Source organism: Heteronotia binoei, chromosome 10 (genome assembly GCF_032191835.1).
Source record: "Heteronotia binoei isolate CCM8104 ecotype False Entrance Well chromosome 10, APGP_CSIRO_Hbin_v1, whole genome shotgun sequence".
Lineage (NCBI taxonomy): Eukaryota > Metazoa > Chordata > Lepidosauria > Squamata > Gekkonidae > Heteronotia > Heteronotia binoei.
The window spans coordinates 30,320,796-30,464,974 of NC_083232.1; the positions used below are offsets into that span (position 1 = coordinate 30,320,796).

Here is a 144,179-nt window from a genome sequence, read left to right on the forward strand (position 1 = left end):
TTAGTTTATTCAAGGAAGAAAAAAAATATCTGTTTAACTGTATTGGGATAGCCTGAAATAAGAGCAATATCTTGGGAATAATAGACATTTTCAAATTATTCTGCTATTCTGCCCATAAAAGGTAGTTGAAGATTCCCCCATTTAGTCATTTCTAACTCTATTTCTTTTAGTAACTTTTGGTAGTTATTCTCAAATATTGTGCTGCATCTATTAGTAAGAAATATCCCCAAATACCTCACTTTATTTACTATTTGGAATTTGGATATTGGTTGTAATTCTAAAGCTTCACGTTTTATATTTTTAATGAACATTTTTGTCTTTTCTAGGTTAACTTTCAGGCCCGCCACCCTCCCAAACTTCTGCAGTTCCTCTTTTAAAATAACAATAGATTGCATGGGGTCCTCTAGAATAAAAACCTGATCATCTGTGAATGCTTGTAGTTTGTTTTCCTCTCCCTTTATTCTTAGACCTTTAATATATTTGTTATTCCGAATTGCTATATTCAATACTTCCAAGTATAAAACAAATAGTAAGGGTGATAACAGACAGCCCTGTCTGATACCTTTCCAAAGATTAATAGCGTCTGTTACAGTACCATTCACAATTATCCTAGCTTTTTGATTGGAGTATATTGCCTCTGTTAATTTCCCAGATTTATTCCCAAAGATCATTTTTTTCACCAGCTCCAGAAGGAAGTTCCAGTCAATATTATCAAATTCTTTCTCTGCATCAAGAAAGTTTAGAGCCATTTTGGCCTCACTGTGCTGTTCGTAATATTCCAGTACATTCATAACCATTCTAATGTTATTCCTTATCTGTCTTTTTTGGCAAAAAACCTCCCTGATGGATAATTTGTACTAGGATTTTCTTTAATCTTGTAAATAATATTGCAGCAAAGATCTTGTAATCCACATTCAATAATGAAATCTGATGGTAATTTTTAATTTCTTTGAGATCAACATCTGTTTTTGGTATCAGGGTTATATTCGCTTCCTTTCAGGTCTCAGGAATTTTGGCTTCTTCCCATATATACCCTGTCAATCTTTTAAACGGCATTAGTATACAATCTTTGAATGTAATATAGAATTCCAGTGGAATACCATCAGGCCCTGGTGAGTTTCCTTTCTTCATAGAGGATAAGGCTTCTTTAATTTCTTGTATTGTTATCGGATTGTTTAAAATCTTTCTTTGATCTTCATTTATAGTGGGAAGGTCTTGAGCTAGCAAATATTCTATCTGATCTTTCGTCTGAATCTCTGATTTTGCATATAATTCCTTGTAAAAATCTTTAATTATTTCAACTATCGCACTATAAAAATATAGTGAGATATTTTCTTACTATACCCTTCTTATCTTTTAATGACAGTATTTGATTTTTCTCCTTCTCTTTTCTTAATTTATACACTAACCATCATCCAGGTTTATTTTCTTGTTCAAAATAGTTTTGTCTTGCATATTTAATTTTTCTTGCCATTTCATCTAAATACAGCAAGTTTATCTGATGTTGTAAGAGCCTTATCTCTTCCTTTAACTTTTTATTATTAAGGTTCTTTTTGAAGGCATCATCTTTGGTTTTTAGGGTGCCATGTGTCAAATTTAATCGCCAGTCCTCTAAAGTATGCTTTGCTGGTATCCCAGATTATACTTGGAGATGTCTGCTCTGGCGTATTAGTTTTAAAAAAGAAATTCATTTCTTTTTCCACTTCAAAAACAAACTGTTCATTCTTCAGTAGTGAGATATTTAACCTCCACCATCTATTTCTTGGCTTTGCATTCCACATTAATAGCAAAGGGCTGTGATCTGTAAATGATCTTGCCAAAATCTAAACATCTGTAAGATCTCTCAACATCCCTATGGTAGTCCACGCCATACCAATTCGGGACCAAGAGTCATGCCTGTCTGAGTAAAACGTGAAGTCCTTCACTGATGGGTTACGGGTTCTCCAAGCATCTAATATTTTGTATTCCTCCATCATTTTCATGAAGTTTTTAGGTAGCAGCTGGCCTTTTGTCTTTACTCGTCTGCTATGTCTTCTGTCTTCCTGGTTATCAAAAACAGCAAATATTTTCATAATCATACAACTGCAGGGTTTGTTGGAGTTTGTCATACAAAGGTTCCTGTTTTTCATCTGGTGCATAAACATTTACATTCAAGATTTTTTGCTGTCCTCTTTGTACCTCAACAAATAGAGATCTTGCATCTTCTGCTGCACAGACACATTTTGATTCAAACTTTTCATTAACGTATACAGCAACCCCTCTCTTTTTCTTTTTAGGATCTAATGCCGCATATATTTTCCCTAATTTTTTGTTCTCTAATAGATGTTTATCTTTTTCTCTAATATGCACTTCTTGGAGACATATGACATCCGCTTTCACTTTAGACAGTTGTAAAAATGTTTTCCTTCTTTTCTGAGGAATATTAAACCCATTAATGTTAACCGATAAAAGTTTCAGTTGATTGCTTTCCATTATGTTTGGTGATCTTTATTACCATTTTTATCCCACTTTTTCTTCTTTTGCAGTCTTGTTTCCATAGCTCTACCTGCTCCTTTTCTTCCTCAGAATCTTTTACCCTTTTCTAAGACACCCCTTTTCAGTTGCAATTTCATCTTAAAGACTCTAGAGTGAACTAGGTCCAAAGACAAAGGTAGGAATAGGGAACCACTTTGTTATTTCTTTGGACACTGATTACTTCAGCTGAAGATTACAAAAGTTTGCCTTGTATCTTCCAGGTAGGGTTTTTGTGGTAAACAAATAGTTCCTAGTTAAGCAAAGGTGGGTCTGTTTGTGCTACTATCCCGAGAGGAGTCTTGCTATGTGGTGAAGCCTCCACCCCTCGAAAGGAAACAGACAAGAGAGTTCTTGGGGCCCAGCAACTGCAGGGAACAGTCCTGACTTTGAGGCAACAAGGAATTCATGTTGCCAGGATTCCTTGCAGGAGTGGTGTGTCACCTGGGAAGAGGAATGGTGACTGTGCCCAAGTCTGTCCAAGAAAAGATCATTGACTGAAAACAGACCAGAACAGAAAGGTGCCTTATAACACCTTAGGGATGAACACATTCATTGTAACATAAAGTTTGTAGTTAAAAGGCTGTGGAATGCAATTCAGAAGACTCTAAGATCAGTGCAGTGACCATTCACCATAGTCATAATTCTGAATGGCTGCTGTTGTGTATATGAACTAATGTGGTGACTTTGGTATGTGGTTCCTGCCTGGCTCCTTGGAGCCTTTAAGCCTGAGCTTGAGGTCTCCGGAACAATGGGCAGTAGGATCCCAAATACCTGCTGCCCTGCTCCAATCACAGACCCCCTACTGGTTTGAATGATCCAATGGTGTGCATGCACGGGAACCTGAACATGTATATAGTTGGCCCTGTGGACCGCAGTCTTTAGTCTTTTAGTGCAGCCCTATACTATGCTGTATCTAATAAAGGAGCTATGATCACTACCACCTCGTATCTTCCATGCGTTGAACCCACTATATTATAGCTGCCCTGCAGGGATTTGGGAAAGGGCAGGGCTTGGAAAGGTGTAGAGTGAAATAAGCCTGACCTAGATGGCCCAGGCTACTCCAGGGCTTCATCAGATCTCAGAGGGTCAGCAGGCTCAGCACTGGTTCGTATCTGGATGGGATGCCACTGGGGAGTTCCAGGGTTTCTGTGCAGTCCAGGGGGTCTATGCAATCCTGGTTAGCTATGCAACTCCAGGGAAGGCTATGGCAACCCACTTTGGAATGTCTCTTGCCTTGAAAACTCGAGAGGGTTGCCACAGATCGTCTGTGACTTGCCGGCACTTCCTACTGTCCTACTTGTAAGATTTGTATGTAAGAGGAAATTGGAGCCTGTGCATTTTGTCATGTAAAGTGGAGAAAAGTGGCATCAGATGAAATGATCTAATCTACATTCCCATTTAATGTACAGGAGACCCTCTTTACCACACAGCCCAAGAGTTTTCTTAGGCCAACTGTGTCCTTTTCATTGTTCTCCCTTCTCTTTGGAGCACATAAATGCAGTTACTTCTCTGTTGTCTCCTCTGCTCAACATACCTAGTTTGTTTGTCCTCTGCTCTTTAGATGTCTTCTCTAGACCTGTCCTTGTCCTCCTCTCTTTCTCATGCTTGGGCTGCCTCTTTAATTGTGATGCTGGGAACCCAATACCTGATCCATAACCAAGTGTGGAGCTTTCACCTCATTTAGGTGTTTCCAAAATGTTTTCCCCTAAGTGAAATAGATCAGTTTTCTGCCTGGATGCAACAAACTGAAATATCGTTTGCTTTAAATGTTTCCAGGTTCAATTATTTCAATGTCTGAAATGGTTGCTTCTCCATATCAAAGTGGCTTATATTAAGTTGAATGTTATACCTACACCACCTGCTAGCCGGGCTCTTATGAATCCAGCTGGGTGTCTGCAATTGACTCAATATTTTCCAGGCTTGGCCTTGAGCATTTTAGCAGTAACTGCTAAGCGAATTTCTCATAAGCCTCTCTGGAATGATATGTTCTCCCCCCGCAACCCCGTTCCTCTTTTTAATATACTCTCCAGCTGTACTCAAAAGCAATCAAGGATTATTTTTTTCCTCCTCCCTTATTGGGGGAAGTAGAAAGTTTCTCTTTGCTGTGCAATTCCATCCAGAATACCCCAATGACAGAGTGCCAGTTAATGGATCCCATCCCCACATCTGGAGCTCCTCCTGTGCACATCTACCCTGAGCTTGCAGCTGCATTCTGTAATCTCCCTTCTCCAGTCATCACCAAACACAAGCTGAGGTGGGGGTGACAGCAAGGGCAGTTGCTAGGAAAGCTGATATCGTATGAAGCTGCCTGATACGGAATCAGATCCCTGGTCCATCAAGGTCAGTCTTGTCTATTCAGGCTGCTAGAGACTCTCCAGGGTCTCATGGCAAGGTCTTCCACACCACCCACCACTTGATCCTTTTACCTGGAGAGGCCAGGGATTGAACACAGGATCTTCTACATCCCAAACAGGTGCTCTGCCACCAAGCCAGAGCTCCTCCCGCCACTGAACACAAGTGGTTTTCAACTTTTCTTATCTTACACCCCATCAGTCATTATATTAAAGAAACTGGGTCACACCCAGGGATTTTTTGTTAGAAAAGGCCCAGCAGGAGCTCATTTGCATATTAGGCCACACCCCTGACATCACCATGGCTTCACACAGGGTTTTTTGTAGAAAAAGCCCAGCAGGAACTCATTTGCATATCAGGCCACACACCCTGATGCCAAGCCAGCTGGAACTGCATTTCTGTACATTCCTGCTCATAAAAAGCCCTGCTCACACCTAGACTGATTTCCCACTCCTTTCCCCTGGATTTCGCACAAGTTGCCCCCAGCCAGAGAGTTGCTCCGCCCTTTTTCAAATTCCCTCCAAGGCAGACAGAAACCGGTTTTCAGAGGATCCTACCAGCTGCGGAGGGAACTTGAAGAGAGGCGGGGCAACTTGCTGGTCCAGGGCAACTTGTGCAAAATCCAGCAGCCCCACGGAGAAGAAGAGAGTGAAAGCGGCGTAAGGCTAGTGGGGAATCAGTCCTACTCCCCACCCCCCCCCACCCCGGTCATTTATATGTTTACAAGCATTCTGCTATTATAATTATAATTCATGGTAAATTTTAAGTACATTAAAAATGTAGAATAATCCCTCACAAGTAGGGTTGGCAGGAAATATTACATCAAAGACACTTGCTGGTGGGAAGAGAGAGTAGGGAATTAGGAGAAATGCTGAGTGTCCAAGGCTACTACTGTGTGCAGAAGGGGTTGTCATTGCCTTACTCTGCATTTCAAAGGCCCCCCACTCCTCCTTAGTCATCAACTAAGGTTGGTGATCGTCAGACTGGATACACCAATTCATAACAGTGACAGAACTCCCTTTCCCTGCATATGCAATAGTGTTATAACACCATAACATTGTAAAAGAGAGCTGTTATTCAGTAATTCTAAAACATGCTGTATGGAAACACTGCACATGTTGAGTTTCCATGATAATCAAATCAATTATATAATTACATTATGTTTAGATGTTTAAAAGACTGACTTGTCATCGAAAACACACCAGGAGCTATAGAGGAAGGGTGGGGGGAGAGAGAGAGAATGAAGAAACAATACAAGTGTGGGGCAACAAAACCTACCCACCTGCCCCCAAACAAAGGAAAGGAAGGAACTTCATAAATGGCTACATGAAATCTTGCTGCCCATTTTGTCCCAAAGCTGTAATGCTGCTATATTATATTGGAAAAAATTCATGTCATAACACAGTCAACATTGTGCTTTTAAAAATAGTGGATTGCTCAAGGGGCAAGCTGAGAGGGATGGAAAAGTAGAAGGTGAGGTGAATGCATGATACTGGCAATGACAAAAATAGGTAGCGGGAAACAAAATTCAAACTTGGGAATTCCTCACTGGAAAACTGAGAGTTCATATCTGAAAGGGGGGTGGGGATTATGGGAAAGTGGATCCGGAAAACATGGGATAATGGGACATTAAATTCAGGTCTACTCCTGGGAGGCAAAAAGTTTTGTGAAAAGTTTTACAAACTTTGATTATGGAGAACTCTGATATGGAGGTTTGCACCTGTACAGAAATGGTCTCGGCCTCAGTAACAGGCCACTTAACAGGCAAAAGCTCCGAGAATGATAAACAGCAGCAAACCCAGATGCTACCTAGAGCTGTATATCTGCTTGGGCAATGCCATCACTAGGGCTTCTCGCATCGAGGATGCCGTTAGTGATTTGCTCATCCTCCAGTGTGATATATTTAACCACATGCCAACAAAAGAATAAATGGACACACAGATCAGACATGGCCCCAAAGGGCAACATTCTGTGAGCACAGTCTCCCCAGACCCTCTGCCATCCGCCAGAAATTCTCAGTTCTTCAACAAAAAGATTTCATGCTGAAGGTGCTGCAGGAACAGCTGTTGGCCTCCCAGAGTAATTGAAAGACCCCGTCTGACCAGCTGCTCTTTAAATCGCACATGGAGGCTGGGGGCTGCTCTGTGAGTTTCCTGCATTGTGCAGGGGGTTGGACTAGATGACCTAGAGGTCATTTCCAACGCTATGATTCTATGATTCCTGCTGCTCCTCCCTTGTAATTTGAATGGTGGAGGCAGCCCTCAAGCCAGGGTAGAGTTGAGGAGGGAAGGCCTCAGGCTGCCACTTCCCCCTGTAATTCAATTAGGGTTGCCAATCCCCAGGTGGGGGCAGGGGATCCCCCGGTTTGGAAGTCCTCCCCTGCTTCAGGGTCATCAGAAAATGGGGTGGGGGAGGGAAATGTCTGCTGGGCACTCCATTATTCCCTATGGAGACCAATTCCCATAAGGGAGGGATGGCCAACGGTAGCTCTCCAGATGTTTTTTGCCTACAACTCCCATCAGCCCCAGCCAGCATGGCCAATGGCTGGGGCTGATGGGAGTTGTAGGCAAAAAACATCTGTAGAGCTACCATTGGCCACCCCTGCCATAAGGTATAATAGAGAATTGATCCACAGGTATCTGGGGTTCAGGGGGGCTTTTTTTTTTTAGGTAGAGGCACCAAATTTGCAGCATAGCACCCAGTACCTTTCCTTAAAATACCCTCCAAGTTTCAAAAAAGATTGGAGCAGGGGGTCCAATTCTATGAGGCCCCAAAGAAGATGCCCCTATCCTTCATTATTTCCAAGGGAGGGAAGGCATTTAAAAGGTGTGTGGTCCCTTTAAAAGTGATGGCCAGAACTCCCTTTGGAGTTCAATTATGCTTGTCACAACCTTGCTCCTGGCTCCACCCCTAAAATCTCCTGGCTCCACCCCCAGAGTCCCTAGGTATTTCTTGAATTGGACTTGGCGACCCTAAATTCAAATCACATGAGTGGGGCTGCAAGAGAGCAGCCCCCAGCCTCCATGTGCAATTTAAAGAACCCACTGAGCAGCTTTAAAAGGAGAGAGGTCTATCAGTGGCTACTAGCCATGGTGAGTGAGAGAAACATCCATGTTCAGAGGCACTAAACCTCTGAATCCCAGAGCCAGGAGGCAACATCAGGGGAAAGCCTCAGCCTCTATGTTCTGTTATTGGCCCTTCAGAGGAACTGGTTGGTCACTGTGTGGGACAGGATGCTGGACTAGATGGACCATTGATGTGATCTAGTAGGGCTCTTCTTATGTTCTTAAGATTAAAAATGCTATATTAAAATCTATCAGGAAGTTTCATACTTCCCAATTCAGTCTCAACAGGGAATTTGGGTACCTTGTCAGGAATTAAATTAGTCGAGTAAGTTAAGGAAGATGGTGTTATTTTACAGTGTCATAGTTGTGAATGGTCATCATGCTAATCCTGAATACACCTGGCCTGTGTGTTTTAAAATATCAACACCTAGAAACTCTTCCACTGTGCTTTGAGCATAGTGTTTACCAGGGCCTTTTTGCTAGAAAAGGCCCAGCAGGGACTCATTTGCATATTAGGGAACACCCCCTGATGTCACCATTGTTTCACATAGGGCTTTTTGTAGAAAAAGCCTAGCAGGAATTCATTTACATATTAGACCACACCCCCTGACACCAATCCAGCCAGAACTGCGTTCCTGTGTGTTCCCGCTCAAAAAAGCCCTGCTGTTTACAATTCCTCCCTCCCCCCCATGCCCGCTGTGGAGAAGTGTGCACCAATTTATGAAAACTTATGCCTCTTAGATTTGAAGGTGCTGCTAGAGTTCTTTTTTGTGTCAGCAAGGAGTGGGAGATGTCCCGATGTTCTCAAAAACACATTTAAGAAGCTGACATGTGCATATTGTAAAACCTGCAACGACAACAAAAGCTGAAGCTGAAAAAAAGCCAAAATAAAACGAAAAGTGAAAAAGGACAAGGGGGGAGGAGGAGGGAAATGGGAGGCGTTTTTCCCAGGGGATCTCCTTCTATTTATGCTGAAGACTGAGCAAATAAATTAGTGGTTTCGTGTCTGATAAAGTAAATACTTCTGAGAACACTGCTGATCTTAGCAAAATCATCTGGATGGCTTTGTAATCCAATGCAGATGTGACAGTGTGCAAGAGGAACCCCAGCCTTTCCTGAAACACCCCCAGTATTCTCATGACAATGATTAGCCCCAGTGTTGTTGTTGGCCTGGGCCAGAAAGCAGCCGGCCCAGCTCAGCTTCAGGGGGGAGAATCCCATTTCATTAAAAGGAGATTTATTGGTGTTAGAGGGTTCCATTACAGAGCTTGCATTTATGAGATGGGCGTTTCACAGTCCCAGTTCTTGTGCTTTTTGACAGTGGGGAACAAACAGCAGGGCAGAAGCTGAAGAAGGTAAAGAAGAAGATGAATTGAAGAATTGCAGATTTATACCCCACCCTTCTCTCTGAATCAGAGACTCAGAGCAGCTTACAATCTCCTATATCTTCTCCCCCCACAACAGACACCCTGTGAGGTGGGTGGGGCTGCAAGAGCTCTCACAGAAGCTGCCCTTTCAAGGACAACTCTTATGAGAGCCACGGCTAACCCAAGGCCATTCCAGCAGGTGCAGGTGGAGGAGTGGGGAATTAAACCCAGTTCTCCCAGATAAGAGTCCACACACTTAACCACTACACCATACTGGCTCTCATAGAAAGAAATGTGATACTGAATGCGAGAACAAGACATGGAAAGATCATCTACATCTCAAGAAGTATATTGGGGGGGGGGGGAGGTAAACTTACATTTAATTTAAATAGATCCAGTTCACATTCAGATTGCAGTCAAAAGGAGACAAGAAAGCTTACGAGAGAGAGAGAGAGAAAGAGAGAGAGAGAGAGGAGGGGTCAGAGAGAGCTCCCAGGTTAAGACAAAGAGAGGTATCTCATTCAAGTAGATAACACCTAGACACACTTAGAGTGATGTAGCGCCTCCCAATAGCCAGGCATGCTGAGTTGCTCACTCCAGCACTCTTTGCATGCACAACATTATTAGTACATCAGAAGAAAGAGTTCTAGCTTTGTCTTTACCATGCTAGTCATACAAGGAAAGGAAGGAAAGGTCCCCTGTGCAAGCACCAGGCATTTCCAACTCTGGGGTGACATTGCTTTCACAACGTTTTCACGGCAGACTTTTTACGGGGTGGTTTGCCATTGCCTTCCCCAGTCTTTTACACTTTCCCCCCAGCAAGCTGGGTACTCATTTTACCGACCTCGGAAGGATGGAAGGCTGAGTGAACCTCAAGCCGGCTATCTGAAAACCCAGCTTCCACTGGGGATCGAACTCAGGTCATACAAGCAGGGGTGGAATTCTAGCAGGAGCTCCTTTGCATATTAGGCCACACACCCTTGATGTAGCCAATCCTCCAAAAGCTTACCAAAAAAGAGCCTTGTCAGCTCTTGGAGGATTGGCTCCATCAGGGGTGTGTGGCCTAATATGCAAAGGAGCTCCTGCTAGAATTCCATCCCTGTATACAAGGATATTTTGATAGGGAGGAACATTCAAACAAGTGATCTCCTCCTCACCTGTCTTCTCTAGTGGCACAGCCCATCCATCAGTCGACTCATCAGGTGGGCCTGGTGGTCTGGGCACAGGAAGGTTTCTTGTCTCCTGAAGTACCTTCATAAAAATGGAGGACATGGAAAGCTCATCTGCAGCCTTGACCACTTGGATTTCTGAGTTATGTGACTGCCATTTAAAAAGAAAGGCACTGATATAAAAAGAAAGGTGTTAAGTGCCTTCATGGTCAGCACGGGGTGCTTTTTTTGGGAAAAGTCCAGCAGGAGCTCATTTGCATATCAGGCCGCACTGCCTGCCCTGGGAGCACCCGGCTACCGCACAGCAGGTCAGGCCAGCCAGAGCCCTGACCAACCCAGACGGAGCTCTGCTCCTGTAAGCTCCAGAAGAAAAAAAAGCCCTGATGGTCAGGCATTACAGGAAATGCTGTTTTCACACCTCCCATTGACATTCTAAGGCTCCATTCACAACTACACCTTGCTTCAGCGCTCTGCTCTGCATTTATTCCGCAGTAGGCAATTTCCCCACTGGTTTAAAGCAAAGAAGGGGATTCTTCTTTTGGTTAATTTAATACTGGAAATGTGTCCAGCAACCGACAATCCAAAAGTCACTTCCTGCAAGGTGTGGAATGCAGGCTGTGCACTATAGGCTGTGCGTGTATTTACATGGATGAGCAGTTGAGACAAGAGGCATCGACTCCCCACTCTCCTAGGGACTCCAGAGTAGAGCTGCCAATTCTGAGTCAGGAAATATCTGGTGGTTTGGGGGTGGAGCCTGAGGAGGGTGGGGTTAGGGAAGAGGAGGGACCATAATGCCATAGAGTGCACCTTCCAAAGCGGCCATTTTCTCCAGGAGAACTGATCTTTAGAGGTCATTTGCAATAATGGGAGAACTCCAGCCATCATCCAGAGGATGGCAGCCCTACTTCAGAGAGAGAGAATTGGTTGAACAACTTGTACTAACGCAGTTTTGATAGCGAAACTTTAAAATGCAAAGATTCAGCTGAAATGGATGTTTTAAAGGACTGAAAATGAGAGGGAAGGCAGCATGGTGTAGCCTGATCTTGACAGAGCTTGGAAGCTAAGCAGGGTCAGCACTTGGAAGGGAGACCACCAAGGAAGCCTCTGCAGAGGAAGGCAATGGCCAACCACCTCTGCTTCTCACTTGCCTTGAAAGCCCCTTTCTGGGATCACCATAAGTCAGCTGTGACTTGACAGCACTTGATGCACAGAGAGTCCGATTCCTCAAGAGCAGTTCCTCCATCCCCAGGCTTCTGCTTTCCCCAACTCAAGTAATCAGTTTCCAGTTTGGGAGCCAGTTTGGTGCAGTGGTTAAGTGTGCGGACTCTTATCTGGGAGAACCGGGTTTGATTCCCCACTCCTCCACCTGCACCTGCTGGAATGGCCTTGGGTTAGCCATAGCTATCGCAGGACTTGTCTTTGAAAGGGCAGCTGCTGCGAAAGCCCTCTCAGTCCCACCCACCTCACAAGGTGTCTGTTGTGGGGGGAGAAGTTATAGGAGATTGTAAGCTGCTCTGAGTCTCTGATTCAGAGAGAAGGGCGGGGTATAAATCTGCAGTCTTCTTCTTCTCCCCCAACAGTAGCTGTACAGGTTCATTTTGATCCGTGGCTCCCTCCAACTTCCCTCCCGGTTTCTTGCTCTTGTTTTTGGAGAGCAAGAAAGCACAAGGGAAATTGGAGAGAGCCATGGACCAAAATACACCACAGCAGCAACTGGTGGGGAATTGATCACTTGAGCTGGGGAAAGCAAAAGCCCGGGGGTGGAGCAACTGCTAGAGAGGAATCGGTCACAATAAATTGGAAGCCTCCAAATTTCCCCATGCTTCATCTTGCAAAAATGGGAGTCTTCTGTTAGCTTCATGGCCTGGCCAATGATATCCTGCCACCAGCCCAGTAAATTCAAGATTCCCTCCAGCTGCTTCTAAATAGCATCTTAAGTGAATTTATGCTGGTGCAGGAAACAAAGAAGCTTTGCTAGTTTATAGACAATGGGATTTATCCTCTTTGTCAGACTACTTTATTAGATGCTGTGGAAATAAACAAAAGACATCATGTAAGGAAGTCTGGAAAAGTTGGTTTCGATCCTGTTCATTATATATATTGTCAACCCTCCTTGAAGCTGGTGTGTCTACAGCACAACACCAGAATGCACACAAACGGGGAGATTTCTGGTGAAAAAATTATTCAAGATGCTTTTCCAGGTGGTGGAATTGTAATTTGAGCATTCCCATCAACCAGCCAGTAGGTGGTGGTGTTGCAAAACCTATATTCTACCTGAATAGTTTTGACATTGAACAGGAAAAGATAAATCCTGGGGAAAGTTGGGAGGGGGGATTGCATGCAAGTCCCCGGTTTCTATTGGTCACAAACTGTGTGTAGAGAGCCACTCTGGTGGATTGGGTAGAATGCTGGCCTAGAAAGATGTGGATTTGAATTCCTCACCTAGTTGGTTGGTAACATCACAAGTCACTTTGGATACTTTCTCCTCTCTCTCCAGTAATGTGTAGCATAACCATATGCATCTCTACTGCCTTAATCTCATGCCCTCCTCATGTGCCCATCACTTATCACAGGGGTGAAAATCAGGAATAGGGTCTTTGTGTGTAGGGAAAAATATGACCTTATTTATTTATTTATTACTTTCCATTTATATCCCGCCCTCTCCGCAAGTGGACTCAGGGGCTTCAGCTGAATAGTGCCTAACTTGTTTTCATTTTGGCACCGTTTTTATGTTTTTACTCGCCAAAGCATTCAGGATGAATGGCTCTTCAGCTGTTTTACTGGATTTTATCTGATTTTAATTGCCTCTTTTGCTGTTTTATTTCATGTTTATTTTAATTTATTTATGCCATTGTTTCTGCTTGTCTGGAAGTAGGCAAGTCATGAATTGGTAATGTTAAATTACACCTTGTTTTAGATTTACCCACAGCCAGGGCTTTTTTTTGTAGCAGGAACTCCTTTGCATATTAGGCCACATACCCCTGATGTAGCCAATCCTCCTGAAGCTCTTAGAGCAGGGCCTACTGTAAGCACCAGGAGGACTGGCTGCATCAGCGGTGTGTGGCCTAATATGCAAAGGAGTTCCTGCTATAAAAAAAGCCCTGCCCACAGCCAAAAAGAGAAGATTAATTTTTCTTTGTCTAGATTCTCTCCTCGAGTCAGGAAGCTCACAGGGCGCCTTTGGGTACACTGCAATCTCAAGGTTTGGCTCACCTCTTAGGGATGTGGTGGTGATTCAGTGGGGCTTTATCCCAACCTTTCCTCCAAGGAGCTGAGGGCAGGGGGCATTGCTTTTCTTGCCTTCATTTTATCCTCCAGGTAATGTCCCTGTGAAGTAGGCTAGGCTGAAAATGAATGGCTGGTGAAGGCTTTCCGGCAAGTAGGGATGGGCATGAACCAGGGAATTTTTAGGAGCCAGACAAACCAGATTGGTTTGTGAGGTTCATGGTGTGGTAGAATAGCGCCCCCCCCCCAGCAATTTAGGGTTGCCAAGTCCAATTCAAGAAATATCTGGGGACTTTGGAGGTGGAGCCAGGAGACATTGGGGGCGTAGCCAGGAGCAAGGGTGTGACAAGCATAATTGAACTCCAATGGATTCCTCGCCATCACATTTAAAGGGACAGCACACCTTTTTAAATGCCTTCCTTTCATAGGAAATAATGAAGGATAGGGGCACCTTCTTTTGGGGCTCATAGAATTGGACCCCCTGTTCCAATCTTTTTGAAACTTGGAGGGTATTTTGGGGAGAGGCACTAGATGCTATACTGAAAATTTAATGTCTCTACCTCAAAAAACAGCCCCCCAAGAGCCCCCAATACCTCCAGATCAATTCCCCATTATACCCTATGAGATTCCATCTCCATATAGGGAATAATGAAGTGCTCAGCAGACATATCCTTCCTCTCCCCCACCCCAATTTCTGGCAACTCTGAAGTGAGGGATTGGCCTCTCTACTCACAAGTTGCTGTCAACTTCTTCAAAGTAACACAGACATACCATCCCAAGAGGAAGCCTTTGCAATCGGAGACTGAAGCCTCCGGAGGTGGGAAGTCACATGGTGGCTATGTGGGCGGGGCTTTCCCCCACCAGCCAGCTGACTGGAGGTGGGAAGGAGCCTGGGAAAGAGGGAGAACCCCCGCTGGTACCTGGGGATTGTCAAGCCTACCCAGCATGCTAGAGAAACCACTTACAGAGGATCTCTGGCTAACTATACTTGCATTCCATATTTGGTGCAGAATGGATTTACAGGATCCAAGTTATGGGGGCCCCAAGAAAGTGCCTCAGAAAAGTGCTTTTTATGCAGTTTATATGGCATGGGGATGAGGGACCCTTAATAGCAAAGGGTTCCTATTGCTCCTTCTAATCTATCACTGGGTTCTATGAACCCCATCTTGAGTAAACAAACTGGTCTTATCTGTGCAGTTACTAGTCCCTGAATGATAAAGCTGCACTATTTATGTTCTCCTTAATCTTAGCTTAGGGAGAGTTTATACAAATACGACTTTCAGGCATGTTTCAAAGGGAGAGAGGACTCTTGGAATGAGCAAATAATCCCAAGGCGTATCATCTGGGTGGGGAGCGCCACCCCTTTTAGAGGTATGTGAGAGACACAAAAAGAAATGTGTGCGCATGCCAGGTTTTTTCAGTTGAACAGCCTTTTGTGGCTTTTCCAGAGGGCTGGAGATATTTGACTCCTTGTTGTGGCAGTGCTGTTCATGCAGGGCCCAACCAGATTGCTGAGCAGTCGGGTTAGAGAGGATAAAAGGAAGTACCTACTTCTTCATCCAAAGGGTGATTAACACATGGAATTCACTGCCACAGGAGATGGTGGCGGCTACAAGCATAGCCAGCTTCAAGAGGGGATTGGATAAACATATGGAGCAGAGGTCCATCAGTGGCTATTAGCCACAGCATATCATTGGAACTTTCTGTCTGGGGTATTCTTGGTGCTTGGGGGGGGGGGCAACAGTGTGAGGACTTCTAGTTTCCTGGTCCCACTGATGGACCACCTGATGGCACCTGGGTTTTTTTGGCCACTGTGTGACAAAGAGTGTTGGAGTGGATAGTCCATTGGCCTGATCCAACATGGCTTCTCTTATGTTCTTATCCATATTTACTTCTAAGCCAATCCCACTGAGTCTAATAAGGCTTCTTCCCAAGGGAACGTTTCTCAATTTGCTGCCTTAGGCATCACAGTGAAGGCTAGTTAACCCCACTGGCAGATCATCTCCTCTGTATATAAAGCCAACAGCAGAGAGGGATTGTTAAAATGAGCCAGGAGCACCCTGGCAGAGAGGCTGGCTTGGCTTCCACCAGGAGCAGGCCAGCCCCAAGGATCCTTCCAGGCAAAAAGGCAAACCCACCCCTGCAGGAGGAAGTGACTCCTGTTCCACCCATTTGAGTCCTGTGAGACATGCACAGCCTCCAAAGAATTAAAGGTAGTCCCCTGTGCAAGCACTGAGTTGTTACCAACCAATGGGGTAATGCCACATCATGAGATTTTCTTGGCAGACTTTTTTACGGAGTGGTTTGTCATTGACTTCCCCAGTCCTCTTCACTTTACCCCCCCCAGCTAGCTGGGCACTCAATTTACTGACCTCGTAAGGATGGAAGGCTGAGTCAACCTTGAGCCGGCTACCTGAACCCAGCTTCTGGTGGGATCAAACTTAGGTTGTGGGCAGAGCTTGGACTACAGTAATGCAATTTACCACTTTGCACCACGGAGCTCCTGCCAAAGAATTATATCCTTCCAATGTAATGGACTATGGGGTTTGGAGGTGTGGATGATGCTTCTGAAACAGAGCATATGGAGCAGATGTCCATCAGTGGCTATTAGCCACAGTGTATTGTTGGAACTCTCTGTCTGGGGCGGTGATGCTCTGTATTTTCAGTGCTGGGGGGCACAGTGGGAGGGCTTCTAGTGTCCTGGCCCCACTGGTGGACCTCCTGATAACACCTGGGATTTTTGGCCACTGTGTGACACAGAGTGTTGGACTGGATGGGCCATAGACCTGATCCAACATGGCTTTTCTTATGTTCTTCTGTTACTGGCATTTTCCAGACGACCAAAAAAAAAAAAAGGAAAATGTTATAAATTGGTTAGTTTTTCCCTTGTGATTTTATTTCTCATGTGGTTTAAAGGTGCTATTTAGGCACAGTTTCGAAGACTAATTTTTGTGAAAGTGAGTGGGATTGAGTCTGCTTTTGGGGGTAGGCAGAGATGAGTGTGGAGATGGATGACACTTCAAGAAAGCCCTGGACAGGCTTCCATGCTTCTTGGCTGATGTGCATCCCACCTCTTCAACCAGAGCTTTTTTTGGACAGGAATGCACAGGAACACAGTTCCAGCTGCCCCAGGTACAGATGGCATACCAGCTGAGATGCTTAAAGAGAATGTAAATTGGTGGGCACAGTTTCTGGCATCTTTTTTTACTTATGTTGATCAAACAAGTCGAATTCCAAAGCAGTGGGGAACAGCTATAGTTGTCCCTATTTTTAAGAAGGGCAATCGAAACAATCCCGCCAATTATAGGCCCATAAGTCTTCTAAATATTATAAGTAAGATTTACACAACATCTTTTAGAAAAACTAGAAATATGGATGGAACAAGAAGAAATTATCCCCTTGGAACAGGCTGGATTTAGGAAAGAAAGGTCGACAACTGAGCATTGCCTGATATTGCAACAGCTAATTGAGAAGTACTCTGGTAAAGGTACAACCGCTCTATATGCGGCTTTTATTGATTTAAAGGCAGCATTTGATTCCATCTCAAGGCAACGATTGTGGCAAAAACTAGCGGCTTCCAATATTGATAAAAGGCTCCTATTTCTTATTCGTGGCCTCCATGAAGAATCATTTCTTAGAGTGAGATGCAATACTCAAGGATTACTCACAGAACCAATAAAAACCAAGAAGGGTGTAAGACAGGGTTGTCTTTTGGCCCCCATCTTATTTAATTATTACATCAGTGATATGGTGGAACATATGACTGATATTAAATTACACCCCCCAAAGCTGGCTCTTCGCCACCTTTCAGTACTGCTATATGCAGACGACGTGGTACTGTTATCTAGAACACCTATTGGGTTGCGGAGGGCATTAGACAGCTTTGTTAAGTATTGTGAAAATGAACGTTTGGTAATAAATTTTGGAAAAACAAAAGTGATGGCATTTGGTAAAAAAACCAAGAAGAGGTACTGGACTATGAAAGGGGAGAAAATAGAACAAGTAACAAAATTTACTTATTTGAGAATGGTAATTCAGGATACAGGCGCCTATACTGAACATTGTAATATGAGGGTGGAGAAAGCTGAGAAAACAATGTATGCTATCCTGAGATTTTTTCGTTCTAAGGGGGGCTTTTATGTTCTGGCAGCACTGAAACTGTTCCAATATAAAGTTTTAACACAACTGCTCTATGGTATTAACCTGGGCATTTCAGTTAAAAAACTACAGGCTCTTGAGAAAGTGCAATCTAAATTTCTGCATAACATCTTGCAGCTCCCACCAGGTGTGCCAAATGCCCTTTTGCGACTAGAAACTGGGCAAATGATAATTGAGGCCAGAATTATGTTATCTTCGGCATACCAATGGCTAAGGGTCTATATAAACAAAAAAGGCCTCTTTCCTCTAATAATTCAAGACCTCTACAGGCCAAGGTGGCTGCAATTGGTTGAAAGCAATTTGGAAAGTATAGGATTCTCACTTGAAAACCTCTGGATGCAAAGTAATGCCAAAGCAAAAAGTATTATCAAACAAAGAATCTGTGATATAGAGAGACAAAGGGATCTAGAACAGGCCCCTTCTTTTTTGGCGTCTACTGAGACTAAATATGTTATGAGGATGGTCAAGTACTTTTCTTATTTGGAGGTGTCAGCTCACAGAAGAGCCTTTACGTTGGCTCAATGCGCAGCCAAGCCCTCAAAAGTGTTAGAAGGGAAATATAGAAAAGTTCCATACGAAGATCGATGCTGTTCTTGTGCTACGGGAGAGGTGGAGTCAATGATGCATATGTTTTTTCGATGCCCATTTCACCAAGTATATAGGGACAGGTTTGTTTCCCATTTGTAGTTAAACCAATAGCAGATGCGGACGGGGCGTGTTTGGAGAACTTTTGGTGGATGCAAGTCCATCTATCTATAGACAGATAGCTAAATTCTGCCATTACCTTGTGACGTTCCATACTAACAGATAAGAAATTGCATGTTTTGTATGATCTGTTTGAATTTTAGGTTTTAAACGATTTTATATATTCTGATTTAAAGGATTTTATATTAATTTGAACTGATTCTGGATTTTATAATTGGTTAAACTATATTTTAGTTATCCTCGACCTCTATAGGGGCGGAAAGTTTTATGTATTTTATTGTATTTTATGTATTTTAGGAGGGTTTTTATATTATTTGTTATAGTTTTTATATTGGTCTATGACCGTAATAAAAAAGTTCAGTCAGCTCTGCCATGGAAGGTTGCTGGGTGACCTTGGACTAGTCCCATACTCTCAACCTAATCTACCTCACAGTGTTAGAGACAATGTGTCCGCCTTTTCCGGCCTCTCCAGGAGATTCAAAGAAAAGAGTTGTCAGTCAGGAGTCTTCTTTAAAATATACGACTTTATTGATATCAAGAAAGAGGGGAGTCGCTTTGCAAAGAGCTCCCTGATCAGTTCCATACATGCCCTTTTATCCTCTACTCCCGGCTGATGAGTCTCTCCTCCTTTCCCCATAGGCTGAGGTACTCGGAAGGCACAGCCTATCCAACCGCCTACTTCATACTCCCTCCTTGATATGTACCCCTCCCGTTACATACATTGCATGTGCGTTTAAATTTACCTTTCTCTGAAGTAGGGTGTGTCAGTTAATATTCATTACTTGATTACGCCTGTGTACTTGCTACTTATTAGTCTCTATTGCTATTAATCTTTACTGTTGTCATGGCCTGTTCAACCGTGTCATTTCTTTTACTACAGTTGTTTGCTTCTGCGTTTTAACAATGGCTAATACACCTCTTCAACCAGGGCTTTTTTTGAACAGGAATGCACAGGAACACAGTTTCAGCTGGCTTGGCATCAGGGGATCTGGCCTAATATGCAAATGAGCTCCCACTGGGCTTTTTCTGCAAAAAAGCCCTATGTGGAACAATGGTGACATCAGGGAGTGTGGCCCAATATACAAATGAGTTCCTGCTGGGCTTTTTCAAGCACCTGAAAAAGGAAACATCACATGTCTTGCCCTTTCCAACATACTTGCCAATGGTTTGACCTATCTCTTTATTTGATGAAAGTACATTACTTGCTACCTTCTTTCTCTCTGTCATCATTTTCACAGGTGACACTGTAATGCCCTTAGTACAGGGACTTTTTGTGGCATGCTTATCCTGTCCAACAAATGCATATAGATGAGCAAAAATATTGCCTGGCTTTTTAAAGGTAGCTCCTATTTATGACTCTATTGATGCTGCTAGGGTTGCCAGGTCTGTACTGGAAAAGACCTGGAGACTTTGGGGGTGGAGCTGGAAGAGGGTGGGGTTTCAGGAGGGGAGGCACCTCAGCGTGGTACAATGCCCTAGAGTCCACCCTTCAAAGCAGCCATTTTCTCCTGGGGAGCTGATCTCTGCCAGCTGGAGATCAGCTGTAAAAAGCAGGAGATTTCCAGACCCTGCCTGGAGGCTGGCAACCCCAAATGCTGTGGAGTGAACAAAGGGAGATATTTGCTCTGTGATGTTATCCAAATGTTATTGTAGCTGCTTAGCCTTGGCTTTCCTTCTTGCTTACCCTCTGAATCCTCTCCTGAGCTGTCTATCTTGAATCAAGATCCCCAGTGATCCTTTAGTTTTGGCAGTTGAAACCAGTCACAAAGACACAACAAGCTCTCCCTGGAAAAAAACCCATCACCTGCTTTGTGTAGAGGGGCACAAGGACTGTCAGGCGCTGTCTGTCTGGTGTCTCCATTTGCTCGTCTTCCTTCAGGAGTTCAGTCATGGCTCCTGGGATGGATCTGGTTATTCTCACCAGCAGGCTCGGGCAAGAAGGCTGCGTTTTTCTGCTGTCTAGAAAGGAAAGTTCCTCGTTTCTTTCATAAGCACTATGTTATTGTGGTTTCCTTGGCTGGAGGATTTCATTTTTATTTCTAATCTCTGCCATGTGTCAGTCAATAAGAATGTGGAGTTTGCCTAATCTCTCCTCCACCCCCTCCTCCATCACCCCTAACACAGACATGCAATTCTCCAACCCATGTTGCGAGCACATTGTTCTGGTTGGGTGGGAGGCCGCCTTGCAGAGCCATGGTTTCTCCAACAAACTGAACGTGAAAGATCAGAGTACGCAGTATTTGCTCCGCCCCCCTGCAGAGAGATTTAGCTGATAATTGTAAGCACAAAAGCAATTAGCAGTGAAGCTGCCTCTGGTTTGCCTCAATAGCTCCAGAAAGTTTAGCCAATATCTGCAGACAGACTGGGTGCGAATTGCCAGTTATCTCTCCCAGTAACGTGTGATCCGTGCTGCTTGCTCATGAATCAGAAAATTCTTCAGACCTGTAAAAGCACCACAGAGCAAGAGCTTGACAGATCTGTAAAACATACCAATTTTTTCCGCCTCCTTTATCTGAATGGCAGACACTACTAGATAACCTATAAAGAGGCAGGTTGAGAATGGTGGGGAAGTGTGGTGAGTAAAATATTGTCAAAATATGCTGACGTGTGTGTGTGTGTTAAGTGTTGTCAAGTCACTTCTGACTCATGGTGACCTTATGAATTAATGTCTTCTCAACCGCCCTTTTGTTAACAGTCTTGCTCGGATCTTGCAAATGGAGGACTGTGGCTTCCTCGATGGGGTCAGTCCATCTCCTGTTGAGTCTTCCTCTTTTTCTGCTGCCTTCAGCTTTTCCTAGCATTATTGTCTTTTTCCATGACTTGTATCTTCTCATAATGTGACCAAAATAAGATAGCCTCAGTTTAATCACTTAATTATGACTTTATAGAGCCCCGTGGCGCAGAGTGTTAAAGCTGCAGTACTGCAGTCCTAAGCTCAGCTCACAACCTGAGTTCGATCCCCGGCGGAAGCTGGAAATTCAGGCAACCAGCTCAAGGTTGACTCAGCCTTCCATCCTTTCGAGGTTGGTAAAATGAGTACCCAGCTTGCTGGGGGGGAAGTGTAGATGACTGGGGAAGGCAATGGCAAACCACAGCGAAAAAAGTCTGTGAAAACGTTGTGAAAGCAGCATCACCCCAGAGTCGGAAATGACTGGTGCTTGCACAGGGGACCTTTGCTTTCCTATGATGACCTTAAGTAGCAATAAAAAAGTAAAGGTAAAGGTACCCTGTGCAAGCCATTATGTTTATTGGATATCCTAGAGTTCTAGTATTCTCAGAGAGGGAGAAAAATTTATCTTTGTCGTCTCTTTTCACCCTATGTATAATTGTATAAACCTCTATCATGCCCCCCCCCCCACCCCAGTCATCTCTTTTCCAAACTGACAAGTCCCAGACTCCTCAGCCTTTCCTCCCAGGGAAGGTGCTCCAACCCCCAATCATGTTGGTTGCTCTCCTCTGTACTTTTTCCAGCTCCGCGATTTCCTTTTTGACAAACAGTGACCAGAACTTTACACAGTATTCCAAATGCAACGTGTTCCTGCTCCAAACTGCTTCTCTAAGCAATTTCCTCACACCTTTCTCTTGTACAGTTTTAAATAAGGAACAAACCCACAAACATGCTGAAAACTTGATGGGTGAAAAAGCTGCTAGTGAAGGACCAGCTGCTGCAAGAATTCTGACAGAAAGAGGGTTATGCTCCTGCCTCAGTTGCTTTTCCCTCCTGACCAACCAACCCCCCACCTGAATTGTTCACTCTTACATAAGCAGCTGTTGGGGCTAATGTTATCTACATAGCATGTGTAACTTGGGTCTCCGTCACCTCCTCAGTGGCAAGTCTGAAGCCATTTCTAACCAGAACAATGTTAAGAAACTTCTGCTGCATTTCCCTGCCCGGGTCTCCCAAAGGAGCCAAACAATGTAAAACAATAAATATTTTAAATTAAAATGAACAGAGGCCATAGAGCTACTCCTGTACTCACAATCACAGACATGCAAAGGAACAGCAGAAAAATCTCCTTATCCCTGTATAAGCTGGAAAGTGGATAACCCAGCAATTCCCTCAGAAGCCACTGACAACACTGTTCTGTGGTCTGGAAAGGCTTGCAAGAGTTTTGTTCCCAGACTGACAGATGAGGGACAATAAAATACTTATTCCTGTTCATATCACTTGTTCTCTCTGAGGGGTTATTTATTTTTATATGAAGATCTCCTTGGCCTTCATTTTTTATTCCTGTCACCAAGGGGCTGCAGAGAACTCTCTGAATTCCCCCATCATTGAGAAGCTGGGAGGATGTGGCCTCCTTGACTATCTAGCTAAGTCTGCCACAGAAGTGTGGGATCAAATCCCACAGGATCCAGGATAGCAGGGCCTCTCACCTGCCCGCGAGCCATTCCGTTCAAGGCTTTCACTGAGTAGTAATAAGATTAAGAACAAAAGAACATAAGAGAAGCCATGTTAGATCAGGCCAATGGCCCATCCAGTCCAACATTCTGTGTCACACAGCGGCCAAATACACACACACACACACACACACACACACACACTGTGGCTAATAGCCACTGATGGACCTCTGCTCCATATTTTTATCTAACCTCCTCTTGAAGGTGGCTATGCTTGTGGCCGCCACCACCTCCTGTGGCAGTGAATTCCACATGTTAATCACCCTTTGGGTGAAGAAGTACTTCCTTTTATCCGTTTTAACCTTTCTGCTCAGCAATTTCATGGAATGCCCATGAGTTTTTGTATTGTGAGAAAGGGAGAAAAGTATTTCTTTCTCTACTTTCTCCATCCCATGCATATTCATATTCCCATGCATCCCAAGATTCTTCTTACTAAGTCACTCTGAGAGCTAAATACATAACAATGGAGAGTAGTATTCCCATGCAAGCCAGCCGACTTGCAAAAGATCTGCTTGACCATTAATATTGTCCCCAATATCCAGAAAGTTCCTTCATATTCCTCAAAGAAACTTTCTATGCCTGGAGTGACAGAACCCTGGACCCTGCAGTACAAGGAAAGGTAATCCCCAAATCCTTTTTGACTGTAATTAGTTTAATTATCCCAGACTCTTTATGCCCAAGCCGTGCTTGTGCTTCCTCTTTACACAGCCAGCCTGCCCCTTTAGATCAGCAGCACAGTGCAACCATCTTGAAATACCCTCTTTTGGGCTGTCATGAAATCTGTAACCTTCTCCATGGAAGCCTCCTCCCTTGCCAGCAGGCCCAGAAAGCATCACTGGGCTGCCCCGACTAGCTCTGAATCTTCTCCTTTTGAAAGTTACACTATGATTTTATTTATTTTTTTAATTATTACTCGACTTTGAGGACTGCAGAATTCTCTGGTGTGGGCTTTTTTGTTTTGGCAGGTCTCAAATGGCCACAGGAATAAACAGCTTTAAAAGGGGATTAGATAGATTTATGGAGGATAAGTCTACCTATAGCTACTAGCCTTGGTGACTGAGGGGAACCTCCATATTCAGAGGCACTAAACCTCCGAATCACAGAGCCAGAAGGCAGCATCAGGGGAAGGTCTCAGCCTCTGTGCCCAGAGGAACTGGTTGGCCTGGCCCCTGTGTGAGACAGGATGCTGGACTAGATGGACCATTGGTCTGATCCAGCACTGCTCTTTTCAGGTTCTTAAATGTGTTGTGATACCATATATGAATCATGATTGGTGTAACTGCAGGTTATTATTTGGTGCCAAGGTATTTCGTTAGTTTTGGATGCTGCTTTATATAATACAATTGTGAGAGAGATTTTAAAGTAACGGATTCAGTAAATCAACCCCAGACCAACAGTCCTTTCCTATGAAGTGCAATGGAGCCAGTTTGGTGTAGTGGTTAAGTGTGTGGACTCTTATCTGGGAGAACCAGGTTTGATTCCCCACTCCTCCACTTGCAGCTGCTGGGATAGCCCTGGGTTAGCCATAGCTTTCCCAGAGATGTCCTTGAAAGGGCAGCTTCTGGGAGAGCTCTCTCAGCCCCACCCACCTCACAGGGAGTCTGTTGTGGGGGAGGAAGATATAGGAGATAAGCCGCTCTGATTCAGAGAGAAGGGCAGGGTATAAATCTGCGGTCTTCTTCAAATCCAAGCCAGGATATAAAGACCTTTTCCATATGGGTTCTATGCCTCAGTTCATTGTTCTCAGGAAGTCTTTTCAGCTTCCCAACAGCATCACATTACAATTCCTGCACCTCCTGAGTCTTCCCTGGATTTTCTCCCATCTGTCCCCAAATCTGCTTTGCTGTAATGTTTTGACAGAAGATTTCAGAAAAGCCTGGATGGCAGCTATGTGGATGAGAAAGTTTGGACAGTCCTAGTCTCAGCCACACGACAACTTTTAGCTGTGATAAATCACACTAAATAATGCACTTCCCAACTGGATATTGCCACTTCGCAGTAAAAACCAGTTGGAAACTGCATTGAAAGTGGATTGAAAGTGCATTATTTAGTATGTGTGTGTGATCGCAGCCTTTATGTGCCCCACTCCCACTACCTGGGCCAGTCAACCCAATAAGGCTTCTCCCACTAGCAGCCCCTCCTGGCAAGCCAGCCCCATGACTGCTACACCGCCTCTTGGCTGCACTGGGCCACTGTTATACCCAGGAGGTTTGGCCCTGCCGGCCAGCTGGATTGTGAAGAAAACAAGAGGGACTCCCCCCATGGGGAAACGAGATGGGCGATCAGGACAGGGAAATGGTGGATGAGAGCTCGAGTGGTGAAGTGGGATTGGAAACAGGTGTTTCAGCCTCACCCCACACTGAGGGTAAGGTGGCGGCGGGGGGTTGTTTTCAAGTAAAGAGCAAGAACTCCCCCTTGTAAGCAAGGGCTGGCCATCAGTCAAAGGGTGTGTGATTGGACAGCTCCGTTGGGCCTCACCCCAAAGGGGACTGCAGATTTATACCCCCCCCCTTCTCTCTGAATCAGAGATGCTTACAATCTCCTATATCTTCCTCCCCCACAACAGACACCCTGTGAGGTGGGTGGGGTGAGAGAGCTCTCACAGCAGCTGCCCTTTCAAGGACAACTCCTATGAGAGCTGTGGCTAACTCAAGGCCATTCCAGCAGGTGCAAGTGGAGAAGTGGGAAATCAAACCTGGTTCTCCCAGATAAGAGTCCGCACACTTAATCACTACACCAAACTGGCTCACAAAACTTAAGGCTCATGGTTGGCCAGGGAGGAAGAGCACAGGAGAGACCTAGAGGATTCGAGAGAGCAATGGGTAACCCGTGAGCAGGAAAGAGGGGCTCGGATGTCTGCAAACCCCCCTCCTCCTGTATCATCTGAGGCCACTGCCAAGCTCACTAGCCTAAAAATCATGCCATGGAGGACTCTGCTGCACGGAACCTGCAGGAAATGAAATAAGGGCATGGCCCCGATGATCAGCTGAAACACAAAGATGTAATTGGCATAGCTGGACCTCATGAGCCATGGGGAAGCATGCAGCTTCCCTGGGCTGGATGACCAGAATGTTGGACTCACGGGGAAGGGGGGGGGGGTTCAGAGAGATGGATGGGAGCAGCTGCTGGGAGAGGGAGAGGCATTCTACTTGAACCCGGACACCGACTATGATACCAAAGTTTTGAAAAAACATATGGAAATGTCAGAGACCACCTCGGAACTCTAGCAGAAAGGAAACCCACAGATTCCGATAAAGCAAGCCATACAGCTTTATTTTAACATATGACAAACTTTAAATACTTAATAAAGATTCTATGTAATAGAATCACGTGTTACATATAAGCAGTTATGGCTGCCAAAAGCACATTAGGTGGATAGTTTAATATTTGGCCAAATTGTGGGACCACTGCAATAATAAAGGAAACTTGAAATGGTTTACAGATAAACATGGCTTTAGAGAAGAGAACTAAACATTTAAAAAGGCCAATATAAGCAGACACAAATAGATGTTCAGATGGGTGTTAGCAAACAAAACACAGAAGCACAGACATTAAAAGATCTATATAAATAAGTGTGGTGCACACTAAAATGGTATAAATCTAAAAGAATATACAGTTTTCTATACACTTGGAATACTTTTGAAAAAGTAGTTTTTGTTTTTTAAAAAGGTGATATGGCTTCTTCTCTGTATGGCTGCAGGAGTGGATCAGACATGGAATCCTAGTTTTAAAACAAATTAGTGTACTGCAAAAACCAATAGAGCAACAGCCCAATCCTATAAGCTGCTGAGTTCCCAATGTGGACACATGACCACTTCTGCTGCACCTAAGACCCCAGGACCTGGGACCGGTGGACCCCTCCGCCCTTGCACAGCAATCAAAATGCCAGCCAAAAGCTACCAAGTCACCAAGGGCAGGGGGGATGTGCTCTTATGTGCTGGGAGTACCATGAAAGGCAGGTGTAGAACTAGTAGCAAGAGATGGGACACAGCCGCCTGGAGAACTGGGGAAGAGGCAACCAACTGGGTCTCCTGTTCTCTTGACAAATTTGCACTGCTGCAAGTCATTACTTGCACCACCACAAATGAAGCCCTTCCAGGGGCTTTGGGCACAACCGATCATCCACACCTGCTCTTTTTGTGTGTGTGTGTATGTGTAATTCTAGTCTGTGGAATGTTCTGGCTGGAAGACTATGCCAGATTGTTTTCAGCTGTGTTCCTACCTGAAAAGCAGTGATCCAACCAAGAGAACAAAAATCTGTGTAAATACATAGACATTTTTAGAGAAAGAGATTTATATGGTTACACCCACGTGTATGCGCACATGCATACTTCTTCCATACAGTGACAGAAAGTGGCAGTCGTTAATAGAAGGATGTGGAATGTGCATGCAGGTGTGCCTGTGAACCCTTCCGCTTCTGAAAGCCACTGCTGCTTAAAAATAGGCAAGATACATCGTTCAACTCGGTCAATGGTTAACAATTGCTTACGCAGTATAAAAATAGATCCCATTGTACACAAAAAAGAGAGAGATTTGTTCTGTTCCACTCTGTGAAATGAGCAATTTGGTCACATAAGGAATTTGTAGTTATGAAACGGAAATGTGTGTGGAGGGGGACAGAACCAACACATTACTCAGTGCAAAAAAAGGAGGCAGGATGACATCAGGATTGTTTGGAAACAGCCAGTCCATAGCAGAGTCTGTCTCAATGATAATTAGTATAACGGCATGGCCTTTTTCCTGCTGGAGCTGAAGCTTTTATGTTCCTTGCAAATGGCAAGCAAGAAACTTAAATCACTGGCCCTTTTTCCAGTTGATTTTCCAATCCATCATCTTACCCACTGGCGTGCCTTTGCTTGAGCTGAAAGATCAGCAGCACTGCAGGCTGCTTACAGTCAGTGTTAAACAAAGCTCAGAGTTCAGAGGTTCAGATGGTTAGCTTAGAAAATTCACATTCTTTCAAAAATCATTTTGCTAATCTCCTCTGTTTATACTTCACACAGAGAAATAAGCCAAACCCGCCCCCCCATCCTGTTTACCGGCCTAGCTGAACAATGTTAAAATGACCAATCCATGCCAAGTAGAGGCATTAAGTCTTAATAATAAAAAAAAAACCCAGACAGATGGTCTCAAAATGGGAGGATTTTTAAACATTTTTCTCCCTTCTCTTCTATGCAAGCTCCATAAAGCAGTGGGAATAAGAAGCACTTATTTGTCCTCTGGCTTTTTCAGTACACCCAAGAGCATTCAAGCTGAAAGCAATTCCCATAAGATGGAAACCAGCAAAAATACTCCATGGAGGGTGGAAATCTCTTGTGCCAGTCTTTCGCATCACACCCTTTCCACTCTGGTGGGATCATATGCATCTGGAAAACAGGAAACACAGTCAGTATTAGCAACAACAATTGATCTTACCTTCTCCTTGCCTGGTAGTGTGTATGCAGGTTCTTTTCATTTTACAGAGGACTTGTACATTAGACACTAAGCAGAGAACTGCAGCTTTACAAAGCATTTTTAACAGGTCAAGAGCTCAAGTGTTTTTACATGGCTCATTCTCAATGACCATAGGTCATTGTTCCCCCAACAGTAATTAATAATCCCATTTCACAGACAGTTTACCAGGGCTGAATGGTTTGTATAAGGATACCCTATGAATTAAATACGATGGAGGAGGAAGAGACTGGATTCATACCTTGCCCTTCACCCAGAGTGGCTTACAATCTCCTTTCCCTTCCTCTCCCCACAACAGACAACCTGTGATGTAGGTGGGGCTGAGAGAGCTGAGAGAATTGTGGCTGACCCAAGGTCACCCAGCAGCTGCATGTGGAGGAGTGGAGAATGAAGCCCAGTTCTGTCAGATTAGAGTCTGCACTCTTCACCAGTATACCAAGCTGGCTCTCAGACTGGTAGGATATAAACCCAATCACACACAGCTCCCAATATTTACTATGCTATGCTATACTATAATATACTATACATTATACTATATCCAGTTCATAATTCATTGGAGTTTGTGCAAGCCCATCACTGGTTGAGTCCTGGAAAAGCAGAGAAGTCACCTCATCCAACACAAAAGTTGAGACCGACAATGGCTCACACATATTTGCCTTAGCTCAAGAAGGATGGGCTCAGAGTAAACTAATTCAGTAGCTAACAAAAGTAGAATTTTTGCTCACAAGACTCCACAGCTTAGAGAGAGTATTGGTTCAGAGGATACCTTATCAGTAACCAGACAAGCAACCACCTTCTCCAAACAGGCCAGGTATTGACTCTGAGTTTTACGCTCTGAATCTACCTATTTAAGGACCTAATTCTGTGACAGTCACTCAGTGGCCCCATGTGGTTCTTTGACATGTCACTAGTGACTCTTACAAGCATCCATCGAACTGAGCAAGGCCATTTCCACAGGGTTTCTGGCCGGTAGGCGGTTCCTTTCCTGAAATAGCTGCTGTTGCAGGGACCAAAGGATGGGTAAGCTGCCAGCCTCCCTAAGGTGCAAGTCTCATGCCCAGGATAAAAGGATCTATTTATTTAGGCTATTTCTATGCTGCCTCTTCAGCCAGAAATAACAATTAGGGCAACACAGTATATTGTCAAGACAAGGAAATACAAAATAGGTTATTATGATTATACTTAGTAACATTGTGTAGATTTAGTTATTGTTAATAGAATTCTTTGCATTTTTACAATTGCTGCCATAGTATTTACCTCTTCAGTCACAGCAGCAATGGGGGAAACTATATGCCTGACCATGTGTGGAAAACACCTTGGTTATCTTTTCTCTTCCATTCCTACCCATGACAGTTATTTTGATCTCAGATCCAATTTGTAGAAAGAGTAAGCTGACATTCCATCTCCCGCGTTGTGTTTTTAGGGCATGGGTACATACTGATGCTGAAAGTCAACAGCAAAATACTGCAAGTGCTACTGCAAGTCCCATCGACAGCGGGGCAGTCAAGTGTGCCCTTGTACGAGGACTGGTGGTGGAGTGATCCCACCAATGTGCCACCTTGCTCCTAAAAAGCGACGCTCTTCCCTTGTTGGATGGAGAAGTTATCATCAGCAAGAGAATCAGAAGACCTGAAAATCAGGAAAAAGTGGAAATGACGATATAAGCTGTTTCACACAGTCAGGCTATCATAGGATAGGTGTTCTTCTCTAGGCATTATTCTACCCAGGGCTTTTTTAAAAAACAGAAAAAGCCCAGCAGGACCTCATTTGCCAAGCCAGCCAGAACTGCATTCCTGTGAGTTCCTGCTCAAAAAAAGCCCTGACTCCACCTTATAACTGGAGAAACTTTGCCCTGAAAGCAGGAAAGAATTGGGGATGGGGGCGGGGGGGGGGGTCATGGAAGCATAAGGACTAGTAAGGAAGTGGTGGGGAGAGAAATCCTGCTTCGCAGTAGTATCCAAGCTGTGGCAAGCAATCTTGTGTGGAAATGGCCAGAACCTTGCTTTACTGAGCCAACAGGATTTATTTATTTATTTATTTATTTATTTATTTATTTATTTAAGATTTGTATCCCGCCCTTCCCACAAGTGGCTCAGGGCGGCTTCCAAGTTAACAAGTAGATGGAGATGTTCCTACTTACATTTCCTTTTGGAAGGCTAAGTGAAGCAGGATCTCGCCTAAACCTCGTATTTGAGATTGGGAAGGAATCTCTCCTAGATATAGACCAGAAAGAGGAGGATGTCTTCCCTTTAGCACATGGGTTGGCTCACATCCTTGACTCCTATGTAGAGGCCATCTTTATGCAGTGCAGAGCTCTCTAGTTATAGCACACAGAATTTCACTCATAACGCTAAACTGCCACTGACCCATTAATGCTCTCGTGTCCCATTCTTAATGGACCAAAAGGTAGATGGTTGCGCATTCTGGCCTTCTCCTTCTGTAGCATTCTATTGGTATCTAAGCAACAAGCTCAGACCTTTAGAAGAAATGTTTATATTTCTGTTGAAAACCTGTTCTTGTCGAGGGGGTCAGAGCTGAAGTTCAGTTTCTCAAAGCTGAAGAAGGTTCCACTAAAGCTGTTCTAGATGGAGCCAGCTGGCATGGTATGCAGTGCAGGCCATTGTACCAGGAGTACCTGCCTCATCTACAGACACTTTGCTGGCTTGAGCCCATCTTTCCTCTTATCTGCACGCAAGAAAAAACAGCTAGTTTGGTGTAGTGGTTAGGAGTGCGGACTCTAATCTGGGATAACTTGGTTTGATTCCCCACTCTTCCACATGCAACTGCTGGGTGACCTTGGGCCAGCTACAGTTCTCTCAGAGCTATTCTCAAAAGAGCACTTCTTGAAAGAGCTCTCTCAGCCTCACCTACCTCACAGGGTGTGTTGTCGGGAGAGGAAGGGAAGATTGTATGCGGCTTTGAGACTCAAGAGTGAAAAGTGGGGTATAAATTCAATCTCTTCCTCTTCTTCTAAAAACCCATCTCTGCCCCAGAAGACAAGGGTGGAGACATGGAGTCAGGCAATGGCAAACCACCTCTGAATGTCTCTTGCTTTGAAAACCCTATGGAGTTGCCTTAAGCCACCTGCGACTTGATGGCACTTTCTACCACCATTACCACCACCTCAGAAGACGCATGAACTTGCCAACCACAGAACTGAAGGCTATTGAGGGTGTTTTGTTTTGGTTTTTTGCTGGATCAACTAAGCCCTGATAGAGGGTCACTGGAAAAATGTACACAAAATCCTAAAAGTTCCAAGGGATTATGTTTAACTGTAGCAGATAAATTTAGGTAGGTGGCCATGCTGGTCTCAAGCAACAGAACAAAGTTTGAGTCCAGCGGCACCTTTAAGACCAACAAAGTTTAAATCTGGATATAAGCTTTTGTTTGCATGCACGCTTCATCAGATAGGAAGACGTATGCTATAACAGCGCGCCTCGTGGTCTCACTGATTCGCTTCTATATGCAGCTTATGGCTACCCCAGCCCCTCTTCAGCCTCAGTTCTTCCTTTTGAATTTTACCTCACGACTATGAAACTCAAGGAGTGGGTATAATATGGATTTCTCACTACTAGTCTCTTTGGGGGTTTTGTTTTGCTTTCAGATGGATATAAACTCAGTTTGTAGGGGACCACAGCAGCTTTGATAGCTTTCCCAATATACTGGCACCAGAGAACTTTAAAGTAAACCACAGTAATTTATTAACGTACACACACCGTCTCCAACTGGGGAATGGGAAATATATACATGGGCTATATTGTATCTCAAGCAGTTAACAGTTTCTTCGTAGTTCAGGCTTTATAATATCTAATTCACTTAGGTCTTTCAGGTTTCACAGATCCTATAGATTCCACTCTCCAACACTATTCTAGGTTCGCCTCTTGGATGTAATGTGCCAAGTCCCTTAAGTTAATTGGTGTCTCTTCTCCCAGCCCTTCAGACTTCTAGACCCACATCTTTCCCTCAACCACCTCTTTAGCTCTTAAGAGAAGTGTCTCTGTGTCTGTGACCTCTCAGGTCTTTTACCGTGACTCTCCTTTAGTCACACACAGCCCCTTGGCTGTCTTTATAGAGTGAACAGTGAGCTCTGCTTCTCTCGAAGACTCTCCTCAGCTCCTGTCTCAGCTCCTTCTCAGACCAACCGCTCTCTTCGGCAGCCTCCCTCAGACTCTGTCACTAACTGCACTCAGCCATTAGCTGTCAATCACCTCCGAGAGTTCTGAGCACTTTGGCCCCCACCCTCAGATCACCTGAAGCAGGCTCTATGTGTCCTTAGTTTTCTTGTTAACCCATTCATTACCGTCACACATGCATGCACACAAAAGCTTATACCCTGATTTAAACCTCATTGGTCTTGAAGGTGCCACTGGACTCAAACTTTGTTCTGTAGCAGGCAAAGAACATCATGCTATTACATTTTAAGAGACCCCTCATCGGTCATTTGTAACACAATGAAACCCAATTTGCCCACTGGAGAAAAACCATGAACACCAAGGGGCTGTTAACATCCATGGATTGAATCTTGCCTGCTGATAAGAAACAGCTCCCAAAGATCTGGCAAATTCTTAAGACCACAGGCTATGTAAACAAGTACAGTCTCTGAAAATGGCTCTTCTCTGAGGCCAACTCTCTCATTTTACAATTACAGGCAAATCTTATAACTTAGAAGTCACTTCGTAAATGACCACTCTCTTTGAAGAAGAGGCACCAGTGAGGGAAAGCCGCAGCAGGGTGGGGGTGGCAGAATTCCCACCCAGTATTTCAGATGTGATTTTGGAGTCAGAAGCCGCTATGCAACTTCTTGAGGCACAAAAACAGTAATTACAGTAGATACTTTATAAAAATACACTGTTTTATAGCTTGACTTTGATCCTTGCTCTGAAATCTTCCCTCCTGTCTGCCACTCAAATCCCTCACCGCTGCTCAAGTCCAAAACGGCAGTCCATCCTTAAAGTACAGGAGAGCTTTTACAGAGGGAGATCCCACTGCTTAAGGACTGATGCCTGTATTCTGCCATAAAGATTTGCCCATGAAGCTGCTACTGTGAACTCTGTGGTTGAAGAACTGGGGTTGTCTCAGGTCAAAACTACACTGGACACAGGCACGCTAGAAGGATCACAGCATGGGGTGTGGGGTAAACTCTCCCCCACTGCCCTCGAAAAAAACCCAGTCATTTCCACTGAGAAACAGGCAGATCAGGAGCAGCATTTTCAATTAGGGAAAATCTGCAAGAAGAAAGACTTAATATCCTTACCAGTATCAGACCAAAGACAATTCACCCCATCCCAGTGGCTGCTTTGTGGAGTCAAATTACATATCTGGATTTGCAACCACTGAACTCCAGGTTCACCTTCAGCAGAGCCATTATATTGATCAGCTCTATGAGTGACCATCAGTTTCATGCTGAAAAGGAGGGAGATTCAAGCACCCTGCCCAGTTAGCCCCAACTGTGGTTTAGTCTCTCTCTCACTCTCTAAAACCACTGACTTTGCTGTTTTCCAACACAACATATGGTATCTAAGCCAAACTGGTTGTTCTTTTAATTTGTTAATTGCACTATTTTGCCATAGATTCTAACTTGATACTATTTCTCATGCTTAACCACTGCCCACCAGCTATATGTAACTCTGCTCACTGTACTCCATTCCATTGTCTGATGAAGGGTGCATGCACACAAAAGCTTACATTCTGAATAAACCTTTGTTGGTCTTAAAAGTGCTACTGGGCTCCAATTTTGTTTACACAAGGGGGTTGTAACTTCTAGTTTTTACATAAGACATTGCCAATCATATTTATCTTTCCAGGTTGTGCAAAGAAGAGTCATTTGTCATGGCAATGTGGCGTGCAAAACATGAGCGCTTCAAATAAATATATGAAAGTCTCTTACAATCCAGTGCACCAGATTTTACTAGGGTGAAAATTCCAGCCACCAAATGATTGCTTTTTTCTTTGTAATTGAATAGCAGCTGCAGTGTACCCAAGAGAAGAAGGATTTGGGGCTAGGGAGAACCCTTCCTTTGAATCAGATACTAATCTCCCATCAAAGCACTAACCACACAACCCCCTGGAGAGGCTCTGATCTTACCTAAACAAAACAAATCTCTTCCTGTCTTCCTGTCGCTTATGTTGTCCGAGAGTCCATTTTCAGCCAGTGAGATTATGCGCTTGGAGACAGAACTTCCATGGGACATCTTGCGAGCCAGTTCATTACTACCCAAGGAGGTGCCGTTTCCTCTTTCTTCCACCTTCCTCACCTGCTTATCTTCATCTCCATCTTCAACAGAATCTGCATTTTTGATGCTCAGACGCCTCATGCGAGAAACTGAGTCCACTTCCTTCATCCTCACCAAGCGATCCATGCCAGCTCGACTAGGCGGAGATGCAAGCTTACCTTGCAAGGTCTCGATCACTTTGGAAGTGCTTCTGACTCTTTTTTCCACACCTGATAGGACTGAGTTTCTTTCACAAAATGGAAGTGCAACTGAGTCGGGAGGGGGGTTTTGGTCTTCTCCTTGCCTGTCAAGGCCTCTGTGAGGTTCACAATGCTGTTTCTCTAATGCAGCTTCTTGGTCAGATTTCTGGTCTTCCATGGAATCCAACAAGACGTTTTTGTCTCCAACAAAAAGGGAGCTTTCCATCCAGCCGCACTTCCTCCTTCCCTCATAAGAGGTGGTCTCCGCCTCCCTCTTCCTACCCAGTGCCCTCTCTGCTGACAACTCAAGGCCCTGAAGAACACTATCAGAGTCAAAATGTTCTTCCTGAAGCGCCCTGCTACTGGGCACAAGTGACTCCACAGCTACATCTATACCCAAAATCCTGGCTGCTCTTTCCTGAAGTGACTCATTTGAGGGAATCTCTGTGACTTCAGGTTTCCCATAATCAAGCTCCATTGCACCAGGTGCATGGCCATTTTCAAGCCCCACAGATCTCAAATCTGGCTCGGACAGACCGTGAGTCCTGTTTGTTAGAGACAAACGCACTCCAGACCCTCTCTCGAAAGCTAGGTTATTCCAGGGCACAACATTATTCGTAATCCTATCAAAACGAACTGCATCATCTCGGTAGTTTTTAATGTGGGCCGTTTCGCTGAAGCTGACTCCATTGAATGGATTGTCATGATTCCCATCACTGTAACTATCCAACAGAACCTTTTTAACTGGGCAGGGACTACCTGCCTCTTTCATTATCCTTCCCCCAACTTCCCATTTTCTTGGTTCTGCAGTAACATACCCATCTCCTGGCCTAACTGATTCACCAACCTCTTTCGCATGCAAGCAGCTTTGCGATCTACCATAAACGCGAAAGTCATTACCTAAGACCCTGGCTCTCGAACTTTCAGACTGATTAAAATGTTCTGCTTTGCTTTTCTCTCTGACCTGTTGAAATACAGGAGCAACTAGCATATCAGTCTCTGACTGCGTGGAGGGTCTGCAGTCCTGGCTCATTCCCTCAATTCTACAGGTCTCGTTCTCTTGACTTCCACCCTTCTCCTCACCCCTCTCCTGCTTGTCCTCCTTTTCCACACCATCTTCATTACTTTCTTCCTGCTCTTGAAGCTCCTTGTTAAAACTCTCCAGCTCGCTTATCACATCCCAAGGGCGTCGTCCAACAGGCTTCAGAAGGAACTGCCCAAACAGCTCCTTGCTACTGCGGGTGGCACTGGCATCCTCCCTGAGAACACAACTGGTTTCTCTGTCTTCCCCGGGAAGTCTTGAGCACAATGCACAAGGTGGGTTCTTCTGGCATGCCTTTGGAGCAACTACTGCAGTCCTAGAAACCAGCCTACTGCTGGAGGTGTCAAGGTACCCTTCACTTTTCACCCTGTATGCATCCTGCCAATGTTTCCTGTCATCAGCAGGTAACGCAGTTGACATTACTGGTTCTGTAATGGAGACCGCATTTCTTAACAGCAGAGAAGATGGTCCCTTAGTTAGTCCAGTGGGCTCAAAGTCATGGGAAAGCTGCAAGTGTTTTGGTTCTTCTGCGAAACTGGTCTGCGTTTGCTGGTCTTTGTAGTGGTCACTTGGCCACGAGCCAGAATACTGCAGCTCCTTGTGTTTTGTGGTCTGCAAGAGTCTGAGGTCATTCGTTTGTTTGAACTCTGGTCTCCACGATTCTTGTTTTTGTAGCTCGTTCTTGTTGGTCATGTTTCCTGTAAGGGCTTGGAGCTCCAAGTCGGTGGAAGAGGTACTTAGGAGACTTTGTTCCTGCAGAACCCCGCTGTTATCAAATCCATTCTTCTCAACGGCACCCTGTGTTAAGTTGTTGTTCCTATCAGTATCTGGCAGGTTGAGTTCTGATTTCACTGGGACAGAGACCAAGCAAAATATAGTCTCGTTCATTTTTTTCTTTGAACTCCTCTTGCTCTGAACCTCCGTTCCAGGTTCAAATGTTTTTACTTTAGTAACCGTCTCGTGGGGTAGTTCTGCAGGGGGGCTCTGTGCAAGCAGCCTGCTTTTGGAATACTGGTGACTTGTGTCACTACCTGCGTCATAACAGTCTCTTTGGATGGGTAAGGCACAATCGTCTTGATCTATGTTAGACTCTGCTAGCCATCTGCTACCGTTTACAGAGCCACCAGAGACCTGGTGGCATTTCACAGCAGTACTAGCGAGCGAGTCTGACACATCCAAAAAGGCACTGTTGTATTCAAGTTCCAGAGCACTCTCTTGGAAGGCACAGGGACTTTCTCTGTTGGCATCTCCATCCACTTTGCTCTCCTGGAAACTATCTGCATGTGCTATTTTAATATGCCTGATTCGAGGGTCATCAAAAGGAATGTACTGGACAGAGGACAGGTGGCTCTCCACATGCTTACGAGGCCTTTTCTGGTCATGAGGAATCTGTTCATTTTTACAGTGCTGGTCTCTAGTCCCACCATTACTACCAGAGGGCTGATAACTGAGGATGGCTCTTTCCACTGGATGCTGCAAACTGTTATTAAAGCACATGTCGTACTCAGGCACTTTGTTGGGTAAACGTTGATTTGTACTTTGCTGAACTGGAGATTTGTAACACGGGGGAGGGATGTACCCAGGGGGCTCGAGACTGGGGTCCTGAGCAGAGCCATCCTGACTGTGCTCGTTACCTTTGGTCAAATAAGAGGTGGCTTCCTCTTTCTGTTGGCCATCCTGAAGCAAGTGTGTTTCCAACCTCCCCCTGGTTTGCCAATGAAGTTCATATGAAGGAGGTTTCAGCGGTCGGCCGTACTTCGGCTTGGGCAAAGGAAGAAAAGGAGCTGTCTGCTCAGTGTGTTTGGAGGTTCCCTGGGCCAATCCAGTTTTGGGATGAGATGTTGTTTTAGTTCCACTCAACGAGTGATTGTTCACCAAGGAGGGCATTTCAACATACCTCAGGCTCTCTGGTGAAAGAACTCTTGGCAAAGACTGAGATTTCCCTTTATTACGGGAAGCAACAGCAGCTTCTCCACCATGCCTGACTGAGTATGGATCTTGAAGCAACCTCTCTCTGTCGCCATCAGACATGAGCCCCACTAACTTGGTTGGCAGGTTCCAGCCTTCTGTTCTTAAACTGTGCCATCTGTAGTCACCAGGGGGGTTCCATTTCTCCTGCAAACCAGTTCGCCTCGTTCTCTCTGTCCCTCCTCCTACCTCCCATTGGCCATCTTTATCATGCCCATATAAGACACGGGGTGCTGCTATTCCTTTCATTTCAGAGTCTCCTCTGTCAGTATAGCCAAACAGTGAACTAAAATCTTGGCCTCTTCTTCTCCAGTAGGCAAGATCTTTATCTGTCTTTGGGTGCAATGAAGAAACTACCTGAGGTTGGTCATAAAACCTACAAGAAAGAAAGAAAGATATCACTGAATAGAATAAACACATACATTTTGTTTCTTGCATAATAACAAGACACCAATAGGAAATCAAAGCCACTAATGCTATTTCCCCTGCTAAGATCTTGGCAGAAGCTAGAAGAAGAGACTGGATTTATATCACTTCACTTGAGAGCCTCAGAGCGGCTTACAATCTCACTTTCCTTCCTCTCCCCACAACAGACACCCTGTGAGGTAGGTGGGGCTGAGAGAGCTCTGAGAGAACTGCTCTGAGATAACAGCTCTGAGAAAACTGTGACTGACTCAGGGTCACCCAGCAGCTGCATGTGGAGGAGTGGGGAATCAAACCCAGTTTCTCCATATTAGAGTCCACCACTCTTCATCACTACACCAAACTGGTTGTCTCATGTACTATGTTCCCATGAGGAGCCCTGCAACAGCTCTAGCTATAGCTGCACTTAATTAACAATACAGTAATTTTATTTAATGCCATGCATATGTGTTAGAAATGTTTTGTAGCAATGCATATGGACAAAGCATTATAACATCACTAAGGGGATATCACAGATAAGCAGAAAAATAATTAACCAAAGAGAAAAACCAAAAACAAGCTGCTGAAAACTGAGAATGGTCCAGGAAGCAGGGAATATTGAGGGCAGTTGAGAGTCCGATAAAGAGTGTGTGTGTGGGGGGGGGGGGGGTGAGACAGAGAAGAGAAGAAAATGCCTGCTCAAGTCTCAGAGAATTACAGAAAGGGAGATTCAGTTGTGTTTATTTTCAGCTAATTTATTTCCCTGACTTAACCTGGAAGACATAAGAGAACATAAGAGAAGCCAGAGTCCAACACTCTGTGTCACACAGTGGCCAAAAAACCAGGCACCATCAGACGGTCCATCAGTGAGACCAGGACACTAGAAGCCCTCTCACTGTTGCCCCCCCCCACCAAGCACCAAGAATACAGATCATCACTGCCCCAGAAAGAGAGTTCCAACAATACGCTGTGGCTAATAGTCACTGATGGACCTCTGCTCCATATGCTTATTCAATCCCCTCTTGAAGCTGTCTATGCTTGTAGCTGCCACCACCTCCTGTGGCAGTGAATTCCATGTGTTAATCACCCTTTGGGTGAAGAAGTACTTCCTTTTATCAGTTCTGATCCGACTGCTGAGCAATTTCATTGAATGTCCATGAGTCCTCGTATTGTGAGAAAGGGAGAAAAGTACTTCTTTCTCTTCTTTCTCAGACTAACCCACTCTCATCAGATCTTGAAAGCTAAACAGGGTTGGTCCTGGATAGTACTTGGATGGGAGACTATGAGTGAAGCCCTGGATTGCTATGCAGAGGCAGGCAATGGCAACTGTTTGTCTCTCACCTTGAACACTACAAAGCTCCTTAAGTTGGCAGAAACTTGATACCACTTTCCATTACCAGTTTATTCCCCTTGCCCCCAGCTGCAGGGACACTCAGTTTGCTCCTTCCAACAGCAAAGTTCACTGCTGAGTCCTAATCAGGATGGCAGCAACACTTGAAGGCAGCATGGCATAAACTAGTCTCATCAGATCTCAGAAACTATGCAGGGCCAGAACTTGGACAGATGACCACCAAGGAAGACTCTGCAAAAGAAAGCAACGACAAACCACCTCTGCTTCTTGCCTTGAAAACCCCTCACTGGGCTCAACATAATTCCATTGTGACTTGATGGAACCTACATACAGTCATCAGGGTCCATGACTGACTGCCACAAGCTGCTGTTGGTATGGTCTTGCCTCAAATTCAGACCAGCCTATACATACTGGGTGAAATGACTCCCCCCCCCACAAGGAATCTCTAGAAGTCAAATCTCTGGATGGCAAGCAAAAAAAATCTTGTTTGCTATAAACTCATGCCAACGTGTGGAGGAGATGAAAAATCAACCTTGACTGAAGTAGCACATGGATGTAGATCAACTAGGAGAATCCTCTGCAATTCTCATGTGTTCAGTTTGCTGCCGTGTGTAAGAGCCTGTGGAATCAGACCAAAGATCTTGCTTTGGCCAGCAGCCAACAAGATGATCTTTGTTTCTGGTATGCCAGAGGGAATGTAGAGTGCTAGGTAGGAAGGTAAGAACTTTATCCTTCTAAATAGAAACACTTTCTGTGCCTTATTCAATCATTTTTATTTATGGACATGGGTTCATCCTATCAAGCAAAACTGTTCAGAAGAAACTGGGACTTTATATTTCATCAAAAAGATTATAAAACAAATCATCTGGGTGAGATAAATGTCCAGCATGAAAAACTACTTCCTCCCCAGGGCACCAAAATGAAAAAAAAAAAGATAATACTATTCACATTTTGAGACTATGGTCTGCATGGCACTTTCATTGTTGGCAAGAGAGCAGCACAGAAATCCCCTGCTAAAGTGGACCAAACAACACAGCATGGAAAGGGGATTGCCTTCCTTCTGCATGGCCTACCCAGTCACACTACAGGAGAGCTTTACTGCCTGAAACAGAAAACAAAGGAAGCAAATTATGGAGATTTATCTTTGTATAAAACAGCCCCTATGTCAGAAGTCACCTAAAAATGGCATGGTCAAGTTGCCATGCATGAACAATATGACTTGGCCAGGTGATAACAAAAGTGACAATGGAGTAGGCCTCATGCATATTTCTGTCCATGTGACTCTCAGTTAGTTGTTCTGTAGCCCTTCTGCCGTTGCGTTGGAAGTGTGGTAAAATCTTCCTTGCCACTTGGGTACTGGAAGCCAGGAAGGCACACTGAGGCCTTGTTCAATCACTTACATAGGCAATGAGAAACTGGATGAGATGGAGGCTCCAGCATGCACTTTTGTGCACCCAATTTGCTGCATGGAATACCAATTTTGGGGGGAAAGGATCAAAATAAGTCTGCACTTTGAGGGGAGGGATGGTGGCTCAGTGGTAGAGCATCTGCTTGGTGAGCAGAGGGTCCCAGATTCAATCCCCGGTATCTCCAAAAAAAGGCTCCAGACAAATAGGCATGAAAAACCTCAGCTTGAGACCCTGGAGAGCCGCTGCCAGTCTGAGTAGACAATACTGACTTTGATGGACCAAGGATCTGATTCAGTAGAAGGCAGCTTCGTATGTTCACAAGCAGGTGTTTGCACAGTGGCACCTACCGCACAGGATGCATGGTGTAAAGGAGGAAAGTATGCCCTTTCACCACTGGACAATCATCCCAATCCAGGAACGTGCTTGAATCAAATCTTGCAAAGATACCACTTAGTTGAAAAAAATAACCTCTTACCAGAGATCTATGGAAACTAGAGATACGAAGGCCTGGAGGGAACACCCTGGAACATTAGGGGATTTCTCTCCCCCCCCCTTTTTTCTCTTGAATTTTTTTTTGCAATTTTTCCAATGGAAAAATTGGAAAAAATCAGGGGGATACTGGAAAGGAACTCCTATGAAATACCTTCTATTCTGAAAGGAATAAAATTCTTCTTAAGTAAAGTTTTTCACATTCAAAATGTTTGGCATGATCAAGTCTGAGGACTTTCTCAAATTTTCCCATGGAAAAATTGGGAAATCTGAAGAAGAGATTTTTTTGGGGGGGGGACCTTGTACCGTAGACAGATATATTCAAGTGCATGTTTCTTTAAATGTAAATAATTTTGGCAACAATTAATACATTATGTGTTTGATGATAATCCATTATTAAAGAGTGTAGTGTTTTCAATTTTATAAGGTTTAGTTTAATACCAAACTGGCAGTCTATCAATTGTTATTTTGTTACAAGTTTCTGTCCAAATAATACACTTTCTTTTGTAAACTACATATTTTGTTTTCTGCCTTCAAGCTTCATTTCCTTACCTCTCAGACAGCAAAAATTAAACATACATGTGCTATGGTAGCAGAAGATACTGCATTTTTTCATGGTTTCTCAAATCCTGGGTATACTTGCATTTTATAGCTCTAACGGAAACTAAAACCTAATTCACTCATTATGATTTCGGTGCTCTGGAGTTGCATAACTGGAAAGTATATTATCTCAGTCCTCCTGATAGGTGTGGTTGCATGAACATAGCAACATGTTTATTTTTTAACTCTAGCAGACATGAGCACATATCACTAAAAAAAAATCTGGGTTTCCAATTGTGCATACAAGACAACGAAACCAACTGCATAAAGAGACAGCACTACACACTGCTGCCAAAATCCTAACAACTACATGAGGCTCAAGAAATGAAGAGAATAGGGAGCAGTGTTTGGGTTTAACTGAGAACAACTTGTGGTCTCAGCATTGTCTTCTAGAATAATCTCTGTCATTTCCTTTTGCTCATGTTTCGCAGACTGGCAGTTGCAGGAACATGATTACAGAGCATGTCTCTTTGAAAGCACCCAAACCTTCCTGTCCAGATTGTGTGTGCACTCTTGAACTGAAACAATCAGCTGCACGGCAGCAGAACTGCAGCAACACATTTCACAAACTGAAAACAATGGCTCTGGATGGTTTTAATGATCCTTTTCTAGGCACTTTTATTTATGGTGCTTCCTTGAAAAATGCTAAGGAGACCTGGGGATCCTCCAAAGCATCTGTGATCCAGGAACCAACTAGGCTGTAACTAGCATTGCTTCATCCTCACCATCACCACAACTATATACTCACACAACCTCAAATCATTGGGGGGGGGGGATGTTCTTTTACAATGGCAGCATTCCACTGTTGGTTGCTCTACCCACCTCTTCAAGAAAATGAAATTGGTATCTTTTGAAACTTTACACAGTCAGGCTGTTACAAAGGAATCACTGGAAAAATTCTGGATGTACTCCAATGTCTAACATTATCTATATACTAACAGCAAGGCCAGTCAAATCTTTGGATACTTAAATCTTGTGACTGGAGCTGTGAATGGGGGCATAGGTTTGCAGAAAAATCTGAAATCTGCTTTTAAAATAACGGAGTTTCTAAAAAACCCCCTCCAAATTATAGCCTATAGCACCCACACCCCAATGTCCAGGAATTTCCCAACTTGGAGTTGGCAACCCTAACTGATCTCTGTAGTTGGGAGATCCATTGTTATTCCAAGAGATCTCCAGGTTGGCAGCCCTAGAAGAGAAGGATGCTGCTTAAAGGGCACTTGGTGTAGCTAGTGGACTGATCAAAGCCACCAAGTAATACACCGTCTTTCAGTTTGCAAAAATATATTATAAGGATTGTGTACAACACACAATAAACAATACAACAATGATAGAAGCCAGCGGTGCTTCCGCCGGCCTCTGTCATTATTGTATTGTTTATTATGTGTTGTACACAATCCTTATAATATATTTTTGCAAACTGAAAGACGGTGTATTACTTGGTGGCTTCGATCAGTCTACTAGAAGAGAAGGAAGCAGGAAAAGGGAAATATGGGGCTTTCAGGAATGGGAAAGAGGAAATAGTGGGGGAGGGAAAATGTGATGCCTCCTGCAAGTCCTTGTGGGTTTCCACTTGTTATAAAAAATAATGAAAAGCTTTTGGCAGCAGGGACAGTTTCATAGGGCTTTTGTGACTCTGGAAGCTGGTTCCTATATGCCTGAAAAATTCTCCTCCCAAACCATTTCCATCAATCTGTACCTTCTTACCTTAATGGGTGCTACTTGCCCATCATAACAGCTATCTCCAGCTTGGAAAATGCAATCTGGGAAAGGGCCAGATCTTCAGTAAATATCCCCAGGATATTATTTTTTTTAAAAAAGACACTATCATGTTGGTCCAGGAGGGAAGGTGGCATGGGCACAGTATACTCTGATCTCACCAGATCTCAAAAGTCAAGCAGGGTCGATACTTGGAAGGGACGAGGAAGACTCTGCAGGGGAAGGCAATGGCAAACCTCCTCTGCTTCTCCCTTGCCTTGAAAACCCCTTGCTAGGGGCACTATAAGTCAGCTGAGACTTGATGACATTTTACATACACACACACACACCATATTTGTCCCAGGCTAATTATCACAGACTGATAACTTTAAACAGCTATGGAACTGATCAAGAGAAGTTTCAGGTTGTTCTGGATTTCTTCTTTGTATTGGCATTCACAAAAAGGACCCAAAGAGAGTGTATCATTTGAAAAGGCTGATGTCAGAATGTGGTTACAAGCAAAGCAAAAAAACCCCCAAAGGATGGTGGAGAGCTAAACACAGACTTTAGACTGCGTCTGCAAATCAACATGTAGAAAACCCAGACTCTTACCTCCCTTCTGAAGCATGAGTATTGGCCAAGCTTTGAAAGTCCTTCTGATAAACAGATCCAGGCTGCTGCCCTTGGCTGATGTAACTACTTTCATTGTCATTCAGGTGGCTTTTTGTGGCAGTTTTCTTCACACAAGCATAGGCTCCAGAGTTAGTTGGTAATCCATTTAGTGTTCCATGAACTGGCCTCCTCTCTGCCAGTTCATGCTGATTTCCATCGCATCTGTTCTCATACAAACTGGCAGGAGTTTTAGACAATTTGTATCCATGAGAAATGAGGAGGTCCTCAACACTGAACATGTTGCAGGGGCTTCATTAACTCCTGTGACCCCAGAAGTTCTCTCGAGCTGGGGCCATCACTGAAAGAAGAAGTAAAAGGGCTTCAAAAATAAGGGAAAACTTATCTCTGCACTTCGTAAAGCTTCATCCAACCATTTTTTTTAAAAAAATATTAATTATATGCAGACATTTCAGAGAATCCCAGTGAATCTTGCATTATAGTACAGTGAATTTATTTTATTTAGATGTTTATACCCTGCTTTTCTCCCTCATAAAGATCCAAAGTAGCTTATAATATCATCTTCCCCTCCTCCCATTTTTATCTTCACAACTACCAGACTGTAAGGTATTTAGGGCTGAGAGAGAAAATTCCTGGCTATAGGTCACAAAAGCAAGATTCTATGGCCAAGTGGGGATTTGAACCTTGGTCTCACAGATTACAGACAAACACTGTAACCATCACACCATGCTGATGTACTTTACAATCTTTATTTTGTTCATCTGAACAAGTTGCTTACTACTATTGCATACACTGTGAACTTTGGCTTGGAGGGAGCCAATACAAGGCACAGAAAAGAATTTAACCTAGATCATATGGAAAAGGGATATCTTGCAACAAATCATGTTTTGTATTCAGAGCCATTCATATTTTCAGTGGAAAAATGATTATTGGTGTACATGTCTTTGTGAATCAGCCTTTTCCAAAGATATTGGGGGGAGCAGTAAGCACCACAATTGGTCATCTGCGGTCCATCTTTTCTTTACTATTTCTGCAATCCTTTTAAAAGATAGCAGTGTTTATACCAGGGTTGATATACACTTGGAAACATATCAAATTCACCTTGGCACATAGTATTTTTTTTATTTTGTCCCAAATATGTGGATGATTTAGGAAACAATGAAGAGATAAAAGCTAGTTGATGGAGCTCTCCGTTCCAGGAAAAGGTATGCCACTGAGGTATGGGCCTTAAAGATGGTCATACTCAGAGAGATACTTCATGTGGTAAGCTTTGAGTTATTCAAGTACACAGCACTGCCACTTCCCAGCCCCTCACTTTTAAAATGTTCTGAAGTCTTTCTACATTATTTATGGGGAAGAAATCCCTCATGTATTAAATTTTAACCTTTCATACTACAATTGAAGAGAACTTTATTTCTCTCCAGTGGAGGCAACTTCTGTGGAGAGGATAGCTTCCTAACGGATTTAAATCTGGTGGCTGTTCCATGCTTGCAAGCTATCACCTGACAGTTAACATTCATTGTCATTCCTTGACCAACAAACGTGCATAAAAATCCCTGTGAAGATTAAAGTCTCCATAACATCTGAACAGTCTAATGAAAGACCAGTTGTGATGCAAGGAAGATCCATGACCAGAGTCTTCCAGTTTGTTTTGTACTTTAGAGAAGTCATGCAGGAACAGGAAAATGGTGCTTGAGTTGGAAGCAAAGCTGCCAGTTCTAGGTTGGGAAACACCTGGTGATTTTGAGATGGGGATGAGATTGGGGGAGGGGAGGGACCTCAGTGGGGCATAATGCCATACCGTCCATCTTCCAAAATGGTAATTTTCTCCTGGTGAACTGAACTCTGTCACCTGGAAATCTGCTGTAACCCCAGGAGATCTCAGTCACCACCTGGAGGCTGGCAACCCTGGGTGGAAGAGTTCAATAAGAACATAAGAGAAGCCATGTTGGATCAGGCCAATGGCCCATCCAGTCCAACACTCTGTGTCACACAGTGGCCAATATGTGTGTGTGTGTATACACACACACACACACTTACATACATACATATACACACATACACATATAAATATATACTGTGGCTAATACCCACTGATGGACCTCTGCTCCATATTTTTATCCAATCCCCTCTTGAAGCTGGCTATGCTTGTAGCCGCCACCACCTCCTGTGGCAGTGAATTCCACATGTTAATCACCCTTTGAGTGAAGAAGTACTTCCTTTTACCAGTTTTAACCTGACTGCTCAGCAATTTCATCGAATGCTCACGAGTTCTTGTATTGTGAGAAAGGGAGAAAAGTACTTCTTTCTCTACTTTCTCCATCCCATGCATAATCTTGTTAACCTTTATCATATTACCCTGCAGTCGATGTTTCTCCAAGCTAAAGAGCCCCAAGCGTTTTAACCTTTCTTCATAGGGAAAGTGTTCCAAACCTTTAATCATTCTAGTTGCCCTTCTCTGGACTTTCTCCAATGCTATAATATCCTTTTTGAGGTGCGGTGACTAGAATTGTACACAGTATTCCAAATGAGGCCGCACCATTGATTTACACAGGGGCATTATGATACTGGCTGATTTGTTTTCAATTTCCTTCCTAATAATTCCCAGCATGGCGTTGGCCTTTTTTATTGCAATCGCACACTGTCTTGACATTTTCAGTGAGTTATCTACCATGACCCCAAGACAGAAACTGACCCTCTTGATCAGTCTCTGCCAGTTCACAACCCATCAACTTGTATTTGTAGCTGGGATTCTTGGCCCCAATGTGCATTACTTTGCACTCGGCCACATTGAAACTCATCTGCCACGTTGACGCCCACTCACCCAGCCTCGACAGATCCCTTTGGAGTGCCTCACAATCCTCTCTGGTTCTCACCACCGTGAAATATCACCTCCCACTTCAATATCACCTCCCACTTCACCTCCTGAAGCTGCTACATGGGGTGAGGAAAATGACAGTGACAGTTTTGACTGTCATCTAGTCAAAACAGTCCCTCAAAATGGAGTAAGCTATAGCCAAACCCCACAAATATAGAGTAAGCTATACATACAGGGTAAACTACCCTAAATCCCCACAAATCTAGAATAAACTATAAATTTAGAGTAAGCTACACTCACATCTCACAAATATAGAGTAAGCTATACTCAACCCCCTAGTGTAACTCTATGGTGTTAGCCCTTTATTGGAGTTTGTGGAAAGATATTTTGTCCCTCAAAGGGACCCATAGGAGAGTGCTGAAGAAAAGGAGAATTCTGAGAGAAAGGAGGCTTTGGGAGGAGGGGAAGGGAGCGAGAAGCTATCTGGGTCCTGGTGCAGAGAGCAGGGATGCCTGAGAAGGAGCCTCAAGAAAGCTACAGCAGTGAAGGGAGTGAGACCTGCAGGAGGCCTCAGAGAGACAGTAAAAGACTCCAATTCTGCCTGTGGTTACATGTTAAGTTGTGTTGCCTAAGTGAGAGTTTAATATATGTGTGTTCTGCTTTGATTCCCCACCCCTCCTTTTTTGAATGATACGTGCGTTTTAAATTTTACTTGTGGATGGATCAGGGCTTTTTTGAGCAGGAACGCACAGGAATGCAGTTCTTACTGGTTTGGCATCAGGGGACGTGGCCTAATATGCAAATGAGTTCTGAATATGCAAATGTGAAACAGTGGTGACCAGGAGATGTGGCCTAATATGCAAATAAGTTCCTGCTGGGCTTTTTCCTACACAAAAAGCCCTGTGGATGGTTATATCTAATTGGCAGGTCAGAGTTGGTTTTGAAATTACTGTTTTCCCCTTTTTTAGCTACAGTCCATCCCTCCTGGCTGGAAGTGGAGGCCAGTGAGCTGGAGGCACCGCTGCTTTCTTTTTTCCACCTCCCCACATTAACAAGCCCAGGTCCCATGATTTCTTCCCTCAATTGGGGCTGGTGGGATAAACAGAGGGTTACACTAGCAAAGGAAAGGAGCTGCCTTCATGAAAGGAGGTGGTGGGAAAATTGCCTCATTTGAAGCAGCCTTCGAACAGAAGGGGAGGTTGTGTTCAGGCCACTGTGAATTATATTCCCTTCCCTTGTTTTTATTTCTGAGCACAGACACCTGGGATTGTGTGAGGAACACACGTAAGCATGGAACGTGGAACAGCTGGTTGCTAGAACAATTCATGTTTTCAAAAGAAGAGCCACTATGACTACCGTAAACAACAGCATGGCGGCTGACAGGTCACAGGTGCAAGGAAGAAATGTGCTTTCAGGGGTTATACACAGACTAATGATAAAGGTTGTGCATGGGCAACATCCGTTTTCCTGCCATTAACTCACTGCTGTCAGGGTACTAACAGTACACCAGAACCAAGAATTGCTCTAAATATGAGGTCTGACTAAAGTAGTATATAATCAGAGGCATATTTATAAATGGAGTAATTGGCTCCAGTTAGGGCTGCAAAACTTTAGTCATGTCCCTGAAGGTGGATTGTTAGCCATCTACTCCTCTCCTGCACTTTCTCAAGCTCAAAGAAGAGAAGCTCAAAAAGGATTTTGGGAAGAACATTAACAATTTCAAAGCAAGAGGGAGGGGGGAAATGCACTTTATCTTGGAAGCTGAAAACACTGCCCAAAGTTTCCCACTGCCTGGGAGACAGAGGGCACACAAGCGCTTCTCAATAATTCAGTGGTGGGACTCCAGCTGTGCAATGCAAGCACACACTGTGCATGAGTCTCTTGATATGCATGGCTGCCATTTTGTGTGAATGAAGCAACATACACATTTTCCATGCATGTACACTTTCAATATGCATGAAAAGAACCACTGATTTGAGGGAGCACGCTCATGTGTACCAAACCTGTATCTACAAGAAATATATACATGTTGTCTCATTCACACAACATGCATTACTTCCAGGAAAGTGGATGACACTGTTAACCAGGAAGTCCCTAATCTCTTTTCTGCCATGAACTCACTGAGGGCCATAGGAAACCTATGCTCTCCAAGGCTCTGTTCACACATCACAACTCAGCCTCAATATGTTCATGATGGTTAATGGTTGTGCTGAAACACTCCCTCCCCTTATGTGCAGAAACTGAAGAGTGAGGCCTCTGACTAACTCTAATTAGCTGTCATGTCCAAATCAGGGATTTAATCCTGTTTTAAAAGTATGGTTAGTGAGAAAGAAATCAACTAATTGGAGTCAGCTTCAATCTCCGTGTGAGGGGGAAGGACAGCAGACACAAGTTTAACTATTAACTAGATCCATGCCTATCATGAATACACAGGCTGTGGTATCTGAATGCACACTCAGCCCCACATAGGCAATATGGGAATAAACAGTGAAATAATGTAAAAGTTATTAGCATTACTAGAACAATATATGGGATAGCAACAGTAATAATAATAATGATAGCTACTTTCATTTCCACTATTTATCACAAGGAGCCAGTGGGAACTATATTTTAGAATAGAAACCAAGAATTATCAAAGATAGCGACCCCATAGCGCAGAGTGGTAAAGCTGCAGTACTGTGGTCTGAACTCTCTGCTCACGGCCTGAGCTCGATTCCAGCGGAAGCTGGATTCAGGTAGCTGGCCCAAGGTTGACTCAGCTTTCCATTCTTCCGAGGCCAGTAAAATGAGTACCCAGCTTCCTGGGGGGAAAGTGTAAAAGACTGGGGAAGGCAATGGCAAACCACCCCATAAAAAGTCTGCCATGAAAATGTTGTGAAAGCAACGTCACCTCAGAGTCGGAAACGATTGGTGCTTGCACGGGGGACCTTTCCTTTCCCTTCCATAAGTACCAGGATTCCAAAGGAAGGAGAAGTACGACAGTTAAAACATGACAGTTAAACCTGTTGTTTATTGTAGGATATGAAGCCACAAAATTTCATAAAAGAAAAATCACCAGGGTTTATGTCTTTCCATATTCATATTCTTAGCAGAAACAAGTACACATAGGATCACACCAGACAATCAGTGGTTTGTTTAAAAAAAAACAGATTTCAAAAAAGGTATAATACAGACATTAACACAATTTAGTCCCATCATTCAGAAATCAAAATATCCTATTACCAGACAGACAGACTAGATTTTCCCCTACATATGTTTCCAAGGAAAGGCAAGGATGGTCTTAAATTCACTTATAGCATAGTTATTCCAGGGGGGGGTGTGTGTGGAAACGGCTGTCAAGTCACAGCTGACTTATGGTAACTTATGGATTTCCTGGCAAGAGATGTTTAGAGGTGGCTTGTCATCACCTGCTTCCACATCACAACCTTGGTATTCCTTGGAGGTCTCCCATCCAAATACTAGCCAGGGCTGACTGGCCCTGCTTAGCTTCCAAGATCTGACGAGATTGGGCTAGCCTTACAGTAATTTTATAAACTCTTTTGTGTATAACTTTTAAAAACTCTTTTGTGTATAACTTTTAAAAGGCTTACACTCAGTGTTGCCTTTGCTTTTGAGTAAATAAGCTAAATCTGTCCCCAGTTTACATGGAGCAGGATCTTCATGCACATAGGTGTTGTGAAAGCACAGAATGCACACAGGAAGCATCCCCTCGTCCCTCTCCCCAAAGCACATACAATTCTGCATCACAACCCCAGCAGCAAGCACCACACAGGACAGCTTCTCTTGCAGGTCAAGCTGCTGAAAACGAAGGAGGGACAAACTAACCATCAATTTGAGCGTAATGCATGCCTACTGCCAATTAAATGCAGAGATGAGCCATTTCAGAACTACAGACCTGGCCTTTATACGCCAAAACAGTCTCAGCTCCAGTTCTTTTTATCAAAAGAAATTGCATCAGCTGAAGAATTAGGCCTGAAGAGCAGATGGCAAATGCATTAAGATTTGGAAACGAAGAAGCATGTTAACAAGCAGACCAACTTCATATTTTTCACATCCAATTTCTGTTTTCATATGGCAAGACTTCAACTGAATGCTGGCATCTTTTGATAACTAGATCCCAGTACCAGAATTCTATCCTGAACAAGCTCACTTGTGTCTTGTGATCAAAAAGGTGCCATGTAAGCAATGTGAAAGTGCAACTTATTGGCACCTTTGTAGGTTGTGGCGTAAATGAAATTATATTGGGGTGTATGAAGTGATGGAAGTCACACACTGAATTGCCTGCTTATGGACAATTATAGTCTGATGATGTTTCTAGCATTAGCCGAAGATGCCAGTTTTGGAAGGATATATCTGTAGGGTTGGTGGTTTTGTGACACGTTGCAATCCATGCATGGGGCAGAGAAAATGGATGGGATTTGAATGCTACCAGCAAAGACAAAAACAAAATTCTGCTGGCCAAAAAGATATCTCCAAATGCATGGTTTGCTGGGGAGGCATGCTGATTCTATTTTAAAGTCTACTGGTACCATTGCTTTCTTGTTTCCCTGTGCTCAGATCAGTTTCAGCCCATTTCCACATGGGATATCTGCTTCCTTGCAATACATTTGTGCACCTCCCATGTATTTCCCCGGCATCTCCCCAATCTTTCTCAAACTTGCTTTACTTCAACATTTTGGGAAAGACTGCAGTAACACCCCGCTTCCCTAAGATGCTGTGTTTTCTGAAATTTAAATCATCAATTTCATATGACTGTACTGATATATTGTTATAATAATAAGCGTATCAAGGTTTGTGAGTTTCCAGCTTTCATTCTTTTAAAAGAAGTAGCCCCTTCTGTTGCTGAGATATAAAGGGAAATAAAATTAGCTAAACGCTTTTTTTTTAAAATGAAAGCTTGGAACTTACAGAATGCTTGTAACACTTATTGTTATAAGGGGTGGCCAATGGTAGCTCTCCAGATGTTTTTTGCCTACAACTCCCATCAGCCCCAGCCATTGGCCATGCTGGCTGGGGTTGATGGGAGTTGTAGGCAAAAAAACATCTGGAGAGCTAACGTTGGCCACCCCTATAATAATGGTATGTCAGTGGAATGTGAAATTGCTGATATATATATATATATATATATATATATATATATATATATATGTATGTATGTATGTATGTATGTGTGTGTGTGTGTGTGTGTGTGTGTGTGTGTGTGTGTGTGTGTGTGTGTGAAAAAGCCCCAGGGATGGGAGAATGGCTGTTGCTGGGGGACATGGGTAGGAAATGCAGGGAAACTTCCCATTTGGACACCCTGTTCCTACTGTGGTGTACTAGCAGCCTCACAAAAAGACAACACAAGCATGTTCCATTATGGAGGCCACCACAGCCATCAATATATGTGTGTGTGTGTGATTAAAGAGGTATCACACAGATGCAGTATCTTCAGTACTCTCTCTTCACTGGGAAACAAGCCCCATAGCTCCTGGTTTAGAAACTTCTTAATGCTTGGGCCAATAGGGAGATGCACATGAAAGTAGAGGTTGGATCCAGCAACCCATGGATGCAAGGATCATGGATCTTTCCCAAACTTCCTGCCCCCGCAGGCCTTTCCAACCTTGGGAATGACTATTCCCAGAGACATAAGACCAGCGTGGATCAGGAGACTGAAGCGGGATGAAATCACCCTCTCCTCTTCCATGTAACTCTGAGCACAGAAGAAGCACAAAGAGCAGTTTCACCCCTGTCCCCCTTATCATGGCAGTCTCCTGACCCATGAGTCCATGTGGTTCCTCTGATCGCAGGAATAACCTTTCCAAGGCTCAGAGAGGAGGGCTGGGGGAAGGGATGATTGCACCCATCTATCTTCTGCTGACAGATCACTGGATCAGATCCAACATATTTTCGATCTTGTTTGGCCCTTTATGCAATCCATGGCTTTATCCTCAAGTAACTAATGTCAATTAAAATTAAAAGAGAACACCATCTGAGAAGCAAAAGGTTTACTGTGGACCATGTCTTTCTTTCAAAATACTTTCCCCATCAGGAACTACCAGAGATCGAATATGCAGATTTCCTAATTCGATACAACAGTAAAAGTCCTGGAAACCAACATGCTTTCCTGGAGCTCCTTTGTTTTGCTTGCCCATGACATCACAGATGTCAGATAGATTTCGCTTCCTCAGGATGCTTGTTATCTTTGCAGAGGTTCCGACTTGTCAAAATTTACCCAGACTAGCGCTGTAGGTCAGTGGAAACATGAGCTTTTTGGGCTATCTCCAAGCACCATCAAACTCGCTCTCTTGGCTTTTGCAAAAAAGGGAAAGAGAAAGCTATGAGATCACCTTCTTCTTACTGATCTTTTTTCCTTCTCCATACCAGAATAATATGCACATTGAGGACTCTGGGCCAGCAGCAGACTACATGCTTTTCATATAGGTTTAGTCCTTGGCCATCTCCAGTGTAAGCATCTTCAGCAGCAAGGATGGAGAAAAGACTTTTCTCTGCTTGGGATCCCAGGAAACCTCTACCACTCAGAGAAAACTGCAATGTATTCAAATCAGTCCTCTGACCCAGTGGAAGACAGCTTCATGGGACTATAACATGATGTTTTTAAGAGAAGCTATTGTTCTGGAACAAGATGTATTCTAGATCCAGCATCACCAGGCCTTATGCCAAAATAAGCACTGGCAACAGGGGTCCGGGTCCCAATCCCCCGGTCTCAGCAGGGGACCCCCCAATTTTGAGAGGGATTCTCTGCCACCACCCACCTGGCCAGCAGGGGAAATCCCACCCCAAAATGAGGTTTTTCAAATGCTGTCTCAGAGCAGTCACTTGAGTGGGGGAGCATTCTAATCGCTGAGAAGGCTTGCAGCTAATTTAGGCGAAACTGGCTGCAAGCCTTTTCAGCTATTGGTTTTGCTCCTCTCTCCCCCTGATCAGAAGTGGCAGGGGGGAGCGAAAGTGGCCATGAAATGGTTGACAGCCATTTGAGTGGTCCCTTTTGCTTCCCCCTAGGAACCACTCAAACGGCTGCCAGCCATTTCCTGTTTTGAGTCACTTCCGGTTTTATGTTTTTATGGGACGTGGTCCAAGACGTCACTTGGGTCCCCTCCCACAGGACAAGATTTCACTTCTCTGCATCACTCCTTGAACCATCATATGACTATGAGAACCAAAATATGACTATGAGAACCCTAAGTTAATTCCTCTTTCTTCTACTTTCATGAAACTCAGCGAAACATATACACTGCATTCTTGCATCCTGAATTACTGAATTTTAGAAATGCTGCTTACATTCTTTACCAGCCAGCCACACACTAAAGCTGTATAATCTACACAGGTTTCAGAACCAGCTTCTCTCTGGTGCAGAATTTAACACAAAGCCTATCTTTAAGGATCAAGGTACAATTTCCCCCCACGGGAAGGTGTTCAGCCCAAACCGCTGCTTCACACATGTGTCCTACATTTCTTCTTTCCATCTAGCTAAAGGCAAGCAAAATAATTTTTTCCCCTTTCCAGCTCTTTGAAATGACAGAACAAAAACATTAATTTATAATGCACTGCTCACAAACTTCCCTCGCTGATGTGCCCCTGGAGCTGCATAAATAACTGGGGAAATAATGAAAACAATATAACATCTATCCCCAAGCCCCACCCTCTCATTTTTCACACAACAAAAATATTATTAGGACAGGGCAAGGAGAAGATGTGGGATTTAAAAAATAATAATAAGCCAACTGTGTCAAATACTATTTAACAAAAAGCAAAACAAAACCACCCTCGAATGAAAGTTTTTGCCTTTTTCCCTATGAACAGCAATTTGAGAGCATTATACAAACATTATTGTATTGAGCATTATACAAACACCCACAACCAGGACTCACTACACTGGAGACAACTTGAGATGAAACTCCTAGTAGATGGATGGTAATGAATCTCATACTTCCTCCAGGAGAAAGGTCTAGGTGAGATCCCATTACCTGCAGTCAAGCCAACTGGTCAGGCCTCTGACTCCCGTAGAGAAAACCATCTTCAACACAGCAGGACAATTTAACAAAGGACTTAATTTTTCCACTACAGGATGTTACGCTTTTATCTTCACAGCAAACCCCAAGCAGTTCCCACAGAGGCTCTTCAGAAGTAATTTAGGAGTTCCACCCAAGAACAACAGATCCTGTACCATCAGTGCCAACTTTTAGGAGAAGGGAAAAGTTGCAGTAGTTCAGCACAAGGAGCTGGTATGGATCACAGCACATGCATAGAGGCTGTTATGGATCTCAGATAAAAATTAAAATTATCATATGGCGTTGTGTGTGGAACAGCCGGGGGATCTCTGGGGGGATAGTTTGGCTGTCGAAGCTGTAGCTCTCTTTTGGGGCACCACTTAAGTGGCAAGCTATGCTTATTTTTAGGCTGAGGCTGCTGTGACTTGCCTAAAGTCACCCAGCTAGTTCCAAGTGGGGAAGTGGAGAACTGCACCCTGTTCTCCAGGTTAGAGTCCGCTGCTCTGAACCACTACACCAAACTGGCTCTCTTGGATATCAGATGAGCTCCTTCAATACATCTGACCTCTACCAGCCACAAAGCATCTGTGTAAAGAAACTCCCTTGTCCACATGGAAGGTCAAAATTCCTGCCTCTACCCAGGTAGCACAAGAGAAGCAACTCTGACCTCTATGCAATCGCATGGCTAAACACTACTTTCCCCTTAAGGTGCTCATCCAATTCAGAGGTCACCTATGGATTGTTATCCTCATAACCAATGTTCCCTCTAAGCTGAGTTAGTATAAGATAGCTCACAATTTTTTAGCCTCCAGCTCACACATTTTTGTCTTAGCTCAGGAAAAATGCGCCTAGAGCAAACTAATTTATGCAGCAACTCACAACTTAATGCCAGTAGCTCACAAAGTAGAATTTTTGCTCACAAGACTCCACAGCTTAGAGGGAACATTGCTCATAACCAGTATTCCCTCTAAGCTGAGTTAGTGTGAGCTAGCTCACTGATTTTTAGCCTCCAGCTCACAGATTTTTGTCTTAGTTCAGGAAGGATGACCCCAGAGCACAATAATTTATGCAGTAGCTCACAACTTTAAAGCTAGCAGCTCACAACTTTAATGCCAATAGCTCACAAAGTAGAACTTTTGCTCACAAGACTCTGCAGCTTAGAGGGAACATTGCTCAAAACTTTCATTTTTATCCTGCCCTACCTCCAAGGAGTTTATGGCAGCCTACATGAGTCTCCCTGCCCTATTTTATCCACACAACCCCCCCCCCCCCATGAGGCACGTTAGGCTGAGAGACAGTAGCCCAAGATCACCCAACGAGCTTCATGACTCAGTGGGAATCTGGACATGGCTCTTCCAGATCTTAGTGCAATGCCCTTACCCACACTAGCTCTCAATCTCTAACATCCTATAAAAATGGGCATTTAAAAAAACAAACACACACAAAACTAAAGCCAGTTTGAACAGGATTGTAGTTCATGGCATGAACATTCATTCCCCTTTTCTCCTCTGATGAGTAGCTGGGAATTATTTCAAAATTAAACAGAGATCTTACACTAGCATTTATTCCAGCATGACCTTTAAGGAGTGGGAAATCACTTCTTCAGATGCAAAACCTGGGGGGCAAAAGAAAACTGGGCATGCATCATACGAATCAATGCATCTCTCCAACCCCTTGTAAATTCTCCTAAAAACTATGGGCTGTTTCCACCCAATAGGTTCCCATGGTGTTTCCAAGTTGTGAGCACTGGTTCCGGTTGAGTCATTCAGCAATCTTGGAACTACTGCTCACAATGCAAAGCTACCCCTCCAAAATAGAAACACCCTGAACTCCCACCTGCTCCCCCTGCCTAGTTGAGTCACCTTCTTTGCTATTCAACCCATTAGCTCAACTCCCTCCCACAGAAAGGCTGGGGCTAGCCCAGTCCCACTCACTTTCTCTCATGCCCTCAACACACCCCGGTGTATTCTTACCCTTTTTGTACTATTCATCCCCCACACAGACACACACACTCTGCATCCTTGCCCAAGCTCCTGCCTCATTCTCCACACCGCCCCCCCCCCCCAGCATCCCAACATCTTGCAAAAACATCTGGAAAGGGCTTTCAAAGCATGGGATGGGCGTTTGTTTTTCATTTAAAGATCCAATCAAAGAAAGAATGTCAGGAGAAAACCTTAACTATTTCTAACCTCTGCTCCTTTGAGATATAAAACTTTCAGTTCCACTGTTTCAGTGGGGGGGTTTAAACACACCTACAGCTGGCAGAGGTGACAAAACATTGCATTCCCATTGTGAGAACAGCCCAAGTTTGTTCCTGCAAAAAGGAGGAGGAAGAATTTCTCAGCAGCATTTATGGACACTCCACACTGAAGATGTCACAGCCTCTTCCACCGCTTGTGCTTGGCAGGGGCACAGCACAGTTCCTCAAAGCACAACTTCTATTTCACAGCTTCCAATAAGTGCCACGGATCACAGTGTAAACATACTAGTCAGCACACCCAAACTACAATCCACCAAACCAACTACACCGTGCTTTCATATTGCCAAAAAGCTGCCTCCAAATTTTGCTTCAAGAAGCTTCTGTATGGCTGCTTCTTCTTCATTATTATTAACAACAACCATAAGGGAACCCAAACAAGTTTTGATACAAGAGAAGAAGAGAACAGGAGAAGAGATTCAGCATCTCAGAGCGGTTTACAATCTCCTTTCCCTTCTTCTCCCCACAACACACACCCTGTGAGGTAGATAGGGCTGAGAGAGCTCTGACAGAAACTGCTCTTGAGATAACAGCTCTGTGACTCACCAGCAGCTGCACATGGAGGAGTGAAGAATCAAACCCGGTTCTCTCAGGTTAGAGTCTGCACACTTAGCCACTATACCAAACTGGCTCTTACAAGCAACATTTCTCAGGGGCTTCCTCCACATATCCCACAAAGCTTCAGATGTACAGGTATTTTTTATTTCATTGTCTTTGTATGATGATTCGGTCATAGCTACGGATACTTTCTGGTGGGGAATTCCTTCAGAAGAGCTGCTGTCATCGCCACACTGGCCACCCATTGCACATGCCAAAAGGAAGCAAGGCAGGGTTATCCTTGTTGCAGAAAGCCACCCTTCCTGCAGTGGGAGCTAGTTTAAATGAAACATGTTGGCTAAAAGCTAAAGGTAGTCCCCTGTGCAAGCACCGAGTTGTTACCGACCCATGGGGTGACATCACATCATGACATTTTCATGGTAGACTTTTGTGGTTTGCCACTGCCTTCCCCAGTCAGCTTCACTTCCCCCCCCCAGCAAGCTGGGTACTCATTTTACCAACCTCGGAAGGATGGAAGGCTGAGTCAACCTTGAGCAGGCTATCTAAACCCAGCTTCTGCCAGGATCAAACTCAGGTCATGAGCAGAGTGTGGACTGCAGTACTGAAGCTTACCACTCTGTGCCACAGGTCTCTTCTTGAAACATGTTGGCAGCACATGCTTAATAGTGTCAATGCACAGCCTTTAAAAGAAATGAGAGAGAATGGGGGATCTAGGGAAATGGTTCTTTTGCCAAACAGGCCTTCAAGTTGGTACAGGCAGACAGAGGAAATACTTCTGATGTGTCTCCTAAAGCCATTATTCACACCTCTAAAATAACCTGCACTAATAACACTACAGACAGTGAGTTCCATGGAGTTCAGTAAAATTTACTCCCTAGTATGTGTGCTTGGGGGATGTAGTCTTAGAGACAGAACTCACCACCATCCACCAACTCCAGGAAGATAGGATGCAGCCCCGTAGCCAGAAATTTTTGGGTGGGGGGGGGGCCAGGACACAAAATTTCGGATGGGGGGGGGCTGTGGAGTCTTGGCTGCTTCTTCCAGCAGCCAGCCTCCAGGCCCCAGCTCTCTCTCTTGCACACGCTTGGGGGTGCAAAGAAGAGCCTGGGGAGAGTGGCAGCGGTGAAAACAGGGCTGCGGGGAGAGCAGGGAGGCAGGGGAAGAGCTTGGGGAGAGCGACAATGGTGAAAACGAGGCTGTGGAGGCCCCTCCTTTCGCCGGACTGGCTCTCCTGCGGCAGTGTTTTTGCCGCCATGGGCTGTGAGGAAGTCAGGGAAGAGCCCGGGGAGAGCAGTGGCGGCAAAAACAGGGCTGCGCAGAGAGCAGGGGGGGCAGGAACGGAGTGGTAAGTGCCCGGGGAGAGCGGCAATGGCGGCAAAAACAGGGCCGCAGGGAGAGCAGTGGGGAAAGGAGGGGCCACACAGGTGGAAGTGGGGGTTGGGAGGAGGGGCCATGCCCCCCCAGGCCCACCGTGGCTATGGGCCTGATAGGATGACCACCATTGTCCATAACTGAAAATGCTTGCTGGAGCAGTGTTCTTGAATGCTCCAACCACTGTTGCACAGGCTGCACCCGCTCCGCATTGGATCTTTCTCTGCTGCAGATATTTGTCCCAGGATTCTCTTGTCTCACAGAAAAATCCAGCAGCAACTGATTGCTGTAGCACAACAAAAGCACAGCAGCCGAAGTGGTGGGAGTGCAGCCGTGCTCTTTTCTAAAGTACAACAGTTCCCATCACCGCTAATGGAACTAGCAGTTCTTCTAAGCCTTTGTGAACTAATGGAAATATCTAGATCACATTTCCACCCAATAAGCAGTTTAAATAAGCTGCACTTTAGAAGTTCACTCCCTTTTCTGCAAGCTACAAACAAGAATACTTTAGCCATCGAGTGCAAGAATTTAATAAGGAATCTATCTTGAAGTATGCAGTTCTTTGAGACAACATGAGTTATAAAGACCAGGCTCTACGATCAAAAGAAACACACACATTAGCATTCTACTAACCACAGCAGGATTGATCAGTCTTTCAGGCTGGGATTTAAGTGGGTGTTTGGAGGGGAAGAGACCTAAACAAATACTTTCCGGATGTCTTTCAAAGGCACTTGATGATTGCAATGTAGACAAAGCTGAGACAAGATTACCAACTGGGCAAAGAGAGAGATTGTACGCACTTGTGGGAGGATATTCTGAACATAAACTTCACAGAAATCAATGTTTTTGCTTGCTTTCAAAAGCACCAGCCTGTGGGCTGATTCACACAACCTTTAAAGTGGCTCGCCGAGAGGGGGCTTGTTTTGATTCGGACTGGTGCGTAATGCAACCCTTGACAGGATTTGCTTTGCAATCAGATCAGCAGCACAGGCTCAGGGACCGTGAACAGAAGAGTTACCAGGCGACATGCCCTGTTTGTATGCCCAGTCACTAAGTCCTTCAAAGAGATTGGATTGAAAAATCCAGAAGTCAACCAGTCTCAAAACAAGCTCCCAAAAACGTTATGCAACTTCCTCTTCATCCATTGTCTTTATCTAAGCCTGGATTTCCCTCAGATCATATCAGTTTCCCACTCTATAGTGAATTCCATGTCTCTTCACAGCTTGATTGTTCCAGGATAACCTGTTATGCAGTGAAACCTCAACACATCCATGATGGCTAGATCTGTGAATATGTGGCCAGTGTGGTGTATCGGTTAGTGTTGGACTAAGATGAGGGAGAACCAGGTTGAAATCCCCACCTGCTATGAAACTTACTAGGTAGCCTTTGGAAAGTCATTCTTTTTTAGACCAGTCTCCCTCCCTGGATTGTGGTGAAGATAAAACAGTGGAGGGGAGAACCATGTACATCATTCTGAGTTCCATGGAGGAAAGGTGGGATAAAAATAAACTACAATAATGGTAGGGTTTTCTACTCATCCTCCTCAAACACAAGCCCTAGCTTGCAATAAACAAAAAGAGCTGTCCACATCCTCCTCTCCCTGTTGGGTCACAGCACACTCTGTGACTGAGGGAGGTCACAAATTCTATAATGGGGCCAGGCCAAATTCTAGAGGGCAGTACACAACTGCAAAATGATCACAAAGATGGTTTACTTTACGTGCCAATGCATTAAAAAAAAAACATGGCTTGTTTTAAAATTGCTAGTTGCCAATATTGTCAGGCGTCTGCAAAGGTGGATCTATGCATTTTCTTAATAATAATAACCAATGGCCCCCTAAAGATCTCCCAAAGAACTAAAAAGGAAAGGCCTAAAGGAAGTGCATGGCAGACAGCACCAACCTAAAGCTAGAGATGTAGGGCAGACTGAAGGTCCAGGTAAGAAAGACCTAGAGGCCCAGATAAGACCTAGAGGTCCTTCAACCACTGATGGTGAAATCAATGAGGAATAGAGGAAAGACATAACTTGGATGAGATCCGTCCAGCCTAGGAGGGCCATCAACAAAAGCACAGTAGCCAAAATTACATGTCTAAATTATATGTGGTACAGTGAGACAAGTCCAGAAATAGTCCAGTCCCTCAGACTAGCTGAATGATAAACTCCAGTTGCTTAAAATATTATTCGTTAGGCATAGGGGAGCAGGAACGGTATCTTAAACACACAATCTGATTAAGGACAACACACCCACTTGTATTAAAAATATATAAGAAAGACTGGGAAGGAACCCCCAAGTTTCATGACTATGAAATGAGAACAATACTTATCATCCAATGTTATAAAAGTGTTGCAGAACTGTTCTGAATAACTGGACATGCATTTAGGTACTCCTTATGGTACACTCTTAGAAAAATAGCCACTGCTAGGAACATCTGGGAATATCCTTGCGTTGATATTGCAAGGATTTCTGGTTATGATACATGAATTTTGACAACGTCTGTGTACGTTTAGTCCCCATAAGGCACTAGGAACATCCTACCAAAAGGATCCCATTCAAATTGAGTAAACTTAACTGTTACCCCAACTGTCTCAGTCATTGAGAGTAGAACTACTTCCACCTGCTTAACTGCGGGAAGGGGGCAGAAATCTCATGAAAGGTTCAAACATGTCTCCTCCATAAGAATGTAATACGACTTTCCTGAACTATTTTGAACTGCGATCCAGTTTATTGGTGCCGCACCAATGCCTGAACACACCAAGACAGTTACACTACATTGTGGCAAAGAAGACACACTCTTGTATCTTCTGCGCATCTACTGCTAAGTTTGCAGCCCATACCAACTCACAAAAACTGTTCTTATTAATTTTCACTCTGCACATCACCATCTCTTCCTGACCCATCCAGAATAATATTTTCAGTCATTCTAAAGTAGGTTGGAATGGTGGGAAATGGCCAACCTAAAATTAGGCGCATGAAAGGAATGGCGGAGGCATGTGAACATCTCTGTCTCCAGGAAACTACAGACTTTTCAGGGGCTTAATCCAGCCGATTTCTTTTATTTCCTTTCACCTTTTAAACTGTGCTCAATTGGCCCAGTCAATACCTATCGAGCAGCTGAAACAAAATATTTTGTTAGATCTCCTCCCCCTAGAGAATCACCTACCTTGTCTACAAGTGGTGCCATTTCACTGCCCTAGTTATAGGCACTAGAGTAGGGGTCCTCAAACTTTTTAAATAGGGGGCCAGTTCACTGTCCCTCAGACTGTTGGAGGGCCGGACTGCCGTTACTGTACAAGGCCCCGGGCCGTCAGTTCTCCGTCTTCTGCATCTCTCTCCCTTCCCCACACCACACACCCCGGCCTGAGAACTCACCTCACCTCGGTATCACCTCACACTCTGTCTCCGCCGCCTCAGCCCAGTGCCAGAAGTGTGCATTGCTAACGCGAGTTTAGGTCGAACGTCACTTCCGGTCTGATTTTGCCATAACCTGGCGGGCCGCAAAAACGTCCTCAGCGGGCCGCATCTGGCCCACGGGCCGTAGTTTGAGGACCCCTGCACTAGACCATCAATCATGTTGGGGGCCTGCAAAGAACCAAGATTAACAGGAAATCCCCCTCCACCCACACTCAGTAATTATACTGCTGAACTCTAGTGCTAGCCTAGCCTTGACCCTAGCCTCTCCCTTCTTATTCATCTAGTACTGACCCTTAGCAGTCTAGTTCTGTACAGCAATTGGCCTGGCTGCAGGAAACTGGTCATCTCTAGCTAGGGGGAAGATCCCTTGCTATAGATGTTTACCTCTATTGGCTCCCTGTTCTCCCCTGTTGCTTCACAGGCTGATGGGGGAAAACATGAGGAGCTCTTCAGCACTGCATCAATATCTGACATAACTTCTGGAGCAAATGAAGAGGGACAATGCTCTAGGGAGCATTACTCTAGGATTTGGCCATAACAGACTATCACCCCAATGTGAAGTTGTCACTTCTGGTTTTGTGCTAGAAGACGCATTGGTGCAATGCCAATGACATTTTCCACGCCCCCAAACTGTCCCTGGCAGGTGCCAACTGTATGTTTACCTCTTCCTCTTGGTTTAGTTTTCTCTTCAAAGATACTAAAAGTTATCAGGTGCTCAAGGAGGCCAGCTTCTTTTCCATTTTTCTTCCCCTCCTTTAACTGAGGCTTACTGTCCTCAGTATTCTCAATTCACAGGATCAGTTCTCATCAGGCCGCTGATGGGCAGAGCTATTTTCTTTTAAAAAAAACAATTACAAAGTGACGTTTTCCTGCATTCCTCAGGAATACACCAAATGCACCAAGTAGTATGAAATCCTTAGCTTGCCTGTGGATGGTGACCCCATTTTGCTGCCATACAGATAGGCATTGGACTTTTAATTTCAATAGAGGATATGACAGTTCAGAGTTCATTTGAGATCATAAACAGCTGAAATCAGGATGTTAAAGTTTTATTATTAACCGGGATTCAGCAGAGTATGTACTGAAGAGTACTGAGCAGACCAGCTGTAATGAGACTCAGCTATACAATGAATTATTGAAGTACACATTATGTGTGAAATTCATGACTGGATCCCCCTACATATTCCTTAAGATTAAAAAGCAGCAGGACGCATATGTGAACCAGTTCGGAAGCAAAAGGTGTAGGAGAGGATCTAATGTAGGGGTGTCAAACGTGGTCTGGGGGCTGAGTCAGGCTCCCAGAGAGCTTCTATCAGGCCCCTGAGCAACTGGCTGTCATTTGCTTCCTTTTCTCTATATCTTGCTTCCTTCTGCGTAACAGTTTGCTTTGCAAGGCTTGCTCAATCACACTGGAGCTACAGAGCAAAGTCTCTATTTTCTCCTCTGGCTGAGGTTCCTCCCTGGGGAGGCAGAGCTTGCTTTGCCAGGGTCTCTCAATCACGCAGCAGAGCTACTGAGCCAAGTGTCTCTTCCTCCTATTGGCTGAGGTTCCTCCCCTTCAGTCCCCTGGGGAAGGAAAGAAAGAGCCAGAGCTTCCTTTGCCCCGTTCCCTGGATCCCATCGGAGAAATACAAAGAAAGCACCTTTAAAACCAATGAGTGCTAATGTTTTAAGCATGTTTTAATTGTGTTTGTCTGTGTCCTTTATAAAATTTATCTCTCTGCTACCTAATCTTAAAAAGGGGCACACACAGCCCGGCCTGACATGGCCCAGCCCAGCAAGGTCTCATTTATGTCAGTTCTGGCCCATATAACAAATGAGTTTGACACCCCTGATCAATGCCTTTTCTCTGATAGAAATCATCTCTGTAGTTTTTTTCCAGTCATTGAAAAGATAAGCACAGGTATTGTAACCAAACATGCTCAGATGCAAAGCTTCCCACTAAATTTAAAAATATGTAAAATGTTAGAAAACTATCTATTTGTCAAACTTTGACAAATGTCCAAATTACACAGTTTAGTAAACACAGGGAAGCCTTGGGTAGTTTTTAAAAAGTCAAGAAATCTACGCAGGCCTTCAGTGTCCGCAACTGAATCTTCTAAACAATGCCTCTCTAACCACAAACTAAAAGGGCTTAACAACACAAGGGACCATGAATGCTCAACTAAGTCACCAGGCTATGAAAAGCAAGACAGGCAGGGGCCACTGATTTCACAATGGTGGTCCCAAGCATGGGACGGCTTCATCATAAAAGGAGGAGCACCCCTGAATAGTTTCCCTCTCAAGGTGCCTGACAGGGTAGTGGGAAAGGGAGACAAAGGCACTCCATTGCCAGGCAGAGAATCCTGTCTGTGGTCAGACTAGCAAAGACCTGCTACTGAACTCATCTGATGGCTCTGTATAACTCATTTCTCTCCAACCGTTTGTTCCTCAACTGCTAAATGGACATAAATAATGTAATGTCGCTGGGAGCAGCACACAAGACAAGCTTCACCTAGCTATCCAATAACCCTCAAGACAAAGAGGAGGAGGAAGTTGGGAAGATCCTGGAACTTGCCAGCAGCAGCCAAATACCATTTAGGCTGAGTTTGTTTTCTCCTTTGCTTGCAGGTACTAAATCTGGGAGCAGCCAATGTCATGGGTCTCTGGGCATCCATGGCACATGGCTCGCAATTTGGCCCATGATCCATGGCCCATGATCCATGGCCCATGGCTCGCAATTTGGAGGGGCTGCATTAGCCTGCTCGGTGAATCAAAACTTGCCCAGGATCAGAGCTTTTTTTTTTAGCAGGAACACAGTTCCAGCTGGCTTGGCATCAGGGGGTGTGGCCTAATACACAAATGAGTTCCTGCTGGGCTTTTTCTACAAAAAAAAGCCCTGCCAAGGATTTTTTTAACTTTTTTTTAAATTTCTGTAAGCCACATATCTTTTTTGGGGGGAAAAACAGCATAAACAAATATTATGGTACAGAAAGAAAGGCACACCTTTTTCCTTCTCAAAGAATAGAAACCATGTCTGTTAAAACCAACAGATATGCCTTTAATGGCTAAGACTATCAGTGCAATCCTAAACGAAGTTACTCCCATCCAAGACTGGAATAACTTTTCTTTGGATTGCACTGTAAGATGCCCAAAGGATCTGGGAGGGGTAGCCCTTGGTGAGTTAAGCACACTTAGGCAAAGGAAATTAAAACATAATGACTTCATATTGTACCATATCCTCCACATGTGTGCACACACAGAGACACTATCTCAAAGTTAATTTAGAGTGGCCTGCAGCCAGATCTGTAAATATGGGGGAACCTGGGCAGCATTTCACAACAAGCAGATCAGTCTACTGAGAATTTCAGACATGCCTCCCTCCAAAGATAAAAACACTCTGGGCAAAATGAAATTCGCATTTGTTCAGGTGGCTGCTGCAGTCTCTCTCTCTCTCTCCCCTCCCCGCCAATTACTGTATTTTTTGCACCATAAGACTCACTTTCCCCCCCCAAAAAAGTGGAGGGAAAAGTGTGTGCGTCTTAAGGAGCGAATACTGCAAAAAATTCACACAAATGCCTCTAAATTCACACAAACGGCTCTAAAAACTAGGTGCGTCTTATGGTCAGGTGCGTCTTATGGAGCGAAAAATACGGTATTTGTCCAGTGATCCTGCCTTAATTGAGCCGGGTTTTGGAGACATTATTTGCCTTCCATCCCCACAGAACAAAAGGTCTTGTGTTTATTTCCCCTGGGTGTTCTTTAGGTCATGAGAGATGAATCCAATTATGTATCTTCAGAACAATATGCCACTGTAATCTGTCAAAACCAGAGGATAAATCCCCAAATCACTTTAGTCCCACTAGCTTCGGCTGAACTATTCCAAAGTACGGTCTGACTGAGCGACAGCCTGCAAATACTTTCTACATGAGTCTTCCCGGAATGCTGAGTTGCCCACTTCCTCCCCACCCCATTGGGGGGTGGGGGGAGAGAGAACAGGTGGGGAGATGCAGGGAGAAATCCTAAGCAAGTCAACTTAGAAGTAAGTCCCCCTTTATTCAATAGGGGTTATTGCCATTAAAGCATTCACAGGATTGAACCCATATAGTTGCACTTTGGGCAGGGGGTGATTCATAGATAAGAGATGTAAGAGACATCCCTAACCTATGAATGGACCATGACATCAATTCTGGCTCATCGCCAGCTGACTTCTGTACTGCTTTTGCAGCTTCTTTAGGTGGGCTGGACATCAAGTTCAGTGGGCTTTCCAGGGCTACTGGTGGTAGCTTTTAACAGGCGAAGTATGTCCAGTCAGGGTATGATTTCTACACAGCTAGGAGCTGGGACGTAGGGGGGTACTGAAGTTTTTAAAGATGGCTGGTGAGGCATAACCAAACTTGCTTTGGTTTTGAAATCATTGGGGGGCAGGTCCGTAGCCCAAGCCTAACTTTTCAGAGTTTGCAAACATAAGCTATTGGACTGAAATAGTGCTTTGACAATAAAATGCAGTGCTATGTGTTTGCGCTTTTGTATAGCTTTTCAAACTTCCTGCATTGTGCAGGGGGTTGGACTAGATGACCCCGGGGGTTCTTCCAACTCTGTGATTCTATGATTGTATGAGTCTCTAATCTGGCACAAGGGCCTCCACTGTATCTGCTTAGGGAAAATATCCCAATAGGTTCTAGGGCCAAAAAAAAACACCCCAGGGGCAAAACTGAGTGATTTCTTTATGAGTTGGTTTATGCCCCACATGCTTTTCGGGTTTTTTGCTTACAGAAAAAGAAGTACCAAGAGGTATGCTTCAGTAATGTACAGGTAAAAGGACAAAGTTGTTGAGCCACTTCTTTATGTATTCTGCCAAAAAATACTACCAGGATTTCTGCCTCCTTATATTAAGTGTTCCCAGGTAGACACACAAAGTTTCTGACCCACTACTTACACAGATTGAATCTATCTGTTTGTCAAGATAATTCCAGAGGCTCAGGTGTGTTAGCCTGTTACTAACAAAACAAACAGAAACCCAGTGGCACTTTAAAGACTAATAAAACTTATGGTGGCATGAGCCTTCCTGAGTCAGTTCACTTCTTCAGGGGTTTTGTGGAAGCAAATCGAAAACAAAACCAAAGGGATGGAGAGGAGGGGCTAGAGCAGAGAAAGGCTTGGTGTGAATCTGAAGCAATGTTCAGGCATGATTCCTTGAGTACGGGACAGCCCCTCTCTGCTCAAACTCCTCCCCTCACTCCCTGTGATTTTTGTTATAGAAATTTCCACAGATTTACATCTAATAAACATCTAGAGCAGTAAGCTCTGATTCACAAAAGCTCACGATGGAATATATTTTGTCAGTAGGCTTCCCAACCCTCCCACCCTGGCGGGGGCCCCCAGGTTTTCCACCCTCTTCTCCCGCTCCCCAAAAAAACGGAAGCGGGGGGAGGGGGGAAACGGCGCCGCAGAGCATGGCGAGCTGCCCCAGCCCGGAGCGGGCGAGGCCGCTGCGCCGCCCCGCTGCCGCCCCCTCCCCGCCCACCGCAGCTGGGGCTCGTGCTCAACTCACAAAGAACTACAGCTCTCATGAGCCTCCCCCCACAGGACGCTCTCATGTGCGTCACGAATGCACGACACGGACATCGAGGCATCACGGCGCTCCCTGTCGGGAATCCCCTCCCTTTTTCGCCGGTGACGTGCACTCTCTCAGGCATTCAGAGTTTCGCCGGCTGGCGGAGGGAGCGGACGCAGGACCCGTGGCGGAGGGAGGACAGGCATGGCCCTGAACAGCGGGGGAAACCCCTTCGAGGGGGACCCGGGGAATCCCTTCCAGGTGTGTCGGCAGGCGGGGCAGGGGGATCCCTTGGGTAACTGTGGCCCGGGAACAATTGGGGACTTACCTCGGTATGGATCACCAACTGAGGTAATGGGTGTTGGTTGGGGTGATGAACCCGCGGGTCCTGCTGGGCAGGCATAGACTTGGCACGGGGTGGGAGTAGGGTTGCCAATCCCCAGGCGGTGGCAAGTTTGGAGGCCTTCCCCCCCTTTCAGGGACATCAGAAAGCGGGGGGTGGGGGGAAGCAAATAGCTGCTGGGCACTCCATTATTCAGTATGGAGACCATCCCCATACTGAATGATGAAGAATTGATCCCCAGGTATCTGAGGCTCTGGGGGGGCCCTGTTTTTTTTTTTAGATAGAGGCACCAGATTTTCAGCATAGCTTCCAGTGCCTCTCCCCAAAATACCCTCCAGGTTTTAAAAAGATTGGACTAGGGGGTCCAATTCTATGAGCCCCCAAAGAAGGTGCCCTATCCTTCATTATTTCTAATGGAGAGAAGGCATTTAAAAGGTGTGCAGTCCCTTTAAATGTGATGGCCAGAACTCCCTTTGGAGTTCAGTTGTACTTGTCACAACTTTACCCCTGGCTCCACCCTCAGTGTCTCCTGGCTCCACCCCCAAAGTCTCCTGGCTCCACTCCCAAAGTCCCCAGATATTTCTTGAATTGGACTTGGCAACCCTATTTGTCAGTCCTTGGGGAAGGCAATGGTAAACCACCCTGTGGAGAAACGCCATCTTAGTTAATGTTGGTGCTTCATTGGAAGGGAACATTAAACTACTAAAGCAGGCTTTGGCCTAGCCTCCCTCCATCCCCTCCTCCCTTCCAGAGTTAAACCAGCGCCTCTAGGGGGAAAGCCTCCTAGAGGGGCAGGAAGTTCTTTAGCCTTCCCCTCATTGCCTTCCCCCTTCTGGAGTTAAACCAGCAACTCTAGGGGGAAAGCCTCCTAGAGGGGCAGGAAGTTCTTTTGTTTTATTTTATTTGAGTTAGGCGGGAAAAGGCCAGTTCTCAGCTGGCGCTCAAAGGAAGAGGTTGCCAGTGTAGGGGCTCCTGCCTGTGGGAGAGGCCTAATCAAGAGGAAAAGGACCCCAGGCAGTCAGACCGAGTAAGTCATCCACAAGGCAGGGCAAGTTTAGACCAGGGACAGTAGGATGCGTTTAAATCCACCTTTTATTTGTCATGCTGGTTGCTGTTCGGGTGCTGTGCTGTGCTAAACTTTTACATGCAACTGTTTTTGTTTTGTTTTGTTTTGTTTTTCTTTTCTTTTTTTCTCTTTTAATTAAATATTTTTACTGTTTTGAATGCTGGCAGTCAAACTCTGTACCACATAGATCCCCAACTGCTTTAGACCACGCTTTATGAAGGGGAAAGGGGGAAAGCCTGTGGTTGGATAAGGTAATCCTCCAGGGGTTCCCCGAAGAAGTGCTGTGGTCTCTGTGAATCCCAAGTACAGGGTGGCAGAGGACCTTGAGGCCTGGCCTCAGAGCTGGAGAGAGGGATTGGGAGTCCTGTTCCTCTCAATCTGAACCCCTAGACTGAGCAGGTGGTGGCAGCGAGCCCAAGTGGCCGGAGGAGAAATAGCTCCCTCCAGGAGTTGGCGACTCAATAGGAATTTGATGGGACCGGGTCTGAAGGCAGAATCGGGCCAGTTCCATCACATACCCTGTAAAAAAGTCTGCCATGAAAATGTTATGAAAGCAACGTCACCCCAGAATCGGAAACGACTCTGTTAACATTTTCTGAGGAGCCCCAGTTCACTTTCCCTATCATGAAATGCCAAAAATAGTAGAGACACATTTTATGGTGGGTACCAGTTACATCTCGGAAGATCCGCCTGGAGTTCTGGATTCACTACTGACTTTAACAATCACTGGATTGACAGCATCTTCTAGCCAGTGTTCCCTCTAAGCTGAGTTAGCGTGAGCTAGCTCACAGATGTTTAGCCTCCAGGTCACACATTTTTGTTTTAGCTCCAGACAGATGGCCCCAGATCACACTAATTTATGCAGTAGCCCAATTGCTCGCTTACAACTTTTAAGGCCAGTAGCTCATTGAAGTAGAATGTTTCTCACAAGTCTCCACAGCTTAGAGCAGGGGTGTCAAAGATGTGGCCTGGGGGCCAAATCAGGCCCCCAGAGGGCTCCTATCAGGCCCCCGAGCAACTGGCTGCCATCTGCTTCCTTCTCCCTTTCTTTTGCTTCCTTCTGCATCACAGCTTGCTTTGCCAGGCTTGCTCAATCACACAGGCGCTACAGAGCAAAGTCTCTATTTTCTCCATTAGCTGAGGCTCATCTCTTGGGGAGGAAGGGGGGGGCAGAGCTTGCATTGCCAGGCTCTCTCAATTGCACAGCAGAGCCACTAAGTCAAACCTCTCTTCCTTCTATTGGCTGAGTTTCTTCCCTCTCCTGGCCCCCTGGGGAAGGAAGTAAAGAGCCACAGCTTCCTTTGCCCAGTTCCCTGGATCCCATGGCAGAAAGACAAAGAAAGCACCTTTAAGACCAATGAGTGCTAGTGTTTTAAGCATGTTTTATTTTAAGTTTTTTTAAAAAAAATCTTTAATTGTGTTTGTGTCCATTATAAAATTTACATCTCTGCTACCTCATCTTAAATAGGTACAAACATGGCTCAGCCCGACAAGGTTTCATTTATGTCTGATCCAGCCCTCGTAACAAATTAGTTCGACACCCCTGCCCTAGAGGGACCACTCCTTCTAGCCTATGATACTTTCAAGAACAACAAATGCCCCAAGAATGCCACTTTTTAGAACTCAGGGATGTAGTTCATGAAGACTAGAAGGACAAATAACACATTTTTCATTTCAGCCATGGACAGATTTTATCAGAAACCCAACCACTGGAAAGGCTTCTCCTTAGGGTCCCTTTCCAGGTGCCATGCGAGCCTCTGGCTCTTCCTTTAATATCTGGTTGATCTACAAGTAATTATCAGGTAGCCTTAAGAAAACTTCATTCCATGAAAAGTTCCAGCTGGCCCCTTGCACGCACTGAACTCAACTAAAGGGACAGGCCATTTTCCCCTCTCCAGTTTGGCAACCCTAGAAGGCACGAGAACAAAGTTTGAGTCCAGTGGCACCTTTAAGACCAACGAAGTTTTATTCACGGTATGAGCTTTCATGTCCAGGCACGCTACTTCAGATAGGGCTACTACCCACCTGAACCTAGTAGGCACTACAGGGGGCGCACACAGGCTCCCCTTTAAGGCTGGTCACCGAAGGTTTTTGCATATATAAGCAAGTGCCGATGAAAACTATAACGGCTTAATTAATTCGCATTGCCCCGAGCCGTGCATTGAGAAGCGAGATATCCTCTGCTCCGGGCAAGGATGCCAGAACTTGGAGAGAGGAGTTTTACGCTCCTGGCTGCTTCTACCGGGCCCCCAGCCTCCCTCCCCGCTCCGGAAGCCAATTTTGCAAACCTTGTCCATTAGTCGCTCGGATTCGCAGCTCTCCGTCGCCTCTACTAGACGGGAAAAGGCCGGGCGCGACATCTGGGGAAGCCAAGGGCTCCGCGCTGCCCCCCGGCCACGCCCTTCTTTTGAACGGGGGCGGTTTTTGCTCCCGGGGAAGTCACTCTCTGCACGTGCTCTGAGGCGCGGCGCCCCTTCCCACTTTGCAAAGCGCCGAAACACACACGCCCCAACCAACCCCCGGGCTCGTCTCTCACCTACCCGGCCTGGAGCTCCCTCTCTCTCTCTGCAACGCTGGCACTTTCTTCTCGAGCTCTCCCCGGCCAAGGAGACCCAAACACAACCTCGTGCGTAAAACGCCAGCCGAACCCATCGGGCACCTCCGGCGCTCCGAAGGACGCGCAATGGGGCGTGGGCGGGGAGGAAGGAAAAGTCGCTGCAGCAACCTCCCCCCCCTCCCCTCCCCCGCCGCCGCACCCCACAGCAAAACACGCTGGGACTCCTCGACTCTGGTCTGGGGAGGATCCGCACTTCGCAAAGAGAGAGAACACGAAACGCCACCCCCCCCCCCCCCCGCGACACACCCTTGATAGGAGGAGGGCAGAAACTTTTCCCGAACTGCAGCCTGATCGCCGGCAGCGGCACGCGTCTGTGAAAAGAAACACGAACATTTCTCGGCCCCCACCCCATCTACAGCAGAACAAACCCCGAAGATTGCCCGCGGTGTGCGCGCGCGCAATACCAGTTCGGCGATGTACTCGATGAATCTCGTCCCATCGTTGTAGCCGCCTCTGTTTTGAGCGCTCGGGAGCCCGGCGAGAAGTCAGCTCGGCTGAGCATGCCTGGTTGGAAACGTGCCCCCTTTTCTCCTCCACTTCTCTCCGGCGCTGCGATGACTGGCAAGGAGGTGGGAAGAACGCTGCCTGCAAGTTTTCAAAAGCTTCTCCTCCTCCTCGCCCTTGAGCACCTTCGCGGGTCCTCCCCCGCCCCACTTTTTAAGCCAGAAACCACAAAGCGGGGGGCGGGGGGGTGTTTGCAACCTACATAGCGACGCTGTTGTATAATTCCGCTTGTGCGCTGCTCTCATCCCCCACGAGAACATGTTTGCTTATATGGATGGAAATTTTTGGGAAAGCTTCGCTGTCGTTGTGCGGCGATGCTGCTGCCCTAAAACCCGGCGCAAAAGCGAATTGCTCTGCTCTGCAGGTTGGAAAGAAAAAGAACGCAGCTCGGCCATGACTGCAAACTGATGGGGGGGGGGGTGTCAATGCTCCAGCCCGGCCCAGAACCAGTTTGGCGTAGTGGTTAAGTTCAGGGACTCTTATCTGGAAGAACCGGGTTTGATTCCCTCCACTTGCACCTGCTGGAATGGCCTTGGGTCAGCCATAGCTCTGGCAGAGGTTTTCCCTGAAACAGCAGCTGTTGTGAGAGCCCTCTCAGCCCCACCCACTTCACAGGGTGTTGGGTGGGGAGGAGATATAGGGGATTGTAAGCAGCTCTGAGTCTCTGATTCAGAGAGAAGGGCGGGGTATAAATCCGCAGTATTCTTTTTTTTCTTCTTTCCAGTCCTGTCCAGTAATGGGGATCACAAGCAGGGTTTTTTTTAGAAAAAAAGCCCAGCAGGAACTCATTTGCATATTAGGCCACACACCCTGTGTTTTTGCTTTAAAAAAAAAAGCCCTGATCACTGGTAATGGGGATCAATATTCCAGCCCAGTCCAGAATTTAATGAAACGCCTTCTAGTGAATCTGGATATTGTGTTCTGCGTTCTGGAGTATTGATCCCCATTCCTGGATGTGTTCTTGTACATTACTTACCTTTATGGAAGCAGAACTTTTCTAAGACTAATTCATATTGTGTAAGTCGGGTGGCCAACGGTAGCTCTCCAGATGTATTTTGCCTACAACTCCCATCAGCCCCAGCCATTGGCCATGCTGGCTGCGGCTGATGGGAGTTGTAGGCAAAAAACATTTGGAGAGCTACCGTTGGCCACCCCTGGTATAAGTCTTTCCATTGGATTACTTGGACTCTAGTACTTCGTATAAAATAATGACTGAATAAAAGATATGGACAACACCATAATATTTTATGATTATTCTCTTTATTGGGCACCATTGTTCACAGTTTCTTGTTTTGTGGTTTTGGGCTGCGACTCCTCCTTTTCTCTACCTTGTCAGGGACAGACAACAGGACAGGGCCTGACTGTCAGCTGCTCAGAGGGATTTGAATAGCTGTGGCTGATGTGTCATACATTTTGGTGTAGTGGTTAAGTGTGCAGACCCTTATCTGGGAGAACCTGGTTTGGTTCCTCACTCCTCCACTTGCACCTGCTGGAATGGCCTTGGGTCAGCCATAGCTCTCACAGAGTTGTCCTTGAAAGGGCAGCTGCTGTGAGAGTCCTCTCAACCCCACTGAGATTCTAATTCAGAGAAGGGCGGGGTATAAATCTACAGTCCTTCTCCTTCTCCTCCTTTCTGTTCCCTCACACTGCTATCTTCTGCTTCCTGACTCCTTGTATTTCCTAGCCATGAGGGAATCATTTCCTAGGAGTTGCCGCCCTCCAGCCAGTATCTTGACTTTGTGTTATCCGTGCAGAGCAAATTCCCTGCTTGAGGTTTATGGGCTTCCTGTCAAAAAATCCATCAAATAGTTACTTTCTCAGCAAATGATTTGAACATGTACTAAGAAGGGAGGGCTGGCATCTGAACACAAGTGAGCGGCAGCTCCCTGTGGCCTGGATAGCTTCAAGGCCTGGTCTCCACCAAGGAGAACAGCTGGATGTTCCAAAATGGGGCGATGCAGACACCAGGCCAGAAGTAGCCAACTGGGAGCATGCTTTGAAAAACAGCAGCCACCTTCTCTGGAAGAAGCAACACAGGTCAAGCAGTGACGGCCTCCAGTCATCAGTAGCAACAACAAAGGTGAGCCTGGGCAGGAAAGTGATACCTGTGTTGCTTGTTCGGCTGTTTACAGAATCCTTGAGGAGACATCAATGGAGTCCCTTAAGCACCCAGAGGAAAGAGAAGCCAACCAAAGCCTTTCTGCAGGGAAAATGACACAAAGATAACAGCAGGGGTGGCCAAACTTGCTTAACAGCAGAGCCATACAGAATAAATGTCAAATGTTTGAGAGCTGCAAGCCATGGAGGGAAGAAGGAAGGAAGGCAAATAGATGGGGGATGGAGTGGTGGAAAGAAAGCAACTTGAAATACATTCTCCAAGCCTCCAGCTGGTTTGGCTTGGAGAAGAAGACCATAGATTTTTATACCTCGCCCTCCAACCTGAATCAGAGTCTCAGAGAGGCTTACAATCTCCTTTATCTTCTTCCCCCACAGCAGACACCCTGTGAGGTGGGTGGGGCTGAGAGAGCTCTACAGTAGCTGCCCTTTCAAGGACAACTCCTATGAGAGCTATGGCTAACCCAAGGCCATTCCAGCAGCTGCAAGTGTAGGAGTGGGGAATCAAACCCGGTTATTATTATTAATTATTATTATTATTATTACGTTCGACTTATATCCCTCCCTCTCCACAAGCGGACTCCCAGATAAAAGTCCATGCACTACACCAGACTGGCTGAAGTGATTTAAAGAGAGAAATGCCTTTTCCAAGGCAGTCTGATGGGGTGGTGGGGGCTCTTACAGCAGCTGCCCTTTCAAGGACAACTCTTGCAAGAGCCATGGCTGACTCAAGGCCATTCCAGCAGCTGCAAGTGTAGGAGTGGGGAATCAAACCTGGTTCTCCCAGATAAGAGTCCATGTACTACACCAGATTGGCTGAAGTGATTTAAAGAGAGAAATGGGGTGGTGGGGGTTCTGAGAGCCATACAATATGAATGAAAGAGCCACATGTGGCTCCCGAGCTGCAGTTTGGCCACCCTTGAATTACAGGATATCAAAGAGAAGGAGAGAGGATGCAGTTTCAAAATTAACCTTGTTTTTACAGCTCTGGCTAGAACCCAGGACAGCACAGCAGAAGGGGGTTCCTTTTTGGTCCAGAAACTTGCTCTTGGTGCCTTCCTAGGAAACAAGATGCTGGTGGAAGGAAACTAGTTCTGTGCAGGGACTTTTCTGTCCCACAACTACCTGGTGGCAAAGGAGGCAGAGGGAAGCACAACAAGGTGCGATTTCCCCAACTACATGCACTTCTTCATCTTAACTCTTCCAGTTGATCATAGAATTGCTGCTCCACCTCCCCTCTGGTTTTTGTCTCTTTACCAGTAGCTCATACAAAGCAAATTAATAGGTGAAACATTCCCCGCTGCCCAAGTCCGTGCCAGGAAATGCTTCAGCTGTTGAATTTTTGTTAGGCTGCCATTGAAGGCACAAGATGCAGGGCCAATTAAAGCAAAACAGCTGGAAACCTTATACAAGAGGCAGGCAGGCAGGCAAATGTACAGAGGAGAGGTGTGGAAGTGAGGTTGCCAACAGGCCTGGAGAAAAAAGTCCAACCCTTTGACGAGAAGTTTAATGTGTAGAAACGGCAGCTGAAGCTTTTCACAGCATGGAGAGAAATAACATCAGCTGGTCAATAAAACACATGCCATTAAGCCTCTCTTCAGAGCCATCTTTCTCCAGGCGCATTTGCAGTTCTTTTTGTGTGTGTGTGTGTTAACCAAATTTATTAAATTTTGCAATATATTGAAATGTATTTCAAATAAGAAAAAAAGCAATATTTCCACCCTTATCAATACATTACACAATTTCTTTTTTTTTTTCACTTCCCCCACCTCTTTTCTTTGACCTCCGTCGGTGCTTCAAGCTATTGAGAAAAAACAATTAAGGTACTATCCGTTTTAGAATCTTGCACTATAAAACTTACATAAAATCTAATAACATCTCTATATCTCTATTTATAATTCGGTCTTCTAGCTTTCCTTCAGGACATTGTTAGCACATCCTGAACTTATTTATCTCAATATACTAAATCACATCACCTTAACTTTTTCGTTCACCCATAGTATTACACTTATCTTTCATCTATTATCACACCAGTTATAGCTATTTAATTCTTTTTAAGTATTGCACTTATCTTTCATCGATCTATTATCACATCAATTATAACTGTTTGTTGTAATTATCACTATATTTTCTAACTGCTAATAAAAGGAGCTATCGTATATTGATTCAAAAAATTCTTTCTAATCACCTGTCTCCCCAATTTCAGGTTATACTTTCAAAAACCACCAAATGTCTCTTAACTCTCCATTGCTTTTCAGTATAGTCCTGAAACTTCTTCCATTCATCTTTAAATTTTTCTGCATCACTGTCTTTCAAGATTCTAGTAAGTCTATCCATTTCACTCCAATGTAAAGTTTTTAAAATCCAGCCCATTTATCTGGTATTTCAGCTTGCTTCCACCTTTGTGCAAACAATGTTTTTGCAGCTGACAACATATACCACACCAAAGTCCTGTCTTGCTTCGGAAAACTTTCAATTTGTAATCCTACCAGAAAGCTATCTGGTGCCCTTTTAACTGCATATCCCAAAATCTTTGACATCTCTTGTTGAATCATTTGCCAAAATCGTCTTGCTTTTTCACATGTCCACCACATATGGTAAAAAGAGCCTTCATGCTTTTTACATTTCCAACACCGATCAGATGCCTGCTTGTTCATTTTTGCTAACTTCTTAGGTGTCATATACCACCTGTATTGCATTTTCAAACAGTTTTCTTTTATATTATTACATGTCGATATTTTCATAGAGTTCTTCCATAGGTGTTCCCATGTCTCCATTGAAATTTCTTTATTCATATTTATTGCCCATTTAATCATTTGAGATTTTACTACTTCGTCTTCTATAGACCATTTCAATAACAATTTATACATCTTTGCAATCAACTTTTCATCTTCCCCTAATAGCACTTTTTCCATTTCTGTCTGATCTTGCCTTATACATGTAGTCCTGATATCTTTATCCACTAAACTTTTAATTTGTAGCATCTGGAACCAATTAAATTTTTCTTGCAGTTCTTCCTCTGCTTTTAATTCTACTTTGCCACCCTTAATTTTTAGCAATTGTTTGTATGTAACCCATTTGTCTTCCTGTGAGTCAGAAATCCATTTTATAACTTCCATTGGTACAATCCACAGTGGTTTCCTCTCATCACCATATTTAAAATATCTTTTTCAAGTATTCAACAAACTTCTTATAAAATGATGCTGGAAGAAACCATCCATCTTCTCCTTCCCATAATACAAATATGCATGCCAACCAAATAGATTTCCATAACCTTCTAATGCCAATAACTTCTGGCTGGATAAGGTTATCCAGTCTTTGAGCCATACTAAACATACTGCTTCATGATATAATTTAAGATCCAGCAGTTGAAAACCTCCTCGTTCTTTCGCATCAATTAGTATTTTCCTTTTGATTCTTGCTTTTTTTCCCACCCATACAAATTCAGAAATCTTTTTTTGCCATCTAGTGAATTGTTTAACATCTTTCACAATTGGAATTGTTTGGAAAAGGAACAACATTCTTGGTAAGACATTCATTTTCACGGCAGCTATCCTGCCCAAAAGAGACCAGTTTATTCCATTGCAACATATCGGCTTCAACTTTACACCAAAGTTTATCATAGTTATTTTAAAACAGATCTATATTTTTCATCGTGATCTCTACACCCAAATATCTTACTTTCGAGGTGACTTCACATCCAGTTGCATTTTGAAGTTATTTCTGTTTGCACAATAATAAATTTTTACTTAAAATTTGCGATTTTTCTTTATTTATGTAAAACCCAGCAAGGTCACCATATTCTCTGATTTTTTCCAATAACAATGGTAATACTTGTATTGGATTTTCAGTAATAAACATCACATCATCTGCAAAGGCTCTATATTTATAAGTCCATCCTTTCAATTTTAGCCCCTCTATTTCCTTATCTTCTGTTATTTGCAACAACAAAATCTCTAGAGTCATTATAAATAGCAATGGGGATAGAGGGCAACCTTGCTGATAACCATTTGCTCTGTTAAATCTGAATTAACACATAGCTTAGCTCGCTGTTTGGTATATATCGCCTTCACCATTCTTATAAAGTCTTTTCCCAACTCTACTTTTTCCATCACAGCAAACAATAAGTCCCAATTAAGATTGTCAAAGGCTTTCTCCGCATCAGCAAAAAAGAGTGCCACTTCTTTTTCATAATACTCTACAATGTCCGCCACTATTCTGATATTGTCTCTAATTTGCCTCTTTGGGAGAAAGCGTGCTTGCTCCTCACTGATAAACCTATGCCAAAAATTTTGCAAAGATTTTGTAGTCATTGTTAAGCAATGAAATCGGTCTATAATTTCTCACATTTGTAGCATCTCTGTCTTTTGGTAACAATGAAATAACTGCTTCTTTCCAAGTATTTGGCATTTGCCCATCCAAACGGATATTATTCATCAATTTTTGGAGCATTGGAACTAATTTGCAGTTCTAAACGGAAGCCCTTTAATTGCCCTGCATAGCAGCCTTTGGAGAATATCAAGGGCAGGGCTTTTTTTGAGCAGCAGTGCACAAGAATGCAGTTCCAGCTGGCTTGGTGTCAGGGGGTGTGGCCTAATATGCAAATGAGTTCATGCTGGGCTTTTTCTACCAAAAAAAAGCCCTGATCAAGGGCCTCTCTAGCAGAATCCCCATTCATTCTGCCATTGGAGCTTTTGCCAGGGTTTCCTGTGGCAGGAGAAACTAAGCTATTCCCCTTATTGCGTATTCCTGTTTTATTATGAGTCACTTTGAGCCATTTTGTGGACCTATTAAAAGCAAGATGTCTTGGAAAAAATATTCCTGTATGTGTAGATTAAATCCCCGTAGAACTCTAGGCAGCAAACCTTGAGTTCCCAGGGGATCTCACAAGACCCACCCAGCATTGCTTTATGCATCTTATCACGCGCATGCAAGACCACAACTTGTGTCATTTCCTTCCAACTGTGAGTGGCTTGAGAGCTTGTATCTGAAATACAAAGCGTCTATTTGTAGCGCTGTGTAAACTAACAATTAACCCCCTCTTGTTTAATCTTCATGGGCTATCTGAAGAGAGGCTAGTTATCAAACTGCTATCAAACTGGTGTCTCCATTTTACATACCTGGTTAGCAAGGTATCTTTCAATTGCTATAATCATCAGGCAGCCTAAGATTAGATCTCTTAGTGGGTGACTTTTGATTGTATTTCAAATCTGAAGAAGACTTTCAGTCTGTATTCATGGTTGTATGTTTTACATATGCCAATGAAGGAACTGAACTGAACTGAGCCCAGTCAACACAAACTAACAATCACCAGACCGCAACTTGGGATTCTTTTAATCTGCTAAAAAACATTTCCATGATTTTGCATACTAATTCACTGCCCACTTTCTCTATATTTAGGACTGCTTGCCATTCCACCCTATTGTCTGATGAAGTGTGCTTCTAGTACACGAAAGCTTACATTCTGAACAAAACTTCGTTGGTCTTTCGGTGCATTCACATTACACTAAACAATGTGTTTTGCAGCTGGAATTTTACTGTGTAAGAATAGCAAAAATCCACTTGCAAAACGCATTATTTCGTGTTGTGTGAACGCACCCTTAAAGATGCAATTTAACTCCTGCTTTGTTCTACTGCTTCAGACCAACACAGCTACCCACCTGGATTTGAACTGAATTAGACTCATATCTTCATTCCTAATTAATGTTAGTGTGCCTAATTTATGGCAATGAAGTGGGTACGAGTTGTACTTATTAGCTGGAAATGAGAGAAGATCTCAACAATCTTTGGAGACCTGCACAGCTGATTTCATTTTGCAAACTAATAAGTGCGTTAATTTTTCATTGAAGACTTCTTACAGTTTTCTCCATTGCCCTAAAAACCTGGTTTGCATTTCAGAGCACACATTGAGACCGCCAAATACCTGAAGGTTACCATAACTAACGAGTCGCACGTGTAGATTAAATCCCCAGCCATTTCGCCTTCATTTCTAGGGGGTGGATATTACAGCTACAATGCATTACATGCTCCATCAGCGCTGTCCAAAAACAAAACTAGGTTTCTCTCTTCACAAGAAAAATGCCCCTTGATGGTTTGCCACCTGTTTAGAGAAATCTGCACCCCATTTTTCATGTCTGAAGCCAGGCCACTCCAAACAGTTTACTGAGGCAGCATTGAGAGAGGGGACTTTGTGCAAAGGAGATGTGTGTTCCTTGCTCATATTCAGCACATTTTTGACCCTGGTCATGCAATGATTAAATTTCTTAACAGCTTTAACAGCTTCCTAACACTGTTTTGCATGTGGAGCATAACAGCTTGTGGGCGTCTCTGGGTGGTAGGGAAAGCAGTAAAGAATTCTTTTAAGAAGGTGTTCCCTGATGCATTACACATGCTTGTTCACTGCTCCTTACATGTTCTGCAAGGAGTACTTAGGTTGTAATCCACAATTTATTCACTCTGGGAAGCCCCATTATGTCTGTTCAGTAACTCTGAAGGGAAGACTGGCTTGTCTTAGTGGCTAAGGGTCAAGCGAAATAAGAAACTGGAATGGTAAAGGACTGCCTCCTCCTGTGTGGTCCATCCCACCAGTTAAGAACCTCGTTTCCCAAGCCCTCTTTTCTGTGTCCCCACCAGCAGAGGTAAGGCTTGTGGCAACCTGAGCCAGGGCTTTTTCAGTGGTGGCACCTTGTCTTTGGAATGCCCTCCCCCTTGACATCTACCTTGTACCTACCTAATTCCGTTTAGGCAGTATCTTTGTCCCAAAGAGGCAAATAGGAACTCCATGGGGTTGCCTCTGGTTGTGAATATGGAGCTGGGGTCCTGATCCAAATCAGAGGCATGTGGCTGCCAGGGCTTTTTTTTGTAGCAGGAATTCCTTTGCATATTTGGCCACACACCCCTGATGTAGCCAATCCTCCTGGAACTTCCAGTAGGCCCTGTACTAAGAGCCCTGTAAGCTCTTGTAGGATTGGCTACATCAGGTGGGTGTGGCCTAATATGCAAAGGAGTTCCTGCTACACAAAAAGCTCTGAACTGGCTGTTTCTGATGAAAAAATGCTTTGGAGAATTGAACTTGCAAGACTCAGCAGTTTGCCTTGCTTGACTGTAAGAGTGAGATGGAAAGCTGCAGGTTTACCTTTTGCTTGGCAAGCTGTTTCCCTCCCCTGAAGAGTGGTGGTGATGATGCAGGGCCCCCATACAAGGTAGCCACTGCTGTTGGAGGGTGGAAAGTGCTGTCAAGTTGCGGCTGACTTATTGGCGACCTCGTGAAGGTGTTCAGAGGTGGTTTGCCATTGCCTGCCTCTGTGTGGTGTACCTGGACTTCCTTGGTGGTCTCCCATCCCAATACTGACCAGAGCTGACCTCGCACAGTGTATATATGTGCTTTGTATGTCTAAAGTCCAGAGTTCTTCAATCCTCAACATCTTCAGCTGAAAGGATCTGAGGCAGCAGAGGTGGGGGGAGACCCTGCTGGTGACTCAGGAGAGCCTCTGCCAGTCAGAGAAGGAAGTCCTGGGCTAGGCAGACCAATGATCTCACTTGATAGGGTCACCAAGCTCCAGGTGGCAGCTGGAGATCTCCTGGGATTGTAACTGATCTCCAGGCAACAGAGATCAGTTCCCCTGGAGAAAATGGCCACTTTAGAAGGTGGACTCTATGGCACTGAAGTACCTTCCCTCCCCCAAATCCCACCGTTCTCAGACTCGACCCTACCAAATCTCCAAGAATTTCCCATTCTGGAGCTGACAACTGTATGCCATAATGTTACCATAATGAGGTAGCTTGGACGTCTGTAAAAGTAGCTCAGGAGTGGTGATGTCTACATACATCACTAATTCCAATTAGTCAATATGCGTTTGGCTTATTTTCATGTATCAGACTCCCCCCCCCCGCCCCTCCCCCCCCCCAAAAAGGTTGAACTGCCGCTAATAAGAGGAGAAGAGCTCTCTCCTGTGTTTTGGCCTGTTTGGATGCGGTCGTTTTGTTTCCGTTAGTTGAATTTTCAATCCACAGACTTTACAGTGTGTATATGTGCATGCACACACACACACACACACACACACAGACATCACTTGTCACAATCACCAGGCACATTGCTAGCATGTATACAAGACATCGTTTCAGGTAACAGTCTTTTGTTTTGCACTAAAACATCTATGAAAAGAAAATGTCAACCTTCTCTTTAGTAAGAAATTCTGTCCTCCTGTTGCCCTCCAAACGGAGAAGTCTGGCTCAGCTATCAGTGTGTCAAGGAAGTCTCTGGAGAGGCAGCGAATTCCTTTTCTAAATAAAAGAACTTACTTTCCAGCAGGGCAAAACACACAACAGCCCAAATCCCTCATGGGATGGGTCATCACACCTCGGTGATAATCTGTCGAGAAGGAACTACAGGCTTGTGCCCCAGGCCTCTGATGATCTAAACAAACAATCACATTGGATTGGATACTGCAGAATGGATCCTTGGGATCCAGCCTCTATAGGCCACGCTGAATCAGGCACAACTAGACTTCTTATCTGAATCTAACACATGGCTCATGCTGAATGTTTAGCTAGCGAGATAAATGGCAGATCAACCTCTGTTCCCCTTTTAAAAGCAAAAACAATCAGTCAGTTGTAATCAGTCAGGACTAGAATTTACTGGAAGTTCCCCCAAACCTCCTCCAAATCTGCTGTTTTTGTGAAATTGCAGTATTGTGATATGCTTTTGTATTTTTTACCTTTTAAATGTACACTTGGGAATATTTTTGGAATTAATACAAACATTTGAACTTTATAACCTTATTTTCAGAGAAGGAAACAATTTGCTGCAAAGGATCCAAAATCCTCATTTCAAAGAAATCAACAATTACTAGCTCTCTCTCTCTCTCTCACACACACACACACACACGTGTGCGGGAGTTCCTGACCTGCCCATTCACAGTATCTATTCATAATTTCTGGCCTAAAACAGGGTGCTGGAAAGTGGCGTCAAGTTACAGATGACTAAACCCCGTAGGGTTTTCGAGGAAAGAAGTGGTTTGCCATTGGCTGTCATGACCCTGTGGCACCTCCCTGGTGGTCTCCCATCCAAGTACTAACCAGGGCTGACCTTGCTTAACTTGGGAGATCCGGAGAAATCAAGCTAGCCTGCGCATACTTAAAACATAAGAAAGCCATTTTTAAAAAAGAAAAAAAGCCTTTGCTTGTTTACCAGGAAGAGATACAAGTTCTCCACAGGTGATCAGGGAAGAGTGTATTTATTCAATCTGTATCTATCTCTGTTCACATACTTGGTCTTAAAGGTACACTTGACTCCTGCTTTGTACTACTGCTTCAGACCAACCCAACTGCCCACTTGGATCTATCCACATACTTGTGTGTACATGAATGTATGGGAGGGGAACACAGGACTGCAGTGACCAGCTCTCCTTCTGCCTTGCATCTGTCAGCTGTGCATGAAGTCTAGTTTTAGTATTTTATGCATGTAGCCTTTGTCTGCATTATCTGCGCGCCTGTCTTTTACAAGGTTCCTGGTCGTGTGGACAAAGCCCACGCAGCTCTCATTAGCGGGACCGAAGGGACTCCCTCGTCTACTCACCATATTGAGTGGGGGGGTGGGGCGGGGGGGCTGAGTTTCCCTTTATTTGAGCCTAATGCAGGAATGAATGGATGAGAAATTCATGCAGGGAATTCCTTTGTTCCTCTCTTTCCTGGAATTCAGCTATCTGGTTGGGTGATCTGACGGCAGCCTTTCAAATGAGTTCATAGGCTGCTGTAGAAGGGGTGCCAGATTTCTCAGCCCATATGAGAAAGCATTTAGGGGTCCACAAAACAGCAACTCTTGGACTTTTCGAGGACTTGCCTCTGGTACGACCCTGCCTGAACAATATGCTTTATTCATTAGCAGTGCAGTCCTAAAGCAAAGTTTCACCCTTCAAAGATGGCTGAAATCAATGGGCTTTGAAGAGCTTGACTCTGTTTAGGATTGGATTGTACGTCTTCCAGCTGGAGGAATCTTTCCGTGCTGTCTCTTTAAATACAGTCTTAAGATTTTAGAAAGGTCTGTCCAGTCTAGAAGTTTAGGATTGGTTCACAGCTGAAGCTCCTTCAGTGGATCATCTGCCACTCAGAGTAGACCACAGAGTATGGGCTAGGGTTGCCAGGTCTGTGTTAGAAAATACTTGGAGACTTTGAATATGGATTTGGGAGAGGGCGGAGTTTGGGAAAGGGAGGGGCTTTAGCATGGTACAACACCATAGAATCCACTCTCCAAAGCAGCAATTTTCTCCAGGGGAGCTGATCTCTACCAGCTGGAGATCAGTTGTAAAAGTGGGTGATCTCCAGGCCCCACCTGGAGGCTGGCAACCCTAGATGGGCTAACAGAAGGAGCCACTTTTCATGTCTTAAGAACATCAGAGAAGCCATGTTGGATCAGGCCAATGGCCCATCCAGTCCAACACTCTATGTCACACAGTGAACAAAAAAAACAGGTGCCATCAGGAGGTTCACCAGTTGGGCCAGGACACTAGAAGCCCTCCCACTGTGCCCCCCCCCAAGCACCAAGTATACAGAGCATCACTGCCCCAGACAGAGAGTTCCAACAATAAGCTGTGGCAAGGGCAAACACATAAGGAGACTTTCATGCGGTAATTTCTTCTAAATGGGCTTCCTAGCTGCCCAATGAAAGGCATTTCAGAAACAGCAGAGTTTTCATGCTACATCTCTCTCTCACTACATCTCTCTCCTATCTCATGGCATCGTTGTTGAGGTTTGTTGTGAGAGCCAGAAAGGTAGGAAAAGAAAGGCTCTTTCCTCTTGCATGCTCTGCTTCAGCATCTTCTATTCCAGCCTGCACAGAAGTACATCCTGCTTAAATTATGCACATGCATGCCCACACCAGGGACGTGGAATAACAAGGAGAAGCAGAAGAGCAATCGCTTTTGAAGATTAAATAGCCTTGCGCTCCTGTCCTTGCGATATGGTTTATTTCCTGCAATGAACTGCGGTCCTACTGTAGGATTACAAACCCTCTTTCCAAGGGACCATCATTCCTTCTAAAATTACCATCAGAAGTGGAGCCAACCAGCATGCTTTGGGGAGCGACTGTATCTCTGCATCCAAATGAAAGAGGTCCAACTAGCAATTTTCTTTTGAGATCTAAGCACACAGATCTGGCATCGCTCGGAAGCAGGAAAACAATTGCAATTTTTTTGAAAGAATATTGTTATGCCGTTTGTGATAATTATAGCAGTGTTTTTGTTGAGTTCCACTTGAGAACAGTCACATGGGCAGATAAATAAAACAAGACCTACATTCAACAAGGAGGGGCACCCTAACCAGCAGCTGGCAACGGCCTACTTTTGCAAGTCTACAGGGACATGGGGAAGCCAGACCGCACCAGGACACAGCCCTGGTTAAGAACCCTCAGCTCATTTGCAGTAAGCCCAGCAGCAGCAAGACAACCAGCTAAAAAGCCAGCTTCTGGGCTGGGGAAAAGGGGCTGTGCATTTTGATTTAGTTTAATAAGGAAAGCAAAGATGCTGAGCCCTTTAAAAGCCCCACTGGAAATCTAGATTGCTGAGGGAGAACAGATTTCCTTGACAAGTGCCACCTTCCTTCCGCAAGTCCCTCCAGCCTCAGCAGTCCTCCTCCAACTTGAGTGGCTCTTCCGTTAGAGGAAGAGACACTTAAGTTGGATGAAAGCTTCAGACTTTGCGTAGAGCAGGGGTGTCAAACTCATTTGTTATGAGGGCCAGATCTGACATAAATTAGACCTTGTAGGGCCAGGCCATGTTGGGTCAGGCCATATGCATACCTTTTTAAGATTAGATAGTAGAGATATAAACTTTATAAAGGACATAGACAAACACAATTAAAGATTTAAAAAAACCAACAACTTAAACCATGCTTAAAACATTAGCATTAATTGGTCTTAAAGGTGCTTTCTTTGTATCTCTCCTGTATGATTCAGGGACCTGGGCAAAGGAAGCTCTGGCTCTTTCCTGCCTTCCCCAGGGGACCAGGAGGGGAGGAGCCTCAGCCAATAGAAGGAAGAGAGGCTTGGCTCAGTAGCTCTGCTGTGCAATTGTGATAGCCTGGCAAAGCAAGCTCTTCCTCCCCCTCCTTCCTCCCCAAGTGAGGAGCCTCAGCCAATGGAGAAAATAGAGGTTTTGTTCTATTGCTCTATTTGCCCTATTTGCTCTATGCGATTGTGACAGACTAACACGGCTACCCATCTTGATGAATGGATGGGGTGGGTAGTCTTGGGCAACTCATTTGCCTCAGCTCAAGATAAGATCTATGAGGGTAAGTATTGTTCCACTTGACAGGGTCATAGTAGAATTACCAAGATCATATTTCTGAAGAGCTTTGAACACTCTAAAGTCCTATGTAAGTCAGAAGTGTTGAGTCACGAACAGATTTACCACTCTGGCAGCAAAGCCATTGCCTTTGTATCTGGTAAAAGTAGTTCTTGAATTCAGACCAGAGGGTAACAATATCTACACGACTGAGCAAGAAGTGAATAGCTCGCTCAAGCACCTCATGTCTCAAGAGTCAAACATGGAACAAAACAAATCTCTTTGAGGTAAATGTTTCTACATGATGATGTAATGCTCAAGAACAGGGCTGCAGAAGTAACACATTTCCATTTTAGTGATCAAATCTGGTATCATGAATGTAGGAAGGATGAGAAAGAACAAATCCATAAGGTGACATGATCTACCAGAGAGAATCAGAATAGATCCTGAAACAATTTGGTGACCTGGGGCCAAACTAGATGTTATTTTCTAAAGCTATTGTTTCCCACAGACTCAGGGCAAATCTAGGAACTAAGTTTCCGAGTGCTGCAGGGGTCTGATTCAGACTGGGACCACAGTACAGGGGGAGGAGGGCTTCCAGTGATCTGAAGACTTTTCTGATTGGGAAAATGGCATGGGGTGGGGGGAAAGTTGGGGAACCCTGACCCAACAATGTCAAAAAAACATGTCTTGTTTAGCCCCTAGAGCAGGGGTAGCAAAACTTGCTTAACGTAAGAGCCACACAGAATAAATGTCAGATGTCTGAGAGAAGGAAGGAAGGAAGGAAGGAAGGAAGGAAGGAAGGAAGGAAGGAAGGAAGGAAGGAAGGAAGGAAGGAAGGAAGGAAGGAAGGAAGGAAGGAAGGAAGGAAGGAAGGAAGGAAGGAAGGAAGGAAAATTGATGGGGAGGGAGAGGCAGAAAGAAAGCAACTTTAAATGCATACTCCAAGCCAAACTAGCTCTAAGGAGAAAAATCTCACAAATCCTTCCCTGCAGGGATTTCACCTTTCAGCAGTCTCTAGAATCCAGTACATAACACTTAACTGGAATGGCTCTCAGAGCCGTTAGGCAAGAGGTATTTGCTTCTGTTTTCTGAAGGTTTACATGGAACAGGATCCAAGCCAGCTGACAAAATGGTGGGGGTTCCAAGGGCCACACAATATGTTTGAAAGAGCCATATGTGGCTCCTGAGCTACAGTTTGGCCACCCCTGTCTTACAGGTGGAAACCTAATTTACAGGAAAAGTGAAATTAAATGCACATAACTCAGATTTCTTTTTCTGGTTTGTATTTTAGTTATCTTTTTTCATCCTTTCCAGGCAAGCATCCTAGCATTTCGTCTTGTCAGCTAATGCTGACTAAGAAATAGTTGATACCCACACATTCTTGCTTACGTGAAAAGCAATAGATTTGCGACTTACAATTTAATGTAATACAACTTTGCAGTTCACCAGTACTATCCATACAACTAACTAAATAGTTTTCTAGTAGAACTATATTTTGTATTAGCCATTTTTGCGGTATTGCAGGTACACCGCAAGTGAAACCTATTTTCAGTCTACATTCAAGGAGTGATTGTTGAAAAGTGTAACAGCTTTCCTTCAACCTTCTCTTAGATCTTTCTCAGCAGGACAAAATTACATATAATACCAATTTCCTGCCGAATCGCACAAATCCTTCCCTGCAGGGATTTCACCTTTCAGCAGTCTCTAGAATCCAGTACACACCACTTAACTGGAATGGCCCTTAGTCAGAGCCTTTAGGCAGGAGGTATTTGCTTCTGTTTCCAGAAGGTTTACATGGAACAGGCTCATCTTTTTCATAACACAGCTCCATAAATCTATGAAACTTCCTATGACCAAGATGAGGATTCCACTAGAATGTGATGACCGAATGAAGTGCTGTTATTGCATGCAGGTGGGAACTGAGACACAGACGAGGACTTGCTGCATCTGACAGCTGGTCCGGAGACATCTCTAGTCCAAACACTGAGACCATTTTTACACAGGAGCAAACCTCTGCATAGAGGTTTGTTCTTAAATGATTGAACTATGTAAAACTTTCCACACAACTTTTTGCCTCCTCAGGAGTAGATTCAAAGTCAGTGCCCCCTCACCCATATATTTATATATAAATTAACTCACAGTTTTCCATTGAGGAATTCCCGTATTCAGACTTAGTTTCCCAACACACTGCCATTTTGGGTCATCAGTGACTTGTGTTCACCCCACCTACCACCACCACCCCAGGACTTTTTTAAAAAGAAAAAGCCCAGCAGGAACTCATTTGCACATTAGGTCACACCCCCTGACATCACCAGTGTTTCACACAGAACTTTTTGTGGGAAAAGCCCTGCAGGAACTCATTTGCATATTAGGCCACACCCCTGGCACCAAGCCTGCTGGAACTGCATTCCTGCTCAAAAAAAGCCCTGCTCCCTCCCATCTCAAGTTGTCCTGGAGACATCTGCCATTTGTTTAAAAAACATAATATTGATTGCATTATGATGTAATTTTGTCCATTATAATGGAGGCTGAGCAGCTTCTGAAAAGGGTTCCCTGCAGACAGGAAAGGGAAACCTGAGTGCTTCTGAACCACCAACAGCAGCAAACAGGAAGCATGGGATGGGATCATTGTTTCTTCATTCCATAAAGTTGGACCATCAGCTGGGGGTTTAACTCTCCGGGAAACAGTGACAACAGTGAGGTCTGGAAAAGGTCTGACTGCATCCAGAACTGCTTAGCTTTGGCAAGGCTGATGTATCAGGTGCCTTCCAACCAATACTCTCTCTAAGCAAAAATACTGTGTAATTTTGTCAGCAAAAATTCTTCTTCATGAGCTACTGCCATTAAAGTTGTGAACTACTGCATAAACTAGTTTGCTCTGGCCAGGCCTTTTTTTGTAGAAAAAGCCCAGCAGGAACTCATTTGGACATTAGGCCACACCCCCTGATGTCACCATTGTTTCAAGCAGGGCTTTTTTGTAGAAAAAGGCCAGCATGATCTCATTTGCATATTAAGTCACACCCCTGACACCAAGCCAGCCGGAACTGTGATTCTGTGCGTTCCTGCTCAAAAAAAAGCCCTGGCTCTGGGGCCATTTTTCCAACCTGAACTAAGATAAAAATGTCTGTGCCAGAGCCTAAAAAACCTATGTGCTAGCTCACACTAAATCCACTTAGAGGGAATACTGCTTCCAGTCATCCCATGACAGAAGATACTATAAAAAGTTCTCTCCGGGGTGTTTCAGCTGTGGCAGCCGGGAGGCAAGTCCTCACTAGGTACTGTCATCCTTAAGTAATGAATATATTAATATGTGAACTAGTCCTGGGTCAAAAGAATGATTGGCCCATAGATTACTATCCAGTATAGACATATTACTTGAGCAACATGTATGGCTAACAGAGAGTTTAGTCACCAGGGAACCACCCAGAGAACATGATTTGACTATTGGTATTGCAGTGAGAGACTGGGTTCTTGTCACACCACCCACCCATCCCTTCTCTGACCCTTCTGCCTGCTCTCCTCCTTAGCCAACCCAGATCTCAGACTTAGCTCCATTTTCTAGAGCAAGTGGAGGGCAAGAGGGTGGGCAGAAGGACTGAGGAAGGACAGGAGGTGGAGCAGCTGCACCCTCTTCCACTGCATCGCTAAAGGCATGTCCCTGGGCTTCATCCCAGAAATCCTAATAGTCAGGCTTTGTGTATAGCCATTGGCCATTACAAAACAGAACACGAACAACAAAGTTCCCAATTAACACCTAAAACAGGGGTGGTCAACAGTAGCTCTCCAGATGTTTTTTGCCTACAACTCCCATCAGCCCCAGCCAGCATGGCCAATGGCTGGGGCTGATGGGAGTTGTAGGCAAAAAAACATCTGAAGAGCTACCGTTGGCCATTCCTGACCTAAAAAGTTCTCCAGAAAGGCCAACCTCAAGAAGTTACATCATTTGATATCACTCTTGCTCTTATCTTCTTAGCTGCAAGGGCAAACAAAGAGACTCTATAGGACCCATGAGCATCACTGGAGAAATCATAATAGATGAAATGGCCTTGAAACTGTTTGACAAGTTCCACTCCTCCCGCTTAGACAGTGATAAATTTGAGAAAATACAGTATACCCTTTTGTCTGACAAATATCCATGGGATCTGACCCACTGTGTAATGGATTTCCAAATATACTGTTAGGATTGTTCAAAAAATTCACTCTGCATGTTTTTTCTCCAAATCCAGCTGTTTATTACCTCGGCTCAGGTGGTGAATGTGACATTAATGAACCTTTTCAATGTGGTCCTAATCTTTCAGCCAAAGGAGTTCTTGGAACTTTCCTGTGTGGAACAGCATTTCCACATGAAAAACACATAATCACCCTGGAGCTTAATAAAGAAAGGCACTCAGGTATGCACCCGTTGGCAAAAGAAAAAGATGTAGCAATTAAACTTCTCTTGAAATGGGACTGTGGCAAAGAAGGAATGGAAACTCTGGAAGAACAGCCAGTTGCAGGAGAATGGGGAGGAGAAAGAATTTTAAACCCCCTTGGACTCTAAGACCTGTACTTTAGAAATATTTAACCATACTTCAAGAAACGGTACACATATTTTGGTTCCAAGTATGAACTGTGTACTGTATCAGCAGAACTGGTAAAATACTGCAAACTACAGTAGATACTCCAAAAGAAGATTTAAATGTCCACACCTCCCTCTCAGCCCCAACACATGGAACTCCTGGCCTGAAGATGTATGTGGTGCTACCCACCCACCCTTTCTTTCTTTCTTTCTTTCTTTCTTTCTTTCTTTCTTTCTTTCTTTCTTTCTTTCTTTCTTTCTTTCTTTCTTTCTTTCTTTCTTTCTTTCTTTCTTTCTTTCTTTCTTTCTTTCTTTCTTTCTTTCTTTCTTTCTTTCCCCTCCAAAAATCCAAGTTTTCTGCATGGCATTTGGCTTATCTTTAGAGCCAAAGGTCTGAGGTGCCATAATTTCCTGCTCTTAAATATGAGCTTAGCCCAGTTCTCTCTCCTCCATATTATATAATGAACAAATATTTCTTTTTTCTGGGTAATCTTAAATTTCAGAGAGACAACTATTTGTATACATCATGTCTGGCGCACGCTAAATAATGCAATTTCAATCTACTTCAGAAACTGTTTGAAAATGGATTTTGCCATTTCATACAGGAAAATCCAGCTGGGAAATGCCTTGAAAGTTGAATGAAACGGCAATGTTTAGTGTGTGTGACCACACCCGTTGTTTGATTTTTGATCACCATATGCTGGGCTATGATGAGACAGGCTTGAAAATGAATGGGATGAAACCTCTGTTTCTCCAGTATGTTCAGAACTGTGACGGTCTCAGAGGAAAATAATCATTTGAATTATTAGTGAGTGCTCCACTTTCAAATGGCTGCGTTGCCAAGATGTACTCATTACTAATAATCTTGGACAACAGCTTTCTGAATTATACCAAGAAACTGGAGAAAAATCTTCCAGATAACTTAAGTATGGAAGAATGGGACTGGATTTGGAAAAATGACAATCCAAGATTATCTTCTAGTCTTAAAGTGAATACCTATGAGATCTTATTTCATAAACTGGCACTCATATATCATTCAGTTCAGGTTAAATGCTACTCATCTATAACAGATGTATTCCATATTTTCTGGCTCTATCCTAAGATACGGTTATTTCGGAGAACTATCATTCAATTTGTTATTGAAATGTTAGGTAATAATATACCATTTGATTCACAAATAATTCTGTTAGAGTATTTGGAAGGCTACGTCATGCTATTTCAGCTTGGGGAAACGTGGAGGGGATAGGAGCCCCTTCTCACTTACTGCCATAATCCTGAGCTGAATTGGCCCCCCCACAGACATTTAAAATGCCATTGCCTATCACTGCGGTGTGGTTATGGGAAACCAAACAACTTTTCAGAAATCATATAGTGTACTTTGGGCCACAGTATTCCAAAAGAGTGTACCATTGTTCTACATGAGGGCATCAAGATATTGACCATTTTATTTTCAATCCCATTCCTAATAATATACATTTGTTTTGCAGGAAGCAACCTGTGCTCTTTTCTGTTCACCTCATTTCAGAAAACCTTCCACTTTTTTTTCCTTTTTTGACTTCCTTGACTTGGGTCTTTAACCACGCATGCATCCTTTTAGACTTGGTGGTACCTTTCCTGACTTGAGTATGGTTGCCAGGTTCCTCCTGGCAACTGGTGGGGGAGGGGGGACTTACCAGGAGCAGCAGAGAAGCCCATCTGACATTCACATTCAGCCAAGTGTCTACATCACTGCTCACATGACCCAGAAGTGATGTCATCACGTCCAACCAGGCAACATACTGGTATTTAGGCAAAAACTTGATGGTAAATTTGGGGTTTACCATAAAGTAGAATACCAGAGTGTCAGCTTGATATACAGGATGTGATGATGTGACTTTGCTGAATGTGAATGTCAAATGGGCATCCCTGTTTCTCCTGGTAAAGCCCACCCAGGTCTTTAATTAGACTCAAAGCTCTTTTCTCCCCCCTCTTCCCCCTTCTGTCTCCACCCTTAGAAGCTCTGAGGCTCCCAAAGTTCCCAGCTTCTTCTGCCTTGTCTTTGCCTGCTTCAGCAGGAAGCTCTTCTAGGCTTGCAAAGCTGCAAAGAAAATGTGGAGTGGATTTTCCATTAAGGTCTCTGAGCCCAGGTAGACTACACTAGGAGTAGTCTATCTATGCCCAGAGACCTTAATGGAATATCCATTTAGCATTTTCCTCGCAGCTTTGTCTGTGCTGCAATGTATTTCAATGCTCATATATTTGCACTTTCCAGTGTTTGTATGATCAGTTAAAACTGTTGCTTGCTGGAGTTGTGTCTTTGCAAATAAAGAGCTGGTGCTTTGAGCCAGCTTGTCTCTGCTGAATGGACCTGCCAATGGGTGCCTAGGGAGTACTCTAACCTGGAAACCCACAGTCAAAGGGGGATATTACATTGGAGAGCCATTGCCATTCTGAGTAGACCTAGGAGCAAGGGGAGAAACTTGCAATGCCCATCCATTTCATGTTTTCTTAGGCTCAGAGCATTTTATATTTTTAGTTTCTGCTGTGATCCTTGTGCTTTTTCTTGATGTTTTATTTTAAAAACTGCATTGCCAAATCCCACTATTGCCCCACCTTTCCATTTTCAACAAAATGTGGCAAGAGTTTTAAGCACATTTGTATTTTAAGTTAAAAAAAACCAATCTTTGTGTTTGTCTGTATTTTTTATAAAGTTTATATCTCCGCTAACTAGCATTACATTTTATGACATTCATGACCCAACACCACAAAGTCCCATTTATGTCAGATCTGGCCCTCATACCAAATGAGTTCTACACCCCTGGGCTAGAGTGTCTGTTTTAGTGCTCTCTTCCCATAATCTTGAGTTATCATACTAGAATATGCCAGCAAAGAAGAGAGGAACATGAACAGATGAATTTGCATTATACTGAGCCAGAGCTTTGTCTATTCAAGTCGGCATTGTCTACAGTAACAGCAGCTGTCAGGGTCTCAGAGTTCTTTCACATCAACTGGAGATGTTGGGGATTGAACATGGGATCTTCTGAGTGCAAAGCAGATGTTCTTCCACTGTGCAATGGCCCCTCCCTGATTTTCCCCACAACATAGTTCCACCCCATGCCCAATCTGGCCTTATCGAGTACAGCAGGGGAGATAATACAATTGAATGTTTTGTGCACCTTTATAACTTCACCCCCATCCGTGTTAGCCATGGAAAAGCAAGCAGACTCCAAAAAAATTGGTACATTTTGCAAAGGGATTAGTTGCGTAAGTGAAATGCCAGATGATTGGGCTCTGGTACTGTTTCTACCTGGAACATGTCCCATCAATCCCTCCCACAGCTTGAGATGGGAGATAGCTGGACAGGTTATTATTTATGTCAGCACAAACTGGTGGTACCAGTCATGCCTCTTCTGTAGGGAAGGAATATCTCATCCCCAGCCTTTCTCTCTCCCCCACCCCAGCATATATATGTGGTGAGATAATACACATCTGGCTCTGAGGAGTCATTGGAGCTCTGTAAATCTTTGTTATGCAGCTGTAGGCAGGGCAGCTATCTTTACTACTGTATAATCATATCGTACTTTATAACGAATTAATTTATGACTAGTCGCTCTTGATTTTTAAAAAAAATAAAGTCTGAATTATACACTCCTCTTCAGTTAAATCATCCAGAATCATTCCAGAATTTAAGCAAAACATACAGGGCCTGAAGCCCCGTTTCATAATTATATGCTTTCAATGCACCTAAAACATTTTCAGTGTATCCCACAGTTTAGGTATTTTAAAGACATGTATCATGAACATGGAGGGAAGGCAGCATAGTATATCCCAGGTGTAGTCAAACTTGCTTAACATAAGAGCCACATAGAATAAGCGTGATATGTTTGAAAGCAGGAAGGAAAGAAGGAAGGAAGGCAAATGGATGGGGGAGGGAAGAGGGAGAGGTGGAAAGAAAACAACTTTAAACGCATTTTCCAAGCTGCCAGCTGGCTTGGAGAAGTGATTTAAGGAGAGAACTGCCTTCTCCAAGCTGGCCAACAGGATGGTGGGACTTCAAGAGCCACACAATATGTGTGAAAGAGCCACATGAGGCTCCTGAGCTGCAGTTTGGCCACCCCTGGTATAGCCTGAGCTCATCAGAACCCAGAAACTAAGTAGAGTTGGTACTTGGATGGGGGACCACAAAGGAAGACTATGGAAGAAGGCAATGGATAACCTCTCTGTACTGAGCCCAGTAAGCTCTTGGAGGATTGGCTACACCAGGGGTGTGTGGCCTAATATGCAAATGAGTACTTGCTACAAAAACGTCCTGATGATAATTATAATAATTACTGTGTTGCCTATACAGTGTAAAAGATACAAAACAGATGAGATCTCAGCTTTCATTGCACTGACTTTTTATAATCCAGTTGTTGTGGTGGAACTGATGCCAGAATAGGAACAGGAGGCATCTTTTCTGGGCAGAACCTGAATTCAAAGGTAAACCTTAAAACCTGCCCATTTTATGCCTCTGTATTCTTGGGGGGCGGGGGGGCGGGGAGGAATAACCCCCCTCCCTTAAGTACATGAGAATTTAGATTGTGATAAAGCTGAAATCACCTCAAAGCTGAAATCACCTCAGCTCCTTTGCATATTAAGCCACACATCCCTAATGTAGCCAATCTTTCAAGAGCTTACAAGGCTCTTTTTTGTAAGCTCCAGTAGGACTGGCTACATCAGGGATGTGTGGCCTAATATGCAAAGGAGCTCCTGCAAGAATTCCACCCCTGTACAAACCTATCTGTAAGGGGAAGCCCAGGAAAACTTCATAGGGTTCATCTCCTCCAGGAGCCTTCACTGGCTGGAAAGGTGGCATAAAATTGTTTTTAATAACGTAAAAATAAACATTTCCTAGGGCTAAGCTCCATTGCATCCTAACTTGGGTAGCCCAGGCCAGCCTTATCTTATGAGATCTCAGCAGCTGAGCAGGGTTGGCCCAGATTAGTATTTGAATGGGAGATCAGCAAGGAAGTCCAGGGCTGCTATACATAGGCGGGCAATGGCAAACAGCCTCTGAAAGTCTCTTGCCTTGAAAACCCTACAGGATTGCTGCCATAAATCAACTGTGACTTGATAGCCCTTTCTTCCACCACCAGGGGCTAAATAGTTCCCAGCTCCAATGGACTTCAAGGCCAAAGCAGCATTTTTTTTAAAACCCTTTTGTCTCAGGTATGTTCTCAGCTCATCTCAAATTTGGCTGTCAGTAATTCCTGTCTCCAAGGCTTTTTTGTACAGAAGCCCAGCAGGCACTCATTTGCATATTAGGCCATACCCCTGAGGTCACCATTGTTTCACACAGAGCTTTTTGGTAGAAAAAGCCCAGCAGAAACTCCTTTGCATATTAGGCCACACCCCCTGACACCAAACCAGCCGGAACTGCGTTCCTGTGCGTTCCTGTTTAAAAAAGAAAAAGAAAAGCCCTGCCTGTTTCACAGACTAACCTATTTTGCAAGGGTGTTGTGAGGATAAAGCATGATAATCTCACATCTGCAGTCCTGCAGGAAATAAAAGGGTACAACTTAATGTGTCTATTATAAACAGTAAGGCTCATATCCATTTAGGGCAATAATAATGAAATGTTCCAGTTCTGTAGTCCTAACCCTACTGCATTGTTTATTGGAGGTCTCAGTTGTCCGATTGATTGGTTTTTCATATATTTTTAAAAAATGAAAGTAAAGTGTCTTGAGTCAAGGTGGCCTAAAAACGAGGTGAACAATATCTATGATCACATCCATACTGTCCCGCTACCACTGGGGAACCAAGTGTTCCCTCTAAGCTGAGTTACTGTGAACTAGCTCAGTTTTGTTGGCCTCCTGCTCACACGTTTTTGTCTTGGCTCAGAAAAAAATAGCTCCAAGGCAAACTAATTTATGCAGTAGCTCACAACTTTAAGGGCAGTAGCTCACAAAGTACAATTTTTGCTCACAAGACTCCACAGCTTAAAGGGAGTATTGATCTGGATGTCCTACAAAATGGCAGACTTAATAGGGCAAAGAGCAGGGCCTTCCCTGCTATGGCCCCCACAGCAGGAAAGCTCCAAACCAGACTGATAATCTGCCAATCTGCTGGCGAATACACTAATGGCAGCAAGGGTGCTTCTTAAAAAAAAAAAAAAAGTATAATTACTGTATTGTGTTTTTTTACTTTTTGCACTGGCCTTTTAATATTTGTTTTAATATCACATAAGCTTATTTCAACACACATTTTATTTTAACACACCACTAATCAATCCCTATATAAGACAACAAAGGAAGAGCCTTGGTGGTCTTTTGCTTGTTTTCTCCTCTCACTCTATTTCAAAACAAACATCTGTGAAGTTGACTTTAGCTTATCTCGCTGTAATGCAATATCCTTCCTGCCAGGGACCTGAACCTTGAAGGTAAAGGAAACACAATTAATTGTAGGAGGTATTAAAAGATTGCCTATAAAAATAACAGAGAAAGGCACAGCGTGGATCAAAAAGTTCCAGTGTCAGAAGGTAGCCGAGGCTGAGGCACTTTCCCTTTGCCAAAAGCACACAGGGCTGCCAAGCCCAAGAATAAAGGAGTTCACAGCTGGATTCCTTTGGCTTTCTGCGACCTGAGACTTTCTTCCACCACAGACAGGTGAAGCCCCGCAGCTGGCAGACCTCGACTCCTGCAGCTCAGGGTGATCAACAAACAAACAGATCCACTGTCCGGGCCTTCTTGTTTGACCACTTGGAAATGCCCTTCTGAAGATGAGTAAGTTTAGGGAAAGCTGCAACGTTTCATATGAAAGGGAGGCGACGGAACTCCTCTCATTGTGTGCAGGGAATGGGAGCGAAGATTTGATTCCAGGAAACATTCTGGATTGAGATGAAAGGATGTGCTGTAACTGGGAGCAGTTTAAACTGGCTTTATTTTCTAATTCTATTAGGCTGAAGGTTACAGATTAAATGCGTATCTTAGTTCTTCCCCCGTTCAGGCCTTTAACTTCTGCCTTTTACTGGTTTGTCGGATGTTCCCTTGTGTGTGTGTGTCTAAAATTAATTATTGTGAGCTAACCGTATACTATTTTGGGATAGTCAGGATAGAAATGAATGGATAAATATTTATTTCGGTGTATCTTGAAGGGTTATAGAGAAAGCAGTCCTGTAGCAGAAGCATTAATCCTTCCAGGGTCAATAGGTTTATCTGCTATTCTGTTCGCTATTCAGCCCATCTCAGATGGTGGAAATTAGCTCCATGCCTTCTCTAGTGCTGGAGGACTGATTGGGGTCACTTGGGTCTCCGAGAGGTCAGATGATTTAATGCCCAAATTGATAAACGCAGGCAGGGACATGCTAATCCAGAGCTAGCCACTTCTGGAGTAACAGATGAGAAGCACTCCTTTACCGTTTTTGCACACAGCTAACCTCGCAGTCACAATCCTGTTCCCTCCGCAGCGTCCGGTCGGATTTCGCACCATCTGCGCTGGAGTTACAGGAAGTGCTGCGGCTTTTGCGTAGCAAACGTAAACCACTAAAACCCAACTGCGGAGGGAACAGGATTGTGACTGCGAGGTAAGCTGTGTGCGAAAACGGTACTTGAAAGAATTTCCAACAGATACACAAGCAGTGTTCTCTCTAAACTGTGGATTCTCGTGAGCAGAAATTCTACTTTGTGAGCTACTAGCATTAAAGTTGTGAGCTATTGCATAAATTAGTTTGCTCTGGGGCCATTTTTCATGAACTAAGACAAAAATGTGTGAGCCAGAGGCTAAAAAACTGAGCTAGCACACACTAACTCAACTTAGAGGGAATCCTGCACACAAGTGATGGAAGAGAAATTACATTGCTCTGTACTGGACTGTGGGTTAGATTCCACTATCTTTATCACTACAAAAGTCATGGCTTTCAAACCGCTTGTTTGTATGCGTGTGTGCACATGTGTGCATGTGTGTTTATACCAAGGTGTTTTTGTATACCAACCCTCACATGTGTATACTAACAAATCCCCTGTCAAATGTCACATTTGATATAGTGAGTTTTGGTCCATGAAAGTTTAATGCCACAATAAATCAGTCTTTAAGGTGTAACAAGACTCTACTTTTTCTTCCTCCAACAGATTTAAGGCCCATTCCTCACACATGGTAATTATGTGCCGGGAACTGCTCTCTTTATGCTGTCTCTTTATCCAGCACAGTTTCTTGCAGGGCTTAAAGATCTGAAGTTCCTTCGACAGGGATTTGAGCCCCCCCACCCCACCTTCCTACATGACAGATATGTATGGAATGTGGGAGTAGTTTGGAGTCCATTATGTAAATGAGGTATCTGGAAAGCAGCACACCTGTCAACAGTGTGTCAGAGAACCACAGAGGAGGCTGCAGAATGAGAGAACGGCACCACTGTGCACAAAGGAGGGTGGAGTTCTCCATGAGTGGCTGGGCCTGCCTTGCTGTACTAAAGAAAATGGCCCTCACCACCACTCATTAGCCAGGAGAAAGGTGCTTGTCCCGCCCCCTGACCCTGAGGAGGAGTTGGTGGCTGAGAACAATACGGGGAGGTATCAGAGGGAATTTAACCCCAGAGAAAGTAGCATCACGAAAAAGTAACATTAATACCAGCCCTGCATAGCTACTTCTCTGGAAAGGATCATTGTTGTGCCTATCAATATGCCTTTACATTAACTAGACAAACTATGGGAGTTCCAGGTTCGAAGCTCTCTGATAGGATTGCCAACCTCCAGGTAGTGGCTGGAGCTCTCCTAGGATTACAACTGATCTCCAGATGACAGAGATCAGTTCAACTGGAGAAAATGGCCACTTTGGAAGGTGGGCTCTATGGCATTAAACCCACTGAAGTCCCTCTGCTCTCCAAACTCACCCTCAGGCTCTCCCCCCACCCCCAAATCTCCAGGTATCTACCAGCCTGGAGCTGTCAACTTTAACTGCAGCAGAAGGGAGAGCTTCATTCTCCTCCTATTGTTATTTTTACAACCTAAAAAGATCTTGAGGAGCCAATGTGTGTCCCATTGGGAACACCTATGTATACAGATCAGCATACAGGTAGGGTTCCCCCTTCCCCAAGTGACTTCTCTAGGGCCATATTGCAGCAGAGAAGGGAAGTGGGAACTTCAGCTCTCTTCCCCTTTCCTTATAGCCCCAATCTGAATCAGGGCCTGAGTGCCTGGCAAGCAATCTAACAACTCTGGAAGGCTTAATGTGGAATGTCCAGGGTGCTTTTGAGGAGAACCTGATTCTATGTCTGTTCACGTGTTCAAATCTGGGAGCAATGCTTCTTAACCCCAATATAAAAATGTCCCATCATCCCACATCTTGAAAGAGCTTTTCACTGTTAAGAGCTTTTACAGAGGTTCATAACAAACTTTAGTCTTCAGTGGCTGGTTAGGGAATGGTTTGTCTGGTACACTTTGAGGAGGCCAATCTTTCTCTCTTTCTCTTTCTCTCTGTCTCTCTTTCTCTCTCTCTTAACTCAGAGTCTCCTCTGACTCTACAACAATCCAGTCATATATAGATTCTTCAACTTCAAAATATTTATTTAACCAACGACTGAAAGTTCTTCATGCGTGAGCCGTGCAGCTAAAGTAACAGCAGTTCTGTAGGCAGAGATTATTGTGACTAATTCTCATGCTCCGTGTGGAGGAGGAGGAGAAGAGCCATGCCGATCACAGCACACATGCATGTAAAGCGATTGCTTCTTGATCCAGTTCATCTCATTGCCAAAGTCAGTCACTCAGCGTTCACCTAGTTTTTAAATGATTCCTTTTTAATTTTAAGTTTTTAAATATTAATAGGGGTTTTTAAAAGAAAAGGCCCAGCAAGAACTCATTTGCATATTAGGCCACACCCCTGATGCCAAGACATCTGGAGCTGCATTTCTGTGCGTTCCTGCTCAAAAAAAAAATCCCTGTTAATAGTAAGTAGTGGCATGGGGCTGGCTCTCTGGGATCATCTTTCTTAGAACTGGGAGAATTCTGGCTTGTGATGCTCCTGCCCAAGTCCTGAGGATCTGCAACTCCTTCCTTCAGCCAGCAGCCCTGCTGGTCCAGGTAGCACCTGACCTGCAAGGCTCCCAGCTTGAACCTTGTGGTACCTAACTTTGCTCTTGAATGCCCCCTGAGCATGCCTTCAAACATTTACTATCATCACCAGTGGTTTTTCTCTCTCTCCACTTTTCTCTACTTTAAGGGACTCTCAGCTTACAATCGCCGCCCCTTCCCCTCCCCACAACAGGCACCTTGTGAGAAAGGTGGGACTGAGAGAGTTCTGACAGAACTGTGATTGACCCAAGGTCACCCAGAAGGCTTCATGTGGAGGAAAAGTGGAAAATCAAACCCAGTTCTTCAGATTAGAGTCCCCTGCTCTTAACCACTACACCATGCCGGCTTCCCTATAACCACACACAGGCTGTTTTTTGTAGCAGAAACTCCTTTGCATATTAGGCAACACACCCCTGAGGTAGCCAATCCTCCAAGAGGTTACAGTAGGCCCTGTACTGAAAGCCCTGTAAGCTCTTGGAGGATTGGCTACATCAGGGGTGTGTGGCCTAATATGCAAAGGAGTTCCTGCTACAAAGAAAGCCCTGGCACAGTATCTCCTTTCCCAGGCGCCCAAAGAAAAATGCAGAGTCACAACCGTACAAAGCCTGAAGCTCTTGACCCAGGACCTCCCCTTAGGGAAGCCAGGTTTATTTGAACTCACAGGTCCACCAGTAGATGCTGTGAGCATGGAAGGGGGAAGCCAGACTAATCAACACTGACAGAATCGCACAATGCTTGAGTGAACAGGAGTGATGGTTAGGCAGTGGCTACAAGCATACCTGCAAGGTTCATGCGCTTGTCGAGTGGATGCAGAAGAAGAGTTCTTCCTACAGAAGATTGGGTGGGGGGGATGTGTCTAAATGCGATTCCCTTTTGTCAAAGCCTTTAGATTGAAACTGATGGGTGTCCCAATGATTCCAGTTGGCTTCGATCGAGCTGCCAGGTTCAATGTAACTCTTCCCACAATGGAGGGAAGCCTTTATAGGCAAGGAGGTAGGACAAAGCTTCACAAGAAATCCTTTTATTTATTTATATAGAGCATCTCCTGCACCTTTCTGCCAACCCGACCCGAAGCGGCTTCCTGTACTGTAAACGCGGTTCAAAACCCAAATGCTCTTTATAACCCTGTGGATCTGATAGGAGGCTGGAGGGTAGGGTAGCCAAAGTTTTCTGATTCCCCACTCTTAGGTGGTCCTATTGACGCTGCAGTAGAGCCGAACCCTAAAATCAAACAATTGAGCAGCCGGGTCTCAGAAGCAGCAATTCTGGGAAGGGACTTGTGAAGTCCCAGGCCTGGATTTATGTCTCCTGCCTCCTTATAACCTTGATCCAAAGCAAAGGGGGAAGGATAGGGAAGGAAGCAGGAAAGGCCCAGCCAGCAATAGAGAGGACAGCTCTGTAATTCATGTGGAGGAAAAGTGGAAAAAGTGCTGAGCAGACAGGTTAAAACGGATAAAAGGAAGTACTTCTTCACCCAAAGGGTGATTAACATGTGGAATTCACTGCCACAGGAGGTGGTGGCGTCCACAAGCATAGCCACCTTCAAGAAGGGGTTAGATAAAAATATGGAGCAGAGGTCCATCAGTGGCTATTAGCCACAGTGTGTGTGTGTGTGTGTGTGTGTATATATATATATATTTGGCCGCTGTGTGACACAGAATGTTGGACTGGATGGGCCATTGGCCTGATCTAACATGGCTTCTCTTATGTTCTTATGTTCTTAATTCTGCTCGCCTGCTCCACTTTTCCCCCCTCATGAGTGGAACAACATGGATGACTTTAGATAAAAATAGAGGGCACTCTTTGATTTCCCATTCAACCAAAAGTGTTCCAGTCGTAAGGGGAACAATACATAAATAAAGAATAAAGCATTTCAGAAACAGACCTTTCTCTTGCTCCTTATAGTACGAGTAAAAAACCCCGAATTTCTCATTTGATAACCAATGTTCCCTCTAAACTGGGAGCTAGCTCACAGGTTTTTTAGCCTCCAGCTCACACATTTTTGTCTTAGCTTGGAAAAATGGCCCCAGAGCAAACTAATTTATGCCATAGCTCACAACTTTAATGCCAATAGCTCAGAAAGTAGAATTTTTGCTCACAAGACTCCACAGTTTAGAGAGAACATTGCTGATGACCAGTCAGAAGGGGGAAACCTCAGCCATGCTAGCAGAAAATTGTCCATCTGGCAGCCTGGGAATCTGAAATTCCAACACCAGGGTCATCTACCATGCTGGAATATAAAGAGATGCTACCTAAGATGGAAAAGAGAAGCCCTTTCAGAGGACATCCACGTGTACCAGGTGTGCAGCAATGATGCCTACCATGAACACATCTGATACTCCTGATGTGCATGGTCAGCAGACTGTCTGGACAGGGGCAACATACTTTTTCTGCATATACGGACAGCTTTAGGAGTGTGAATAAGAATCAGTGGTTTGCGCCTACCAAAGCTGTGCACACAATTTAGGATTGTCAGCTCCAGCTTGCAAAATACCTGGAGATTTTGTGGGTGGAACCTGAGGAGGGTGGGGTTTGAGTAGGGACTTCAGTGGGGTATAATGCTATAGAGTCCACCTTTCAAAGTGGCCATATTCTCCAGGTGAACTGATATTTGTCACCTGGAGAGAAACTGTAATAGCGGAAGATCACCAGCTGCCACCTGGAAGTTGGCAACCCTAGCCCACATGTGAAAATATGCAGGTTGTCCCTTTCAGAAAATATGGGGCCACATGGATTGGAAGGATTTGTGCATGGTTGCCAGCCTCCCAGGATGTGTGAATATAATGTCGGAAAAAGGACTGCAGGCATGCCTACCTAGAAATGGGCAAATTCTCCCTGGTTAAATTCTGGATATGTCTGACAGGTGGAACTACTCATAGTCCTCAATAAACTCACAAGAAAGAGGATATTAAGTACAGGTACTGGAGAAGCCTGTATCTGTTGTTGCTGAGGGGTCCTTGTAGGAATCTGCCAGAGGGGCTATGAAAAATTAGAGAGCAACAGCTTTGCCCCCTAGGGCAGGATACTGCCATTCCCTGATATCCTTGGATCACCCCACAAATCCCAGCCTGGAGCACCTCACAGATCAAAGTCTTCCACATTCCATTCCATTTTAACTCAAGTGCCCTTCACATCAGGCCCCAATCCAAAAGAACCCACTGGATTATTCAAGGTTTTGTGTGCAAGTACGCATCTTCAGGTTTCTGGTATCTGAAGAAGTGTGCTTGCACATGAGAGTTTATGCCAGTGGTGGTCACACTTGCTTAACGTAAGAGTCACATAGAATAAACATCAAATGTTTGAGAGCTATAAGACATGAACGTCAGATGTTTGAGAGCCACAAAATGTGAATGTCAGATGTTTAAGAGCCGGAACACAGGGAGGGAGGGAGGGAGGAAGGAAGGGAGGAAGGAAGGCAAATAGATGGGGGAGGGGGAGGCAGAAAGAAAGCAGCTGGCTTGACTTGGAGAAGTGATTTAAAGAGAGAAATGCCTTCTCCAAGCTGGTCAACTGGGTAGTGGGGGCTTCAAGAGCCACACAATATGTATGAAAGAGCCATATGTGGCTCCTGAGCCTCAGTTTGGCCACCCCTGGCTTATGCCTTGAATAAAACTTTGTTGGTCTTAAAGGTGCCACTGGACTCAAACTTTGTTCTGCTGCTTCAGATCAACATGGCTACCCACCTGAATCTGTCTCCATTCTGGACTGGCCCTAGACTGTCTGACATGGCTAACCTCTGGTGCCTCCCCCCCCCCCCGCACTGATAACATCACTGAGTCACATGGGGGGCACCCAATTTGGTACCCCCAGAAGGCCAGCACCCTAGACAATCACCTAGTTTGCCTAGTGGCAGGGTTGACCCTGTCTCCATTGGATTTCTGATGGAGATCACAATAATGAAGATTTGTTCCACTGGTCCAAGAGAATGAATGCAGGGGCCATTTTTTAACGTCTCATTTTCCTTGAAAATGGTAATTAAGCATGGAAGACACAGGGCGTTTTCGCACTGACCTTCAAGTGGCGCGACCACCCTCCTCATACCGGAGGATCTGCCCGGATTTTGCACAAGAAGCGCCGGCGCAAAACCCGCTCAAACGTTTTCCTGCTTCTTGGCGGTTTCCGTTTGAGCGGGTTTCGCGACGGAAGTAGCCGGCTCTTTTGGGTGCGCCGGCGCTTCTTGTGCGAAATCCGGGCAGATCCTCCGGTGTGAAGAGGGTGGTCACGCTACTTGAAGGTCAGTGCGAAAACGCCCACAGTGAAAACAAGGAGGGTTTTTTTGCTAACTGAAAATCAAAATCGCATAAGCCTTTTGTTTTCTTCTTCTCTATATGTAATCCAAATCCATATTAAAAGGCCTAAAATACTTCTCTGGCAGGTTCCCATAAATATTTTCCACAAAAGTTCATTTTTCCACATGACCAAATCCTAAGTATGTGCATGAGTGTGTGTGTGTTTAAAAAAAACCCCACACAACTAATTCTTGATAGGGAACTTAGAAAATACTTGGCACTATTGTGTGGAGTTAAAATGACATCAGTTTGATGGTCTACATTGAAGCCTAACCACATTTCTTTGTTCTGAACACATTGGCTTGGGTTACATCTTTCATGCAGCCTGACCATATATAGGATGTGATTAAAAAGCAACCATCTGCATTGGGAGTAGCTCTGATTTCTACACCACAGAAGCAGAGAATGCCCTGCCAGCGTTTCTCTTCCAGAAATGCCAGGAAGTATTGTCAACATGAAGGATATGTGAACCTTGGACAACTCAGTCTTGCCCCCTGACATTCTTGCCCATAACAAATGGCATCAAAGAGCCAGTTAAAGGCAGACCCTTGACACTATTCCCACACACAAACTCTTCAGGTGACAACTTCAAGGCATTTTTACTACCTTTGCCTTTACTATCTCCATATACCTGCCCATCCATCACATTTTTATCCCATCTCCCCCCCCCCCCACCGCCCCAAGGAACACACTTCCCCTGACCTTATTTTATCCTCACAATAACCCTGTGAAGTAGGTTAAGCTGAGAGAGAGTGACTGGCCCAGCATAAGTTTCATTGCTGAGTGGAGTTCCAATTTAGCCCTAGTCTAACCCAGGGGTTTTTGTAGCAGGAACTCCTTTGTATATTAGGCCACACACTCCTGATGTAGCCAATCCTCCAAGAGCTTACAGTAGGCCCTGTAATAAGAGCCCTGTAAGCTCTTGTAGGATTGGCTACATAAGAGGGGTAGTAGAAGAAGAAGATATTGGATTTATATCCCGCCCTCCACTCCGAAGAGTCTCAGAGCGGCTCACAATCTCCTTTACCTTCCTCCCCCACAACAGACACCCTGTGAGGTGGGTGGGGCTGGAGAGGGCTCCCACAGCAGCTGCCCTTTCAAGGACAACCTCTGCCAGAGCTTAGGCTGACCCAAGGCCAAGCTAGCAGGTGCAAGTGGAGGAGTGTGGAATCAAACCTGGTTCTCCCAGATAAGAGTCCGCACACTTAACCACTACACCAAACTGGGTGTGGCCTAATATGCAAAGAAGCTACAAAAAAAAAGCCGTGGTCTAGCCAATAGACCAGACCAGTTCTCAGGATGTGTATAGCCATGCTAACTTTTGCATCATGCAAGCAGGGCCAGATTAAACCCTGTGGAGGCCCCTAGGCAGTCAAAATCTCAGGGGCCCCTTCCAAATTATCCCAAAATTGGAGTGGCTGCCCCACCACCTGTGGGCTCCGCTGCAGCCTGCAGGCACCTTCTCAAAAGCCCCTTTGACAAAGCTGCGGAGGAGAGGCAGAGAGAGGCAAACTTGGCGATGATACCAGCATTAGCCACACCAGGCAAGTTGAGCAAAGAGCGGCTCAGTTGCTGGTTGAATGTGCAGGTTGGAGGGGGGGGGGGCTGCAAGCAGGATGGGAAGCCAGTCTGGGGCCCCTGAAGTCATGGGGGCCCATAGGCCAGTGCCTACTTGGCCTAATTGTTAATCCAGTCCTACATGCAAGGGCCCCATAGCTGTGGCTTGTCTGGCACTGAGAACTGATGGGTCGCCATGTTGGTCTGAAGCAGCAGATCAAAATTAGAGCCCAGTGACACCTTTAAGATCAACAATCTTTTATTCAAGGTGTGAGCTTCTGTGTGTCAAGCACACTTTCTCAGACAATCCAGGGAGAGCTGGGAACCTGGGTACAAATCGCCACTTCTACCATGGCAACTGGCTGGATGAGCTCAGGCCAGTCCCATTCTCTCAGCATAACCTACCTCACAGGGTTGTTGTTGGGAGAGAATGAAGGAGGGGAGAACAGTGCTCTAAGTGACTGTAGGCCCCCAGAGAAAAGCAAGATTGTAAGCAAAGAAGTGAACATATATATGAGCATATGAAGCTGCCTTATACTGAATCAGATCCTCAGTCCATCAAACTCAGTATTGTCTACACGGACTGGCAGCGGCTCTCTAGGGTCTCAAACTGAGATTTTTCACATCTATTTGCCTGGACCCTTTTTAGATAAAGATGCCGGGGGTTGAACCTGGGATCTTCCACTTACCAAGCAGATGCTCTACCACTGAGCCACCATCCCTCCACTTTGATGCATACCAAGAACTCCCATGCCAAGAATGTAGTCAGGGTTCCCAAGGAGGAGAGGGTGACCAACACAGCAAGAGGCAACCCAGAGGATCTGAGCAGAGATGGGGTGTGTCACTTTCCTTTCTCCCACATGCATTTCCTAAAGGAACTCCTACATAGCCAGAAGCCTCCCACTCCTTAGGGGCTGGTAGTCTTTCCGCCTCTTTCAGCCAAGTGAATGGAGTCAGAAAGTCGAATGGGCTCCTGGAAGCAAAGAAACCGACTCCGTAGACCAGCTAAGGCCAGACCCTCTAGAGGCGGATGAGCAAAGAACTCCCAGATGAGCAAAGAACTGCATTTTCCAAAGAGGAATGCTACTAGCCCTAGTCCAAAGCAATGTTCCCCTCTACACTGCAAAGTCTTGTGAGCAAAAATTCTACTTTGTGAGCTACAGGCATTAAAGTTGTGAGCTACTGCATAAATTAATATGCTCTGGGGCCATTTTTCCTGCGCTAAGACAAAAATGTGTGAGCTGGAGGCTAAAAATCTGTGAGCTAGCTCACGCTAACTCAGCTTGGAGGGAACACTGGTCCAGAGCTACTAATGCAGCACCTTGCCCATATGCAGTAATATGTGTGTGTGTGTGGGGGGGTAGATTTGATACACTTGGGGAATAGTACTATTGGGGGGAGGGGAATAGACTCTTCTTCAAAAACAACCATACATTCTGGAGGAATGCATATCATTAGTATTAAATTTTAAAAGTGACCCCCCCCCCCAAATGGAGAGGGATTAAGTGTCCTGAGACCAGCTGCATCACAGAATTGGGGATAATGTGTCAACCAGTCACAATGTTTCCTTTGCAGGGCAACACAAGCACTCCTCTACTAAAACGACATGGAGCAAAGTGCGTGGCTTGTCGAGGTGATGCTCCAGGCACTACCCAAGGGGTGCCGGTGGCATTCCAGCCAACAAAACACCAATGGCAAACCTCAATTTATCTAGCTGGAACAGTGGTATCCCCACCCCCACCCCCGCAAACAACTCAATAACTCAACAACCCTTACAGAAGTGAGATTTCCCTGCCAAAGTGTTCCTTTCAGAAAGGCTGTCTGGATCATGGCAACAGCTGAATAAGATTTCCCAACAAAGGACACGGAAGAGCGCTCTTGCACTGACGCCGGGAAATGCTTATAAAGCAAAGAACATGAGCCTTGCTGGATCAATAAAAGATCCCTGTACTTTTTTCCAGCTGCAGCCAGTCACAATCTGTCCAGGACGTTTTTATTCTGACCTTTCTCCAAGAAGCCCAGACCAGTCGATGTGGCGCTCCCTCGCTCAGTTCATCCTCACAACAACCCTGTTGGGTAGGTTACGCAGAGAGAGTGTGACTGGCTACCCTGCAAGCTTCATGGCAGACTGAGGATTTCAGTTGGAGTTTCAAAGAGTCTACTCTGACACAGGGACTCAGGAATCCATAATGCATGACAACTGCGTGAACACATGAAGCTGCCTTCTACTGCATCAGACCATTGGTCCATCAGGGTCAGGTATTGTCCACTCACAGCAGCAGCTGCTCTCCAGAGTCTCAGGCAGAGATCTTTCCTATCACCTACTGCTTGATCCTTTCAGCTGGAGACACCGGGGGACTGAACCTGGTAGGGTTGCCAAGTTCCCACTGGCTGCTGGTGGGGGACTTTTTGTGCACATGCATGGCACAATGACATCACCCAGAAGTGACATAATTGTACTGGGCACATTGCCTGGGGACACTCTAACAATTTGTGGGAAAACTCTATGGTTTCGCGCAGGGACGCTCTAGCAATTTTGGAGGGGAATTCTATAGCACTCCATACATGCCGAAGCTTTTTGGGGGCAGGGATCCCCCAGACAGTCTCCTCCATGCTGTTGGGTTGGGGGCCCAGCCCCCAGTGTGAGCTTGGGAAGCCTAGAACCTGGAACCTTCTGCATGTCAAGCAGGTGCTCTCCCACTGAGCCATGGTCCCTCCCACTCTGCTTCCTGGTGTTCACCTACTTAATGAACCTTAGGGATAAATCCCAAAGGGCCTTGCATGAGACAAGGAAAAAAACCCAGGGAGTCTGGGGGCACTTGGAATCAATTGATTTAACAAACACTTGTGTCCCTTTGATTTTGCACTAGGCTTGTTCAGAGTGGAGAGCCCTTTTGCTCCTGGGCTTCTCTTCATTTTCGCACAAGCTTCCGCAGAGCTGAGAGTTGGCACACCACTTTTCTGCAGCAAGCAAGATCCTCTTACAAGTGGTTTCTACGTGCCTCGGAAGAGCAGCGCACCAACTCGCAGCTCCACAGCAGCTTGTGCGAAAACGGAGAGAAGTGCCAGGGACAAAAGGGCTCTTCACTTGGAACAAGCCCTAGCACAAACTCGGTAAGGCTGTCTTTGGTCTCTGGGCTTGGAAACCTCTCTGGGTGGCTCTGCATGAAGCAAACCTTCCTCTGACTTTGGAAACAAAAAACAAACCGCCTCTTTTCCTCAAAGCAAAGGGCCAGTCTTAGCTCTCCTTTGGCTCCTTGGTGGAGGAGATGCTTGCTTCCAAACATAAACAAACCTCACAAGAGGCATCCGTTTCCCACCTGCCCAGAATGAAGTTGCTTTGATCACAAGACATTTGGCTTAGAACCTCCCAATATTCTGTGGAACCCATTGACCTTTTCTGATGTGACTCAATGCCCTGCAAGCCGTTTTAAATTGCTGTGGCACTTGCTAAATTATATCAAAATTCCAAAAGAGCACACAGTCTCAGCAAAGTTGGGGGGGAGGAGGAGATCCTCACTCTAACTACTACATCACACTATCACTACTCCAACCTGGTTCCACACTTTCTCTTTTTGTTTGTTCTCAGCATCTGGCACTGGAGAGACAGCTAGCAATGCCTCTGACACTGGAGAGACAGCTAGCAATGAAATTGATTGAAATGTTTGCAAAATACCCCCAGCGTGTGTAGGTTTTCCATCATAATTCATGTCACAGATACTATCCAATAAGACCTTGTGACCTACTTTGGTCCTAGGCTGTGGCTGGAGGGTACCTGGCACAGAAATCCTTCTGAAACTAAGCAGGGCTGGATCTGGTCAATGTCCAGGTAGGAGACCTCCTGGGAATCCCATTTATGATGCCTTGCGTGGCATAATGCAGGAAAGGCAGGATATCGGTATAATAAAGGGAAAACACATAAATGAAGGCATCTCATGACAGCCGCATGCAATCCCAGAAGTATCTGATGGAAGAACTTCCAAAGAAAGTTTAGAAAACCAGTAAGGGGCCAAAAGTTAAAAACATCAATAGTTATAGAGAAAAGTACATACATTTATTTCAAAAATATACAAAAACCTTGTAGGGGCCCCAAATAAAGCCTCATAAAGTAATCAAAGTGGAAAGGAAAGGTCCCCTGAGCAAGTACCAGTTATTTTAAGCTGCACCTTGCCAAAAGCTGAGCACATCTCACAGAGGTCTAAGAGGAGCAGAACAGAGCAGAGCAGCTCTGATAGCTGAGACAGCTGGAGAAGTTGCTGAGAATTTCTGAGTTTTGAAAGACTTCATTCTGAGGTTTGTGGGGTGGCCTAAAATTCTGAGTTGTGATAGCTGGGGAACTGCTCTTTGTTTTGTCTTTGTTTGCTCTTTGTTTGGTTGAGTGGGCTAAAGGTGAAAGAGATTGAGAGTGACTGAGAGTGATTGCTGCTGATTGCTTAGGAGTGCCTCTGCTCCACCCTCTTTGCATTTTAAGCTGCGCCAAAGGGCGAGAGCTACAGGGCTCTTGGCCTGTGGCTCTTCACCTAGGGGCTCCCTAAGGACCAGGAACCCAAATCCCTGATTTCCTTGTTCTCCCAATAAGGTAAGTTGACCCTCCAGAAGAGGAGCCACTTAAACAAACAGCATTTAAAGAGGACTGTATATTTTAAAAAATATTATATATCATAAATATTATATATCACCGCCTTCCCAAGATTGCTCTGTATGGCGAACTTTCCACCGGCCATCGAAATAGAGGGGCACCAAAGAAGAGGTACAAGGACTCCTTGAAGAAATCCCTTGGCACCTGTCTCATCAACCATCACCAGTGGTCTGACCTAGCCTCAGATCGCAAAGCATGGAGGCACACCATCCACCAGGCTATCTCTTCCTTTGAGAACGCACGCATAGCTGGTCTTGAGGACAAAAGGAGATTGAGGAAGAATCGCACTGCTACAGCACCAACCCCAAATCAGACTTTTCCCTGCAGCCACTGTGGCCGGATCTGCCTGTCCCGCATTGGTCTTGTCAGCCACCAGCGAGCCTGCAGCAGACGTGGACTACTGCACCCTTCTTAAGTCAAGCCGAGAGAGAGAGATATATCATGAAGATAGAATGCCAGCAGGGGGTTGGGGGCTTTCCAGTGTTTTGCACTGAGTGTCACATGTATGACTATCTGCCCAAAGGACAGAAGTCTTGGGTGTGTGCTCGATGCAAGGAGCTCCTGGTCCTCAGGGAACGAGTTCGTACCCTTGAGGCCGAGGTGACTGCCCTGGAGAAGCACAGATGGTCAGTTAGGCACTTGGGGAAGACTCTCGGGGGCGTATTAGATGAGCCCCGCTCTGAACGTGGCAGCCCCGTTGCTGCCAGAGAGCGTGAGGGTCGAGAGGGAACAGGACACCTTGCTGAGGATAAGGGGAATGCGCCCTCAGAAGGGACCTCTTCTTCAGTTGGTGAGTGGGAATCCTTTCATGCCAAGGAACCATCCCTGGGCAGGGGGAGGGGGGGTGGTAGTTGCTGATTCGATCCTTAGGCAAGTAGATAGCTGGGTGGCAAAACCGCGTACTGACTGTATGGTGACTTGCCTGCCTGGTGCGAAGGTAGCGGACATTATGTGTGTAGTAGATAGGCTGATAGACAGTGCTGGGGAGGAGCTTGTGGTCATGGTGCATGTTGGCACCAACGATGTGGGGAAATGCAGTCGTGAGGTCCTGGAGGAAAAATTTAGGCTGCTAGGCGGGAGACAAGGCCAGGACCTCCAAGGTAGCCTTCTCAGAAGTGCTACCTGTTCCACGTGCAGGGCAGGAGAGACAGGCACAAATTAGAAGTCTCAATGTGTGGATGAGACGATGGTGTAAGGAGGAAGGGTTTAAGTTTGTTAGGCACTGGGATGCTTTCTGGAACAAGCGGGAGCTGTACAAAAGAGACTGTCTCCACTTGTCCCCCGGATGGAACCAGGCTACTGGCGCTTAAAATCAAAAAGGTGGCAGAGCAGTTTTTAAACTAAATCTTGGGGGAAAGCCGACAGGAGATGAAATGTCTCTGGTTCGGGAGGACTCGTCTCAAAGAGATGAAGGGTTGGTTGCTATTTTTCTACCGGGTAACTGATCAGAGTTGTCCACTGTGATGGTGACAAACAGTATGGACTGTCTGCCAGAGTCTCGAGGCGGCAGGAGGAAGGTGGCGGGCCTAGATGTTTGTATGCAAATGCTAGAAGTGTTCGAAGTAAAATTGGTGAATTGGAATGTTTAGTGTTGGGAGAAAACATAGATATTGTGGGAATTTCAGAAACTTGGTGGAATGAGGAGAATCAGTGGGACACGGTGATTCCTGGATATAAGTTATATCAGAAGGAGAGGGAGGGAAGGGTTGGAGGTGGGGTGGCTCTGTATGTCAGAGAGGATATACGGTCCAGTAAGACTGAGGTCAGATAATTAGATTCACTTTTAGAAATGCTTTGGGTTGAAATAGAGGGCCCAAAAGGAAATTTAACTATGGGAGTTTGTTATCGCCCACCAAATCAAATAAGAGAGGACAATTATAATATGATGGAAGGCTTAAAGATAGCGGCTAAACGTGAAAACTGTGTCGTAATAGGTGATTTTAACTACCCGCAGATTGATTGGGTCAATATGTGTTCTGGTCGAGAGAAAGAGATTGAGTTTCATGATGCTCTCAATGACTGTGCTATGGAGCTGATGGTCTCAGAACCTACCAGGGGTGGGGCGATCCTGGATTTGGTCCTAAGTAATGCCCAAGACTTGGTGAGAGATGTAAAAGTGATTGCACCGCTTGGGAGCAGTGACCATAATGTTATTGATTTCACCGTTTGTATAAATAGGGAGTTGCCCAAAAAGACCGCCACAACCATGTTTAACTTTAAAAGGGGTAAATTCACTGAGATGAGGAGGCATGTGAGGAGGAAACTGAAAGGAAAGGTAAATATGGTCAAAACCCTTGGGGAAACTTGGAAACTATTTAAAACTATAATCCTAGAAGCTCAGATAAAATACATACCACAAGTTAGGAAAGGCACAAACAGGCATAAGAAAAGGCCTGCATGGTTAACAAACAAAGTAACAAACAAAGCGGTGGAAAACCAGTCCAAGTGAGATTAGTAAAAGGGAACACAGGTTGTGGCAAATCAAATGCAAGACTGTAATCAGGCAGGCAAAAAGGGACTATAAGGAGCATATTGCAAAAAAACATAAAGACCAACAATAAAAATGTCTTCAAATATATTAGAAGTAGGAAACCAGCCAGGGAGGCAGTGGGGCCCTTGGATGACCATGGGGTCAAAGGATTACTGAAGGAGGATAGGGAAATGGCTGAGAAGCTGAATGAATTTTTTTGCCTCCGTCTTCACTGTGGAAGATGAGAACTTTTTGCATGCTCCAGAACCACTAATTTTGGAAGGGATGTTGAAAGACCTGAGTCAGATTGAGGTGACAAAAGAGGAGGCCCTACAACTGATAGACAAATTAAAAACTAACAAGTCACCGGGTCCGGATGGCATACGTCCAAGAGTTCTGAAAGAACTCAAAGTTGAACTTGTGGATCTTCTAACAAAAATCTGTAATCTTTCATTGAAATCTGCCTCCGTTCCTGAGGACTGGAAGGTAGCAAATGTCACCCCCATCTTTAAAAAGGGTTCCAGAGGAGATCCGGGAAATTACAGGCCAGTCAGTCTGACTTCAATACCGGGAAAGTTGGTAGAAAGCATTATCAAGGACAGAATGAGTAGGCACATTGATGGACACGGGTTATTGAGGAAGACTCAGCATGGGTTCTGCAAGGGAAGATCTTGCCTCACTAACCTGTTACATTTCTTTGAGGGGGTGAACAAACATGTGGACAAAGGAGACCCGATAGATGTTGTTTACCTTGACTTCCAGAAAGCTTTTGATAAAGTTCCTCATCAAAGGCTCCTTAGAAAGCTTGAGAGTCATGAAGTAAAAGTACAGGTCCTCTTGTGGATCAAAAACTGAATTGAAATGTTATTGGTTTTAAGCTTTTACTGTTTTATGAAATTGAAACGTACTGGTTTTTAAGCTTTTATCTGTTTAATTATTTAATTGCTTATACTTAAAATTGTTTAATTTTATGCTTGATAAACTGTTGGAAGCCGCCCTGAGCCACTCGTGGGAAGGGCGGGATATAAGTCCCGAATAAATAAATAAAATAAATAAAAACTGGCTGAGTAACAGGAAGCAGAGAGTGAGTATAAATGGGCAGTCTTCGCAGTGGAGGACGGTAAGCAGTGGGGTGCCGCAGGGCTCAGTACTGGGTCCCATGCTTTTTAACTTGTTCATAAATGATTTAGAGTTGGGAGTGAGCAGTGAAGTGGCCAAGTTTGCGGATGACACTAAATTGTTCAGGGTGGTGAGAACCAGAGAGGATTATGAGGAACTCCAAAGGGATCTGTTGAGGCTGGGTGAGTGGGCGTCAACGTGGCAAATGCGGTTCAATGTGGCCAAGTGCAAAGTAATGCACATTGGGGCCAAGAATCCCAGCTACAAATACAAGTTGATTGGGTGTGAACTGGCAGAGACTGACCAAGAGAGAGATCTTGGGGTCGTGGTAGATAACTCACTGAAAATGTCAAGACAGTGTGCGTTTGCAATAAAAAAGGCCAACGCCATGCTGGGAATTATTAGGAAGGGAATTGAAAACAAATCAGCCAGTATCATAATGCCCCTGTATAAATCGATGGTGCGGTCTCATTTGGAGTACTGTGTGCAGTTCTGGTCGCCGCACCTCAAAAAGGATATTATAGCATTGGAGAAAGTCCAGAAAAGGACAACTAGAATGATTAAAGGGCTGGAACACTTTCCCTATGAGGAAAGGTTGAAACGCTTGGGACTCTTTAGCTTGGAGAAACATCGATTGCGGGGTGACATGATAGAGGTTTACAAGATAATGCATGGGATGGAGAAAGTAGATACAATACAAGAACTCGTGGGCATTCGATAAAATTGCTGAGCAGACAGGTTAAAATGGATAAAAGGAAGTACTTCTTCACCCAAAGGGTGATTAACATGTGGAATTCCCTGCCACAGGAGGTGGTGGCAGCCACAAGCATAGCCACCTTCAAGAGGGGTTTAGATAAAAATATGGAGCAGAGGTCCATCAGTGGCTATTAGCCACAGTGTGTGCGTGTATATATATAAATTTTTTGCCACTGTGTGACACAGAGTGTTGGACTGGATGGGCCATTGGCCTGATCTAACATGGCTTCTCTTATGTTCTTATGTTTCTGACTCTGGGGTGATGTTACTTTCACAACGTTTTCACAGCAGACTTTTACGGGGTGGTTTGCCATTGCCTTCCCCAGTCATCTACACTTTCCCCCCAGCAAGCTGGGTACTCATTTTACCGACCTCGGAAGATGGAAGGCTGAGTCAACCTTGGGCCGGCTACCTGAATCCAGCTTCTGCTGGAATCGAACTCAGGTCATGAGCAGAGAGTTCAGTACTGCAGTAGGACCCAATACATTTTGGCCCACTAGAACCTTCTTCAGAAGTCAAATAATATAGATTACAACATATAACAAAGTTCCTGCTATACTTGTAAGGCAGTAAACAATCTGGAGTTTAATTAGTTAGGCATCTGATACATATGGATTTTACATCAGCCCTTATAAGTGGATTTTCCTTGTACTTTTTAGGACCTAAACTGGAAGGTATATATTGGCAATATTACTATCTCCAGTCTATGTAATTGCTACTGACACAAGGCCAGGTACTTTTGTGGGCCTCCCCACTTTTTTGTGTCATTCAGTTCCAGATTGGAATGTTCCATTTTAGGTTAAATAATAGTTGTTTACTACCTTACAAGTATAGCAGGGACTTCCTTCTGCGTAACAGCTTGCTTTGCAAGGCTTGCTCAATTGCACAGGAGCTACAAAGCAAAACCTCTATTTTCTCTATTGGCTGAGGCTCCTCCCTTGGAGAGGAAGGGGGGGAGGCAGAGCTTGTTTTTCTAGGCTCTCTCAATCACACAGCCAAATCTCTCTTCCTTCTATTGACTGAGGCTCCCCCCACCCCCACCCCCTTGGTCCCCAGGGAAGGAAGGAAAGAGCCAGAGCTTCCTTTGCCCAGTTCCCTGGATCCCACGGGAGAACCAACAAGTGCTAACGTATTAAGCATGTTTTAAATTTTTAAAAAATATATATTTAATTGTGTTTGTGTCTTTTATAAAGTTTATATCTCTGCTACCTAATCTTAAATAGGTACACACACATGGCTCAGTCTGACATGGCCCGGCCCAACAAGGTCTCATGTATGTCAGATCTGGCCCTCATAGCAAATGAGTTCAACAACCCTGCCTTATATGGCCTGGGACCAACATACCTATGGGACTGCCTTTCCCAATATGTGCCCTGAAGATTGTTAAGATCCGGCTCGCAACACCTACTGACTGTCCCTGGCCTGAAGTACGTCTGACTTGCCTCAACCAGGGCCAGGGCTTTTTCGGCCTTGGCTCCGACCTGATGAAATCACCTCCTCACATAGATCTGGGCCCTTACTGATTTGTTACCTTTCCGTAGGGTCTGTACAATGGAGCTATTCTGCTGGGCCTTTGGTTGAGACAACGGGCGTCCTATTCGGTCAGCTGGCCTTTTTTGCTGCGATACCATCTTTGCTGCTACACCATCAGTCATTGTATCTTTAGACCATCAGTACACTGAATTGTAGAATATGCCCAACTGAAACTGCCATCTATGCTCTATAATTTGCCTATAGTTTTACTGTATTGCTTCATATTGTTTTGATTTTAATTGTAAATTTTAACTGTTGCTTTATCTATGCTGTTATCCACCCTGAGCCTGCTCCCGGGAAAGGGCAGAATATTAATTAATTAATACCCACATATTGACTGAAACCAAAAACTTCTCAAAAACCTCCCAAAAGTGATCTAGATCAGGGTGCAATATTCTGTTATAGACAGCAGGCTGCATTTGGGAAACTCAGCTTAAGGAGGATTTGGCAGCTACATCAAAATCACAAAAAATGTCAGTGAAGCAATTCCCTTTTTATGTACATATTTAAATTTAAATTGTGGCCATTAGTTTGCACTGAACATCAGATCATCTAACCGGGGTTTAAAATTTCCCTCTCATTATCTGCACAGCATGAAGAGGAGTAGGAGGACGTGGGCAGTGTTTGCCCAACTGAACGCGATGTATAGAGTTCTTTTTCATGGTCTTTCTTTGCCTGACACGGCTTTGTTATTTGCATTTCAGCATAAAAGAGGTTTTTCTTCCAGAGCCATCCCTCACTGAGCCTTTGAAAGCAGCCCAGTGGACAGAGAGGTGCTTAATTATCGGCGAGCCTGCCTTCAAGGACTGCTCTCGAACACAGGGCAGTCTTGTTATTGTAACAGCATTAGGACCGACACTGTAAACAGAGCTTGTGTGATCCAGTCAGCCGCAGCATCTGCCTTTGGCTCAGGGATCCCACCAGTTGGACAGATCCCCAGAGCTGGTGTATTTCATGTTTTCAGCTAAGAAGTCAGGCTGGGGTAGAGGAATCTCCCATAAACCAGTGTATTTTTGCCACTGTCCCAAGTTTCTGTCCCAGTTTCCAAAACACACAGTTCTGTGCCATGTGATTCCCAAGTCCTGCATGCTACTCTCTGTCCACGATAGTAAAAGAGAGTCATGCCATCATTTCACTCAGGTTGTAAGTCCAAGAATAGCCATGAAGCCAGCTGACCACTCATAAGCCCAGAAGTCTTTTCACCCAAATGCTTCTCAAGATATTAATAGCAACAGTTTTGCAGCCACCTTCCATCTCACTCTGTCTCTCTCTCTGTCTCTCTCTCTCACTCACTCACACACACACATACACACAAAGAGCCCAAGAAAATCATTACCTTGAATGCAAACAGCAGAGACTGGGAGTTCCTATCATGGATCAGAACGAGAAGGATAAAAAGCCACCCCAACGGACTCGTCTGTCTGTGGAGAGTTCTTTCAATCCCGCTTCAGCGAGCGGCTCTAAGTTTGTGCTCTGAATAGAGGCTGTGTTATTTTAACCACAGGATTTCCAGTCTTGGGGGAGGAGAGATGGATTAGGTACGTTTGCAATCTAATGCTTCGCGTTCACCGCTGGAGAAGCCAACAGCTCCAAGTCAGGGGAAAGAAGGACCTGGGGTGAAGAGATACATTTCAAAAGACCACCACCACCCCCCCAGCCAATTATGCTTAAACCAACATGCTAAAGATTGGTGTAAAATTCCAGAGGAGTAAGATAACATGTGCTTGTGTTCTTTCCTAAATAAAAGGCATGTGTGGAATTTCATGCCAGGGACTGACACACGGAACGGCAGAGCCTATGTAGTTCCTGCAAGCCATCTTCGGTGAGGATGTCTTATCAAAGGTCGTGCCCAGCACCTTCCAAAGAGAATTCCAGTAGAAACAGCACCCACCTGGTATGTCCTCCTGTGGCTCTGATTCCACACTGTTCCGAAATGTGCCATCCATGCAACCAGTACTCCCTCTAAGCTGTGGAGTCTTGTGAGCAAAAATTCTACTTCCTGAGCTACTGGCATTACCTTGTGAGCTGCTGCATCAATTAGTTTGCCCTGGGGCCATTTTTCCTGAGCTAAGACAAAAATGTGTGAGCCAGAGGCCAAAAAACTGTGAGCTAGCTCACACTAACTCAGCTTAGAGGGAACACTGCGCGCAATATCTTTTATCGGTTATCTGGACTTTGGGAGATCTGCCCCTAATACATTTAGTATGGCAGAGTTTTTAGTGGCGTACGTTATTTCCCCTTACGATGGTAGTTTCAGATGGTAGATGTGTTGGTTTGTAGAAGAACGGTAGATTCAAGTCCAGGAGCACCTTAAAGACCAAGAAGGGATCTTTGATCACCGATCAAGCCTACAAAGTAGAGGTAGTCCCCTGTGCAAGTACCAGTCATTTCCAACTCTGGGGTGACATCACATCACAACGTTTTCACGGCAGACTTTTTATGGGGTGGTTTGCCATTGCCTTCCCCAGTCATCTACCTTTCCCCCCCCCCAGCAAGCTGGGTACTCATTTTACCGACCTTGGAAGGATGGAAGGCTGAGTCAACCTTGAGCCGATTACCTGAACCCAGCTTCCGCTAGGATCAAACTCAGGTTGTGAGCAGTACTGCTAATCTAATGCTTCACGTTCACCATTGGAGAAGCCAACAGCTCCAAGTCAGGGGAAAGAAAGACCTGGGGTGGAGAGATACATTTCAAAAAACCACCACCACCACCCCAGCCAATTATGCTTAAACCAACATGCTAAAGATCGGTGTAAAATTCCAGAGGAGTAAGATAACAAGCAAGCTTTCATGGCAAAGGTAAAGGTAGTCCCCTTAGTACAAAAATTGAAAAATCCCAATGCCTATATTATCATACTACAGACTACAAAACATATATGGCAGATTAAAAAAACCGCTAGCAAAGCGATATAGAGCTTAGTCCACCAACACACACAGTTAAAAATCACATGTCCCAAGTAGAGATGGAGATGAACTGCATTTTTGTGGTCCAATTCACAGCTGAACCACAAACTGAACCATGAACCCATATGAACAGAGAGGTTGGTTCACAGACTAACCCAGTTTGTATCGGTTCATGAACCATTTCAAGTTTAAGCTGCAGTACTGCAGCTTTACCACTCTGCGCCACAGGGCTCCTACAATATGAGGGTATAGAAGTAAGCAACTCACTAGAACATTCTGCTTGAGTCACATTTGGAAAATTAGCTGCATAATGTGAAATTGTAGCTTATACATGTGTAGAATGTTCAGATTATGTGTCCACTGCATGCAAGGTCCCATCTAAGGAAAAAGGGAAACAGAAAACATCTGGCCAAGTCAGGAGCATGCTAGCCATACTGGGCCCTGGAGCTCATTCAAACGACAAAGGCCCAAAGGCTCATATAAACTGGAGCTCCCAAGAGTATCCCCCCCTAGTCTTTTTTATTTATTATACCCTCCTATTCTCCCCAATGGTGATCCAAAGCAGCTTATCATATTATTCTCCCCTCCTCCACCCTATCCTCACAACAACAATCCTCTGAGGTAGGTTTGGCTCAGAGGATATGATTGGCCCAAAGTCACCCAGCAAGCTTCCATGGCAAAGGTAAAGGTAGTCCCCTTAGCAAGCACCAGTCATTTCCAACTCTGGGGTGACACTGCTTTCACAACGTTTTCGCAGCAGACTTTTTTGGGGGTGGTTTGCCATTGCCTTCCCCAGTCATCTACACTTTCCCACCAGCAAGCTGGGTACTCATTTTACCGACCTCGGAAGGATGGAAGGCTGAGTTAACCTGAGCCAGCTACCTGAAACCAGCTTCAGGTCGTGATCGAACTTAGGTTGTGAGCAGAGAGTTCAGACTGCAGTACTGCAGCTTTACCACTCTGCGCCATGGGGCTATATCCATGGCAAAACAGGGACTCAAACCCAGTTCTCTCAGGTCCTACACCTGTAACCAAGACATGCAAAGACAATAAAGATAAATGATGATAACATAGTGGGAAAGTGAAAATTCATTGATGGAATACTAAAAATCCCTACATTTTTCAATGTAGCTTTGTCAGGAGATCTGAAACAGGATATAAAAGGAACATAAATAAAATCATACGAAAACAATCAAAAGACAAGCTATGAAAAACACAATAAAAAAAACTGGAATGAAAGAGCATGAGTGAAAATGTTACAAAAGTTGAAAAATCCCAATGCCTATATTATCATACTACAGACTACAAAACATATATGGCAGATTAAAAAAAACCCTAACAAAGCAATATAGAGCTTAGTCCACCAACACACACAGTTAAAAATCACATGTCCCAAGTAGAGATGGGGATGAACTGCATTTTTGTGGTCCAATTCACAGCTGAACCACAAATTGAACCATGAACCCATATGAACAGAGAGGTTGGTTCACAGACTAACCCGGTTTGTATCGGTTCACGAGCCATTTCAAGTTTAAACCCCTGCTTTTTGCTCTCTGTGGTTTTTTATGAGCCATTAAAACCAAAGAGTTGAGTGGTGGGAACCCATTTAAACCCCTGCTTTCTGCTCCCCTTGAAAAGCCACAGTGAACAGAAAGCAGGGGGCCATTTAAACCAAACAGCCAAGCTGTGGAGAGCTCTTCACAAACTGCCATGGAGCCAATCATACCAAATCTGATCCACAAGAAAAAGTGGGGGGTCAGACACTAGAACAAAACAAAAGCCAACCGAGGGATCCAAGGTCAATGCCATTTGCCCTCCCAGTTGTGTGAGCAGGCTCTTAAGAAGTCCCATTTCCATGTCAAAATGTAGACAACATCCCTGCCGTACAAGAAGGAGGAAGCCGCTAACATGTCTGAACACAAAGCATGTATGCTAGAAATAATTACAGCTACAATTAAAGGCAAGGATGAAATAGTGCCAGCAAAACTGGCTTGGAACTTTTGTGTTTAGATACCTGATGCCATTCTATTTCATGGAGGTACAGTTTCAGTCTTCCTCATACACCTCGGAGGCAATGGTTAGAAGCCACTGCTAAAAGTCCTCTCTCTGTCTTTTCGAGATGAATGCCACTTTTCGAAAATAAAAGTACCTCTGGCCTGAATTTGAGATGGGAAGAAAATTAAAATTGGAGTAAACGCCAAGAATAAACTTTAACCTGTTCTTTGAGAAGAAACCACTAGGGCTTAGCTTCATTTAGAGTAAAACCAAGGTCTATAAATAAGCACCATATGAAAGCCACTCAACGAGAGACATATTTTTACCCACCCCTGAAGGACAGGCATCTCTTTAGTAAAAAGCGCGGCACCATGGCAGTAATGCTCTATCACCAAGGTAAGAAGCAATGGATAGCAAATACAGTTGAAACTGCAAGGGGGATTTTAGGGTGGCTACATGGGTTGTAATTAGCAGCTCCGGAACTGGGCCAGCACGTCAAGGCTAATACCCTTACGCTTGTGAAAATGACATGGTAGAGAAGAGCCAGACACCACTAGCAATACATTCAGAATTCTTTGGGACTCCGAGCAGCATACTCCAAATAAAGGCAGGGCACAGAGAGAATTAATGATCCACTGTAACCCTCTTCTAAATCTCAGCTCAAAGCCTCCAGTGCCCTTTTGTGCCACCTAGTCAGCAGAATTGTTGAAGGGTCACTTTGTGGTCCAAGCAGCACATCCATTTTATAGAATCATAGAGTTGGAAGGGGCCATATAAGTCATCTAGTCCAACCCTCTGTTCAATGCAGGATCAGCTTAAATCAGGGATGGCAAAACTGTGGCTTGGGAGCCACATGTGGCTCTTTCACACAAATTGCGTGGCTCTCAAAGCCCCCACTACCCCATCAGTCAAGGCATTTCCCTCCTTAAATCGCTTCTATATGCTGTTGTCTGTGTTTGTGATGCTGTATTGCCTTTGTTTTATACTGTTATTTTATTTTATTTATTTTATTTATATCCCGCCCTCCTCGCCGAAGCAGGCTCAGAGGAGATGCATGGGTTGTAATTGCATGATTACATGTTATGTTTGTATGATGTTTTATTTTTTTAATCCGTAATAGGTGTCTAAATTTCTGTTGTAAGCCGCCCTGAGCCCGCTTGCAGGAAAGGGAAGGATATAAATCTAAAATTTAACTTAAATTAAATTAAACTCTCCAAGCCAAGCCAGCCAGCAGCTTGGAGAATGTATTTAAGGTTGCTTTCTTTCCACCTCTCCTTCCCCCCTCCTCATCTATTTTCCTTCCTTCCTTCCATCCTTCCTTCAAACATCTGATGTTTACTCTGTGTGGCTCTTATGTTAAGCAAGGTTGGCCACGCCTAGCCTAAACCGTCCATAACAAGTGTTCAATCAGCCACAACTTGAAGACTGGCACTGAGGGGGAGCTCACCACCTCCTTAGGCAACACGGCAACCCCACTCCATAACCAAGCAAGGAGAAGACAGAAAGCATTGTACTGTCCAGGAAGGGGTGATGATGGCACTTCCAGTTTTTACCAGAAGTGGCATAAGCATGCCAGTGCAACACCAGCACAGCAGGCCCTGCTCCCAGCTAGCTAACAGCCCTGGCTTTCAAGGTAATAATCAGCATTTGGAACTGGGCCCAGAAGCAAAAGGTAACCACAGCAATGTAGTCAGTCCAGTTGAAGCAAGAGGAAGCAAGCAGGGAGCTCCTTCAGACACCTCTTCCACGGACTTTCTGTCGTTTCCTTGCCTAGCAACAGAGTGGCTGAAACCAAATATATAGGATTTCTCAGCTTTAGACATGGAAGTCACACCTCTGGCCCAGCAAGATTAATCAGCAGAGCAGAACTGTGTAAATTAGAACTGTCTCTCAACTCCGCTTCTAAGAGATCACTGCCACCTAAAATGTTAACCAGCTCAGAGTTTGTCAAATGACTTCTACTCCTACTCCAGAGTAGGAGCTCACCCACTCAGCAGGCCCCTGATTTTCTCTTCACCAGGGCTTGAAAAATATTTGAAGAAAATAATCTTTTCTCTACCAAAAGCTGAAACACATGAAAAAAAATCTACTGCCAGATATCATACAGACTTACTATATGAGGTAAAATGAGCTAGGCTTCTCAAGGGTTTTGTTTGGGTTTTTTTTCACAGCTGCCCTCAGCGTCAGGAAAGGGCAGAAAGGGGAATCATAGAATTGGCATCCTCAAGGTGGGGCCTAGAGATCTCCTGGAATTAGTAGTGATCTCCAGACAACAGAAATCAGTTCCTCTGAAAACCAGGACTGCTTTTAGGGTTGCCAAGTCCAATTCAAGAAATATCTGGGGACTTTCGGGGTGGAGCCAGGAGACTTTGGGGGTGGAGCCAGGAGACATTGGGGGTGGAACAAGGGTGTGACAAGCATAATTGAACTCCAAGGGAGTTCTGGCCATCACATTTAAAGGGACAGCACACATTTTTAAATGTCTTCCTTCCATAGGAAATAATGAAGGATAGGGGCACCTTCTTTTGGGGCTCGTAGAATGGGATCCCCTGGTGCAATCATTTTGAAACTTGGCGGATACTTTGAGGAGAGTCACTAAATACTATACTGAAAATTTGGTGCCTCTACCTCAAAAAACAGCTCCCCCAGAGCCCCCGAAACCTCCAGATCAATTCCCCATTATACCCTATGAGAATCCATCTCCACATAGAGAATAAAGTGCTCAGCAGACGTCCCCCCCCCCCTCCTCTCCCCCATTTCTGGCAACTCTGAAGGGGGATTGGCCTCTCTACTCACAAGTTGGTGCCAACTTCTTCAAAGTAACACAGACACACCATCCCAAGAGGAAGCCTTTCAATCGAGACTGAAGCCTCCGGAGGTAGAAACGCACATGGTCGTCTGGGGGCGGGGCTTCCCCCTCCCCCCCGCTGGCCAGCTGCCTGGGGGTGGGAAACAGCCTGGGAAAGCGGAAGAACCCCCGCTGGGACCTGGGGATTGGCAAGCCTAACTGCTTTGGTGGCATTATACCATCTCCAGGTATTTCCAGATTCAAACCTGGCAACCCTATCCCTCCCCTCCCCAAACCCCATTCTCCTCAGCCTCCACTCACAAATCTCCAGGAATTTCCCAAACTGCAGTTGACCATTGTGCTAAAAGTTTCCAGAATGTGCACAGAGTACAGATTTTTCTAGCGTGGTAACCGTAGAAAAACAGCATCTTTAACAAGATGGCATCAAGGTTGCCAGCCTCCAGGTAGGGCCTGGAAATCTCCCAGAGTTACAGCTGATCTCCAGATGACAGAGATGCATTCCTCTGGAGAAAATGGCTGCTTGGGAGGGTGGACTTTATGGGCATTGCACCCTGCTGAGGTCCCTGTCTCTCCCCTCTCAAAATCTACCCTCCACAGCTCTGCACCCCCGAATCTCCAGGAATTTCCCACCCAGAGTTGGCAACCCTGCTAGGCCTCACTTTTGAGCAGACTGTTTGTATATATTAAATTCAATGTGCTTAAAACCTTCCCACATTCTGGTGGGAACTCTACCAAGCAGTTTGGGCCTATGCATGTTAGATTTTACATATGTACATTTCAATGAAACTTTATGTCCACACGGGGATAGGTCAGTATTGACTCTTTCATCATGGCATATAAGGAGAAGAGAGAAGGCAAGGCCCTAGGGTTGCCAACTCCAGGCTGGGAAATACCTGGAGATTTTGGGGATGGAGCCTGAAGAGGGCACAGTTTGGGAAGAGAAGGGACTTCAGTGCGATAGTGCCAGACCATCCCCCTACCAAAGCAACCATGTCTGTTGTTATGTATTGTACTTAACTATCGTTCAGCTTGCAAGTGCTTTGAGTGCTTCATTACCCTTCAGGATCCTGATTAGCCATTCATTTGAACCGGCCAATCGGGACACAAGGCATGTAACACCAAACATGCAAATGGAGGATCCTGGAGAGACCAATAGGGCGGATTGCTGCCAACTGAAGGGGGTGTGTCGTACTGAACCCAATTGTATATTGTCTGCTTCTGCCTGTTTCGATTCGCTTTGGTTCTGCTGATAGTTATGTTTGTTACCCATGGCTGAATTCACTATTTTTCATCTGCCATCTAGAGATCGGTCGTAAAATAAAATGTACCCCTGGCCTAAATTTGAGACAGGAAGTTGGCAACCATGAATGTTGGAGGTGCAGTGGGAAAATGAAGATTTACTGTATGGATACTAAAAAAAAAAGTATTTATTTTGCACCCAGCTTCACTAGGGGATATTGTTACTTTTTTTTTTTAATCTGCAGCACTTTTTCTACAGCTGTTGAATTCACAGAGTTCCTGTTCGTGCCAGGAGAAGGTAAAGGAAAGACTCATCCAAAGAGGGCCTTTGTTTTAACAAAGCCATTCCTTAAATTTCTAAAATGGCATGTGCTGTAGCTTAAATCTAAAGATCTCTGAACTTATTGGGACCCTTCCCCTTTAATCCCAGGAGTGCAGCATGAAATTCAGTGGGATTACTTGGGTAGTGTTGAGTGAAAAGCCCTTTGCACATGACCGAAGGCAACTTTTTTTAGGGGTATGTCTCAGGTTCTGCAACTCAACCTGGACACTGAAAACAGGTACTGGGGTTAGCACTTCCTCACCAAGCCAGCAATTGCAAATCATTAAACCTTCTTTCCGCAGCAATGAAGGAAGTTATTATAACCACAGGAATAGACTAACATGAAGCGTTTCTGTCAGACTGATGACAGAACACCCGAGTTAAAGACTTGTTCAGGACATATCTGTTTTCCCCGCTCCTCATGACTCAGATGGGAGGAAGCATTCTTGAAAAACATCCACTATCTGGAGCCATAAGGTTCCAGATAATGTAAAATAACTACAGCTGGAAATAATAATAGCACTAGGAATCTCAAAGAAAAGCTGTATAAAACTAAAGCAAAAATTTTTTGAACTTGGTGACATCCTAAACAGAACTGAGGCCAATTCCAAGAATCATGCTGCTTGCATCATTATTGCAGTTATCGCGTGAGGGCCAGTTTATTTGAAGCAAGCAGTTCACTGCCTTGCAGATCTCCTGGCATTTGACTAGGCAGTATTGTCAAACAAATAGGTCCCCTGTGCAGTGTTCCCTCTAAGCTACAGAGTCTCAGTCTTGTGAACAAAAATTCTACTTTGTGAGCTACTGGCATTAAAGTTGTGAGCTACTGTATAAATTAGTGTGCTCTGGGGTCATCCTTCCTGAGCTAAGACAAAAATGTGTGAGCAGAAGGCTAAAAATCTGTGAGCTAGCTCATGCTAACTCAGTTGAAAGGGAACATTGCCCCTGTGTAATGTCCCCCTTTGGCTGTAGGTTCCCAGACTGGAGTACTCACTCAGACACCCGTTCTCAGGTCCATTCAGCAGAGACAAGCTGGCTGAGAACATCAGGCATTTATTTTTATTTGATAAAAGACAACTCTAACAACAACTTCAGTTAAAATGCAAAAACTGGAAATGGAAACTAGAGCTCCATCCAATAGGACCAAACCAAGTCACACAGATATTAAAGGAGGAGCAGACTCCTCTAATTTACAGATTACATATGTACATATTAGGGTTGCCACATCCAATTCAAGAAATATCTGGGGTCTTTGGTGGAGACAGGAGACACTGGGGTGGAACCAGGAGCAAGGTTATGACAAGCATAATTGAACTCTAAAGGGAGTTCTGACCATCACATTTAAAGGTACTGCACACATTTAAAGGGACCGCACATTAGAAATAATGAAGCATATGGGCACCTTCTTTTTGGGCTCATAGAATTGGACCCCCTGGTCCAATCCTTTTGAAACTTGGAGGATATTTTGGGGAGAGGTACTGGATGCTATGCTGCACATTTGGTGCCTCTACCTCAAAAGGCACCCCCCCCCAGAGACCTGTGGATCAGTTCTCCAATATATCCTATGGGAATCAGCCTCTGTAGGGAATAACAGAGTGCCCAGCAGACATTTCCCTCCCCCTCCCCTGCTTTCTGATGATCCTGAAGTGGGAAGAGGGCCTCCAAACCAGGGGATCCCCTGTCGCACCTAATACATGTATGCAATACATATACCTGGATGATAAAATTGCCCCCTTAACATCACATAAATAAGATATTAAGTAGATGTGGGATGTAGCTCAAATGTCTTGAGGAAAAAACTAAGAGAGTTGTATTTTTCTCAGCACATGGAAGTTCATCTGACAAAGTCTGAGAACTCTTCCTGTATCTGAATATTATCTGAAGGAACATTAAACATGGTGGGAAAAGTGTTACGTTCCACGGATCAAAATCTTCTGGTGGTCTCTGGCCTGAAAGATATCTGCTTAGCCTCAACCACAGCCAGAGCCTTCTTGACTTTGGCACCAGCCTGGTGAAACACTCTCCCAAATGAGATCCAAGCCCTGTGGGATGGGACCTAATGCAGTTTATTTATTTATTTATTTATTTTATATTAAGATTTATACCCCGCCCTTCTCACCTAAGTGTCTCAGGGCGGCTTACAACATAATAATTCAAACAACTTCAGTTTAAAACATTTAAAAATACAATTAAACCATAAATTAATAAAAACAAGATAGAATAAAACCGGCGGCCTATAGATACATTTTGTTCCATCCAAGATATTTTTCATTGTCAGTTAATGTCATAGGCCTGCCGGAAGAGGACTGTCTTACAGGCCCTGCGGAATTGCCCTAGATCCCGCAGGGCCCGCACCTCTTCCGGCAGCTGGTTCCACAGAGCATGTAAAATGGAGATGTTCCACCAGCCCTATAGCTGAGGCGGTGGAAGTTCCATCTGTGTTGGCCTCCCCCTGTATTGTTGCCTCGTTGTTTGTCCACCTGCCACAGTTCCATCTTAACATCCACGGGCACACCTTAAGTACAATCTTTTTTGAGAGAGGAGTGTGTTACGTGCTGCCATTAGACGGATTGGATTTAAATTGCTGTTATACATGATGTTGTAAATGGAGTTTTAATAATTAACTTATTTATTGTTTTAATATTGTTGTCTGTACCTGTTGTTACCCGCCCTGAGCCCTGCTGCGCAGGAGAGTGCAGACTATAAGACAGTGATAATAAATAATAAACAAACATCTGGTGTACAAAGAAGAAGAAATACCCAAGCAGGCAGCCGTGTTGGTCTGAAGTAGTAGAACAAAATAGGAGTCGATTGCACCGTTAAGACCAACTTAGTTTTATTCAGAACGTAAGCTGCAGGGGTCAGCAAGAAGGCAATTAGATATGATAGTAAGGTCTGCACCTTCTCTCCTTTAAATGTCATTCCTTGTCTGTTTCCAGATAGGGCAATTTCCCCTTTCATCTTGAAAGTGCCACACTCAGTCTTACCCTCTCTCAGCTAGATATGTAATTAGGAACTTATCTCTGTCTCTCCTCTTTCCTATCAAGTAGGTTAATTCCTAAATAAACCATTATCTAGTCTTTAAACAGGTTGTGCACTGTTGCTGTGTTAATTACTCTGCCAACAAAACCTAAGGAAGATAACCCACAGCTTGCTTTTTGATACTGGCTTCTTATCCAAACACCTCTATGGTGGAGGATGCCATGATCAGCTGAGAGGGAGGAGCAAGTCATGGGTTTGCCATTTCTGTTGCCATGCCAGTTCTCACCGGTTGTAGCTGCTCATGACGGTTGATGCTGTAGCCAGATCTATGACTGGGATCTAGCATGTGCATAGTTTTAAGCTTTTTGATTGTCATACTGCTTTTATGTGTTTGCAGCTTCTGGTTGTTTTGTGAGCGGCACTGAGCCTAAGGAGATAAGGTGGAACATATGTATTTTGAATTGAATTAATAATGAATTAGACAAGGCATGGGGCCAAATTGCCTGCAACATGAGAGATCTGTGATTGGTTTCAGGAGAAGTGAATGGAGGGTATCAAAATCCATTCTAAGTAGCAGTGCTGGGGAAAGGTGGAGGGGAGGTTGCCCCAACCCCCAGGTGGTAGCTGGAGATCTCCTGAGATCAAAACTGATCTCCAGGTGACAGAGATTAGTTCAACTAGAGGAAAATGGCTGCTTTGGAAGGTGGACTCCATGGCATCCTATCCTACCCCATCGAAATCCCCTCCCTTCCAATTCCTGCCCTCCTCAGGCTCCACCTCCAAAATTCCCAGGTATTTCCCAACCCAGAGTTGACAACCCAAGGTATGTGTGTATTTAATCCCCATCTACAGCAAATTGACCTATCTCTTCTTCTTCCCAAGCCATTATTAGCACCACGGGGGGAAATATGGTTGCTACATGGTTGTTGCACAGTCCATAGGAGTCACTGGTGCCCAGGAAACTGTGTGAATGCATCAGGATTTGTGGGTCATGACCTACATCTCTGAACTTGTGGTGTGACATTGATGACAACTGGCTCATTATGAAGATCGCAGACTGGGATATTCGGTTTCTAAACCACTCTTGCCTCTACAACACACGTCTCTTTCCCTGTGATATAATCTAGCCTCCAGTGTTTAACTAGAAAAAAACGGAGTAGGAATGAATAGCATTACAAAAAAAATTTCTGCCTTCTGTGCCAACCCACATTTTCAGAGAAAACACTGGAGGTGTTTTGCTTAATTAAGAGCAGAGAGTTCAGGTATGTATAGAGATAAGTACACAAATATCTCCCCTTCCACAGAAGAAAAATATTTGTATTTTATGAGACTTTTACACAGGAATTTCAGATGTATGTGTTACTTTTTTATGCATTGCTAGGTAGGATAAATCAGAAACTGAGGTAAACTGCCCCTTTTCTGTGCATACCTGCTTTAAAGATGCTTTATCTATGAATAGAAAAATCTCTAATTTCTCCTGGCTTTGTCTGCCTTTTCAGCTATTACCACATAAACAAGGAAAGGGTAATATTTATGAGTTTTATTCCTACATATTGTTGAAAGGATTTATATTTTTAAACTTTTTGAGGTTTATGATTTTGGGAAACACATATGTAGACTATCAGTTACAAATGTAAATTATATAAGGAAAAACTGTTTTATTGGGCAGTGAAACTGGAAAGCCAGCTAACCACATGCATGCTTTAAAAATCCCCCATTTAACAAGGAGCAAATGAAAGTATTCACCCTCCCAAAGATAAAAAATCACAGAGTAAATAAAGTTCTAAAGATCTAATCGTTATGTTCATTCCTGTGGTGGAAGGGTCACTGTAAAGAAACTTACAGGGTTGCCAACTCTGGCATGGAAAATTCCTGGAGATTTGTGGGTGAATTGTCAGCATGGTATAAAGCTATGGTGTCCACCCTCCAAAGCAGCCATTTTCTCCAGGGGAACAGAAGTCTGTCTGGAGCTCAATTGTAATTCTGGGAGATCTCCAGGCCCCATCCAGAACATAAGAACATAAGAAAAGCCATGTTGGATCAGTCCAATGGCCTATCCAGTCCAACACTCTGTGTCACACAGTGGGCAAAAAACCCAACCCTAAGTAAAATGTAGTTGTTTAAAACAACTCCATGTAGTGCCATCTCACATTATCGGGCCTTGAAAGATATTGTACCATTGTGTGTTGGGGAGGGCTTCTATTCTCTGTGAAAAACTGTTGTCTGTCTTCAGCCTAGGGTTGCCGGGTCCTCCCTGAGCTACCAGCAGGGGATGGGGAAGTAGGGTTGCCGGCTCCAGGTTGGGAAGCTCCTGGAAGTTTGGGGGTGGAGCCTGAGGAGGACAGGGACCTCAGTAGGATGCAATGCCACAGAGTCCCGCCTCCAAAGCCTCCATTTTCTCCAGGGAAACTGATCTCTGCAGTCTGAATATGAGCTATAACATGGTGGGATCCCTCTGTAACCACTTTAAGACTAACATTTCTCTTACACTCCATAAAGCCTGTCTTCCAAAGCTGCCATTTTCTCAAGGGGGAACAGATCTCTGTAGTCAGGAGATCAGTTGTAATTCTAGAACTTTATCCTCCACCCCTTGATGTTGTAGGGTTGCCAAGTCCTACCTTGGCTGGGGTGGGGGAGTCCTGACGCACGGGCAAAACACGTATGGCTCAATGACATCACTCAGAAGTGATGTCATGGCACCAGGCATGCCATGCAAGGAACATTGTAGCATTCGGGGTAAAGACTCTATGGTACCCAAGTTTTAACTCAAATGATATAGCATCCCCTACGTGGTGTGCCCAGTATGATGACATCCCTGATGTCATTGCGCCAGGCACGTCACATGATGACAGAGCTCTTTGGGGGCAGGTATCCACGCCAGCAGCCCACTCAGTGCCAGTGAGTTGGGGGCCTCCAAACTGGGGGAAACCCTGCCTCCAGTGAGACCTTGGCAGCCCTATCATATTATTGTTGTTGTTCAGTTGCACAGTCGAGTCTGACTCTTTGTGACCCCATGGACAAAGTCACGCCAGGCCCTCCTGTCTTCCATCATCCTCCGAAGTCTGCTCAAATTCGTGTTTGTTACATCAGTAACACTGTCCAGCCATCTCATCTTTTGCCGTCCCCTTCTTTTTTTGCCCTCTGTCTTTCCCAGCATCAGGATCTTCTCCAGGGAGTGCTCCCTTCTCATATGGTGGCCAAAGTATTTGAGCTTCAACTTCAGCATCTGATCTTCCAGGGAACAGTGTAGGTTGATTTCCCTTAGGACTGACTGATTTGATCTTCTTGCAGTCTAAGGGACTCTCAAGATTATTCTCCAGCACCACATATTATTATTATTATCATCATCATATTATTAGCCCTACCTATAATTTGTGAAAGAGTCTTTAGTCTCTTTTTCTCTTCTATAATTTGAAATAATGACAGCTGAAAGCCAATGTGGTTCAAAATTGTTGTGTTACCACCAGGGCCCTGACCTGGATTGCCCCCAGAAACCTGATCTTGTCAGATTTCAGAAGCTAAGCAGGGGTCAGCCCTAGTTAATACTAGGATGGGAGACCACCAAAGAAGAGAGATATTGCTCCACAGAGGCAGGCAATGCAAATCACCTCTGAACATTTCTTGCCTTGATAACTGTATGGGTTGCCGTAAGCCAGCTGCGACTTGACTGCACTTTTCACCACAACAATGCCAAGTAGGTTCAAATGCCTATTCCATCATGCTCACTAGGTGACCCTGGGCCAATCACTCTTGGCCTAACCTACCTCACAGGATGGTTGAGAGAATAAAATGGAAGAGGGGAGCTCTAGGTACACTACTTTGAGCACCTCTCTTCTGCTTCAGGCAGGTGCCAGCATACACAGAATTAACTCAGGCAGATAACAGGAGCTGGTTATCAGAGGCAGGATGTCAGAGTTTAATTAACAGAGTCCATAATTTCTGCAAGCTTTGTCTAAGCAGACCAAAGTCAGTTGTCCAAAAAGCAAGACCAAAAAGCAGTAGGAGGTCAGTGTCTAAGGGGACATGTTGAAGCCATGCTGAAGGACCTCTCCCCCAGACTTGTATATGCTTCGAACATTACGGCATGCCCAGAGCAGCAGTCTCACATCTCAGAAAAGGGCAACTAGAATGATTAAAGGGTTGGAACACTTTCTCTATGAAGAAAGATTAAAGCACTTGGGGCTCTTTAGCTTGGAGAAATGGGGACTGAGGGGTGAATTAAAAGAGGTTTACAAGATTATGCATGGGAAAGAGAAGGTAGAGAAAGAAGTACTTTTCTCTCTTTTGCACAATACAAGAACTCATGGGCACTCAATGAAATTGCTGAGCAGTCCAGTTAGAATGGATAAAGGGAAATGCTTCTTCATCCTAAGGGTGACTAACACATGGAATTCACTGCCACAGGAGGTGGTGGCAGCTACGAGCATGGACAGCTTCAAGAGGGGATTGGATCAACATATGGAGCAGGGGTCCATCAGTGGCTCTTAGCCACAAGATATAGATGGAACTCTCTGTCTGGAGCAAGTGATGCTCTGTATTCTTGTTGCTGGGAGGGGACAACAGTGGGAGGGCTTCTAGTGTCCTAGCCCCACTGGTGGACCTCCTGATGGCACCTGGGTTTTTTTGGCCACTATGTGACAGAGTGTCAGGCAGAATGGGCCATTGGCCTGATCCAACATGGCATCTCTTATGTTCTTCTGCTGATGTTTCTCCTTCCTCTGCAACTGATTGCCAGTGTTGAGTTCTGAGACATGCTGACCTGCGTTGGGACTCTAAATCCCCTCTACACCTGTGCTGACTTTGCTCTTGCGGATTGGGGGATCCTGGAGGAGACAGGGCAGCTGACTGGCCCTTAATTGTCAGTTCCGGACAATGAAAGACATACCTCATAGCCTCCTAACTGTGATTCCTCATCTGATTGCTCAGCTGCAGCTGGCTGCTGGCTGGTAGGCCCGGAGTCCAGCTGTTCTTCATTGGAGGAGTCAGAGCTGTCTCCAGGGCCTGGCTGTTCCACAACATCCCTGGAAGAAAGGGTGAGATAAAAATGCATGACAGAATAATCTCACATCCATCGTTGTGCTGGGACATCTATTTGCCACAGCTATTATTACACAAGAACTCCCTTTGCCAGGACTCTGGTATCTGTTCCAAATGAGAGGCATTTCCTATGTCAAAAGCACTTCCCAATAGGAAACATGAGAAATGATCTAAAAGTCATCATTGTTCACGTGGACTTTTTCTTCCCAATGTAACCTGTGAAGCAAACCTCACCCAAACCTCAGGCAGAACATTCGTTTGGAGACAGTATAAAGCCTTGTTTTGCGTTTGGAGAGCAGGATTAAGCTTTTAGCACAAATTCTGCTTCCAGTCTGATTTTTATCTGGGCAGTAGTTGTGTTATTGTAAAACTGTAACCTGCTCCATGCCCTAGGGAGGGAGTGCGCTGGAAATGGAACTACATAAATATATAAATTACTTTCTCCACATACCTAAGGAGGAATATTTATGGAACTCTGTGAACCATAACCTAATCTCACAAAACAGCAAGCGAAGGCAGACTTCGCAAGTCTATGTACTTTGTTGTCCTCGGTGGAAACTGGCCACATTTTTAGCCATCCCAGAACCCATAAAAAGCATTAACACAAATGAGCTTGCTGCAGTCAGCATCTCAGTTCAGATGCAACAGAAAACCATACTTGAATCAAACTAGCCACAGTTAACTGAGGCTATTTCCTCACTTACCTTAGGTACCAGAATTAACTGCAGTTAACACGGCAGTACAGGTCTGGACAGTCAGGGTGATTCTGCACTAACCTTGCTCCACGCCAGGCTTCCGTTTTTCTCTGGAGCAAGCTAGTAATTTTGCACCAGTTGCTCCACACTGCTGTTTTGCACGGGGGAAACCCGCAATCTGCTGTGCCGCAGCGTAAACCTGTTTTTTCAGGTTTACACTATGGCACAGCAAATCATGTGTTCATTCTGGTACCTAAGACCAGAATATGACGCCAGCTGGTTTATTAATCACAGTCCACCTTAATCATGGTTTTGCATTTTGTACAAATGTACATAATCCTGGATTGTTTCCTGACAGTGTTCTGCACACAATACTCCTACAAGGGGGCAAGAGTGGCTAAAAACAAAACCGCTCTTGCCGTCAAGCAGCTGGTGGTCAACTTCTCTGTCACCTGAGCTCCTAGGCTGCCTAGCAACAGACTCCTCCTCCAGCAGCACTTCCTGGCTCTTAAAGTTTTGGGGTGTGAACTGGCAGAGAATGACCAAGAGAGAGATCTTGGTGTCATGGTAGATAACTCACTGAAAATGTCAAGACAGTGTGTGATTGCAATAAAAAAGGCCAACGCCATGCTGGGAATTATTAGGAAGGGAATTGAAAACAAATCAGTCAGTAGCATAATGCCCCTGTATAAATCGATGGTGCAGTCTCATTTGGAGTACTGTGTGCAGTTCTGGTCACCGCATCTCAAAAAGGATATTATAGCATTGGAAAAAGTGCAGAAAAGGGCAACTAGAATGATTAAAGGGTTGGAACACTTTCCCTATGAAGAAAGGTTAAAACACTTGGGGCTCTTTAGCTTGGAGAAACGTCGACTGCGGGGTGACATGATAGAGGTTTACAAGATTATGCATGGAATGGAGAAAGTAGAGAAAGAAGTACTTTTCTCCCGTTCTCACTATACAAGAACTCGTGGGCATTCAATGAAATTGCTGAGCAGTCGGGTTAGAACGGATAAAAGGAGGTACTTCTTCACCCAAAGGGTGATTAACATGTGGAATTCACCGCCACAGGAGGTGGTAGTGGCTACAAGCATAGCCAGCTTCAAGAGGGGGTTAGATAAAAATATGGAGCAGAGGTCCATCAGTGGCTATTAGCCACAGTGTGTGTGTGTGTGTGTGTGTGTATGTATGTATGTATATATATATAATTTTTTTGGCCACTGTGTGACACAGAGTGTTGGACTGGATGGGCCATTGGCCTGATCCAACATGGCTTCTCTTATGTTCTTAAAGATATGACTCGTGCCTTCCATGCACCCCTGTGAGGCCAGAAACAATGCCAGCTGAGCCCTGCTTGTCTTAATTGCCTGCTTTTGAGAAACAGAGCTCCCGAATCACATTTATTATACTGAGATGATGGGAGGCTGGGGCTGGAAAGAGGGAAAGCAAGCTCCCTCTGCTCTTTCACGTACACTGAATAAGGCACTTTCAGTCCACTTTCAATGCACTTTTGCAACTAGCTTTACTGTGTGGAATAGTGTTATGTACTGGACTGGACCTTATGTTTGGTGGGTAGCTTTTGCGCACCCCTGGGCTACTGTGGGAATGCTAAGGACTCTGGGATACATTATGAGTTTGGACTTGAATAGGAAGCCAATAAGCAGTTCTGGCGTGAAACTTGACTGCCGTAATTTGGTATGGAGATCTGGGGGGTGATTCTTGGGTATGTGTATAAGCGGGGTCGTGGCACCGTCATTTTGTCTTAGTATGTAACTATCAATAAAGCATGGTTCCTGTTTTACTCCAATGCATTGAACCCAGTATTTAATACCGGCGAGGAGGATGAGATCCTGTTGGGTCAGCCTATCGCTCAGCCGCACCGCACTGTGCGGTGTTGCCCTGTGGTCAACTCGCAACGCATCACGGCTGGGATCATGGCTGTAGCAGCACGATCAGGCAGCATCTGCCAGAGTTCGACCCCTCTCACCCAGATCTGTGGGAAACCTGTGTAGACAGGCTGAAAAACTACGTACTATTCCACAAGATTGAAGAAGAGGCGAACAAAAAATCTCTCCTGCTCAGCGCTTGTGGCATTGCGACCCTGAAATTGGTGAAGTGCCTCATCGCTCCTACCACACTAGAAGCCGCCACATACGAGAGCCTGATCCAGGTGCTCACCAACCATTTGGCACTGTGAGAAGTATGTATGAAGAGACATATTGTCCAGCATAAATTTATGTATTGAGTCTTTATCCTTAAGGATGTTATGGAAATAATAATATAATCCTGTACCTGAGGAAAAGCATTATTGAAACAGGAATTGAAACACCGGCTCTCCTGTTGCACACATCATATTTTTAATGGGATTTATGGAGATGGAACATTACTACATGTATGGGATACATTGATATCTTCAGGAATACTGTGAATTCTGCCCACTTGTATCTATCTACAGGAGTACTGTGAACTGTATTGAGAAGGATTGGACTGAGAATTTCTTTGTGAAAATATTACGTTTATAGTTTGCCTGTCCTTACTGTCATAAATGTTGTATGATTTTTAGTAATTTTTTGTCACAGTAACCTTTGGGTTTATGTTGGTTTCCTTCATGACCTCTCTCATTGTATGTCGTAGCCTCCAGTTGGAGCCTGCAGATCTAGAATTACAGCTGATCTGCAAATGACAGAGATCATGGGGGAAATGGCTGCTTTGGATGTTAGTCTTACGGTCCTCCTCTCCCCCATTGCGGTGCCCTCCCCTGGCTCCAATCCCAAATCCTCTGGAATTTCCCAGTCTTAGCAGCAGCATCACTAGCTCTGGTGATGGGTAACCATATACATGTAAAAATATATATGCTTCTTATTCCCTCACCCATCCCATCCCATATGTTTGTTAACTGTAGGGCTGCCAGCTCTGGGTTGAGAAATACTGGAGATTTTTTGGGGTGGAGTTTGAGGGCGACAGGGTTTGGGCAGGAGAGGGACTTCAGTGGGCCATAATGCCACAGTCCACCTTCCAAAACAGCTGCTCTCTCCAGGTGAACTGACCTCTGTCACCTGGAGATCAGTTGTAATCCCAGGAGATCTCCAGCTACCACCTAGAGGCTGGCAACACTAGTTAACTGTCTTACAAAGGTTATTAACCTCAAGATGGGACCTGAAGTTCTTGCGGAATTATGCATGATTACCAGACTACAAGGATCAGTTTCTCTGGAGGAAGTGGCACCTTCACAGGGTGGACTCCATGGAATCACATCCCTGACGAGCTGCCTCCCCAACCTCCACCCCCGAGTCTGAAGGAATTTCCCAGGCTGGAGTAGGCAACCATCTACCTTACTCAAAAGCAGATCTATGATAGCAATTGAGCCACTGTAAACTTGTGAACAGTCAACAACCATCTTCCTTATCTTCAAACCCCTTCCAACCCTCCCAGCAATTAACACGGAACAATGGTCACATTCAACAGCCAGTTTCCTTATCACTACCCTTCCAGGAAGCCCCACCAAACAATGGGCACATCCACAAACCAATTGCCCTTTCATCACACCCCCTCCAGCCTAGAAATAGCAGCTCTCCAGCAGCCCTGGCCCCACTCAATGCACAGCAGCCAAGAAGGTCTGAGTGCCTGCTCCGGCTGCAACGCCACTGAGGATGTTCTCCGCAGCTGAGAACGAAACGTCTGGAAGGAAAACTTTCTCCAGTAGAACACGGCACTTGATCCCGAAAGATTCTACAAACCCTAATGTAAACTTGTTGTTATTGCCACCTCAGGTAGAAGTGCATTCTCTTCTTTAGATGCTCAGTAAAAGATAACCAGCATAACTGCAACTAGCTTCATTTTACATAAATGCATATTTCTAGTTAATAATGATTAAATATTATGACCCATGCATTCACCACTGCCCTCTACTGGCAGGAAGTCCTTGATGCCCCAGAAATGTTATTGGTGACCAATAGTGGCAGACATAATGTGGACATTCTGAACGATTTGTGGGTTGTACTCTATAACTGAGTACCAACAGCTTTGCAATTTCCTTTTTGGAGAAAGCAGAATGAAGGAACGATATACCAAGAGAGATAACAAATGAAAACAACATACAAATGACCTTTTAAAAAAAAATGACTTATGCTGCAACAGGATTAAAGATAAATCCTGGCTCTGAAAAGACAAAAAGCCATTGTTCTGCATTCGGTCAGAGTGAGGGATGTATGTTTGGAGGCAAAACTTAGAAGAGAGGCAGCGAATTATTTAGATTGCTGGGAATTAATTAGTCAAGTTCAGCTGATAGGGTTGCCAACCTCTAGGTGGGGCCTGGAGATATCTGACTTTTACAACTGGCAGAAATCAGCTCCCCTGGAGAAAATGGCTGCTTTGAAGGGTGGAGAGCCAGTTGGCATAGTGGTTAGGTGCACCAGCTCTTATCTGTGAGAACCAGATTTGATTCATCACTCTCCACATGCAACTGCTGGTGTGACCTTAGGTCAGTCATAACTCTCGTAGGAGTTGTCCTTGAAAGGGCAGCTGCTGTAAGAGCTCTCTCAGCTCCACCCACAGGGTGTCTGTGGTCGGGGGAGGGGAAGGTAAAGGAGATTGTAAACCACTCTGAGACTCTGAGATTCAGAGTATAGGACAGGATATAAATCCAATATCTTCTTCTTGTTGTTCTTGTTCTTCTTCTCCTTCTTCTCTGTCAGAGCTGTTCTGGAAACAGCAGTTTCTGTCAGAGCTCTCAACCCCACCTACCTCACAGGGTGTCTGTTGTGGCAAGGGGAAGGGAAGGAGAGTCTTCTTCAGATAGTAAAGGCAGAGTATAAAGCCAATCTCTTCTTCTTCTCTTCTATGGCTTTGTACCATGCTGAGGCCCCTCTCCTATCCAAACCCCACTCTCTCCCAGCTCCACCCCCAAAGTCACCAGGTATTTTCCAGCACAGATGTGGCAATCCTAGTTCAGCAACATAGAAGGGAGCTTATTGATTGGTACAAGCAGATTGCCTGCTTGAGGAGGTGGATGCAAGTTACATAATATCTGTGACTGGAACTCCAGGCATGGAATATAGTCATAAACAGCTGTGGGGTGAGGATGGATATGGATCAAAACCAGAGAACTGAGGGGTTAACTCTTTCGCTCCCTGAACCATTTCCCCAAATGAAGATGGCTTTTCTGAGCTGTCTTAAGCTCCAATAGAGGAGCGGTAAAGACAAGGATGATTCTGGGAACTACATATTTTCCTCCCTAACAGGACTTAAAACCAGCAGAGAATTACTGATTACTGTAATCTTTTACATTACTGTAAAATGTTACAGAGAAGAAAAAAATTACAATTATCCCTTTCCCATAACTGCAGATATGACCATTCTCTTGCCCATTGTCAGGAGCCAAATTCCAATGGTGAAATTCCATCATCAGCTGCCTCTAAATCATAGCTTAGGAAAGATCAATTCTAGCCAGTAAAATCTTTCACAAGTGGTTTCCCTGTTTAAAATAGAAGGCCCAGTGAAAACAGTTTTCTGAGTGTAAATGATTATATATATATATATATATATATATATATATATATATATATAATCATTTACACTCAGACACATACATACATACACACACACACATACATACATACAGGGCTTTTTTGTAGAAAAAGCCCAGCACGAACTCAGTTGCATATCAGGCCGCACCCCATGACATCACCATTGTTTCACATGCAGCTTTTTTGTAGAAAAAGCCCAAGAGGAACTTATTTGCATATTTGGCCACACCCCCTGACACTGAACCAGCCAGAACTGCGTTCCTGTGCATTCCTGCTCAAAAAAAGCCCTGCATATATATTCAAGATTTTGAATGAATATAAATCAAGTGATTGGAATAAAGATCACAGAATCAGAATAACTCCAGCATCCCTTGCAGAGGTTATAAGGTATCCTGGGAACTGTAGTTTGCGAAAGGTACTAAGAATGTTCTGGTAGAAGTCCTCCTTTCCCCACACAGAACTTTCCAGAGTTTCCTCTGGAGAGGGAACAGCTGTTTAACCAGTTTAACTCTGTAGTGCAGGCACATTAAATATATTCTAAAAATCTGTTCACTTTTAAGGTGCCCCAAAACTATGGTTGCCAACATTCATGTGAAGCCTGTGGATCTCCCAGAACTACAGCTGATCTTGAGACTACAGAGATTAGTTCCCCTGGAGAAAATGGCTGCTTTGGAGTGTGGGGGTCTATGGCCTTACACCCCAATGAGTCCTTCCCCCTCCGCATTCTGTGCCTTCTCCAAGCTCTGCCCCCAAATTTACAGAAATTTCCCTACCCTGAGCTGGCAACCCTATCCAAATCTCCTTGGTTTTCCTGCAACAAATTAGCATGGTGAATACACTGGAACTCATAGCTAAATAAGTTATGATTTATGGTGGAATCAGGGCTTTTTTTGTAGCAGAAGCTCCTTTTGCATATTAGGCTGCACATCCCTGATGTAGCCAATCCTCCTGGAGCTTGCAGTAGGCCCTGTATTATGAGCCCTGTAAACTCTTGGAGGATTGGCTACATCACGGGTGTGTGGCCTATTATGCAAAGGAGTTCCTGCTACAAAAAAAGCCCTGCAGGATGGAACCACAATAGTGTTGCTGAGAAAACATAGTTCAGCTGGCCACAGGTAGCAATGTCCTGAGTATACTGGATTTGGTGGTAGTGGAAAGCAGGGCTTTTTTTGTAGAAGGAAATCATTTGCATATTAGGCCACACCCTCTGACACCAAGCCAGTCAGAACTGTGTTCTTGTGTGTTCCTGCTCAAAAAGAGCCCTAGTGGAAAGTACCCTTAAGTCACAACTGGCTCATGGCAATCCGATAGGGGGAGTTCAAAGCAAGAGACATTCAGAAGTGGCTTACTATTGCTTGCCCCCACATCGTGATTCTGGTATTCCTTGGAGATCTCCCTTCCAAATACTAGCCAGGGCCAACCCTGATTAGCTTCCTAGATCTGACCAGATACTGGATTTACAAACCCTCAAACTAAGAAAGAGAAAACCCAGTTTTAATGTACACAACAAAGGAATTTTTTTTAACAAGAAAAATATTTGCTTTAAAAGAAATACCAAATCCATAATAGGGATTGAAATCCATCAACATATCTCTTTGTTATGCCTGTTTCAAAAATTCATCACACAAAATAAGAGCCATCTGCTAGGCATATTTTTAGGTACATCTAGTGCTCATATGTGCCATAGCACCTCACTGACACTAAAGCGTACTAGTATGCAGAAAACATAAGAGCCAGGTGAGTGCCTTTATTTCCAGGTAACACAAGTCAAACAAATGCAAAGGATCCTGTTGATCTGCTCTTGGTCTCTGTTTCCTTTTTATCCCCCAAAGATGGACAAATTGCAGCCAAAGTCCTCCATTCTCCCCCTAACTCTTTCCCACAAGTCTACAGCATTGATGTTTTCAATTTTCACCATATGGAAGCTCTTGGGAGAGATGAGGTGAGACTTCAAAACACAAAGTTAAAGTGTTCTCTGTCACAAGCTGCTTGATGAAATCTCTAACAATCTGGTCAAGTGGGATGGCTGCTTCAGACTCCAGCCATTGGTTTCCCCTATTCAATTAGCTGAACTTGCCTCTTCCTCTTAAGATACAAGCATGGCCCAGACGAGACCTTTTCCTGATGTTGTTTCCTGGCTCTGGGATTCAGAGGTTTACTGCCTCTCAGCATGTAGGTTCCCCTCAGACACCATAGCTAGTAGCCTTAAGAACTCATGTTAAAATAGCTAAAAAATATTTTAAGGAACTATCACCAAATTCACACAACTCCCCACGTTCTAACATTACCCCTTTGGAATTATTACTTTGGACAGCATCAGTAGTGTTTCTGGTGGAAAGGAGGAGGGGTTATGCCTGGTCATGCTTGGAGCTTCTAGAGAGGGTGGGTTGCCAAATGCCTGGAGAAAGAAATGTTCTGTCTCTTGAATAGAGGCTTAATGGACTGTGATTTACC

The 144,179-nt window shown here is 44.7% G+C and overlaps 1 protein-coding gene across 3 annotated transcripts; it reads right to left on the reverse strand.

Moving 5' to 3' along the window:
- Nucleotides 1–26,202: 26,202 nt before the first annotated feature.
- On the reverse strand, nucleotides 26,203–119,835 carry JCAD (junctional cadherin 5 associated). 3 transcript variants are annotated; one of them, XM_060248223.1, is made up of 4 exons: nucleotides 119,554–119,835; nucleotides 44,391–44,748; nucleotides 34,493–38,205; nucleotides 26,203–28,322 (listed from the first exon to the last, which is right to left on the reverse strand). In XM_060248223.1, exons 2-4 carry the CDS (start codon nucleotides 44,687–44,689, stop codon nucleotides 28,288–28,290), a joined length of 4,047 nt encoding a protein of 1,348 aa, XP_060104206.1. In that variant the 5' UTR covers nucleotides 44,690–44,748; nucleotides 119,554–119,835; the 3' UTR covers nucleotides 26,203–28,287. The 3 variants fall into 3 exon arrangements, with proteins under 3 accessions (XP_060104206.1, XP_060104208.1, XP_060104207.1); XM_060248225.1 differs by lacking the exon at nucleotides 119,554–119,835 and adding an exon at nucleotides 73,084–73,105; XM_060248224.1 differs by lacking the exon at nucleotides 119,554–119,835 and adding an exon at nucleotides 72,049–72,410.
- Nucleotides 119,836–144,179: the final 24,344 nt, after the last annotated feature.

Coding starts and splice junctions, on each gene's coding strand:
- JCAD (XM_060248223.1), bottom strand. CDS start 44,689: ATGTTCAGTGTTGAGGACCTCCTCATTTCTCATGGATACAAATTGTCT. Junction 38,206..44,390: donor ACTCATGCTTCAGAAGGGAG/GTAAGAGTCTGG, acceptor TCTTTCTTGTAG/GTTTTATGACCAACCTCAGG. Junction 28,323..34,492: donor AAGAGATTTGTTTTGTTTAG/GTAAGATCAGAG, acceptor CCTGTTTTCCAG/ATGCATATGATCCCACCAGA.